The sequence below is a fragment of the Saccopteryx leptura genome, chromosome 1, assembly GCF_036850995.1.
Source record: "Saccopteryx leptura isolate mSacLep1 chromosome 1, mSacLep1_pri_phased_curated, whole genome shotgun sequence".
Lineage (NCBI taxonomy): Eukaryota > Metazoa > Chordata > Mammalia > Chiroptera > Emballonuridae > Saccopteryx > Saccopteryx leptura.
This window is the reverse complement of record NC_089503.1, coordinates 98,286,969-98,422,683: the sequence shown is the minus strand read 5'-3', so window position 1 is coordinate 98,422,683 and position 135,715 is coordinate 98,286,969. Positions and strand designations below refer to the sequence as shown.

At 47.4% G+C, this 135,715-nt stretch overlaps 11 protein-coding genes and 1 non-coding gene across 26 annotated transcripts in view; 7 read left to right on the top strand and 5 right to left on the bottom strand.

Annotated features, from left to right (window-relative positions):
- FOXR1 (forkhead box R1) overlaps positions 1–19,328 on the top strand; it is a 19,722-nt gene extending 394 nt beyond the window's left edge. The window contains exons 2-7 of the mRNA XM_066360110.1: positions 881–1,016; positions 16,492–16,566; positions 16,672–16,922; positions 17,141–17,367; positions 18,609–18,847; positions 19,300–19,328. Of these exons, the coding sequence (XP_066216207.1) occupies positions 881–1,016; positions 16,492–16,566; positions 16,672–16,922; positions 17,141–17,367; positions 18,609–18,847; positions 19,300–19,328 (957 nt within the window). The remainder of the gene's footprint in view (positions 1–880; positions 1,017–16,491; positions 16,567–16,671; positions 16,923–17,140; positions 17,368–18,608; positions 18,848–19,299) is intronic.
- Positions 19,329–31,863: 12,535 nt separating this feature from the next.
- CENATAC (centrosomal AT-AC splicing factor) lies at positions 31,864–44,272 on the top strand. 3 transcript variants are annotated; one of them, XM_066371997.1, is made up of 11 exons: positions 31,864–32,011; positions 32,129–32,313; positions 33,377–33,475; positions 38,898–38,964; positions 39,041–39,103; positions 39,423–39,484; positions 39,632–39,734; positions 40,616–40,646; positions 43,358–43,447; positions 43,820–43,952; positions 44,107–44,272. In XM_066371997.1, the coding sequence occupies exons 1-11, from the start codon at positions 31,892–31,894 to the stop codon at positions 44,180–44,182; spliced, it is 1,029 nt and encodes a 342-aa protein (XP_066228094.1). In that variant the 5' UTR covers positions 31,864–31,891; the 3' UTR covers positions 44,183–44,272. The 3 variants fall into 3 exon arrangements, with proteins under 3 accessions (XP_066228094.1, XP_066228100.1, XP_066228103.1); XM_066372003.1 differs by having other exon boundaries at positions 32,150–32,313; positions 44,107–44,271; XM_066372006.1 differs by lacking the exon at positions 33,377–33,475.
- Positions 35,885–47,672, bottom strand: RPS25 (ribosomal protein S25). Of its 3 annotated transcripts, none has more exons than XR_010749878.1 (6): positions 47,537–47,672; positions 47,233–47,328; positions 46,089–46,272; positions 44,372–44,470; positions 36,382–36,545; positions 35,885–36,160 (listed from the first exon to the last, which is right to left on the bottom strand). XR_010749878.1 is itself a non-coding variant. In XM_066372026.1 (6 exons), exons 1-4 carry the CDS (start codon positions 47,537–47,539, stop codon positions 44,376–44,378), a joined length of 378 nt encoding a protein of 125 aa, XP_066228123.1. In that variant the 5' UTR covers positions 47,540–47,672; the 3' UTR covers positions 35,885–36,160; positions 44,242–44,286; positions 44,372–44,375. The 3 variants fall into 3 exon arrangements, 2 of the variants coding, with proteins under 2 accessions (XP_066228123.1, XP_066228132.1); XM_066372026.1 differs by lacking the exon at positions 36,382–36,545 and adding an exon at positions 44,242–44,286; XM_066372035.1 differs by lacking the exon at positions 36,382–36,545.
- A 268-nt stretch (positions 47,673–47,940) lies between these two features.
- TRAPPC4 (trafficking protein particle complex subunit 4) lies at positions 47,941–51,847 on the top strand. Its single transcript, XM_066372015.1, has 5 exons — positions 47,941–48,195; positions 48,350–48,524; positions 50,386–50,489; positions 51,135–51,261; positions 51,510–51,847. The coding sequence occupies exons 1-5, from the start codon at positions 48,021–48,023 to the stop codon at positions 51,586–51,588; spliced, it is 660 nt and encodes a 219-aa protein (XP_066228112.1). The 5' UTR covers positions 47,941–48,020; the 3' UTR covers positions 51,589–51,847.
- Positions 51,800–59,200, bottom strand: SLC37A4 (solute carrier family 37 member 4). Of its 5 annotated transcripts, none has more exons than XM_066371986.1 (10): positions 58,879–59,028; positions 57,609–57,950; positions 56,547–56,779; positions 55,990–56,233; positions 55,324–55,482; positions 54,992–55,077; positions 54,385–54,498; positions 54,103–54,168; positions 53,623–53,761; positions 51,800–51,927 (listed from the first exon to the last, which is right to left on the bottom strand). In XM_066371986.1, the coding sequence occupies exons 2-10, from the start codon at positions 57,754–57,756 to the stop codon at positions 51,860–51,862; spliced, it is 1,257 nt and encodes a 418-aa protein (XP_066228083.1). In that variant the 5' UTR covers positions 57,757–57,950; positions 58,879–59,028; the 3' UTR covers positions 51,800–51,859. The 5 variants fall into 5 exon arrangements, with proteins under 5 accessions (XP_066228083.1, XP_066228071.1, XP_066228063.1 ...); XM_066371974.1 differs by lacking the exons at positions 51,800–51,927; positions 58,879–59,028 and adding exons at positions 52,822–53,504; positions 59,180–59,200; XM_066371966.1 differs by lacking the exon at positions 51,800–51,927 and adding an exon at positions 52,822–53,504 and having other exon boundaries at positions 58,879–59,025.
- A 4,510-nt stretch (positions 59,201–63,710) lies between these two features.
- On the top strand, positions 63,711–63,786 carry TRNAA-UGC (transfer RNA alanine (anticodon UGC)). Its single transcript has one exon. It is a non-coding gene; the product is annotated as a tRNA-Ala (tRNA).
- Positions 63,787–65,578: 1,792 nt separating this feature from the next.
- Positions 65,579–83,243, bottom strand: HYOU1 (hypoxia up-regulated 1). Of its 6 annotated transcripts, none has more exons than XM_066371950.1 (27): positions 83,177–83,194; positions 82,836–82,911; positions 82,178–82,269; positions 81,805–81,898; positions 81,551–81,629; positions 81,249–81,403; positions 81,096–81,172; positions 80,094–80,275; positions 79,088–79,203; positions 75,382–75,574; positions 75,034–75,168; positions 74,792–74,874; positions 74,549–74,681; positions 74,189–74,376; positions 73,920–74,058; positions 72,397–72,457; positions 72,124–72,203; positions 71,556–71,741; positions 69,446–69,618; positions 69,232–69,319; positions 69,001–69,123; positions 68,709–68,842; positions 68,484–68,568; positions 67,605–67,845; positions 67,466–67,513; positions 67,160–67,210; positions 65,579–67,033 (listed from the first exon to the last, which is right to left on the bottom strand). In XM_066371950.1, the coding sequence occupies exons 3-27, from the start codon at positions 82,260–82,262 to the stop codon at positions 66,972–66,974; spliced, it is 2,991 nt and encodes a 996-aa protein (XP_066228047.1). In that variant the 5' UTR covers positions 82,263–82,269; positions 82,836–82,911; positions 83,177–83,194; the 3' UTR covers positions 65,579–66,971. The 6 variants fall into 6 exon arrangements, with proteins under 6 accessions (XP_066228047.1, XP_066228038.1, XP_066228045.1 ...); XM_066371941.1 differs by lacking the exon at positions 83,177–83,194 and adding an exon at positions 83,040–83,170; XM_066371948.1 differs by lacking the exon at positions 83,177–83,194 and adding an exon at positions 83,031–83,163.
- A 92-nt stretch (positions 83,244–83,335) lies between these two features.
- Positions 83,336–91,938, top strand: LOC136397418 (protein FAM200C-like). Its single transcript, XM_066371926.1, has 2 exons — positions 83,336–83,614; positions 88,422–91,938. Exon 2 carries the CDS (start codon positions 88,575–88,577, stop codon positions 90,399–90,401), a length of 1,827 nt encoding a protein of 608 aa, XP_066228023.1. The 5' UTR covers positions 83,336–83,614; positions 88,422–88,574; the 3' UTR covers positions 90,402–91,938.
- A 3,133-nt stretch (positions 91,939–95,071) lies between these two features.
- Positions 95,072–109,403, top strand: VPS11 (VPS11 core subunit of CORVET and HOPS complexes). The gene is made up of 16 exons (XM_066371901.1): positions 95,072–95,303; positions 96,204–96,348; positions 96,443–96,578; positions 97,225–97,388; positions 97,976–98,223; positions 99,489–99,690; positions 100,090–100,241; positions 103,617–103,803; positions 105,467–105,613; positions 105,734–105,922; positions 106,026–106,187; positions 106,422–106,561; positions 106,649–106,851; positions 107,156–107,327; positions 108,527–108,749; positions 108,883–109,403. Exons 1-16 carry the CDS (start codon positions 95,113–95,115, stop codon positions 109,045–109,047), a joined length of 2,826 nt encoding a protein of 941 aa, XP_066227998.1. The 5' UTR covers positions 95,072–95,112; the 3' UTR covers positions 109,048–109,403.
- Positions 109,404–112,005: 2,602 nt separating this feature from the next.
- HMBS (hydroxymethylbilane synthase) lies at positions 112,006–119,767 on the top strand. Of its 2 annotated transcripts, none has more exons than XM_066371889.1 (14): positions 112,006–112,174; positions 114,463–114,516; positions 114,876–114,948; positions 115,326–115,375; positions 115,462–115,517; positions 115,894–115,971; positions 116,198–116,275; positions 116,399–116,474; positions 118,066–118,179; positions 118,371–118,409; positions 118,630–118,749; positions 118,991–119,044; positions 119,192–119,278; positions 119,365–119,767. In XM_066371889.1, exons 1-14 carry the CDS (start codon positions 112,142–112,144, stop codon positions 119,536–119,538), a joined length of 1,086 nt encoding a protein of 361 aa, XP_066227986.1. In that variant the 5' UTR covers positions 112,006–112,141; the 3' UTR covers positions 119,539–119,767. The 2 variants fall into 2 exon arrangements, with proteins under 2 accessions (XP_066227986.1, XP_066227990.1); XM_066371893.1 differs by lacking the exon at positions 112,006–112,174 and adding an exon at positions 114,179–114,289.
- Positions 119,768–120,071: 304 nt separating this feature from the next.
- Positions 120,072–121,354, bottom strand: H2AX (H2A.X variant histone). Its single transcript, XM_066371882.1, has one exon. The coding sequence runs from the start codon at positions 121,256–121,258 to the stop codon at positions 120,827–120,829; it is 432 nt and encodes a 143-aa protein (XP_066227979.1). The 5' UTR covers positions 121,259–121,354; the 3' UTR covers positions 120,072–120,826.
- A 1,543-nt stretch (positions 121,355–122,897) lies between these two features.
- On the bottom strand, positions 122,898–128,058 carry DPAGT1 (dolichyl-phosphate N-acetylglucosaminephosphotransferase 1). The gene is made up of 9 exons (XM_066371873.1): positions 127,700–128,058; positions 127,265–127,385; positions 126,877–127,090; positions 126,473–126,619; positions 124,909–124,993; positions 124,349–124,537; positions 123,789–123,876; positions 123,466–123,621; positions 122,898–123,386 (listed from the first exon to the last, which is right to left on the bottom strand). The coding sequence occupies exons 1-9, from the start codon at positions 127,858–127,860 to the stop codon at positions 123,321–123,323; spliced, it is 1,227 nt and encodes a 408-aa protein (XP_066227970.1). The 5' UTR covers positions 127,861–128,058; the 3' UTR covers positions 122,898–123,320.
- Between the last annotated feature and the right edge of the window lie 7,657 nt (positions 128,059–135,715).

Below are 135,715 nucleotides of genomic sequence, written 5' to 3'. Positions count from 1 at the left end.
GGCACCTATAGGAACAGATTGACATTCCTGTCTCTCTCTCCCTTCCTCTCTCTCTAAAGTCAATTAAAATTTTTTTTAAGAAATCACCATTTACCCTGGCCGGTTGGCTCAGTGGTAGAGCGTCGGCCTGGCGTGTAGAAGTCCCAGGTTCGATTCCCGGCCAGGGCACACAGGAGAAGCGCCCATTTGCTTCTCCACCGCTCCCCCTCTCCTTCCTCTCTGTCTCTCTCTTCCCCTCCCGCAGCGGAGGCTCCATTGGAGCAAAGATGGCCTGGGCGCTGGGGATGGCTCCTTGGCCTCTGCCCCAGGCGCTAGAGTGGCTCTGGTCGCGACAGAGCAGCTCCCCGGAGGGGCAGAGCGTCGCCCCCTGGTGGGCGTGCCGGGTGGATCCCGGTAGGGCGCATGCGGGAGTCTGTCTGACTGTCTCTCCCCGTTTCCAGCTTCAGGAAAAAAAAAAAAAAAGAAATCACCATTTAATCCCATCTCCACAATATACTACAGATGTGATCTTGGATAAGCCTTAAAATCAATCAGAACTTCTAGAAACTTAATACTAACTCAGGATCATTCTTAAACAGTCAAGGTATTTACTAAATAAGAGATTTATGCAAATGTAGTGGGGGAAGAGGATCTGGAATAGCTACCTTCTGGGTTCCTTGGTACCCAAATCCCAATGCAGAAGCATAGTGGTTTGAGCGTAGATGTTCTAGAGTGCTTACTTGAGGCTAGAGGGGATTAAAGGCGTCAAAGCTAACTCCATCTGAGCCAGCCAAACTAATTCAATCAGAGCCCTGGTATTTGAGGAAGTGGCTCAGAAGCCTCAGCCTCAGTGTCTCTGACACTCCTACCTACTGCCCCGGCTCTCTCTCCTCTCCTGAAGGTGGACCTGAAACTTCAACACCTCGACTTCTGGGCCAGTCTCCACGGCCAGGTCCCAGGATTGCTGGATTGGGACATGGGGAACGAGTGCTTTCTGGCCTTCATGACAACGCACCTGCCCTTAGCAGAGCAGAACCGTGAGCATCTGTGTAGGGGGTAGTAGAGGATGGATGTGTCCGGCCGCTCTGGTGGGGGGGCTCATGGAAGCAGGACCATTGGGCTCCCTGGCCTTGGACCTTCTCCTTTCCCTGGGTGAGCCTCTGAGCGATGGCTCAGTTTCCTGGCCCCTTGCCCGGTTGCTGACTGCCAGAGCCCCCTCCCCCACCCCACTTCCCGGATCCCAGATTCTCTTGCCTGTGCTGCAAGCCCACGGAGGGAGGGCTGCGGTCCCTCTGCATGACATTGCGCTTTCAACTCTACGCCACCCTCCCAGCTCTGTCCCAGAACCTTCTAGGCCACCGGGGTCTTTTTTTTTTTTTTAATTTGGACCTCAAGTGCAGAGAGTTGAGGTAATCACCTCCTTCATTCTTGGTAAGTTATTGCCATCTGCCGGGGCAAAGTACTTGGATTGACTCATCCCCCCCCCCCCCCCCGCCCCCACCCCATCAGTCACCACCCCCACTTCTCTCACCTTCCACACTCCAAAGTATTTACCCTAAATGATTTAATGTTTTTAGATATGTGTACCTTTGAAAACTGTTAGCATTATTTTGTGTTTATAGTGACCTGAATTTATATAATGCTTATTGTTTTCCCCCCACCCCCACTCACATTGGTATTTTGTTTTTGTTTTATCTGTGAGGCCTTTTTTTTTTGTGGTTTGCAGATGATCCTCTTCTTGCTGTGTCCTCATATGGCAGAGAGAGCCTGTGCACTAGAGAGATCACATTGTTGTTGTTGTTGTTGTTGTTTTTTTTAATTTTTATTTATTTATTATTTTTTAGAGAGACAGAGAGTGAGTCACAGAGAGGGATAGACAGGGACAGACAGACAGGAATGGAGAGAGATGAGAAGCATCAATCATTAGTTTTTCATTGCGCGTTGCAACACTTTAGTTGTTCATTGATTGCTTTCTCATATGTGCCTTGACCGCGGGCCTTCAGCAGACTGAGCAACCCCTTGCTGGAGCCAGCGACCTTGGGTTCAAGCTGGTGAGCCTTTCCTCAAACCAGATGAGCCCGCACTCAAGCTGGCGACCTTGGGGTCACGAACCCGGGTCCTCTGCATCCCAGTCTGACGCTCTATCCACTGCGCCACCGACTGGTCAGGCGTTGTTGTTGTTTATAATTGGTTTTAGAGAGAGAAACACTGATTTGTTGTTCCCCTTATTTATGTATTAAATGGTTGATTCTTGTATGTGCCCTGACCAAGGATCCAATCAAAACCTTGGCCCTTGGTACCTTTGGTGCCCTTGGCATATTGGGTCTATTTCTCTAGCCAACTGAGCTCTCTAGCCAGAGCAGACAGATCACATTGTTTTTTGAGAGTTATTCAGGTTGCTAAGTGTATATCTGATTCATCATTTTTTACTGTTGTGTAGTAGCCCATCATCTGCATATACTAACTTTTGCAGTTTAATTCTCCTTATTAATGGAGACCTAGATCGCCTCCGACTCTTTGCCACCATAGTAATGCTGATGAACATTCTTATATCTTCACTGATTTGAGAAATATTTATTGAGTAGCTCCAATTTGCCAGGAAATGTTCTAGACACTCATGAAAGGTAACGAAAAAAGTAGACAAGTTATTAAGGAGCTTGCATTCTACTGGGAACAGACTGAAAATCCACATAAAAAATTGTATACTAGTGAAAGGTGATAACTGAGATGGGAGGGAAGGGACACAGTATGGAGAGCTCAGGAATGGGGTAAAACAGGGTCATAGGTTGGGCTTCGTTGGGTGCTTTATATTTGAGCAGCAAGTTTAAGGAGGTGAGATAGTAAGCCAAGAGAATAATATTTATAGGGAAAGTTTCCTGGGCAGCAGAAATAGCTAGTGCAAAAGCCCTGAGGAAGGAATATGCTTGGAGCGTTTGGGGAACAGTAAAGAGGCCAGTGAGGCTGGATTACGATAAATAAAAAGGAGAGTTCACAGGGGGTGGAAAAGAGATTAGGAAGACCTGTCTTCCGCTTTGAGGAAGTTTGAGTTGACTTTGAGTAAGATGTGGCATGGCTGGAAGGTTTTGAGCAGAGGAGATACAGTTACTATCTTCATGAGTATGTGGCCTGTATAGTTGCATAGGGTGGCTATATGTGATTTAATGCCTTGCTATCAGTCTTAAGTTTTTTAATAACTTTTTTAACAAGGAGCTCCACAGTTTCATTTAGCTCTGGGCCCTGCAAATTGTGTAGCCGATCCTGTATGATCTATATTCTGAAAAGATTACCATGGTTGCTGTGTTGCGGGGTATACTGTAGATATAAAGAAACAAGGAACTTAGAAGCCAGGAGACTAGTTAGAAGGCTACTATAGTAATACAGATAAGGGATGATGCTAAACTGAACCACTAGAACAGCGGTTCTCAACCTGTGGGTCGGGGATCGAACGACCAAAACACAGGGGTCGCCTAAAGCAATCGGAAATACATATTTTATTTTAAAATGTATTCTAGGCCCTGGCCGGTTGGCTCAGCGGTAGAGCGTCGGCCTAGCGTGCGGAGGACCCGGGTTCGATTCCCGGCCAGGGCACACAGGAGAAGCGCCCATTTGCTTCTCCACCCCTCCGCCGCACTTTCCTCTCTGTCTCTCTCTTCCCCTCCCGCAGCCAAGGCTCCATGGGAGCAAAGATGGCCCGGGCGCTGGGGATGGCTCTGTGGCCTCTGCCCCAGGTGCTAGAGTGGCTCTGGTCGCAATATGGCGACGCCCAGGATGGGCAGAGCATCGCCCCCTGGTGGGCAGAGCGTCACCCCATGGTGGGCGTGCCGGGTGGATCCCGGTCGGGCGCATGCGGGAGTCTGTCTGACTGTCTCTCCCCGTTTCCAGCTTCAGAAAAATGAAAAAAAAATAAAATAAAAATGTATTCTATAATAAATATGTATTTTCTGATGGCTTTAGACGACCCCTGTGTTTTGGTCGTTCGACCCCTTGGGGGTCGCGACCCACAGGTTGAGAACCGCTGTACTAGAATGATAGCAGAAGATATAGTGAGAAGGTAGAACCAGCTAGATTTGCCAATAGATTGAATGTAAGAGATTAGACAGTGGTCCCCAACCTTTTTTGGGCCACGGACCGGTTTAATGTCAGAAAATATTTTCACGGTCCGGCCTTTAGGGTGGGATGGACAAATGTATCATGTGACCGAGACAAGTGTCAAGAGTGAGTCTTAGACGGATGTAACAGAGGGAATCTGGTCATTTTTAAAAAATAAAACATTGTTCAGACTTAAATATAAATAAAACGGAAATAATGTAAGTTATTTATTCTTTCTCTGTGGACCGGTACCAAATGGTCCACGGACCGGTACTGGTCTGCGACCCGGGGGTTAGGCACCACTGGATTAAGGATGAGTCCTCTGAAGTTTTTGTCTAAGTGAAGAATGAAGTTGCTTTCTACCGAGAGAAGCTTCTAATAGGACAGGTTTAGGGAAGAAAATCAGGAATTCTGATCTGACCATGCTGAGTTGAAATACTTTTTAGGTATCCAAAAGTAGAAATGTTGAGTAAACAGGTAAGTGTATAAGTCTGGAGTTCTGGAGAGAGGTGTGGACTGCAGATAGAAATTTTGAGTCTTTGGTATAGAGATGGTATTTAAGGAGTGAGAATAGAGAAGATAGAGAAGGAACAAGGATGAGCCCTGGGGGCATCCCATTGTAAAAAGATTGGAGAGAAGAGAGATAACTAGTAAAATCTGAGAAAATGACCAATGAGAATCAACACCAAGATTGTGGTTCTGGGAAACCAATGAAGAAAGTGTTTCAAGGAAGGAGGGGCAGCGGAGAGGACTGCTGCCAAGAGAGCTGGTAAAAGACGGGCTGACAACTGGATTTAGCAAAACCTTGATGACATGGTTTTGGTAGACTGGTGGAGGAGAAAACCTGACAGACAAGAGTTTAAGAATGAAGAAGTAAAAGCAGAAAGTATAGGCCATTCTTCCAAGGAGTTCTGCCTCAATAGAAAGCGACAATGTGGCCCTGGCCGGTTGGCTTAGCGGTAGAGCGTCGGCCTGGCGTGCAGGGGACCTGGGTTCGATTCCTGGCCAGGGCACATAGGAGAAGCGCCCATTTGCTTCTCCACCCCTGCCCCCTCCTTCCTCTCTGTCTCTCTCTTCCCCTCCCGCAGCCAAGGCTCCAAAGCAAAGATGGCCCGGGCGCTGGGGATGGCTCCTTGGCCTCTGCCCCAGGCACTAGAGTGGCTCTGGTCGCAGCAGAGCGACGCCCTGGAGGGGCAGAGCATCGCCCCCTGGTGGGCAGAGCGTCCCCTGGTGGGCGTGCCGGGTGGATCCCGGTTGGGCGCATGCGGGAGTCTGTCTGACTGTCTCTCCCCGTTTCCAGCTTCAGAAAAATACAAAAAAAAAAAAAGAAAGCGAAAATGTGGAATAGTGGCATAGAAAGTGGGGGCAAAGAGAATTTATTTATTTATTTATTTTTAGTGAGAGAGACAGACATAGAGACAGAGGGACAGATAGGGGCAGACAGGAAGGAAGAGAGATGAAAAGCATCAATTCTTTGTTGTAGCACCTTAGTTGTTCATTGATTGCTTTCTCGTATGTGCCTTGACAGCGTGGGGGTGGTGGGGGAGCTCCAGCCAATGACCTTGGGCTCCAAGCCAGAAACCTTTGGGCTCAAGTCAGCCACCAAGGGTCCTGTCTATGATCCCATGCTCAAGCTGGATGAACCCATGCTAAAGCCGGCGACCTTGGGGATTCGAACCTTGGTCCTCTGCTTCCCAGACGCTCTATCTACTACGCCACCACCTGGTCAAGCAATGATGATTTTGTGTGTGTGTGTGTGACAGAGACAGAGGAAAGACAGAGAGGGACAGACAGACAGAAAGGAAGAGAGATGAGAAGCATCAATTCTTTTTGCAGCTCCTTAGTTCATCGATTGCTTTCTCATATGTACCTTGACTGGGGTCTCCAGCAGAGTGAGTGACCCCTTGCTCAAGCTGGCAACCTCAGAGTTTTGACCCTGGGTCCTCCGCATTTCAGTCCAACATTCTATCCAGTGAGCCTCTGCCTGGTCAGACCACTTTACTTTGATGGTAATTGAGATCTTTTAATTTTTATTTATTTTTATTTTTTTACAGAGTCAGAGAGAGGGATAGACAGGGACAGACAGACAGGAATGGAGAGAGATAAGCATCAATCATTAGTTTTTCATTGTGATACCTTAGTTGTTCATTGATTGCTTTCTCAGGTGCCTTTACCGCGGGCCTTCAGCAGACCGAGTAGCCCCTTGCTCAAGTCAGCGACCTTGTGTTCAAGCTGGTGAGCTTTGCTCAAACCAGATGAGCCCGCGCTCAAGCTGGCAACCTTGGGGTCTTGAACCTGGGTTGTCTGCATCCCAGTCCAATGCTCTAGCCACTGCACCACCGCCTGCTAAGGCTATTTTCTAAGTTTTTAAAAATTCTTTTTAGAGAAAGAAAGGGTGGTGGTGGGGAACAACAATTTGTTGTTCCACTTATTAATACATTCATTGGTGGATTCTTGTATGTGTCCTGATCAGGGATTGAACACATAATGTTGGCACAGCAGGACAATGCTCTAACCAACTGATCTGCCCAGCCAAGGCTATTTTCCAGTTTCATTATGCTGGTATAAAGGAAGCATATTGATTAGTATGTTGTTTTTATATCCAGCAAACTTCCTGGACTGTTATTGGTTTTAATAATTTTTTTTTCCTTTGGTTCCAATAATTTGTATATCAATTTTGTATGACTTTTCAACATCAATTTTTTTAATTATGGTTGTTTTTCCTTTTTATTTCTAATTTTTATTTATTAATTGATTTTTAGAGAAAGGGAGAAGCACTTATTTATGTATTCATTGGTTGATTCTTGTATGTGCCCTGACTGGGAGTCAAACTTGTAACTTTTGAGTCTTGTATTGGGATGACACTCTAACCCAGTGGTTCTCAAACTCTTTGAAATCGAGGCTCATTTAAAATCCTACAAATAGCCTCACCAGGCAGTGGCGCAGTGATAGAGCATTGGACTGGGATGCAGACAACCCAGGTTCAAGATCCCAAGGTTGTCATCTTGAGTGTGGGCTCATCTTTTTTGAGCAAAGCTCACCAGCTTGGACCCAAGGTCGCTGGCTCAAGCAAGGGGTTACTGCGGTCAAGGCACATATGAGAGTGCAATCAATGAACAACTAAAATGTTGCAACGTGCAACGAAAAACTAATGATTGATGCTTCTCATCTCTCTCTGGTCCTGTCTGTCTGTCCCTATCCCTCTCTCTGACTCCCTCTCTCTGGAAAAAAATTAAATAAACAAATCCTACAAATAATTGTATACAAATATCTGAGAAATATGTTATAATAATTAAGTCAAATATTAAAGAAAAATGTAAAGTCCAAGCATGCTTTTATGGTAATTAAACAAAATAAGCCTGACCTGTGGTGGCGCAGTGGATAAAGCGTCGACCTGGAAATGCTGAGGTTGCCGGTTCGAAACCTGGGCTTGCCTGGTCAAGGTACATATGGGAGTTGATGCTTCCAGCTCTTCCCCCACTTCTCCTCTCTGTCTCCCCCTCTCCTCTCTAAAATGAATAAATAAAAAATTTAAAAAAACAAACAAACAAACAAAAAAAAAACAAACAAAATAAATATGACAAAATTAAATTTATTCTGGCTTTTTTTTTTTTTTACAGAGACAGAGAGAGTCAGAGAGAGGGATAGATAGGCACAGACAGACAGGAACGGAGAGAGATGAGAAGTATCAATCATCTGTTTTTCGTTGCAACACCTTAGTTGTTCATTGATTGCTTTCTCATATGTGCCTTGACCGTGGGCCTTCAGCAGACCGAGTAACCCCTTGCTCAAGCCAGTGACCTTGGGTCCAAGCTGGTAAGCTTTGCTTAAACCAGATGAGCCCGTGCTCAAGCTGGCAACCTTGGGGTCTCGAACCTGGGTCCTCCACATCCCAGTCTGACACTCTATCCACTGTGCCAACACCTGGTCAGGCTATTCTGGCATTTTTATGTGACTTTTTTTTTTTTTTTTTACAGAGACAGAGAGTGAGTCAGAGAGAGGGATAGACAGGGACAGACAGACAGGAACAGAGAGAGATGAGAAGCATCAATCATTAGTTTTTCATTGCATGTTGCAACACCTTAGTTTTTCATTGATTGCTTTCATATGTGCCTTTACTGCGGGCCTTCAGCAGACCGAGTAGCCCCTTGCTGGAGCAAGCAACCTTGGGTTCAAGCTGGTGGGCTTTTGCTCAAACGAGATGAGCCTGTGCTCTAGCTGGCGACCTCGGGGTCTCAAACCTGGATCCTCTGCATCTCAGTCCGACGCTCTATCCACTGTACCACCGGCCTGGTCAGGCTATGTTACATTTTTTGAGTTATGCTTTTTAGAATTCGTAAAAAGAGCTTAAAAGTAAAAAAATGACAAAAAGTTATCTTTTTATATATATAGATACATTCTTAGTAAAATTTAGTAAATTCGGCAGGTCCTGGTGCAAATATGTTAAGTTTTTTCATTCTTGTGTTTATGAGAAACATGAACCTGATGTGTCCTAGCGATTTCTTCAATGTTTGGACACATATTTGTTTTTCATTTATTTTTTATTTATTGATTTTTAGAGAGGGGGGGGGAGAGAGAGAGAGGTAGAGAAAGGGGAGGAGCAGGAAGCATCAACTCCCATATGTGCCTTGACCAGGCAAGCCCAAGGTTTCAAACCTGCAACCTCAGTGTTCCAGGCGACGCTTTATCCCACTGCGCCACCACAGGTCAGGCTGGGCATATATTTGAAAGGCAAACTCTCATTTCCTCGTCAGTACATTGAAGAATTCCTCTCTTTTTACTCTTAATTGTGTTGAGGGTAGAAAATCCTAATTCACATAAATAGGATGTTGAAAATTGTAGTAAAATGTTCAAAGCTTTTTTAGATATTGCCACATAATCTTCTTTTATAGAAATCCAAAAGGCTTCAAGAGACAATTCCTTATGCTTAAACATCACTCCAAAACCCCCACCATACATATCATTTTAACTTTACACCAAACAAAGGACAGAAGAAACTTGCCTCCAGTCTTTCTGGGGAACATGGGAGGTAGTGTAAACAATCCAGCACCACAGCTTAATAGTCTTTTGTAACCTAATCAGGCAAGTGAGGTGGGGGGATGGGCAGACTGTCAGCTTACAGCCACTTCCCTACACCTGTCCCCCAAAAATCTAAACTCCCAAAACCCTGTTGGTTTTTTGGTCCTCAACAGGCACATTTCTCTGGAATACCATAGGGCGCAACTGGAAATCTTCTAGGGTGCACCAGTGCGCCCTGGAGCACACTTTGAGAACCACAGCTGTAACCAGTTGCTACTTTTTTCTTTTTTGAATACTATGTTGAACATTAACAATGTAATGGGCGCCCTTTCTAGTTACTGAGCTCTAATAAGTACATCATCATTTTTCAAACAAAAACCTAGATTTAGCTGTAACATGATGACATTCATGGGGAGAAATGAAGGAGGCAAATAGTTCCTCCATCCCCAAGCAGATAGCTCTAATATATACTTGATTTACTCTTAGCCCCCTATGTTGTCATTCACCCAATTAAGTTGAGCTCCCATGTGCCAGGCAGTGAACAAGACAGACCTGGAAATAGATTCTAAGCAAGTAATTACAATAAAATATGTGATATGGGAGTGTTTGGACAGGAGGTCAGAGAAGCCTGCTTTAGCAAGACATTTAAACAGAGACTTGATGGGTGAGTAGCAATTAACCATGCAAGCAGGAAGAGGGAGGATTGTTCCTGGCAAAGGAAACAGCTTGTAGGGAGGCCTAGGACAGGCGTGGCCAACAGTTTTTGCCCCCGGGCCAGATTAGAAAGAAAACTTTTTCACGGCTGGATGAAATATTAAAATTTAAAAATGTTAAATATAAAAAGATTCATTTAAGTAAACAAAATTTTATTATGTAATTTGTTTATGAATAAGGTGAGTGGAAAAAATTTAATATACAATATTATTTTAATAAAAATATTTTAATGAAAATATAATTACATACTGTATAAATATCCAAACTGTATCACAATCGAAACAATATTTAATTAATAGAATAAGCTTGAAGGGGTTATATCACAAATAAAACAAATTATTTCGTTTTACAGACAGCGTGGACACGTTTTCAGTTATCAACTGTAGCTATTGTCTGCTACAATGCCACTTGATTCAGCACACTTGACCACAAAAATAATGAATTGTTTGACCTTGAGTGTGCACTGGCAAACTCCACCCAAAAGAATGTGGGTTTTACATTGCAGCTGAATGTCAAACAGTTCATATCAAGTACAGATGAGTACAAAAGTTGTAAATATTTATAATGGAATTTTTTTAAAAAATAAAGAAGTATCGCGAATCCATTCGACCAATTATTGGAAGTTAACCCTAGATTAGTCACACGCGGAATTCTTTTCCCTGTATCACTATCTTCTTTTTTTTTTTTTTTTTTTTTTTTAAGAGTTTAAGACTTGGATTTTATTTATTCATTTTTTTAGAAAGGAGAGAGAGAGAAGAGAGAGACAGACAGAGATTGAGAAGGGGGGGAAGAGCAGGAAGCATCAACTCCCATATGTGCCTTGACCAGGCAAGCCCAGGGTTTCGAACCAGCGACCTCAGCACTCCAGGTCGATGCTTTATCCACTGTGCCACCATAGGTCAGGCATCACTATCTTCTTAAATATCTCGATTTCCAATAGTCAAAGATGTTTCCGCTTCTGAGTAGCTGAGATTTTTTTTTTGTTTGTTTGTTTTTCTGAAGTTGGAAATGGGGAGGCAGTCAGACAGACTCCCACATGCACCCAACTGGGATCCACCTGGCATGCCCACCAGGGGGTGATGCTCTGCCCATCTGGGGTGTCGCTCTGTTGCAACCCGAGCTATTCTAGCGTCTGAGGCAGAGGCTACAGAGCCATCCCCAGCGCCTGGGCCAACTTTTGCTCCAATGGAACCTTGGCTGAGGAAGGGGAAGAAAGAGACAGAGAGGAGGGAGAGGGGGAGGGGTGGAGAAGCAGATGGGCGCTTCTCCTGTGTGCCCTGGCCGGGAATCGAACCCTGGACTCCTGCACACCAGGCCGACGCTCTACCACTGAGCAAACCGTCCAGGGCAGTAGCTGAGATTTTTTTTTTTTTTTTTTTTTTTTTTTTTACAGAGGCAGAGATAGACAGGGACAGAGAGAGATGAGAAGCATCAATCATCAGTTTCTCGTTGCGCCTTGCGACTTCTTAGTTGTTCATTGATTGCTTTCTCACATGTGCCTTGACCGTCCGTGGGCCTTCAGCAGACCGAGTAACCCCCTGCTGGAGCCAGCGACCTTGCTCAAGCCAGATGAGCCCGCGCTCAAGCTGGCGACCTCAGGGTCTCGAACCTGGGTCCTTCCGCATCCCAGTCCGACGCTCTATCCACTGCGCCACCACCTGGTCAGGCAGTAGCTGAGATTTTAAAGTAGTGGAGGATATTAAAAATTTAATTGCAGGCTGCATAAACTCATTACGCAGGCTGTATCCAGCCCGCGGGCCATATGTTGGCCATGCCTGGACTAGGATCTGGAGTGTGGTCTGTTACTGGTGAAACCTGGGAGCCTCAACAATGATGAGGCCAGGTCTTTATAGACTCTCCCAAGGAATATATCTTTAGATTTAGCCCAAGGGCAAAGGAAAGCCATCTCAAAGCTTTACAAAGCAGGATGACAGGATTGGATTAACATTTTAGGGAGATCATTCAAACTGCAATATCAGTTAAGGAAAAGAGGATAACCCTGGCCTGATAGCTCAGGCCTTGTCCCAAAACACAGAGGTTGTTGGTTCAATTCCCATCAGGGTACACACAGGAACAGATCAATGTTTCTGTCTCTCTTTCCCCTCTAAAATCAATAATTTTTTTAATTACACCTTTATTTTATTTATTTTTAAAAGCATTTTAATTTTATTTATTAATTTTGTGATAGAGTCAGAGAGAGAGACAGGAAGGGAGAGAGATGAGAAACTTCAGTTCTTCATTGCGGCACTGTTGGTCAAATAAGTTTGTAAATATGATATATAGGTTTGCTTGCTTATAGTTTGCATTGGGTGTGGGGGGACAGGCTGTAAGCAGGCAGGGTTGTTATACACTAAGGCTTAGTTTTAAGACTAAGCCTTTCCCACCCAAAGTGACTTTGTATCAGAGACTTTCTTGTTTGTATATTGGATTAAAGGTTTTGATTTGTACAGTATAAAATGGGGCAGACCGGAAGCTTGCTCTCTCTCAGTTCCTGAGATTAGCATTAGAGAGCAGAGCAGAGAAAGGCCATGTGAAGGAGAAGAGAAGCAGCCAAGATGGGGAATGCTGAAAGAGAAGCCAGTTTGTGCAGAGAGGAGATGGAAACAGGTAAATAAGGCTGGTGAGGTACAAACCTTTGATCCTAGGAAAACTTGGATAAGTCAGTGGCTTTGAGAGCCCTCAATAGAAAGGGAAGTGTTTTTGCCTGACCAGGCGGTGGCGCAGTGGGTAGAGCGTCGGACTGGGACGTGGAAGACCCAGGTTCGAGACCCCAAGGTTGCCAGCTTAAGCGTGGGCTCATCTAGTTTGAGCAAAAGCTCACCAGCTTGGACCCAAGGTCGCTAGCTTAAGCAAGGGGTTACTCGGTCTGCTGAAGGCCCGTGGTCAAGGCATATATGAGAAAGCAATCAATGAACAACTAAGGTGTCGCAACAAAAAACTGATGATTGATGCTTCTCATCTCTCTTCGTTCCTGTCTGTCTGTCCCTATCTATCCCACTCTCTGACTCTCTCTCTCTTTCTCTGGGGGAAAAAAAGAAAAGAAAAGAAAGGGAAGTGTTTTCCCACTGTGTATTTTTTTTTTTTTATTGTATTTTTCTGAAGCTGGAAACGGGGAGAGACAGTCAGACTCCCGCATGCGCCCGACCGGGATCCACCCGGCACGCCCACCAGGGGCGATGCTCTGCCCACCAGGGGACGATGCTCTGCCCCTCCAGGGCGTCGCTCTGTCGCAACCAGAGCCACTCTAGCGCCTGGGGCAGAGGCCAAGGAGCCATCCCCAGTGCCCGGGCCATCTTTGCTCCAATGGAGCCTTGGCTGCGGGAGGGGAAGAGAGAGACAGAGAGGAAGGGGGGGGTGGAGAAGCAAATGGGCGCTTCTCCTATGTGCCCTGGCCGGGAATCGAACCCGGATCCCCCGCACGCCAGGCCGACGCTCTACTGCTGAGCCAACCGGCCAGGGCTCCACTGTGTATTTCTTGCCCACTAGGTGCAAGATATGATAAAGATGATGGCCCACCAGTTCTTGGCTTCGTTGTTTCATTACCGTCTGTCTGAATCAAATGAGAACCTGCACGGGCCACACGGCTGTGATGATGGACATGGCTACTGGCTTTACAGGCATCTTAGTTGTTCATTGATTGCTTTCTCATATGTGCCTTGACCGGGGGCTACAGCCTTTGCTTGAGCCAGCAATCTTAGGCTCAAGCTGGTGAGCCTTGCTCAAACCAGATGAGCCTGCGCTCAAGCTGGTGATCTCAGAGTCTTGAACCTGGGTCTTCCGCATCCCCATTTGACGCTCCATCACTGCGCCACTGCCCAATCAGGCTCAATAAATTTTTTTAAAAAGAAGATGCGCCTGACCTGTGGTGGCGCAGTGGATAAAGCGTCGACCTGGAATGCTGAGGTTGCCGGTTCAAAACCCTGGGCTTGCCTGGTCAAGGCACATATGGGAGTTGATGCTTCCTGCTCCTCCCCCCTTCTCTCTCTCTCTCTCTCTCCCCTCTCTATAATGAATAAATAAAAAAAATCTAAAAAATAAAATAAAAAAGAAGATGCCTGACCTGTGGTGGCACAGTGGATAACATGTTGACCTAGAACACTGAGGTTGCCAGTTCAAAACCCTGGGTTTGCCTGGTCAAGACACATACAGGAAGCAACTACTATTAGTTGATGTTTCCCACTTCTCCCCCCTCTTCCTCTCTCTTCTCTAAAAATCAATAAATAAAAATTTTAAAAGAAAAAAAAGAGGACTAAACAACCCAATAGGGCATGACTTGGATTTGGATGGTAGGTGTAAAGCAGTGGTTCTCAACCTGTGGGTTGTTAATATGTATTTCCGATGGCTTTAGGCAACCCCTGTGTTTTGGTCGTTCGACCCCCGCCGGGGTCACGACCCACAGGTTGAGAACCGCTGGTGTAAAGCAAGTAGCTGCAGCCACCATCACAGCTGCCTGGCCCATGCAGGTTCACATTGGATTGGACAGACATTAATGAAACTACAGAGCCAAGAACTGGTGGGCCATTACCTTTAATCCTAGCTTGTACCAAGTGGGCAAGAAATACACACAGTGGGAAAACATTTCCCTTTCCATTCAGGGCTCCCAAAGCCACTGACTTATCCGAGTTTCCTAGAATCAAAGGTATCTACTTCACCAGCCTTATTCACCTCTGTTCCCCAACTCCTCTCTGCACAAACTCTGCACAAATTGGCTTCTCCTTCAGCACTCCGCCATCTTGGCTGCTTTTCCTCGCTTTTCACGTAGCCTTTCTCTGCTCTCCTCCAGCATGGGCTCCTTTGCCCCATTTTATAGTGTAGAAATTAAAACCTTGAATCCAATATACAAACAAGGAAGTCTCTGATACAAAGTCATTTATCAGGCATAATGGGGTTCCTCATGAGAGTGCACCACCCCACATCATGCAACAGTCAAGGGTGTGGGGAAAAGCTTAGTTTTGAAAAGATCTTAGTATTAAAAAGGTGGGAAAGGCTTAGTCTTAAATCTAAGCCTTAGGCTATAACGATCCTGCCTGCTTACAGCCTGTCCCCCACACCCAATGCAAAGTATAAGCTAGCAAACATATATATCATATTTACAAACTAATTTGACCAACAGTAGGACTTGGTGATTGGTTGGGTGTGGCTATGTGGGAAAGGGAAGAGTCTAGAATGATTTCCAAATTTCTGGCCTGAAAGACTGGTTAGATCAGGGGTAGTCAACTTTTTTTTTTTTTTAACTTTATTTATTCATTTTAGAGAAGAGAGAGAGAGAGAAGGGAGGAGCAGAAAGCATCAATTCCCATATGTACCTTGACCAGGCAAGCCCAGGGTTTTGACCCAGCAACCTCAGTGTTCCAGGTCAAAGCTTTATCCACTACGCCACCACAGGTCAGGCAAGGGGCAGACAACCTTTTTATACCTACTGCCCACTTTTGTATCTCTTTCTAATCACCCACCAGTTCCACAGTAATGGTGATTTATAAAGTAGGGAAGTAACTTTACTTTATAAAATTTACAAAGCAGAGTTACAGCAAGTTAAAGCATATAATAATAATTACTTATCAAGTACTTTATGTCAGATTTTCGCTAAGTTTGGCAGAATAAACCTTTATAAAACAACTTACTATAGTTAAATCTATCTTTTTATTTATACTTTGGTTGCTCTGCTACTGCCCACCATGAAAGCTGGAATGCCCACTAGTGGGCGGTAGGGACCAGGTTGACTACCACTGGGTTAGATGGTGGTGCCATGTGCTGAAACCAGAAATATAGGAGGAAGAGGAAGATGGAGTTTAGTTTTAAAAATATCACCTGAGGTTGACTCAGTGGTAGAATGTCGGCCCAGCGTGTGGATGTCCCAGTCAGGGCACACAGGAGAAGCACCCATTTGCTTCTCCAGCCCTCCCTATCTCTCTTCTCTCTTTCTCCCTTCCTCCACTCCTACAGCCATGACTAGATTAGAGTGAGTTGGCCCCGGGCACTGAGGATGGCTCCATAGCCTCTGCCTCAGGTGCTAAGAAAGAAGAGCTTGGTTGCTGAGCAATGGAACAATACCCCAGCTGGGCTTGCCCAGTAGATCCTAGTCAGGGAGGCTTGTGGGAGTCTGTCTCTCTGCATCCCCTCCTCTCACTGAATTTTTTATAAAAGAAATATCATTTGAAGTGTCTTTAGTTTATCCAAGCAAATTCACTCCGTGGAGATTTCTAAGTAAAAGCTGGCAGCTTGACCTGTGGTGGCACAGTGGATAAAGTGTCGGCCTGGAATGCTGTCACTGGTCCAAAACCCTGGGCTTGCCTGGTCAAAGCACATATGGAAGTTGATGCTTTCTGCTCCTCCCTGTCTGCTCTCTCTCTCTCTCCTCTCTAAAATAAATAAATAAAATCTTAAAAAGGGGTGGGTGGCTGGCAGAGAAGTCTAGGCTAGATAGAGATAAAGAAAGCCTTACATCTATAGATGGTGTATGAAGCCACAGTCATTCATCAGATCGTTCAGGAACAGTATATATAGTGTGAGAAGATAAGAATGCAGAGGTGAATGAGAAGATCAGAGAAGCAAGGGAAATACTAGTAGACTATGGTGTCCTAATTCCCCAGGCAGGACCCACAGCCCTAGCCCAGAGATTCTCCAAGGACCAGTATTCTGGGACCACACTGGAAATCCTATATTTTGACCCTCTTCTTTCTTTTTTCACAGTTGCCAGATACAAACTCCATATAGTTGAGCCACCAAAACTACCTGTGGGAAAAACACCCAAACCTGATCAAGATGGTGAGTAGTGGGGAGTGTCTTCTCTGACCTGAATGGCCCTATGGCCTGGGCCGGACACCCAAAGCCAGTGAGCTATGCCACACAATCTGCTTTTTCTCTGTACAGGTCCAGATATTAAACCCAACTTATGGATGTGGGTAAATCCCAACATCGCGTTTCCCCCAGGAAAGCTGGAGGTCTCAGAACCTAGTGAGAGGGAAAAGCTGACAAGCACGCAGCCCTCCCCTCAGCCACCCTCAAGAGAGGAACACTTTGCCAACTGCTCAGAGGCCCAAGCAATGGAGTCGCGGCTACCTTCCTCCGCTGAGCAATCTTTCTCTCAGAAGCAGTTTGCTCCTTCCTCCAGCAACTGGGAGGTAGGGATTTCTGGGGTTGCAGGCAGGGTGGACATAGGCATGATGTGTCAGAGTTGTTTTTGTAGGGCTAACAAAGGGTTAGTGAGTTCAGAAAGTAGCTGTGCCCTTGGGTTGGGGAGCAGTTCAGATAGTGGTCCTTGACCGCTGCCCCTTCCTGCCATTGCACCCCTGGAGTGGAGGCCATGGAGTCAGGACCAGTTCCTACTCTGCTCCTCTAGCTCACAGAAGAGGAGGAAGCTAAGGACCACGATGACAGCTCCTCTGTGGCTCTCCCGGCCCCTCACAAAAACGCCCCCCTCCGGAGACGAAGGCTTCAGCAAGCCAAAAGCCAGGAGGGGAGGCTCTGGTCCCGGCCCCCTCTCAATTACTTCCACCTAATTGCCCTGGCTTTAAGAAACAGTTCCCCCTGTGGCCTCAACGTGCAGCAGATCTACAGTTTCACTCGGTATGTGCCGGGAGTGGTGGGGTGGGGGGAGGGCAGTGGGAAGGGCAGGCTGTGAGGAGTGGGAAGGGAGGGGGTAAGGGCCATCTGCCATAGCCCTTGGCTGCTCCTTTGGTTTTACCATCTAGATCTGAGAGGATAAGGGTATTTCCAGTTCTTTTTTCCCAGGCATTGATTCTGGGTTGTCCCTGAATATGTGTCCACATGTCACATGTAAAGGAAGATATCCTACCCCCATGCCCTTCCCCATTTGAGAACTCCGATCTTTTTATATCTTAGTTCTTTCAAACATAAATTCCTCTGGGTGATACATTTTCCCACCTTTCCTCTCTAGATTATCTGGCATAAAGTCTAGTTTCCTCAATAGTGTCTCATGTGCTTTGCCTTCGGACTATACCACCTGGCATAGCTCTCTGCACCACCAGGGGCATTCATTCAATTCAGAAGAGATTGCCATTCAGTCCTGGTGGTCATGTACACATGAGTGTGAGGAGTTTCTCAGACTTTTTCCTAATTCAGAAAAGGCTCAGATATTCATCCTCAGGGGCAAAGGCAGACTAAGGTCAGTTGAGGCCCTAGGCGCAGAAGAAAATATTGGGCTCCTTACACTAGAAAAAAGTATAAAGTTGGGGTTTTGCAGGGCCCTTCAGAAGTTGGGTTCCAGGGCGCGCACCAGGTGTGGCTCTGCTCAAATGGTATCCCCCTTGACCAGAATTCCTCTTACAGGAGTTGGTTGATCTAATTTATGCTTGTTTCCTGTTGCAAGGCAAAGCCCTGCATTCTCAGAGGAAGGGAGGACAATGAGCCTAGGAATGGAGGCAGTAAACTGGGCTTAAAAGACAAGGGTTTGACATGACCTGTGGTGGCGCAGTGGATAAATGTCAACCTGGAACACTGAGGTTGCAGGTTCAAAACCCTGGGCTTGCCCCATCAAGGCACATATGGGAGTGGATGCTTCCTGTTCTTCCCCCCCCCTTCTCTTTCTCTCTCTTTTTCTGTCTCTCTCTCTCCTCCCCTCTAAAAATGAATTAAAAAAAAAAAAGACAAGAGTTTGTGCAAGCAATGTTCCAGGTGAAGAAGGTTTTGCCATGTGCCCAATCAGCAAAGAGCAGTTGAGGCCAGGTGGCCATTCTCCATGCGGAGAGAAGAGCTGAGGCTCCTGGCCCCCAGGCAGAAACATGCTCAAGGGTAGGGCATCTCCCAAAGAAACCATGCCTTTCCTTACCATTCCTCCCTGTTCGTAGACAACATTTCCCCTTTTTCCGGACGGCTCCAGAGGGTTGGAAGAACACCATCCGTCACAATCTCTGTTTCCAAGACAGCTTTGAGAAAGTGCCGGTTAGCATGCCGGGTGGAGCTAGCGTGTGGCCTCGATCCTGCCTCTGGAAGCTGACTGAGGAGGGACACCGCCGCTTTGAGGAGGAGGTCCGAGCCTTGGCCTCCTCTCACCTGGAAAATATTCAACAGTGCATGAGTCAGCCAGGTGTGAAGCTCTGTCACATGGGGTGGGGTGGGGGGACCTGAAGATCTTGCCGAAGGCTAAATGTGCAAAGAAGGAACCCAGGTCACACCATGGGGGCTACCTTCTGTAGGAAGAGGGGAGGATAGCAGTGGTCTGCATCCCTGGGGTGGTACCTGCCTAAGGTGGGACTCCATACATAGCCTGGGACTTGAGGTCCAGGAGTTGATGGAGAAACAACTAAGGTGCAATTGGATCTTCTCACAGTCTATCAGCCTAGCGGGGAATGGTGACCACACAATATAGAAGCATGGTATGAGAAATTGTGTGCAAAAAGGACTGTTTATTTCCTGGGCACCAGCTAGCATGTGGGCCTTAAGAGAGAGAAGTTCATCTGCTGTAAGAAGGCTTTCCAGGCTTAGGGAACAGTGACTGCAATGAGCAGATAGATTCCTTTAACTTTTTTTTTCTTACAGATGTGATGCCCTTCTTCTTTGACCTTTAACTGCAAAAAGTGAGAGTCAGCTCATGCCTTTATTAAAGTTACATTGCAGCAGCCTGGTGTGTGTGCATGTGCGCACATGTGCGTGTGTGTGTTCTCTGAGGATGGAGGGAGGGCTAGAGATGGAGGTCAGCTCTGAAGTTGGAAATGGGAAGATGGGGCAGTTGCCTGGTGTGCAGCAAAGAGATCCTACATCTTCTTTCTTCAAAGGACGAAAATACTCACTCCTCTTTGAGATCCTGGAACAATTCCCATTTTTCCGGGTTATGTGAAAAGTTTTGGGAGATGCTAGCTTGTAGCAGCCAGCCCTGCAAAAGGCCCAAATAAACACCATCACTCACAGGAGTGGATGTAATCAGCAGGGGACAGTGAAGAGAAACCTGGGGAAGGAAACAAGTCATTTATGGGGCAGTTGAAGGAAGACCCTTATAGGCCATGAAGTGAGAAAGATGAGAGGAAAGAATTTCATTTCTTTTTTCTTTTTTTACAAATACAAGCAAAGGTTTATTTAGAAAGTCACAGAGGTAGATGTGAGCATGGAGGAAGTATGGGTGGCAACAGGGAGAGAAAGAGAATGTATTGGAAAGAGGAGTAGTCAGGCTCGGGTCTCATTCCCCCATTAACCATTGGGGTAGAATCTCAGCTGAGGGACATGGACCCTCCCTGTGCTGCTTGTCTGCAGCATACCTTCAGCAGAAGCCAGAGCACTATGGATTGTAGTCCATAGAGGCTGCAGATCCCTGCTGGGCCGTTGTGGCTTCCCTGGTTCTTGGAGACCACATTCAGGGAAGAGCCAGCTGTCAGCCTACAGTCCAGGGGGTCAGTGGGACAAGTAAGAGAATGAGGTTCAGAGTGGTGTCAGGACGCCACAGGCATTCAGACAGAGCTTGAAGCTGAGATGACTGTTCTCATTCCCTCTCCTGATTTTCCCTCACCAGCCTGCATAGAAACAGGGCTTAATACTCAAGACACTTCCCTCCAGTGGACTCGTCATTGCTCCTCTCCAGAGCTTGCAGTGGGTGGTGCTTGAGTCCTGAGAATGGCTCCCCTTGTCCAGGGGGCTCTCAGGGATCTGCTGTTAGAGTTGAGGTGATCTCACTTTGCTTTTCCTTCCTGCCCTGCTGTGGGTCAAATAAGTTTGCAAATATGATGTATATGTTTGCTCACTTACAGTTTTCATTGGGTGTGGGGGACAGGCTGTAAGCAGGCAGGGTCATTATAGCCTAAGGCTTAGTTTTAAGACAGCCTTTCCCACCCTAAGTGACTTTGTATCAGAGACTTCCTTGTTTGTATATTGGATTAAAGGTTTTGATTTCTACACTATAAAATGGGGCAGAGGAGCCCATGCTGGAGGGGAGCAGAGAAAGGCCACATGGAGGAGAGGAGAAGCAACCAAGATGGAGGAGTGCTGAAGGAGAAGCCAGTTTGTGTAGAGTTTGTGCAGAGAGAAGGAGATGGGGAACAGAGGTGAATAAGGCTGGTGAGGTACAAACTTTTGATCCTAGGAAAACTTGGATAAGTCAGCGGCTTTGGGAGCCCTGAATGGAAAGGGAAGTGTTTTCCCACTGTGTGTATTTCTTGCCCACCGGGTACAAGCTAGGATTAAAGCTAATGGCCCACCAGATCTTGGCTCCGTTGTTTCATTAATCAAATGCGAACCTGCATGGGCCAGGCGGCTGTGATGGTGACCGTGGCTAATGGCTTTACACCTGCTTGACTGGCTATCTGTTCTGAGCTGGCTGCTTGCCACTGCTCCTGCGTCTCTGTTCCAGAAGATTCTGACTCAGGCAGGCACTTCTTTTTTTTTTTTCTTTTTTTTTTTTCTTTTTTCTGAAGCTGGAAACAGGGAGAGACAGTCAGACAGACTCCCGCATGCGCCCGACCGGGATCCACCCGGCACGCCCACCAAGGGCGACGCTCTGCCCACCAGGGGGCGATGCTCTGCCCATCCTGGGCGTCGCCATGTTGCGACCAGAGCCACTCTAGCGCCTGAGGCAGAGGCCACAGAGCCATCCCCAGCGCCCGGGCCATCTTTGCTCCAATGGAGCCTTGGCTGCGGGAGGGGAAGAGAGAGACAGAGAGGAAAGCGCGGCGGAGGGGTGGAGAAGCAAATGGGTGCTTCTCCTGTGTGCCCTGGCCGGGAATCGAACCTGGGTCCTCCGCACGCTAGGCCGACGCTCTACTGCTGAGCCAACCAGCCAGGGCCAAGGCAGGCACTTCTTTTTGAGCTTGAGTGTCTTGATCAGAAAAATTATTAATGATGCCTCTTCCTCGTACCAGAGTGGAAAACAAATGGGACAGAGCAGAGTGCTTCATACTGAACCTGATTCATAGTGAAAGCTAAATAAATGGTACCTATTTCACTGTACATTAGGACATCTAGTTAGGAATGTCCTGTTTCAGTATGCTGGAGGGCTACTATGAGCACTTGAACTACTTTTAGCACTTGATAGTTCTTAGTGGTAGCCTGTACCTTACTGTGGCTAGCAACATTTTTTTTCATTGATTTTAGAGAGAGGAAGGGAGAGAGAAAGAAACGTTGATTTGTTCCACTTATTATGCATTCATTGGTTGATTCTTGTACGTGCCCTGACTAGGAATTGAACCTGCAACCTTGGCATATGGAGATGATGCTCTAACCAACTGAGCTACCTGGCCAAGGCTAGCAACATGTTTTTCATCTGTAACTCCCAGCTCTGCTCCCTCTCAGCAGATAAACTATCCTCCTGTACTGCATCCTCTTCAGCACAAGTTTTCTTAACATTTCTAAATTTTCCTTTGTTTGCAAAGGGGGATAATAAAAATATACAGATTTCCCTGACCAGGCGGTGGCGCAGTGGATAGAGTGTCAGACTGGGATGCAGAGGACCCAGATTCGAGACCCTGAGATCACCAGCTTGAGTGCGGGCTCATCTGGTTTGAGCAAAAACCCACCAGCTTGAACCCAAGGTCGCTGGCTCCAGCAAGGGGTTACTCGGTCTGCTGAAGGCCTGCGGTCAAGGCACATATGAGAAAGCAATCAATGAACAACTAAGGTGTTGCAACACGCAATGAAAAACTAATGATTGATGCTTCTCATCTCTCTCCATCCCTGCCTATCCCTCTCTCTGACTCACTCTCTGTCTCTGTAATAAATAAATAAAAATATAAAATAAATAAAAATAAAAAAATTGCAGATTTGATTTGAGATCCAAATAGAACAAGCAAAAGTACATAGTCCTGTGTCTGGTATACTGTAATTTTTTTTTTTTTTTTTTGGTCTGGTGTACTGTATTAACATCAACTTACAACTTAGTTTTAAGGCTTACAACTGGACTACACATTATTCTATGTACATTTGCAGATCTAATCAATATAGCCACTTTAAGGAGTGAATATAGTGTTTCTCCTCATCTCTTTTCATGTGATGGTCATTATATTTGAGGAGTAGCCTTCATTTTCTGTCAGTTATTCACCACTTAATCTTTTGCAGTCTGTCTATTAAATCTGACTGCCACCTCCCTGGTCTCTGAAACATGGTATTCCTGAAAAGCACAACCCATGCACTACAGACCAAAATCTCTACCTTTGAAGAAAGGACCCTGGCCTGACCAGGCGGTGGCTTAGTGGATAAAGTGTTGGCTTGGGATGCTGACGACCCAGGTTCAAAACCCCGAGGTTGCTGGCTTGAGCATGGGATCATAGACATGACCCCATGGTCTCTGGCTTGAGCCCAAGGTCCCTGGCTTGAACAAGGGGTCATTTGCTCTGCTGTAGTCCTCTGGTCAAGGCAGATATGAGAAAGCAATCAATGAACAACTAAGGAGCTGCAACGAAGAATTGATGTTCTCATCTCTCTCCCTTCCTGCTCTCTATCTCTCTCTGTCTTTCTTGCTAAAAAAAAGAGAAAATGGACCCTGTTTGTTTGCTCAATTTGCACATTTTGGTAACAATAGACAGTCCCACCCTTGTCAGTTCCCCACACTACCACCTCTGCATTACAGCTTGTGCATTCATTAGCAGACAGGTACCAGAAATGTAGTGTGAAACTAGTGGCTCTCACCATAGGGTGCTATGGTTACTGAAAGGATTTGGAGGCATCGTGGCCATTGGAAGTTAGACCCAGCAGTCCTCACTGCAGGAGGCAGTTTCTCACCCTGAAGAACTAACCCTCGTACTCAGGCCATTTATAATGACCCAAGCCAAGAATCTAACCAAGTTTTACAACTAAGCAGAAAGTATTTGTTGCATCATTTTAATATACACTGAATATTCCAGGGATGCAGCTATGATGCAAAATGAAGAATGTACTCTTTGGTTTGGAATTTTACCAAGAGCTGTGTGCCATTTTGGAAAAATCACTTCACTGATAGCAAAGTCACCAATACCACAGGCCTGTATTGTTCTGTATTTGTATCTGTTGTACTCAAGGATTCTACATATCTAAACAAATATTTACTTTTTTTTTTTTTCATTTTTCTGAAGCTGGAAACGGGGAGAGACAATCAGACAGACTCCCGCATGTGCCCGACCGGGATCCACCCGGCATGCCCACCAGGGGCGACGCTCTGCCCACCAGGGGGCGATGCTCTGCCCATCCTGGGCGTCGCCATGTTGCAACCAGAGCCACTCTAGTGCCTGAGGCAGAGGCCACAGAGCCATCCCCAGCGCCCGGGCCATCTTTGCTCCAATGGAGCCTTGGCTGCAGGAGGGGAAGAGAGACAGAGAGGAAGGCGCGGCAGAGGGGTGGAGAAGCAAATGGGCTCTTCTCCTGTGTGCCCTGACCGGGAATCGAACCCAGGTCCTCCGCACGCTAGGCCGACGCTCTACCGCTGAGCCAACCGGCCAGGGCCAACAAATATTTACTTATTATTTCAAGGTTTGCAATATAAAGAAAAAGTTTCAACAGACATTTGACTATATCATTTCTTAAATCTAAACCATTCACTATAACTATGTGCCAGTTTTCAACTAGCTCATGTGTTCAAATATAGTTTATCCATTGAAATATTTTATTTAAGCTTCTCTCCTTTTATTTTTATGTTATATTACAGTTAGAGCATTATATTGGTCTTTTAAAAATTAATTGTAGGGCCTGACCAGGCAGTGGTGCAGTGGATAGAGCGTCGGACTGGGATGCGGAGGACCCAGGTTCGAGACCTGAGGTCGCCAGCTTGAGCGCAGGCTCATTTGGTTTGAATAAAGCTCACCAGCTTGGACTCAAGGTCGCTGGCTTGAGCAAGGTTTACTTGGTCTGCTGTAGCCCCAAGGCACATATGAGAAAGCAATGAACAACTAAAAAAGTGCCACAACTTGCTTAACCAGGTGGTGGCACAGTGGATAGAGTGTCGGACTGGGATGCAGAGGACCCAGGTTCAAGACCCCGAGGTCGCCAGCTTGAGCGCGGGCTCATCTGGTTTGAGCAAAAGCTCACCAGCTTGAGCCCAAGGTCACTGGCTCCAGCAAGGGGTTACTCGGTCTGCTGAAGGCCCGTGGTCAAGGCACGTATGAGAAAGCAATCAATGAACAACTAAGGTGTTGCAACGCGCAATGAAAAACTAATAATTGATGCTTCTCATCTCTCTTTGTTCCTGTCTGTCTGTCCTTGTCTATCCCTCTCTCTGACTGTCTCTGTAAAAAATAAATAAAATAAAAAAAAAGTGCCACAACGAAAAACTGATGATTAATGCTTCTCATCTCTCTCTATTCCTGTCTGTCTTTCCCTATCTATTCTTCTCTCTGACTCTGTCTCTGTAATAAATAAATAAATAAATGAAATAAATAAGAATTAAAATTAATTGTAGGAAGGTTATTTTATTAGTCAGTTTCATTTCAAGGTAGTAAAGATAGTTTTACAAAATATTTGCTCATTTCCTAGGGTGTTAAAGCTAATGGAACAGAGAAGCATGAAATCAAGCAATGTTTAACATATAGTTCCTGTCTCAGGCCCTTACCCACAGTGACACTGGCAATCAGTGAGAACAATACAATGAAATAAGTCACACTTGCCTGACCGGTGGTGGCACAGTGGATAGAGTTCCCACACCAGGAGTCACACACGAGCTGCCTGGGTGTAAACCAGGACTCCTCTAACTGCTAGACCATCTGATATACAATTTTTAAATTTTTATTTATTTATTCATTTTGCAGAGGAGAGGGAGAGACAGAGAGAGAGAGAGGAGAGACAGAGAGAGAGAAGGGGGGTAGGAGCTGGAAGCATCAACTCCCATATGTGCCTTGACCAGGCAAGCCCAGGGTTTTGAACCGGCGACCTCAGCATTTCCAGGTTGACGCTTTATCCACTGCACCACCACAGGTCAGTGATATACAATTTTTATTTTTTATTTTATTTTATTTTTTCTTTTTTCTGAAGCTGGAAACGGGGAGAGACAGTCAGACAGACTCCTGCATGCTCCCGACCGGGATCCACCTGGCACGCCCACCAGGGGTTACGCTCTGCCCCTCCAGGGCGTCGCTTTGCCGCGACCAGAGCCACTCTAGCACCTGGGGCAGAGGCCAAGGAGCCATCCCCAGCGCCCGGGCCATCTTTGCTCCAATGGAGCCTCGGCTGCGGGAGGGGAAGAGAGAGACAGAGAGGAAGGAGGGGGTGGGGGGTGGAGAAGCAAATGGGCGCTTCTCCTATGTGCCCTGGCCGGGAATTGAACCCGGGTCCCCCGCACGCCAGGCCGACGCTCTACCGCTGAGCCAAACCAGATGAGCCTGCACTCAAGCTGGTGACCTAAGGGTCTCGAACTTGGGTCCTCCACATCCCAGTACAACACTCTATCCACTGCACCACTGCCTGGTCAGGCTCTTTTTCCTTTTTTAAAAAAGATTTTATTTATTGATTTTAGAAAGAAGAGAGAGAGAAAGGTGGAGCAGTAGAGGAAGGAACAGGAAGCATCAACTCGTAGTTGCTTCTCATATGTGCCTTGACCACACAAACCCAGGGCTTTGAACATGTAACCTCAGCACTCTAGCTCAATGCTCTATCCAATGTGCCATCACAGGTCAGGCAAGAATTTGCATTTCTAACATGCTCCCAGATGCTGATGTTGCTGATTTGGAAGAATATCTTGAAAACCACTGACCTAGAGCAAAGCATCTGGTAGTTGGTAGATGCTAAACAATTCTCTGAGTAAATGGATAAAATAGTCATTTTTAGAAATGAAGATCTTCCTGTAGTTGAAAGATAAAAGGTAAGGTTACATGAGAAGATAGAAGATGATACTCAGTGTAGAACTTCAGAGTTTGGATTCAGAGAAGAAACAATTTTTTGAACGAGGTCTAGGATTCACCCTGCCAGGGGAATGATGGGAGGTCAAGGAATTGAGTGTCACAAGGGTCATTAAAATGGATCAGATCTGCCTGACCTGTGGTGGCGCAGTGGATAAAGCGTCGACCTGGAATGCTGAGGTCGCCGGTTCAAAACCCTGGGATTACCTGGTCAAGGCACATATGGGAGTTGATGCTTCCTGCTCCTCCCCTCCTCTCTCACTCTCTCTCTCTCTCTCTCCTCCTTCTCTCCTCTCTAAAATGAATAAATAAAGTCTTAAAAAATTAAAAAAAAAAAAATGGATCAGATCTGCCTGACCAGGTGGTGGTGCAGTGGATGGAGCGTCGGACTGAGATGTGGAAGGATCCAGGTTCGAGACCCCAAGGTTGCCAGCTTGAGCACGGGCTCATCTGGCTTAAGCAAAAAACTCACTGGCTTGGACCCAAGGTCGCTGGCTACAGCAAGGGGTTACTCAGTCTGCTGAAGGCCCATGGTCAAGGCACATATGAGAAAGCAATCAATGAACAACTAAGAAGTTGCAACGAAAAACTAATGATTGATGCTTCTCATCTCTCTCCGTTCCTGTCTGTCTGTCCCTGTCTATCTTTGCCTCTGTAAAAAAAAAAAAAAAAAAAAAAAAGGATCAGATCTGGCAGACGCTTGCATATAAAGAGAGGTTTCAACAAGAATTCAAGATCTGAAGGGAAGTCTGGCTACTTTCTGGGCCTGAATTATGTAAAGTTGACTGTGTATATACCTGCAGATATTGTTGCCAATCCAGGTTAATGGCACCAGTACTGCTAACAAATCTAAAGGAAGTCTGTGACAGCCTGCTCTGTCTGATCATCTTTTTTTTTTTCTTTATTATTTACTCATTTAAGAGAGGAGAGAGAGAGAAGGGGGGGAGCAAAAAGCATCAACTCCCATATGTGCCTTGACCAGACAAGTGCAGGGCTTTGAACCAGCGACCTCAGCGTTCCAGGTTGATGCTTTATCCACTGTGCCACCACAGGTCAGGCCTGTCTGGTCATCTTTTTTTTTTTTTTTTTACAGGGACAGAGAGAGAGTCAGAGAGAGGGATAGATAGGGACAGACAGACAGGAACGGAGAGAGATGAGAAGCATCAATCATCAGTTTTCATTGCAACACCTTAGTTGTTCATTGATTGCTTTCTCATATGTGCCTTGACTGGGGGCCTTCAGCAGACCGAGTAACTCCTTGCTGGAGCCATCGACCTTGAGTCCAAGCTGGTGAGCTTTGCTCAAACCAGATGAGCCCACACTCAAGCTGGCAACCTCGGGGTCTCGAACCTGGGTCCTTCCGCATCCCAGTCCAACGCTCTATCCACTGCGCCACCGCCTGGTCAGGCCTGGTCATCTTTTAAGTAAGCTCTGGTCTAGGCTTCTGTAGATAAGATAACCAATCGTCCTCCTTTAGGGAGGACAGTCCTTCTTTTGTAAGTTCTGTCCTCCCTCGAAAAGTGTCCTACTTGTCCTCCTTTTTGATATTGGAAGACTAATCTATAAATGTCCATATTCTGTCAATGCACAGTCGATCCATTGCGTGTAATGTGACGTATTTGTATTTGACATGACAATTCGTCAAGGATCAGTACAGTGCCACGAGACGCGATTATGAGACGCATGCGCTCCCCACTCCCCACGGGAGACCTTGAGAGCGCGCGATATACCAAGCATGCAAATGGCTTTGTGTACTTCTTACTGAAACACAACATGGCACATACAACATTGTAGACTCATGATTATTTCTTTCTCAGTGAATATTTAATCATAGACAGGTAAGCACAATTCACATTTTATTAATTTATTATCTATTTAATAATTTTCAAATATGTATAATTTTATTTACAAGTATTTTCCTGAAATTTGAGGTTTTTGTTTTGTTTTGTTTTGTTTACAGAGACAGGGAGTGAGTCAGAGAGAGGGATAGACAGGGACAGACAGACAGGAATGAAGAGAGATGAGAAGCATCAATCATTAGTTTTCCATTGCATGTTGCAACACCTTAGTTGTTTATTGATTGCTTTCTCATATGTGCCTTGACCGTGGGCCTTCAGCAGACCAAGTAACCCCTTGCTGGAGCCAGTGACCTTGGCTGGGTTCAAGCTGGTGGGCTTTTGCTCAAACCAGATGAGCCTGCACTCAAGCTTGCGACCTCGGGGTCTCGAACCTGGGTCCTCTGCATCCCAGTCCGATGCTCTATCCACTGCGCCACCTCCTGGTCAGGCTGAAATTTGAGTTTTAAAGTGGAAATCTAACCTCAAACCATATCTATTAATAATGCATTTTGGTTAAATACATAGTTGCATAAAACAGACGTTTTTTAATTAGAAAATGATAAAACCTGACCAGGCAATGGCGCAGTGGATAGAGCGTCGGACTGGGATGGGGAGGACCCAGGTTCGAGACCCCAAGGTTGCAAGCTTGAGCGCGGGCTTATCTGGTTTGAGCAAAAGCTCACCAGCTTGGATCCAAGGTCGCTGGCTCCAGTGAGGGGTTACTCGGTTTGCTGAAGGCCTGTGGTCAAGGCACATATGAGAAAGCAATCAATGAACAACTAAGGTGTCGCAATGCGCAATGAAAAACTAATGATTGATGCTTCTCATCTCTCCGTTCCTGTCCGTCTGTCCCTGTCTATCCCTCTCTCTGACTCTCTCTCTGTCTCTGTAAAAACAAAAAAAAAGTGGTAGAGCGTCAGCCTGGCGTGCAGGAGTCCCGGGTTCAATTCTTGGCCAGGGCACACAGGAGAGGTGCCCATCTGCTTCTCCACCCCTCCCCCTCTCCTTCCTCTCTGTCTCTCTCTTCCCCTCCCGCAGCCAAGGCTCCATTGGAGCAGGGTTGGCCCGGGCGCTGAGGATGGCTCTAGCCTCTGCTTCAGGCGCTAGAATGGCCCTGGTTGCAGCAGAGCAACGCCCCAGATGGGCAGAGCATCGCCCCCTGGTGGGCATGCCAGGTGGATCCCGGTCGGGTGCATGCGGGAGTCTGTCTGACTGCCTCCCTGTTTCCAACTTCAGGAAAAAAAAAAAAAAGAACAAATGCCAGACATCAAAATAGACAACAATTATCTCTTTGAAGAAATTAGAAGACTGAATGTATATTTGAATACTGAAAAATTAATCTAATGGGAAAATGAACACGTCAAAATTGATAAAACATGGGTGAAAATGTTCAGCCATTTCAAAGATGAATACATTCCATGTGAAAATTTATTCTTGTTCAATTTACATTGTGCTGCCCTGGAACTAATGCAGCAGTTGATTTTTTTCAATTGCTAATGATTTTTGGACAAGTGAGAAATCGAGATTAAATGTTGATACTCTAGCTGCAGCGCTTGCTGTAAAATTCAATATGAAGGATATTTCTTGTTCAGATATTTCCAATATATTATTACAAGATGATACAGACAAAAAATATTCATTCAGTGGAAAAGTACTCATTTAAATAATATTATCTAATATATATATTATCTAGCCTGATCAGGCGGTGGCATGATGGATAGAGCGTTCGACTGGGATTCAGAGGACCCAGGTTCGAGACCCCAAGGTCGCCAGCTTGAGCACTGGCTCATCTGGTTTGAGCAAAAAGCCCACCAAGCCTGAACAGGCGGTGGCGCAGTGGATAGAGCGTCTGACTGGGATGCGGAGGACCCAAGTTCGAGACCCCGAGGTCGCCAGCTTGACCAAAAAGCCCACCAGCTTGAGCCCAAGGTCACTGGCTCCAGCAAGGGGTTACTCGGTCTGCTGAAGGCCCGCGGTCAAGGCACATATGAGAAAGCAATCAATGAACAACTAAGGTGTTGCAACGCGCAACGAAAAACTAATGATTGATGCTTCTCACCTCTCTCCATTCCTGTCTGTCTGTCTCTGTCTATCCCTCTCTCTGACTCACTCTCTGTAAAACTAAATAAATAAATAAAATTTAAATAATATTATCTAAATGAGTATTTTTTCTTATAATTATTATTAAAAATTAATAGGCATGTAAGCATAATTACAATATAAAATATTACAAATGTTTTTATTATGCATTTATCATATTATAATGTATTGTTGCAATGAATAAAATATTTATTTATGATATTGTTTTCCATTTATTTTTGTCCTCCTTTTCATTGTAAAAAGGTTGGTCACTTTACTGGAGAGGAACTCTAGGATGGAGATTACAACTTGAGGATTTCAGCCCTGTAAAGAAACAATTCACCTTAGGCCAGCCCTACGGTTTGGGAGCAGGATAGACAGGATGACTGCTAATTCTAAGAAAGGTCACTTCCAAAGTATTAATAAAAATTCCAGTAGATTAGTACTTGTCCAGATTAAAGATGTCTGCTATCCCTCAGCAATGATTTTATACCCTTTATAGTTTCCCCTTTACAGCTTTATAGTAGCAATGTTCACAACACCCCTCTGGGGTAGGACTGTGATGGTCTTAGATTATGGCCACCCTCCGTCCGCTGGTACTGAAGAGCACTAGGTGCTGCCTCCACTGTGCAACCATCCACAAAGTTACTTCCCCGCCCATGCCTCAATCTTCGCACTTGTAAAATGCCGATAATAGCCTGACCAGGTGGTGGCGCAGTGGATAGAGCGTCGAACTGGGATGTGGAGGACCCAGGTTCGAGACCCCGAGGTTGCCAGCTTGAGCACGGGCTTACCTGGTTTGAGAAAAAAGCTCACCAGCTTGGACCCAAGGTCGCTGACTCCAGCAAGGGGTTACTTGGTCTGCTGAAGGCCCGCGGTCAAGGCACATATGAGAAAGCAATCAATGAACAACTAAGGTGTTGCAACGCACAGTGAAAACCTAATGATTGATGCTTCTCATCTCTCTCTGTTCCTGTCTGTCTGTCCCTGTCTATCCCTCTGACTCTGTCTCTGTAAAAAAAAAAAAAAAAAAGCCGATACCCCGTAGGGTTATTGTAAGGATTAAGTGAGGTTAGGTTGTTCATGTAAGGATCTGGACACACAGTGAGCACCCTATAAATTACTAGTTGTGATTTGTTATTTTGTCAATGTACGTGTGGTGTATGGTCCTGCAGTTTCACCTAACGGTTGCGTGCGCTCTTTCCGCGGAGCTGCACAACCTCTGACGACGTTTTCTGGTTAGACAGCATATTGCTGACGCTCTGCGTTTGAACGTAGAGGGGAGGGGAGCGGTGAAGGACCCGCGCAGCCGCAGATGGGTTTGTAGTGACGTCTTCCCGTCACCGAGTGCAGCGGCATGCCGCCGGGCTTGCCCCGCCCCCTAGAGGTGAAGGGTCAACGGATTGCGTAGGTTCCACTGCACGCCCAGGAGCCATGGCTCCGGCGCAATTCTGCCCACTGTGCCCCCAGACCTTCTTCTGTGGTCGCGGACATGTATACAGTCGCAAGCACCAGAGGCAGCTGAAGGCGGCTTTGGATCGGCTCTTGCCACAGGTGTGAACGTAAGGGTGGAGAGGGCCGAGCCGGCCTCGGGGCGGGGAGGCAGTGCATTGAGAATCCCAGAGTGAGGCATTTGAGGTCTCGCTCGGGTTCTCACCTGGCCTCTTTCAGATTATACCATCTCCCCGGCAGGTGGAGGCCGCCCGCAAAGCCGTCCGCGCAGCTCAGGTGGTGCGGTACGTGCCCGAGCACGAGCGGTGCTGCTGGTGCCTGTGCTGCAGCTGTGAGGTGCGGAAACACATAAGTCACGGAAACCTGACAGTGCTTCACGGGGGGCTGCTGGAGCATCTGGCCAGGTGAGATCCTGGCTAGGGGGATCTCATCGAGCACGTTCGCATTTATGCGTTGGAGGGGGTATTTAGGGTGAGGGGAGGAAAGCTTTTGCAATTTGATTAGGGTAGACGGATTGTCACCATATAGGTGTTGCCTACCTTAAGGATAGAGAGCTTTTGGCTGTCATGGTCCCAGTGATGTTGGTCCCACTGGGAACCCATCAGGGCAACTAGCTCAAGGTTATTTCCCATCACCTTCTCTTAGAGTCGCATTTAAAGTTTTTTTTATTTTTGGTTTATTTTAGAGAGAAAAAGAGGAAGAGAGAGAGAAACATTGATTTATTGTTCCACTTATTTATGTATTTATTGGTTGATTCTTGTATGTGCCCTGATTGGGGATCAAACCCACATCCTTGGCCTATCAGGACGATGCTCTAACCAACTGAACTACCTAGTCCAGGCTAGATTCTCACATTTTTTATTGGAAGAGGGAGACTAGAAATCTGGACAAGACTAGTAACAGTATTTCTTTCTCGGCCTTGCCCAGAAGAAATGTAGATGTCAGTTTGCATTACTTATCTAGCCTGACCCGTGGTGGTGCAGTGGATAAAACATCGACTTGTAAAAAAAAAACCCCAAAAAACAAAAACAAAAAAACATCGACTTGGCCTGACCAGGTGGTGGCGCAGTGGATAGAGCGTCGGACTGGGATGCGGAAGGACCCAGGTTCGAGACCCCAAGGTTGCCAGCTTGAGCGCGGGCTCATCTGGCTTGAGCAAAGAGCTCACCAGCTTAGACCCAAGGTCGCTGGCTCCAGCAGGGGGTTACTCGGTCTGCTGAAGGCCCGCGGTCAAGGCACATGTGAGAAAGCAATCAATGAACAACTAAGAAGTCGCAACGCCCTACGAGAAACTGATGATTGATGCTTCTCATCTCTCTCTGTTCCTGTCTGTCTGTCCCTGTCTATCTCTGCCTCTGTAAAAAAACAACAACAAAACATCGACTTGTAACGAATTATCTAATGCCTAGATGTCTGAGTAATATTTTATAATCTATCATTGAGATTACTTATACTTTCCATTCTCAGCCCAGAGCACAAGAAAGCGACAAACCGATTCTGGTGGGAGAATAAGGCTGAGGTTCAGATGAAAGAGAAATTCCTCATCTCTCCTCAAGATTATGCACAGTAAGTTGTTTCTGAAAGATGAAGTAGCAGAGTGTGAATTCTCTTGATCTGTGTCAAGTACAGGAGCTTCTTCTATTAATTGGAGAGACTTCATAATTATCTATTGTCTCTTCATGGCACTTGTTTTCTATGCCGCGGACCAACAGCACAGCTAGTAATTGTCCAGGTCCTGAGTGAGAATGATGTGGAATGAAGATATAAAGTCAGAGAAAAGAAGTATGGGATCGAGAGGTCTCTGTAAACTGATGGCAAGCCAGAACAAAGCAAAACCCCCAGTTTGCTTTATTATATAGTGCAGAGCCATTATGCAAATAAGGAAGTCTTGAGATCCGGCACGTTCAGGGTGGTATGGCCTTAGAGAGGCTTAAGAGGAAGTCTTTTTTTTTGCATTTTTCTTTTTTTTTTTTTTATTTGTTTTTTAATTTTATTTATTCATTTAGAGAGGAGAAAGAGACAGAGAGTGAGAAGGGGGGGAGGAGCTGGAAGCATCAACTCCCATATGTGCCTTGACCAGGCAAGCCCAGGGTTTCAAACCGGTGACCTCAGCATTTCCAGGTCGACACTTTATCCACTGTGCCACCACAGGTCAGGCTTTTTTTGCATTTTTCTGAAGTTGGAAACTGGAAACGGGGAGACAGACTCCCGCTTGCTCCCAACTGGGATCCTCCTGGCAAGCCCACCAGGGGGCGTTGCTCTGTTGTAACCAGAGCCACTCTTGCCCCTGGGCCAACTTTGCTCCAGTTGGAGCCTTGGCCTGTGGGAGGGGAAGAGAGAGACAAAGAGGAAGAAGAGGGGGAGGGGTGGAGAAGCAGATGGGCGCTTCTCCTGTGTGCCCTGGCCGGGAATCGAACCCCGGACTCCTGCACGCCAGGCTGACGCTCTACCACTGAGCCAACCGGCCAGGGCCGAGGAAGTCTTAATACAAAGTCACATATATGAGGCATAAACAGGAGTCTTCTTAAGGCATAAACAGGAATCCCCTTAAGGCATAAACAGGAATTCCCCCCACCATGCATAACTAAAATCAACAGTTGAACAAACAAAGGGTGAGAGGAAGGGCCTGTAAATTGCCTCTAGCTACCTAAATAATCAGAGGTTGTGGGGAAGAGCTTAGCCTTTAGCAGTTTAACCTAGCAAGTGAGGTGGGGGGGATGGGCAGCAAGGACCCTGTCAGTTTACTGCCAGTCCCCCCCACACCTCTGTCCCCCAGAAATCTAAATTTCAAGGACCCTATCAGCTATCAGTCTCCCACAATTCTAGGCACTAATTGGACTCAAAAGAAGTATGACGGTCTTTGTTATTTACTTATTTTAATTTATTTTCTTTTTTATTTTTTTACAGAGACAGAGAGTCAGAGTGAGGGATAGACAGGAATGGAGAGATGAGAAGCATCAATCATTAGTTTTTCGTTGCGCATTGCAACACCTTAGTTGTTCATTGATTGCTTTCTCATATGTGCCTTGACCATAGGCCTTCAGCAGACCTAGTAACCCCTTGCTTGAGCCAGTGACCTTGGGTCCAAGCTGGTGAATTTTTTTGCTCAAACCAGATGAGCCCACGCTCAAGCTGGTGACCTCGGGGTCTCGAACCTGGGTCTTCCACATCCCAGTCCGACACTCTATCCACTGCGCCACCGCCTGGTCAGGCAGTATGCTGGTCTTTGAAAGGTTTATAACCTAGTTGGGGATGGGATTTACAATGCATTTAGCAAATAGAGAACAATATATAGTAAAATTTGACTATAATCAACTATTTAAATATATGGCACAGTGAATACTAAGCCCCTTTAAGAATAGAGGTTGTTTATAGTGTATAAAAAACTGGTGCTCACCCAATACCCACACTTAATACAGTAGTTTTAGACAGTATTTTAACTGGCCTCTGGAGAACCCTTAGAAACAGGTGCAGCATGCTGCTCAGCACAGAGGGGGTTGAGCCCTGGCTGCCTCTAGAAGAGGACACAGGCAGCCTCATAACACCACTTTTATTAGTACCATATTGAGATTATGGGATGTGCAACCCAAGGGGATCTCAGGGCCAAAGTTACAGAGAAACTCTTGGTATCTATGGTATTATTCCTTCCTACTCAATGTGGAAAATAAGGAAGGAATAATAAAAATGCCTAAATCCACTACCTTGCCTTCAAACCTGTGGTTCAAATAGGGAGGAGATGGGAATTTGAGGACAAAAAGTGCTCACTCCCCATACTCTAACCCAGTTACATATGGTTTTTGGTAGGTGAATATATAGTTGAGCAGAAACGTTTACAATTGAGAATTCTGAGGATAGACTCTTGCAACTTTTTATTTAAATATAGTTTTGATTTTTAACCTTAGAATTTCAAGCACACACACAAGACCAGACAAGGCCAACCAAGCCTGACTGACTGGTAATAATTACATGAGCCACTTTTAGGTTTCAACAGTTTATTAATTATATGAACAGAAAAGAGTAAGCCCTGCTGCCAGCTTCCCAGCCCCTTGTCCCACATGCCAAAAAGGACCACACTAAAACAAAAAGGGCTGGGTCACCACAGCATAAACTGTGAGGAGTTTCTGGGGAGCCAGGTATAGACAGTAGCTACATGGTTTTAAAGTCTGCAGCTCCACTCTGAGGGGCAGGGCAGAAAGCTCTCTTCTTCATCAGAACTGGGGAGTTGATGAGGAACTGTCCCATGACAGCCACCTAAGGAAGAAAGGAAGGGAAGTGGGAGATGGCCTTATAGCAGCTCCTTTCAAGCCTCCTGTCCTTTTGTGTTCTGGGAAGATCACACAAGCATTCACCCAAGACTATGATTAGCTGCAGTTCAAGGCTTTGCCAGTATGGATATGTGCAAGGTCGCCAGGGCACCATCAGAGAGCCATTCACCCACATGCATGTTTTAGATATTAAAATCTGGGCCTGACCTGTGGTGGCTCAGTGGATAAAGCGTCAACCTGGAATGCTGAGGTCGCCGGTTCAAAACCCTTGGCTTGCCTGGTCAAGGCACATATGGGAGTTGATGCTTCCTGCTCCTCCCTCCTCCTTCTCTCTCTCTCTCTCTTTCTCTCTCTCTCATCCTCTCTTCTCTCTAAAAATTAATAAAAGTAAATATTAAAATCTGATTAGAAAACATCCAGAAATTGACAGTAAAGACAAATTTCCATAATTATAAATCAAATTGATAACAATTACAAACAAAAGAATTCAAGTAACTTATTAATTTCTTGTGTTGACATGGTTTTAAGTGTCCCTTAAATATAACACCCTGTACTCACTGCATCCTGCCCCCTCATGCCCCATGCAGTCTCTTTCCACCACCACAAGTAACTTTTTTTTTGACAGAGACACAGAGAGAGGGACAGGTAGAGACAGACAGACAGGAAGGGAGAGATGAGAAGCATCAGTTCTTTGTTGCAGCACCTTAGTTGTTCACTGATTGCTTTCTCATATGTGCCTTGACTAAGGCGCTACAGCAGAGCAAGTGACCCCTTGCTCAAGCCAGCAACCTTTGGGCTGCCTGGTCAGGCATGAATTTTTTTTTTTTAGATTTTATTTATTCATTTTAGAGAGGAGAGAGAGAGAGAGAGAAAAAAAGAGAAAGGGGGCAGGAGCAGGAAGCATCAACTCCCATATGTGCCTTTGACCAGGGAAACCAGGGTTTTGAACTGGTGACCTCAGAATTCCAGGTTGACGCTTTAGCCACTGTGCCATCACAGGTCAGGCATGAATTTTTTTATTTTTATTCATTTTTAGAGAGGAGAGGGAGAGACAGAGAGAAGGGGGGAAGGAGCTGGAAGCATCAACTCCCATATGTGCCTTGACCAGGCAAGCCCAGGGTTTCAAACCAGCGACCTCAGCATTTCCAGTTCAACACTTTATTCACTGCGCCACCACAGGTCAGGCTGAATTTTTTATTTAATAAAATCCCAGAAACTTTTGGGCTCAAGCCAGCAACCATGGGGTCCTGTCTGTAATCTCATGGTCAAGCTAAAGACCCCACACTCAAGCTAGCAACCTCGGGGTATGCCAAGCCAATGCTCTATCCACTGCTCACTGCCTGGTCAGGTGAGAAATATTTTTTTAATGCATTAATTTTTTTTTTTACTTACTGGTTTTTTTATACAGAGAAAAAAACCCATAAATTTGTTGTTCCACCCATTCATCCATTGGGTAATTTTGTGTGTGTGTGTGTGTGTGTGTGTGTGTGTGTGTGTGTGTGTGGCAGAGAGTCAGAGAGAGATGAGAAACATCAATTCTTCATTGTGGTTCCTTAGTTCATTGATTGATTTCTCATATGTGCCTTGACCGGGGGGCTACAGCAGACCGAGTAACCTCTTGCTCAAGCCAGCGACCTTGGGCTCAAGCTGGTGAGCCTTGCTCAAACCCAATGAGCCCGCACTCAAGCTGGAGACCTTGGGGTCTCGAATCTGGGTCTTCCGCGTCCCAGTCTGACACTGTCCACTGCGCCACCGCCTGATCAGGACATTGGGTAATCCTTTTTTTTTTTTTAAAGACTTTATTCATTTTAGAGAGTAGAGAGAGAGAGAAGTGGAGGAGCAGGAAGCATCAATTCCCATATGTGTCTTGACCTGGCAAGCCCAGGATTTCGAACCGGCGACCTCAGCGTACCAGGTCAACGCTTTATCCACTGTGCCACACTGGTCAGGCTATTAGGTAATTCTTGTGTGTGCCCTAACCAGGGATCAAAACTCAAAACCCTAGCACATCTGGATGATACTCAGTAGTTTTTAACCACTAGTCTGCCAGAAATTTTGTGCCAGTCAGCAAGTTAACCACCCTGATGTTATGTGAAGACTCTATAATCTTCATATACTCAATCAGGATGGTTAACTCTTTCATGGACCAGCACCGGTCCATGGACACAGTTGAAAACCACTGCTCTAACCATGAGCTACACGGCTATTGGAAAATTGATTTCAGGTTCAGAGCAATGCAAGTACACTGCTCATAAAAATTATGGGATATTTTACCACTTTCTATTTATTTTGAAATATCCCCTAATTTTTGTGAGCAGTATACATGGTTAGCTCATGGAGTGGACTCCAGAGGACAAAGGAGTTAGTTTGAAGGGGTTCTCTCTAGCTGCATATGGGATAATTTGAATATTTTAAAAACTGATTTTCTTAAACATGGTAATGGTTTCATAGACTCTGTTCTCAGGTGATGCATGCTGAAATACTTAAAGTTAGGTCTCATGATGTTTAAAACCCATTTTTGTTTTGGCAAAAAGGAAGTATGTGTATAAAAGAGAAATGAGAGCCAGTATGGCAAAATGTTAACAGTGTCTGGATGGGAGGTCCACAGGTATTCATTATACTATTGTATTTCTTTCTGAGTTTGAAAAAACTTATCTACTGAGGATCTTTTCACAACTGACAGGGCCTGGGGTTCTGGGCTGACTTGCTCTTTTTCTTTTTAGATTCAAGAAATCCATGGTGAAAGGTTTGGATTCTTATGAAGAAAAAGAGGATGAGGTGATCAAAGAGGTAAGGTAAAGGAGAGGCCTCTGCAGGACCCAGCCTTGATGGTCTTGTACCTGTCTAAGCAGCCTCTCTCCCACAGATGGCAGCTCGGATTCGTGAGGTGGAGCATAGCCGGCAGGAGGTGGTTCGGTCTGTTTTAGAGGTTGGTTTCCCTCGGAGAAGCCAGAGCAGTATCCAAATCCACTGATCCCTAATTGTCCCAGGTGCAGCATTTTACCTACCACATCTAAGAAAAGTCTTGGACACTATAGTTTGCCTACCCCACTTGAATTCCCTTACCTGTCCCACCAGGGGGCAGGCCTTGCCAGTGGAGATGTGGGCAGGGTTAGGAGGCAGGGGAGAATTTGCAAGATGGGCAGTACCTCCATATGCTAATTTGTTTCCTTCTGGAGGCTGGGATTGTGGCCTAGGCAGACTCTTAAGCATCCTAGACACATTTATTTTTCCTGAATCAAACTCAGCCTCAGGCAGTGCCAGACCCAGAAGAGGGCTCTTCAGTACCTGGAAGCTGGAAAGAGAACAGGTAAGTCTGTAAGGTAATCTCTCATTGAGAGTTTGACCTGTTAGAGCTGTGTAACTTTTTGGCTGGGATATGGGAACAAATCTTATCTTGGCTATCCTCATGGCTCAAGGACCTCATCTGCCAGCCTTGCTCCTGTTTCTTTTTCAGCCAAGTAGCCTCCACCTCACAGCAGCCCTCATACTTGGACCTGCCAGCAGCTACAGAGCCTAACTGGATAGAGACAGGACCTCTGACATTCATTGGCTATCAGGTACAATGGTGAAGCCAGCCAGGAAAGAGCCAGTGCCCCCTCAGCTCCCAGGATACCTCTCCCGAGTTTCCTACCCATTCTTGTCTTTTCCCTCTTCTTGCACTGTTCCCTGGTGTAGTATTTTCAGACATCTTTCCTCATTCTCCACCCACACCTGTTGCCCCATTGCCACTTAGGAGTGCCAATGCCTAAATTCTATCTTCTGAAGAACCCACAGTTCCAACTTAAAACAGCTATAGATGTCTCACAAGCATTGGAAATTAATCCCCTTCCATATTCCCAGTAACTAGATGCAGATCCCTCTCCCCTCCAGTTCCCACATCCTACTAGTATGTCTTTTACCTCAAAACAAATTGGCTTTCTGGGGATAATTCCTATTCCTTCCTGTAATCCTGTTTCCATCACAGGAAATCGTTGCAGCACCTGTCTAGTCAACTGCAGCTGTACTACTGTGCTGCTTTTTTGCGCATGCAGCTGCCATTGCCTTAAATACTGTGCTTTCTTTCCCTCACCTAGTCATGTCACTTTTTCATGGAAGGCTTATCTGAGGTCATGTCTTATAAATGGTGGTACTACTATATAAAAAGCTGTGAATGTAACTTATGCTTAATTCTCCTCCCCAATATGTATGCTGTGAGGAAACTGTCTTGTGTACTTGGCACATAGTAGGCACATCTCCACTATTAAGATGATGAGTCCCTTGAGGACAGGACTTTCAGTGATTTACTGTGCTCTTAAGATGTAGCATCAACAAGGTGTGGAATTAGCATTGTGGCACTGGTTCTATCCACTTCCTATAAAGCTTGTCCTTTCTCTATGAGTAGCCTATCATCTCTTGACTTTCTATACCTAGGATTTTTTTTTCCTGTTTCCAACTACAGGACACACCAGGAGTTGGTAACATCCACTCAGGTAAGGCCCAGATCAGTATTTCTCAATTTATTTAAGTAGAGTTGAATTGCTTCTTAGCCTTTTTGTTAAGTTCAAGTGTATTATCTTCTGAACAGTTTGATGTTTGCCTGACCTGTGGTGGCACAGTGGGTAAAGCATTCAACCTGGAATGCTAGGGTGGCCGGTTTAAAACACTTGTCCGGTCAAGGCACACTGGGTAGCAACTACTACAAGTTGATACTCCCCCACTCAAACCACCTTCCCCTCACTTCTCTCTTCTCTCTAAAAGTCAGTAAAATCATTTAAAAGTGTTTTTATTGACTGATTTTAGCAAGAGAGGAAGGGGTGAGAGACAGAAACATCAATCCATTCCTGTATGTGCCCTGACCAGGGACTGAACTGGCAACCTCTGCACTTTGGGTGATGCTCTAACCTACTAAGCTATCCGGCCAGGGCAATAAATCATTAAAAAAAAATAGTTTCATGTCTGATACATCCTCTGAGGACAATAAATTAAATGAATTTTTGAAGCAGGACGATTAACTAGGAGCTTACTCTGTCCACTCCCCGTACAGACCCCACTACTGCTGTTTAGCAGTATATATGGATAAAGATGTGATATATACATATACACACAATGGGATATTATTCAGCAACAAAAAGAATAGAATAAAATTTTGTCATTTGCAACAACATGGATAGACTTAATAGGCATTATGCTAAGTGAAATAAGACATTGTGCAATCTTACTTATATGTGGAATCTATAAAACAAACTGAATAAACAAAAATAGACACAGACCCATAAAGAACAAGCTAATTCCCAAAGTGTAGGGATTGGAGTATGGGAATGGAAAGAAAAACCACTATCTGATAAAGGACTTGGAACCTGAAATATAAAATCAAAACTTAATAAAAGCCTATAAAGTGATGCTTGTCTGAATGGCTAAAATTAAAGACTGAACATGGCCTGACCTATGGTGGCACAGTGAGTAAAAGCATTGACCTGGAGTGCTGAGATTGCTGGTTCAGGCACATATAGGAAACTACTACTAGGAGTTGATGCTTCCTGTTTTTCCCCAACCCCTTGCTCGCTCTCTCTCCCCTCTCTCTAAAAATCAGTAAATAAAATCTTTAAAATAAATAAAATTACTGAACACGTGTTAAAGAACATTTATTGCTGGTGAGATGTAAAATGGCACCACCACTGTGACTTAAAATTAAACCTCCATTATGGCCTGACCAGGCAGTGGTGCAGTGGATAGAGTGTCGGACTGGGATGTGGAAGACCCAGGTTCGAGACCCCCAAGCTTGCCGGCTTGAGCGCGGGCTCATCTGGTTTGAGCAAAAAGCTCACCCAAGGTTGCTGACTTGAGCAAGGGGTTACTCCATCTGCTGTAGTCACAGTCAAGGCACATGAGAAAGCAATCAATGAACTACTAAGGTGTTACAAGGAAAAACTGATGATTGATGCTTTTCATCTCTCTCTGTTCCTGTCTATCCCTATCTATCCCTCTGACTCGCACTGTTTCTGGGAAAAAAAAAAAGACTGATGTTCACAAACTAGCAGAAGAGCATCATGTCACATTCCACTTTAAGAACTAAAGTCAAGTCCATTTAAAAAAACAAAAACCCTCTGCCCTGGCAGGTTGGCTCAGCGGTAGAGCATCGGCCTGTATTATGGGGGACCCAGGTTCGATTCCCGGCCAAGGCACATAGAAGCGCCCATTTGCTTCTCCGCCCCCCCTCCCTCCCTCCCTCCCTCCCTCTCGTTCTCTTCCCCTCCCACAGCCAAGGCTCCATTGGAGCAAAGATGGCCCGGGAGCTGGGCATGGCTCCTTGGCCTCTGCCCCAGGCGCTAGAGTGGCTCTGGTCGCGGCAGAGCATCGCCCCCTGGTGGGCGTGCCGGGTGGATCCCGGTCGGCCGCATGCAGGAGTCTGTCTGTCTCTCCCCATTTCCAGCTTCAGAAAAATACAAAAAAAAAAAAACCCAAAAACCCTCCATTATGCCCTAGCTCAATTGGTTAGAGCAGGGGTAGTCAAACTTTTTATACCTATCACCCACTTTTGTATCTGTTAGTAGTAAAATTTTCTAACTGCCCACCAGTTCCATAGTAATGGTGATTTATAAAGTAGAGAAGTAACTCTACTTTATAAAATTTATAAAGCAGTTACAGCAAGTTAAAGCATATAATAATTACTTACCAAGTACTTTATGTCGGATTTTCACTAAGTTTGGCAGAATAAACCTTTATAAAACAACTTACTATAGTTAAATCTATTTTTTTTATACTTTGGTTGTTTCGTTACCACCCACCACGAAAGCTAGAATGCCCCCTAGTGGGCAGTAGGGACCAGGTTGACTACCACTGGGTTAGAGCATCATCTCGAAGTATGGAGGTTGCCGGTTCAGTACCTGGTGAGGGCACATACAGGATCAGATTAATGTTCCTGTCTCCTCTCTCTCCTTTTCTCTCTTGCTAAAATTAGTAAATAAAAATTTAAAAACAAAAAAATCCCTAAATTATGATCCAGCCATTCCAAGAGAAAAGCCTAAACACAAATTGCTACAGCAGGTTTGTTTTTAGGAACCCAAAACTGGAAATACAGATGTTCGACAAAATGAACAATGGAATAGTACTCAAAGGAGGAACTGTTGATAGGTGTACCACAGATAAATTCCGTAACTATGCAAGAGCCTTAATTTCTGTTTAACAGGTTGGTCTTTTCTAGGTGCCACACCCCCCTGGATGGTCCAAGATGAGGAATTCAGCTCTGGGAACAAAGCAATAGGACCTTCGTATGAAGAATTTCTTAAAGAAAGTGAGTAAACCAATTCAGGAATGGCAGTGAGCCTAAACAGGCAGTGGCGCAGTGGACAGAGCATTGGACTGGGATGTGGAGGTTTAAGACCCCGAGGTCGCCAGTTTGAGCAAAGTTCACCAGCTTGGACCCAACGTTGCTGGCTTGAGCAAGGGGTCACTTGGTCTGCTGAAGGCCCACGGTCAAGGCACATATGAGAAAGCAATCAGTGAACTAAGGTGTCGCAAGGAAAAACCGATGATTGATGCTTCTCATCTCTCTCCATTCCTGCCTGCCTGTCCCTATCTATCCCTCTTGACTCAAAAAAAAAAAAAAGGCAGTGAGGTAGGTGTTCTTTTATCTTCCTACTCAAAGAAAACCATTTATCATTAGAGGAGAAACAGAAATTGAAGAAACTCCCACCAGACAGAGTCGGGGCCAACTTTGATCACAGCTCCAGCACCAATGCAGGCTGGCTGCCCTCATTCGGCCGCGTCTGGAATAATGGACGCCGCTGGCAATCCAGGTATGGTCCAGTGCCACAACCCCAACCCACCACCCCTTTGGAGATCTAACCCTTTCGTCCTATTAACCCTTTGAGTAGAGTTTTTTGTTAACCCTTTGAGTGAGGACATACATGAATGTTTGTAATACTCAAAGGGTTAATCCTTTCCTTTCAGGCATCAATTCAAAACGGAAGCTGCCGCAAGGAACAAACAACAGTCACATAAAGAAAAAAAAACAATGGTTTCCTGATACTTTTCCAACCACCACAGGACTCAAAGCCAAGTCAGCAAACAGACATACCCACTTATTGGTTTAATAAAGCTTTATTTTTCAAAATGTACAGTTGGTGGAACCTGCAAAAAAATTAAAAAGAATCAGTAGAATCTTGTAAAGGGGACACATACTGCCTACACAGTGAGCCCCTGGAGTCTTGCTCACCTGCTCATGCATCTTCACCAGCAGCTGGGGCATCCCCACCTTTGGTGTTTCTGGTGTAAATTACTTGAGCTCTGTGCTTTGAAACGAGTTTAATAAGTCCTAAGAAGAAAAAGGTTTCAAATAGTACTGAGATACTAATAACAGACATCAGAAAGTGAATTGTATATCCTTTCCCAAACAAATGCTGGCCCTGGCCGGTTGGCTCAGTGGTAGGGCATCGGCCTGGCGTGCAGGAGTCCTGGGTTCGATTCCCGGCCAAGGCACACAGGAGAAGCGCCCATCTGCTTCTCCACCCCTCCCCCTCTCCTTCCTCTCTGTCTCTCTCTTCCCCCCGGCAGCCAAGGCTCCATTGGAGCAAAGTTGGCCCGGGCGCTGAGGATGGCTCCATGGCCTCTGTCTCAGGCGCTAGAATGGCTCTGGTCGCAACAGAGCAACGCCCCAGATGGGCAGAGCATTGCCCCCTGGTGGGCATGCCGGGTGGATCTCAGTCAGGCGCATGCAGGAGTCTGACTGCCTCCCTGTTTCAAACTTCAGAAAAATACAAAAAACAAAACACAGAAATGCTGAATTAGATCATGAAAATTTACTAACAGACATGCCTGTATTTCAGGGGTCCCCAAACTTTTTACTCAGGGGGCCAGTTCACTGTCCCTAAGATCATTGGAGGGCCGAACTATAAAAAAAACTATGAACAAATCCCTATGCACACTGCACATATCTTATTTTAAAGTAAGAAAACAAAACAGGGCCCTGGCCCGTTGGCTCAGTGGTAGAGCGTCGGCCTGGCGTGCGGGGGACCTGGGTTCGATTCCCGGCCAGGGCACATAGGAGAAGCGCCCATTTGCTTCTCCACCCCCCCACCCCCTCCTTCCTCTCTGTCTCTCTCTTCCCCTCCTGCAGCCAAGGCTCCATTGGAGCAAAGATGGCCCGGGCGCTGGGGATGGCTCCTTAGCCTCTGCCCCAGGCGCTAGAGTGGCTCTGGTTGCGGCAGAGCTACGCCCTGTAGGGGCAGAGCATCGCCCCTGGTGGGCGTGCCGGGTGGATCCCAGTCGGGCGCATGCGGGAGTCTGTCTGACTGTCTCTCCCCGTTTCCAGCTCCAGAAAGAAAAAAAACAAAACGGGAACAAATACAATAATTAAAATAAAGAACAAGTAAATTTAAATCAACAAACTGACCAGTATTTCAAGGGGAACTATAGGCCTGCTTTTGGCTAATGAGATGGTCAATGTGCTCCTCTCACTGACCACCAATGAAAGAGGTGCCCCTTCCGGAAGTGCGGTGGGGGCCAGATAAATGGCCTCAAGGGGCTGCATGCGGCCCACGGGCCGCAGTTTGGGGACCCCTGCTGTATTTCTTGGTGATAATCTTAATTTTACTTATCCTTTCTAAATGAACCCATTACCTGTTCTTCAGATGGCCACCCTCCCAGCACTTTGTTCATATTACTAACCACCACCAGTTAGCCTGAACCCATTTCTAAAAATTCTAGGGTCTTGGCCAGTTAGCTCAGTTAGTTAAAGCATCTTTCTCACACACCAAGGCTATGGGTTTGATTCCCAGTCAAGTCACACACAAAAAAACAACCAATGAATACATAAGCAGAAAAATAAATCAATCTTTCTCTTTCCCTTCCTCTCTAAAATCAATTTAAGATGGCTAACACGGTTAGGTCAATTTAATGCGCAAAACCACACCAGTACTATATACCCTTCTTACCTTTACTAAGGAGCTCCTGTAGGGCGGCCCTGGCCAAGGAACCACGGATCTTCAGTCTCTCAGAGACAACAGCTGGGGTTATAAGCTTATAGTTGGGAACTTCCTTACAGAGTTTGTCATATGTTGCTTTGTCAAACAAGACCAGGTTATTGAGTTTGTCCCGAACTTTGCCTTTGGACCACTTCTGCTCACAAAAACAAAAAGGAAAGAAACTGCTGCTGAAAGCATTACCCATTTTCTTCCCAAACAACCTGTGTCAGAGAAATCTTTCCATATTAATAGGGCAGTACTGAGAGGGTTGCTCTGTTCCTTGGCCTGCAGAAACCTATGAAATTCAAGATTTGCAGAAACTGTACAAATTAAGATTCAAATAATTACAAAGGCAGGCTATAAAGAGACCCAGGTAAATTTTAATGGCATTACATACATTAAATTGACACGTTTGAGACTTTCCAATATGGGCTGAGCACCACCAAACTAATTAAAATAGTATTACACCTTGGTCAGGTGGCTTAGTGGATAGAGTTGTCCCGGCATTCCCAGGTCATGGGTTAGGTCCCTGGTCAGGGCACATATAAGAAGCAACCACTGAGTGCACAACAAAAAGGAATGGCTCAGTGGAACAAGCTGATGCTTCTCTCTCTCCCTCCCTCTTAAAGCAATAAAAAATTTTTAGGAAAGAAAAATATGAATGCATTAAAAAAATGTAACAACAGATCGATGTTTTCCATTCTTTAGAATCATTAGAATCTGTAAAAAAAAATTTTTTTTAATAAAGTATGGTAGGCATCAGAACAAATGCTTTATACATACTTAATTTCGAAGGAGTATGTACCACCCCATTCTTCGAGTGAGAATGGTGAGCCTGACCAGCATAGACCTGGAACACTTAGATCGCCAGTTCGAAAGCCCTGGCTTGCTCATCAAGGCACCTACGAATGCTCCTTGCTTCCTCTCTTTCTCTCCTCTCCCCCCTCTAAAATCAATACATAAAATTTTTATTTTAAAAAGTGAGAATGGTGATAAGAGAATAAGCTTTAATGCTTTGACTCTACACAACGTTAAAAACCATGTATTTGTTACATTACTACAGCTATATAAGACGGACACCCCCAATTTCCCTTATTCTTAGAGGGGCTCCTACCTTCTTTTTGGCCTTGCCCCCAGACTTGTTCACTGGGTCTTTGTCTTTCTTGGCCGATTTTCCAGCATCTTTCTTCTTCTTGTCGTCCTTGGGCGGCTGTTGAAGAAAAGCGGGAATACCCACATTCGCCTATTACTGCGCCTCGGGTCGAGCTCCACTGATGGAGCACGCGGGCGAACACCCCCGCCCGCTATTGGAGCGGCAGCCCGGCAGTTCAGGCCGTCCTCCTTCCAGTGGAACCTCCACTGCACTCGGGCATCGTCCAGCTCTCAGGCTCGCACCGGCTCCACAAAGCTACACTCACCATGGCGAAACTCCAACACAGGCCACTACCGCTGCTGCCTCGAGAAGATGTCGGACTAAAAGGAAACGCCGCTCACCAACAAGGCCAGAAACCTTCACCCACGGCGAGTGCTTCCGGGGCAAGGGGCGGGGCCCCGCGGAGGCCGTTTAAGCTGTAAGTGTGCCTGCAGTTGAACTCAGGATCATCAGCTGCACACCCGAGCGCTGTTTCGCTTTGTAGGGCTTTGCTGCTAGTTTTGAAGCCGTCACACGTTGCTTAGTCCTAGCGCTAAGAACCAGGACAGAGAAACGGAAAACAATGTATCAGGTTCCGGCAACTGATTCTCCAGCGTTACACCCAAGCGTGTTGTCTCAGTGCGCAAGCGCCGCAGCCGACCGCGAACTAGGGCTTCGAGGAAGATGTGGAGGGCGGGGACGGGTCCCGTGACTGCTGCTCGTGGGGGTGAAGCCTGGCCGCCTCCCAGTCCCGCGCCGCGGCAGCAGCGATGGCGATTTTCAGTGTGTATGTGGTGAACAAAGCTGGCGGCCTTATTTATCAACTGGACAGCTACGCGCCACGCGCTGAGGCTGAGAAAACTTTCAGTTATCCGCTTGATCTGCTGCTCAAACTACACGACGAGCGAGTGCTGGTTGCCTTCGGCCAGCGCGACGGCATCCGGGGTGGGCTAGGCTCGGGGGAGGGGGTCAGGGGTCGGGGGGGGGGGGTGGACGGTGCTGCGAAAACTGCTTGGGGGTGAGGGACGCCGCCGAGTCCTTGTTCCTTCGGCTGAATCCGCTGGGTGGGGCTCTGTTGACCCTTGCCTTACCTCTGCAGTGGGCCATGCAGTGCTGGCTATTAATGGCATAGACGTGAACGGCAAGTACACGGCAGATGGGAAAGAGGTGCTGGAGTACCTAGGCAACCCTGCTAACTACCCGGTGTCCATTCGATTCGGCCGGCCCCGCCTCACCTCCAATGAGAAGCTCATGTTGGCCTCCATGTTCCACTCGTAAGTCCTCCAACCCTGCCGAGTGCCTGCTGGCTTGTACTTGGCTCTTAGGCTGCCTGGGTTGGTGTGTTTCTACCGACAGGCAGCTTCCTGAGTGTCAGTGCTTACCTTTCTCTACTTCCTTATAAATCATCAGTTCTTGTGTTATGAAAAAACAAAGCTGATTCAGGATTATTAGGTTTTAGGTAATACTGGCAGTCGTGTGATATTGCTTAAGTCAGCTTCTTTTCTCTAAGCCTTAGTTTCTCCATTTTTGTAGTTGATGTTTAAGATCTTTTTCTGCCCTGAGCTACAGTGTGAGATGTGCTGGGTTTGCTAGCCTCAGGGTGAGTAACCATGGCACATAGTCCCAATGTTAATTTTACCCCAAGTTTTTAATGTAAAATGTTGTATAGCCAAGTATGGGTGTACAGTAAGCTCTCATTTCACTTCCTCAAAGGGTTCTGCAACTTTAAGCAGAAGGAAATACAGTTGACCCTTGAATAACCAGGGGGTTAAGGTTGTGATCCCCCACTTATAACGTTTGACTTCCCCAAAACAACTGCTGTCATTCTTTGGTGTCTGCAGCAGATTGGTTCCAGGACCTGTGCAGGTACCAAAATGCATGGATGCTCAAGTTGCTTATGTAAAATGACATAGAACAATGCATAGTCCTCTGCATCCAGTGATGCCCACATGCTGGTCAAAGATACTGTTTTAGACCCAGAGTTGGTTGAATACTTGTATTCAAAACCTGGAGATAGGAAGGGCTGACTATATATTTATTGGAAAAAAAAACTGTGTAAGTGGACCCACACAGTTCAAACCCATGTTAAGTGTCAGCTATATAATGAAACCAGTTTTACCATAGGCTAATTGATATGAACAAAAGTTAAGTTCCTATGGCATTTCATCAGTGTTAAAATATAATGAAGTTGCCTGACCAGGTGGTGGCGCAGTGGATAGAGCGTCAGACTGGGATGCGGAAGGACCCAGGTTCAAGACCCTGAGGTCGCCAGCTTGAGTGCGGGCTCATCTGGCTTGAGCAAAGAGCTCACCAGCTTGGACCCAAGGTCGCTGGCTCCAGCAGGGGGTTACTCGGTCTGCTGAAGGCCCACGGTCAAGGCACATGTGAGAAAGCAATCAATGAACAACTAAGAAGTCACATTGCGCAAAGAGAAACTGATGATTGATGCTTCTCATCTCTCTCCGTTCCTCTGTGTGTCCCTGTCTATCTCTGTCTCTGTAAAAAAAAAAAAAAAAAAAAAAGGAAAAAAAAATATAATGAAGTTACTTGAGGATCTATTGTAAGAGCCATTCAGAATTCAAATGAATTTTAAAGACATTTTGAATATATACTTTTATTTATTTATTTATTTACTATTTACAGAGACAGAAAGTGAGTCAGAGAGAAGGATAGACAGGGACAGACAGACAGGAACGTAGAGAGATGAGAAGCATCAATCATTAGTTTTTCATTGCGCGTTGCAACACCCCAGTTGTTCATTGATTGCTTTCTCATATGTGCCTTGACTGCGGGCCTTCAGCAGACCGAGCAACCCCTTGCTGGAGCCAGCGACCTTGGGTTCAAGCTGGTGGGCTTTTGCTTAAACCAGATGAGCCAGCGCTCAAGCTGGCGACCTCGGGGTCTCGAACCTGGGTCCTTTGCATCCCAGTCCGACACTCTATCCACTGCGCCACCGCCTGGTCAGGCTTTTAAAGACATTTTGATACAGTGGCTAGGCAGTTCACATGCCTCTTCTGACTGACTCCAGCTGTAATGTGAACTTGTCAGCAGGTAAGGTCACTTCAGTGGAAATGTTTAGGAAGCACCCCTTTCAGCAGGGGGGTGCATTCCTAGCTTTGCCTCCTTTGCAAATAGGCTGTTCGCAATCGGCTCCCAGCTGTCTCCTGAACAGGGCAGCTCAGGCATTGAGATGCTGGAGACAGACACATTCAAACTTCACTGCTTCCAGACACTGACAGGTATGCATCTCCAGATAGGCCAAAGGGATGCAGTGGGACAGGTTGGGGGAAGGGATAAACCAGAGCTTTGTTAAGCACTGGGGGTGGGAAGGTAGCAAGTATCTTTTCCTGGGACAGTTGTACAGACATGTCTATTTGTTTTGTGAATCCAAAGGTAATATTTAATCCAACACCGATTTTTGTCCACACCACCCAGTGTGTTCAGCCCGGGTTATCCTGTGCATAAATAAAGCTCACCTTAATGTTCTCATGTTGCACATGTTTTGGAAGGTATATTTGAATACCAGATGAAAATGACCTTTGGGTCATGAGAGTCATTGCTTCAGTCCCTTAATGCAGATAATTGAAAATTGCCTGAGTTTGTCCCTTGCCTGGCATTTTCTACTAAGGGAACTTCAAGACTAGAAGTGACAAAGGTAAAACTCAAAGACAGGTCTCAGTCAGCTGGGTGATGTGGTAAAGTCATTTCGGTTCTTTGGTCTCACCTTAAGGTTTAAAAGCTTTCCTGCTTTGTGGAGCAATAAGGATAAAATTAAAATGAGCTGATGAAAGTGCTTTGCAAAATTTAAAGTGTTGTTCAAACACAGGATGACATTACTTGCTGCATTCTCTACTCTTTGGTAAACATTCCTGGCCTCTCTCCAGGGATCAAGTTTGTAGTTCTGGCAGACCCGAGGCAAGCTGGAATAGATTCTCTTCTCCGAAAGATTTATGAGATTTACTCAGATTTTGCCCTCAAGAATCCATTCTACTCCCTGGAAATGCCCATCAGGTAGGTGGTCCCACTCCCCAAATCACATCCTCCTTAACCCAACCTGTGTGCTCTTCTCCAAAGTCATTTTGAAGTGTAATAAGAGTTATTTTTAAATAAAACAAAAGTGAGTAGCCTTTTACTTATTTAAGAAACCCAAGATTTTCCTTGGAGTTTAGGTCATTCATTGCCTCTGCACCCAAAGTCAGAAGAGGGCCTTCAGCCTCACACTTTGTCCTTATTATTTGTGCCTCCTGGGTCTGTTGTAGGTGTGAGCTGTTTGACCAGAACCTGAAGTTAGCCCTGGAGGTGGCAGAGAAAGCTGGAACATTTGGACCTGGGTCATAGGCTGAACCTGCAACAAATCACCCTGTCTCACCCCTTCCTCAATTCTAAGCGATCCTGTGATCCTGTCGTACAGGTCCTGCTGGTTCCATTTCAATGGAAATCCCAGCAGCCTTGTTAGTACACTTGAAAAGAGGAGGATGTTGAGTCATAATACTCTCTTCCTTCTTGTATCTATCATGGTCCTGCTTCTCAACTTGTACAGATTATTTATGGAGGAGGTAGGCCCATAAATGCGGTAATAAACATTCCTGGGATTTCAGTGTTTGCTATCCTAATTGGTTTTGGTGGAAAGGCCCAGGAGGGGAGACAGAAATGTTGAGGGAGTTCTGGAGAGATATTCTAGTAAAGAAAAAAAATTTTGTCTGACCTGTGGTGGCACAGTGGATAAAGCGTCGACCTGGAAATGCTGAGGTCGCCGGTTCGAAACCCTGGGCTTGCCTTGTCAAGGCACATATGGGAGTTGATGCTTCCAGCTCCTCCCCCTTCTCTCTCTCTCTCTCTCTCTCCCTTTCTGTCTCTCTCCTCTCTAAAAATGAATAAATAAAAAAAAATTTTTTTTTAAAAAAAAGAAAAAAAATTTTTTTCATTAAATGAATGAATATGGGACTTTGAATCAGGGGCCTTGGTTCTAATTTCATCATTGCTACTGACTTCCTGGGGTGGGGTTGGGGGTGGGGGTGATGATGATGGAACATTTTTCAAGTGTTTACAGCCAGGCTTTACTGCTTTATCTCACTGAATCCTCACCCAAACCTCAAAGGTACCTCCTATTATGGACAAGAGATTTAGCAAGGTACAATGTCTGTGTATGTACCTCCAGGTCTCAAAGCCCGTTACTGACGGCCTGAGTTACCTCCTATTATGGACAAGAGATTTAGCAAGGTACAATGTCTGTGTATGTACCTCCAAGTCTCAAAGCCCGTTACTGACGGCCTGAGTTTGAACCCAGGCTTTCTGACTACACCATCAGCCACTGTTAGGCTGCCTCCCTTCATCATGTTATTTAATCTGCCTGAAACCCCAGTGGCTTCATCTCTGAAATGATCGTTGAATTATACAACATTACGTTGAAGGCAGAGGAGCCATGAACTTAGAGGACTTCATGTCAGCTTTCCCATTCCAGGGAAATAAAGTCTCACTTTTGAGGAGGAACGAGCAGGCACCAAAAGAGTATTTTCCAAAGAAAGCTGTCTGTGGCTTATACTGCCTCTTTTGCAAAAATGACACACAGTGTTTAGTATCAAATCCAATTTTAATCCTCTATAGCAAGTCTTCCTACCCTCCCACCTATTCTCCTGTGTTGCACCTAGGATAATGAGAGTGATGTCCTCTCTTCCCCTGGAGTCTGAGGTATTGATAGTTGTAGTTTCCCCCCTAATGAGAGGCCTTAGGGCAAAGAGGGGGGCTATGGGTGCCCTGCAGCTGCAGGAGGAGCCTCACTTCTGGTGGCGATGGGATGGGGTCAGGCAGGGCAGGGCCCAGGGGAGAAGGGTATAGGAGACTTCCTGACTGCAGGAGTTTTCTGTTTGAAGGCAGCAAATAGGAGCTAATTGAGTTCAAGAACAAAAGTTGTCTTTTAAATAGAGCAAGAATGTCGAACTGGGACCTCATTAGCCACCAATAATTTCCAGTGCCACCTGGGCTAGGGAAAAGCAGAAGGAAGTCAAAGGTTGAGTGCTAGCGAGTGCAGAGCCCTCTTTCCTCCCAGCCCCGTACAGGTGGGAAAGGATGCTCTGGAGCCTGCACTCTTCACTCGGCCTTCTTGGGCACTCGGCCCATCTTGGTGCGGATGTTCCGTAGGAGGAAGAAGGCAACTGTGCTGGCTGCACAGATCACTTCAGCCACCCAGAAGGCTGTGCTCCAGCTGTAGTGCTTGGCAATGGTGCTGAAGGGTAACCCAGCCAGAAAGCCACCCACTGCCAAGGAGAAGGAGGGAAGAGCCAGAGTCATGTGTGAGACTGGAGCCAGTGGGCCTGCCCCAGCCTCTAACGGGCCTATGATGGGGTGAGATAGAAACTAGAAAGTATCACTTACCATTTGCCATGAGTCCTACGATGGCATGGGAGGTGCCACACAAGTTAGGAGGGGCACTCTCATTGGCTATAACTCCAAATAAGGCAATGGGACCATAAGAGGAGAAACCAAACAGAGCTCCCAACACCAGGATCCAGAGCTGCAAGGACAGTGCAGGGTAGCATTTAGAGTCTGAGGAAGCCTGCCTACCTTCCTTCCCTACCACAGGAGAGGAATGCTTGGCCCCTAGGAACAAATAGTTGTAGTAAGGAGACAATGACCTCCCTTATCCCAGTTCACAATGCAATCGACAGTGCAGAGCTAGTGGAGCAGGTGCCACACTAGAGCCAACCCAATGGTCTGAGTGGGTAGGTAATGGAAGTATAGAAGCCATCCCTCCAAATTAGAGGCTGTCTCTTCTCATAGTGTATGCAAGCTGGCTTGGCAAGGGGCAATGCAGAATGCTCAGGACAAAGGTGAGAGAAACCACAGAAAAGGCACCTCATGTTCCTTAAAGCCTGTGAGCTCAGCTAGAGGGTGAAGAGCCAGAGTCCAGGAAACAACATCCTAGAGGAACATAGGGAAGAGAAGAAAACCAGAACCAGATGTGAGGAAGAGCAGCAAAGGACAGAGGAGAGGCACTAAGGTGCAAACAGAACTGGAAAGGGAAATTGAGAGGTAGAGAAAATTGGGCCATGCTGCAGCTGAGGAGGAGACTGAGTCAGTGACCCTTGCTTCCTCATCATCTTTGTGCCTGCCCTGGGCCAGGCCCTCCTTATTTACCTTGGGGGAGTCACTGGTCACGGTTACCCGGAAGAGGTACATGGACACTGTCATGCCAGCCATCATGAACAGCAGCAGGCCATGGCGAGGGTTCCCGTAGACAGACAGCCCTGCCTGTAGAGACAGTTCCAGTAATGTCAAGCCCTAAGAGCACCCCTGGACTGTGACACAGCAGGTCTCTCCTGACAAGTCTTTGGCAGTCCCTCCACAGTTCTTGGCCTGGGCAGCTCTGGGAGGCCCTGGGACCTGCTCATTATGTTCTAAGGCCAAACTCCACAATACCCCTTCCTCCACATGGGGCGGGCTCAGGATACATGCTGGCAAGTTGCACTGTCCCTCCCCAGCCTGTCTTCCTGGGTCTGTGGAGAAGCCCACTGCTTGGCTGAAAGAGATTCTGGCTTACCTTGACATCACTTAAGGCCCTTTTCCCCAAGACCCTTATTTCCACATCCCTAGCAAAGATAACCTGAACTCATTCATTCCTAACTCACCCACCATAATCTCTAGCATATGCCAACCTGCCTGTGCCCCCAGGGCTGCCTGCCCCCTGTAGTGCTGGGAAGATTTCAAAGGATCCTCCCCCTTCCTATCCCTTCTGCCCACTCACCTTTGCCATGGCCCGGTCTGACAGGTAGCCAGCTGCAATACTGCCTACAAGGCCCCCAACCTCCAGGGCACTCATGTAGGAGCTACCTGTAGTGGGAGTTGTGGGAAGAGGGAAAGGAAAGGTGGAAAGGTGTTCTATATTGGGGTCACCCCAGATTGGCTTAAACCCAGAGAGGTATAATGTCCCCAAGGGTGACTGGCCACAACTACCTGAGTAGTGTCCAGCCTCAGGGAAAGAGGAAAAGAGGATAAAGGGAAGCTGGGCCTGCATTTCTCATCGCCGGCATAGGCTCCTGCTCTCTATGCCCACCCCTGACCCAACACTCATCTTACCCACGAGGGCTGACTGTCCTTTCTCCTGGATAAGTAAGAACTGGCCCCAGTCAGTACAGCAAGTCTTTACTCCAAACACCACAAGGTAGCCAGTGGAGAGCACCCACAGGTAGGGGGACAGCAGCAGCTCCTGTAAGGTACTCTCCTCCTTCAAGGAGCCTGGTGGAAGGAGGCCAGGCCTTAGGCTCTGCTTCTACTGCCTTAGCCCCTTTGAGCCCCCACCACTCATTAACCAGCCACAGGAACAGAGTCCATCCACATAGCCAAGAATCAGCAGGAAGGTGCCCCCTCACCCACTGTTCTGCCCTCTTCCTCACTGCATGCCTCAATGAATGAAAGAGATACTGAGGACCAGGGCAGATGGAGGAAAGCACCCAAACTACTAAGCTTAGGATGTTGTCCAGGACAGGGAAGTCTGCCTCTGTTGTGAACAAGGACCAGGATATAATATGAATCCTAGCATTTGTTGGCTCTGCCATTCATCTGGTACTTAAACTGCCTCATGGAATAGGTTTTATCTACTCCCCACCCACTTTCTATCACTATTCCAATCCCTATATTGCAATCCCTGGCTAGCTCAGGGCCAGGTATACAGCCAGTCTTCAGTGAAAGTCTGCCAAATGAATGATGAAAGCTGCCAAGGGGTTAGCTTGGGTGGGTGCTCACCCTTCTTGCCCTTGGAAGGGGTGGGGTCCAGGTTGCAGAGTCCAACATCAGCAGGTTCATTGTGGATGAGCAGGAGACAGAGGAAGGAGACAACCACACACACCGCCCCAGACAGAGCCAGCGTGCTGCGCCAGCTATAGCTCTGGGTGAGAATGGTCGCCAGGATAGGGCCCAGCCCTCCAGCCAGGTTCATGCTGGTTGACAGGATGGCCCACCAAGTGCCAAACTGAGATGGCTCAAACCACTGTGGGGCAGAGGGGTACAGAGTAGGTGCCCAGCCTATAGCCCATGTTGAAGGAAGGAATCAAGTGGGACAGACCCAGAGCTCACATTACAGGGATGAGGGAGAGGGCACTTCTACTTGGCAGGGCCATTTCCCTCATCTGCCACCTGATCCCATGTTCAGGCTCCTAAAATACCTTGACAAGCAATAGGAGCTGGACTGAAACTCCTGAGGAAACTGCTCTGGGTTGGGGGTAGAGGAGCCAGTCCCCCCACATACTCTTCGGATATCCTCTAGGCTAATTTAAATAGGTTCCTTGGAAGCAGAAACTCACCTTCCTCAGGACCTTCCCACATGGGGGCCAGCCCAGCCCCTGTGCCAGGCCATTGAGGAACCAGAGAGCAGCAAAGACAGGCACTGTGGAGCTCTTGGAAAAGACAATGTTGACCAGGCCAACCAGGAGCAGCCCAGAAGAGAAGAGCCAGCGAGCACTCATCTGGTCAGACAGCACCCCACTAACAAACTTGCTGATGGCATAGGCTGCCGACTGGCTGCTAGTGATGAGCCCTGCAGGGGACAGAAGCAGGAGACAGGAAACCTGGGGGATTAGGGGCCAGGGCAAAGGCACAGGAAGGGTGGAAGAAGCATGGGGTCAGGTGGGTAGAAATGCTGGGCAGAGTGAGACCTGGAATTTTGACACTGTTCCTGAGGCCCTGCTACCCCTGCCTCACCATCAGCACTAGCCCCAGGCTGACCCATGACTTTTTAGCCTCGGATAGTTCCAGCTACAGCTGTCAGGAAGCAAAGAGGGGGAAGGACAATGTAGCTATCTTCCTCGGGATATACATATTCTTGATTGCCCCCTCATCCTGGATGCCAACCCAGGGCCTCTGGTAGTTCTGTTGCCCCATCTTTGACCATGAGGCGAAGGGCTTAGAATTGCAGTCAGGGTCCTTATTCCTCCGGAAAGGTAACCTGCTAGGCCACATTGTGCCAATTCCCTAGTTCCCAATTCTCACAATGTCAGTAGCCAGCAAGCACTCTGAGATCTTAGCATGTACCCACACAGATGTGGAAACCATACTCAAAACCCTCCCGAACACACTCAGCATAAACAGCGCCTCTGAGGGGGTACAGGTGCATAATAGGCACACAGGCATATCAGATAAGCAGCCCATCTCAGACATGTATGAATCATACTCAGAATCCTTTACCCACAACCGAGTACCAAGATTTCAGAGCCTCCTCATCTGGTACATAGATAGATACTCCTTTAGCCTTAGCTGTGCATACTCCACACATTACATGGCCGTACACAACACACTGCCACAAACACTCATCTTGTCCTGCTGGTCCTGTGTCCCTTGGCCCACCACCCTACTCTTTTAGGGCTCACCCAAGTCATCTTTGTCCAAAGGGATCTCCTTTACCAGCGATGGCATGACAAAGGAGAAGGTCTTGCGGTTGAAGTAGTACAGGCTGTAGCCTCCAAACATGGACGAGAAGATCACAGTGCGGTAATAACCGTAGCCTTGGGCCACCATGGTGGAAGTCAGCAAGCCCTACTGGCCAGGACACGGAGCCTCTGACTACAGCTCCTGCTTGCTGCTCTCTTGAGTGCAGATCTGCTGAGTTAGGCTTTTTCTGCTCCCTCCTCCACCTAGATTCCCAGGCTCCCTTTATAGCCACCTTCTGGACAATCATTAAGCCTGGGGCAGCTCTGAGAGAACCCAGTGTCCTGAGGGAGACAAGAAAACAGATTAATGAGGGCCAAGCTGTGGGGGCAGGACGGGGCCCCCAGAGGGAGGCAGTGCCTATGAACCAGGCCTGCACCCTGTGTCCCCATGATGTCTACTTTCCCTGCTCTTCCTTGTTCTTCTGCTTGTGTAATCAACTGTGATTAAAGGCTCGACCTAATTACTTTTGTCTGCATGAGCCCAGGGGAAGCAAGGGTGGGATGAATTAGAATGGCCCTCTCCAGCCCTGCTCCCTCAGTAACCACCTTCTCATTTATTCAACAAAAGGTTATTAAGGGTTTATTGGTTGCCAGGCACTGCACTAAGTGCTCGGTTCATTTCTACACACACACTCAATTGGACACCAAACCCCAACTTCCAAGTCTTCTAGAACTGACCTCAAGCCCTGTAACTCCCAATGCTTAGCATTGGGGTGTAACTTTTTATTGATAGTTGCAGAGTTGTAAGCAAGGAGGACCTTCCCAGTTCAGGACCCACAGAGTCACACCGAAAACTCCCATAGGGGCTGGGGTCGTGGTAGGATTACTCAGCTGCCTCTGCTCCTTTACCCTGTGGCGTTAGTGCGAGTTCCCGTCTGGCGGGCTGGGAGCTGCGGGGTGGGTGACTGAACGGCCCTTGAGCGAGAAGGCGCACCGGCAGATTTCAGGTAGCCATGCCCAACCGCCCGGCTTCCCAGGGCCCGGGCAGCCTGCCCTATACTCCCTACTCATCCACACGCCCCACCCCCGGCTTTTCTTCTCGGTTGGAAAAGCAACTGAAGCAGAAACAGGCGCAAGCGGAGTAGAAAACCACACGTAGTCTCCCGAAGGCTCCGCTTGGGGAGCCGGGCGGCGAGAATGGGGAGGAGGGAGAGAGGCGGCGAGCTCTCGGCACCTGCCCAGCCTGGTGACCTCAAGCTACCCAGCACACCAGAAACTGTTTGGGAGTGGATCCGGGCGCGGGTGCGGGAGCTGGAGAGGCGCGGAGACACAGGACAGATTCGTCACAAAGGAGCAGGTGTGCGCTGGTCACGGGCAGCGCCTCGTCGGTTCCCAGACCCAAGAATTGCCGCCGCCCCTCTCCCTCCGCCCGCCAGCCGCAGGAACAGCTCGGAATTGTAACGGAAGCTGGACAACATCTGTTGGGGCTCCAGCAAAGGGGCCCCAGGCCGTGAGATTCCCCCTCTAGCCCCACCCCCAAAATACGCCCCTCCCCGCACACTGCCTCCTACCTGTACAGAGACCGGGCCCGCAATAGGACCGGCCGAGGCCGACGGGAGTCTGCGCCTGCGCCCCGGGTAGGGCGGGGCCTCCGCCGCCGTCTCCTGGTCTTGGAGAGCAGAGTCCACTCCCCAAGGGTTTATAGACTTCGCACAGCAGCTCACACTGGTGCTAGGGCGAGGACAGCGCTCTTTAGGGATTGGACACTTATGTTTTATTTTTTACTTGATGGCCTTCATCAAACCTTTTTTTTTTTTTTTGAGAGTAGGGGCGATACAGAGACAGACTCCTGCATGCACCCCCACCGGGATCCACTGGGCAATCCTGTCATGGGCCGATGCTCTGCCCATCTGGAGCTGCTCCCAACCGAGCTATTTTTAATGCCTGAGGCAGAGGCTTCAGGGAGCCATCCTCAGCGGCCCGGTCTGACATGCTGGAATCAATCGAGCCATGGCGGCCCAGGCCGGTTGGCTCTGCCGTAGAGCGTCGGCCTGGTGTGCAGGAGTCCCGAGTTCGATTCCCTGCCAGGGCACACAGGAGAAGCGCCCATCTGCTTCTCCACCCCTCCCCCTCTCCTTCCTCTCTGTCTCTCTCTTCCCCTCCCGCAGCCAAGGCTCCACTGGAGCAAAAGTTGGCCCGGGCCGCTGAGGATGGCTCCATGGCCTCGCCTCAGGCGCTAGAATGGCTCTGGTCGCAACAGAGCACCGCCCCAGATGGGCAGAGCATCGCCCCCTGGTGGGCGTGCCGAGTGGATCCCGGTCGGCGCATGCAAGAGACTGACTGCCTCCTGGTTTCCAACATCAGAAGAATACAATAAATAAATAAATCGAGCCATGGCTGCAGGAGGGGAAGAGAGAGAGGGAGAGAGAATGAGAAGCAGGTGGTTTTCTCCTTTGTGTGCCGACAGGAATTGAACCAAGACTTCCACATTCGAGGTCAAAGCTCTATGGCTAAGCCAACCAGCCAGGGCTCATCAAACCATTTTTTAGTGCGTGACTCCACTACCAATCATTGTTGTACACAGTATGGGAAAGGTCTAGTAGAACACAGTATTTTCTGTAAGAAACTAATGCACTCTTCACTAAGCATAATTTGAACATTTTGGGGGAAAAATTTTCTTTGAGAGACAGAAAGGGAGAGATAAGAAGCATCAATTTATAGTTGTGGACTTTATTCATTGATTACTTGTCATGGATGCCTTGACCCCAGGACTCAAACCAACACAGAGACCCCTTGCTCAAGCCAGTGACCTTGGGCTTCAAGCCAGCGACCTTTGGGCTCAAGCCAGTGACCATGGGGTCATGTCTATGATCCCATGCTGAAGGCCGCAACCCCTCACTCAAGCTGGTGAACCTGAGCTCATACCGCACCTCTGGGTTTTGAACCTGGTACCTCAGCATTCAAGGTCCACGCTCTGTCCACTGCACCACCACCCATCAGGCACAATTTTTTTTTTTTTTTTTGTATTTTTCTGAAGCTAGAAACGGGGAGAGACAGTCAGACAGACTCCCGCAGGCGCCCGACCGGGATTCACCCGGCACGCCCACCAGGGGGCGATGCTCTGCCCCTCCGGGGCGTCGCTCTGTTGCGACCAGAGCCACTCTAGCACCTGGAGCAGAGGCCAAGGAGCCATCCCCAGCGCCTGGGCCATCTTTGCTCCAATGGAGCCTCTTCGGCTGCAGGAGGGGAAGAGAGAGACAGAGAGGAAGGAGAGGGGGAGGGGTGGAGAAGCAGATGGGCACTTCTCCTGTGTGCCCTGGCCGGAATCGAACCTGGGACTTCTACACGCCAGGCCGACGCTCTATCACTGAGCCAACCGGCCAGGGCCATCAGGCACAATTTAAGGGTAAACTTTATTATTATTTTTTATTTATTTTTTATTTATTTATTTTTAAATATTTTATTTATTGATTTTTAGAGAGAGAGGAGTGAGAGAGAGAGGAAGAGAGAGAGAGAGAAGGGGGAGGAGCAGGAAGCATCAACTCCCATATGTGCCTTGACCATGGTTTCGAACCAGCGACCTCAGTGTTCAAGGTCAACGCTTTATCCCACTGCGCCACCACAGGTCAGGCTATTATTATTTTTTAAATTTTTATTTATTTATTCATTTTAGAGAGGAGAGAGTGAGAGTGAGAGAGAAAGGAGGAGGAGCAAGAGGCATCAACTCCCATATGTGCCTTGACCAGGCAAGCCCAGGGTTTTGAACTGGTGACCTCAGCGTTCCAGGTCAATGCTTTATCCACTGCGCCACCACAGGTCAGGCAAGGGTAAACTTTAAATTCTAATCTCCAACCCACTACATTCTAAGAGTGTGATGGGTAATCTCTAGGAGCCCGTTTCTTATCAGACTCATAGATTTGTTGTCAGGACTCAATAGATTTTGATAAGAGTTCAGAAAATTGCCTGACCAAGCGGAGTCGCAGTGGATAGAGCATCAACCAGAGATGCTGAGGACCCAGGTTTGAAACTCCAAGGTTGCCATGCGCAGGCTCATCCAGCTTGAGTGCTGGGTTGCCAGCTTGAAAGTGAGATCATAGACATGACCCCATGGATGGGGTCATGAGCCCCAGGTTGCTGGCTTGAGCAAGAGGGGTCACTGGCTCAACTGGAGCCCCCCACCCAGTGAAGGTACAGATAAGAAAGCAATCAATGAACAACTAATGTGCTGCAACTATGAGCTCATGCTTCTTATCTCTCTTCCATCCTACTTCTCTTTCTCAAAAATAAATAAGATGCTCAACCTCAACCACAATTTTTTCTTTTTCTTTTTTTTTTTTTTTTACAGACAGAGAGTCAGAGAGAGGGATAAATAGGGACAGACAGGAACAAAGAGAGATGAGAAGCATCAATCCTCAGTTTTTCATGTGACACCTTAGTTGTTCATTGATTGCTTTCTCATATGTGCCTTGACCGTGGGCCTTCAGCAGACCGAGTAAACCTCTTGCTCAAGCCAGCGACCTTGGGTCCAAGCTGGTGAGCTTTGCTCAAATCAGATGAGCCCATGCTCAAGCTGGCGACCTCGGGGTCTTGAACCTGGGTCCTCTGCATCCCAGTCCGACGCTCTAGCCACTGCACCACCGCCTGGTCAGGCTCAATCACAAATTGATGCCACTTTTTAGCTACTAGGTTGGCAAAATTAAAGTATTAATACTGTGTTGGTTTTGGTAATCATGCAAGATTGGATCTTATCTTCCTATAAAAAGACAACTTAGGCCCTGGCCGGTTGGCTCAGTGGTAGAGCGTCGGGCTGGCGTGTGGGAGTACCGGGTTCAATTCCCGGCCAGGGCACACAGGAGAAGCACCCATCTGCTTCTCCACCCCTCCCCCTCTCCTTCCTCTCTGTCTCTCTCTTCCCCTCCCGCAGCCAAGGCTCCATTGGAGCAGCGTTTGCCCGGGCGCTGAGGATGGCTCTGTGGCCTCTGCCTCAGGCGCTAGAATGGCTCTGATTGCAGCAGAGCAATGCCCCAAGATGGGTAGAGCATCACCCCCTGGTGGGCGTGCCGGGTGGATCCTGGTCGGGCGCATGCAGGAGTCTGTCTGACTGCCTCCCTGATTCCAACTTCAGAGAAATACAAAAAAGAAAAAAAAAAAAAAGATAACTTAGCCCTGCCTTAAGTCACTGGCTTGAGCAAGGGTCACTGGCTCTGCTGGAGCCCCCAATCAAGGCACATATGAGAAAGCAATCAATGAACAACTAAAGTGCCACAACTATGAGTTAATGCTTCTCACCTCTCTCCCTCTCTCTTGATAAAAAAAAACCAAACAAACCATATAATGGTGAATACATGTCATTATATCCAAACCCTAAGAGTGAACCTTAATGGAAACTATGGACCAGGGGTCCCCAAACTACGGCCCGTGGGCCACATGCGGCCCCCTGAGGCCATTTATCTGGCCCCCGCTGCACTTCCAGAAGAGGCACCTCTTTCATTGGTGGTCAGTGAGAGGAGCATAGTTCCCATTGAAATACTGGTCAGATTTTTGATTTAAATTTACTTATTCTTTATTTTCAATATTGTATTTGTTCCCATTTTGTTTTTTTACTTTAAAATAAGATATGTGCAGTGTGCATAGGGATTTGTTCATAGTTTTTTTTATAGTCCGGCCCTCCAACGGTCTGAGGGACAGTGAACTGGCCCCCTGTGTAAAAAGTTTGGGGACCCTGCTATGGACTGTGGGTTATAAGGACATGTAGGTTCATTGTTAACCAATGTCCCACCCTGGTGTAGGATGTTTATAGCAGGAGAGAGGGGTGGTGGTCGGGGGCAGAGGGTCCAAGGGTGGGCAAAAGTAGGTTGAATTACCAGGCATCATTACCTAAAAGATAAATCATAAGTAAGGATACAAAATAAAAACAATAAGACAAATAATACAATAATAATATACATGAACAAACTTTCATGTACTCACAACTGTAGACCTACTTTTGCCCACCCCCTGTATGTGAACTTTTGTTTTATCTGCTCAATTTAGCTATGAACCTAAAACTGCTCTAAAAAGTCTATTAAATAAAAAACTTCCATGTTCAAAACTTGTCTGTCGGTCCTGGCCGGTTGGCTCAGTGGTAGAGCGTCAGCCTTGCGTGCAGAAGTCCCGGGTTCGATTCCTGGCCAGGGCACACAGGAGAAGCGCCCATCTGCTTCTCCACCCCTCCCCCTCTCCTTCCTCTCTGTCTCTCTCTTCCCCTCTCGCAGCCATTGGAGTAAAGATGGCCTGGGCGCTGGGGATGGCTCCTTGGCCTCTGCCCCAGGCACCAGAGTGGCTCTGGTCGCTACAGGGCGACGCCCCAGATGGGCAGAGCATCGCCCCCTGGTGGGCGTGCCGGGTGGATCCCGGTCGGGCGCATATGGGAGTCTGACTGTTTCTCCCCGTTTCCAGCTTCAGAAAAATACAAAAAACAAACAAAAAAACTTGTCTGCCCTGTCTAACCCTTACAGAAAATTATAACCTTCATGTCATTATTCAACTGTTTAGACATACAAATGATTAATAACTAGAACCTTCCTTTAGTAAAATGTGGCTCCATCACAACTGTGCTGTGAATGGTGACTCTCTAGCAACATTCTTGTGTCAGAGTAGTACCAGCAAAAACTAATGGCTCAGAATTAGGTTCAAACCTAGCTGAGGCAATTAACACCTCTAATTCTTTTGACAAATTACTGAACCTTGATAAATTACTATTTGTAAAATGGGTTTATCTTAAAAAATGGAAGTTACCCAAACATAAATTATGAGTCCAAATAATGTCAGGAGGAAAATAAAACCACAATTTTTGTCTTAAAAACAACAAATACTTGCATATACGCTCTCAACTAAGCCTAAAACGTTGATGTTTTGGTGATAGTATTATAGGTAATTTTAATTTATTATTCAGACTTCAATCTTACAAATTTTCTACAATAAACACCCATTATTTATATTCAGGAAATAGTTTTTAAAACCACAGCACAAAAAAACCACCACAGCACAGCCTGACCAGGCGGTGGCGCAGTGGATAAAGTGTCGGACTGGGATGCGGAAGGACTCAGGTTCGAGACCCCGAGATCACCAGCTTGAGTGTGGGCTCATCTGGTTTGAGCAAGGCTCACCAGCTTGAGCCCAATGTCACTGGCTCAAGCAAGGGGTTACTCGGTCTGCTGAAGGCCCACGGTCAAGGCACATATGAGAAAGCAATCAATGAACAACTAAGGTGTCGCATCGCACAAGGAAAAACTAATGATTGATGCTTCTCATCTCTCCATTCCTGTCTGTGTGTGCCTTTTTTTTTTTTTTTTTTGTATTTTTCTGAAGTTGGAAACGGGGAGGCAGTCAGACAGACTCCCGCATGCACCCACAACCGGGATGGGATCCACCCGGCATGCCCACCAGGGGGCGATGCTCTGTTGCAATCAGAGCCATTCTAGCACCTGAGGCAGAGGCCATAGAGCCATCCTCAGTGCCCGGGCCAACTTTGCTCCAATGGAGCCTTGGCTGCGGGAGGGGAAGAGAAAGACAGAGGAAGGAGGGGGAAAGGGTTGGAGAAGCAGATGGGCGCTTCTCCTGTGTGCCCTGGTCGGGAATCAAACCTGAGACTCCTGCATGCCAGGCCGATGCTCTACTATTGAGCCAACCGGCCAGGGCCTCCTGTCTGTCTCTATCTATCCCTCTCTCTGACTCTCTCTCTCTGTGTCTGTAAAATAAAATAAAAAAATTAAAAAAATAATTAAAACCACAGCACAGCCTGACCTGTGGTGGCACAGTGGATAAAGCATCGACCTGGAATGCTGAGGTTGCCAGTTCGAAGCCCTAGGCTTCCCTGGTCAAGGCACATATGGGAGTTGACACTTTCTGCTTCCCCCCCCCTTCTCTCTCTCCTCTCTAAAAAATGAATAAATAAAATCTTAAAAAAAAAACAAACACAGCACAAAAACTGTAGAAAATAATATTTTATTGAAAGTTTTTCAATTGACAATGGAGCAAAGTACAATTTGACTCAAACCTGCCCAACCAGCCTCAACTGCTATTGAAAGAATTCAAACACACAGGACAGGGTGGGACCCTTAGGTTTCATATCTGCCAATGTGGCAAAAAAAAAAAAAAAAAAAAGGTGGGGGGACAGACACAATCAGGCTCCCCCTTGTGTTAGGAAACCTGGGTGGCAACCCTGGCTCCTGCTACAGGCAGAACACTGGAGGACAGGCTCCCCAAATGGGCAAAGTGGATAAAGGGCACCACCCTAGCAGAGCAGTGCACAAAAGCAAGCCAGCCTTTTCCTTCACACACAAGGCCTGCCTCAAAGAGAGTGAGGTGGCATTTTTACATTCACACCATGTTCTCTCCCTCCCATAGGGTCCTGGGATAGGGGCTCACAGTAGAAAGCACACTTTGGTCAGCCCAGGGGTCAGAGGTCGGGGGTAAGGGAAAGGCTATGTCAGGGAGAGCAGAACAGCAAGTGAGAAAGAGGGCAGGTGGCCAGAAACGCAGAGTACCAGGCTAGCGCAAAGAAGCAGAGGTCGACAATGCTTACAGGATGCTGGCATCCCCTGCCAGCCACTCCAAATGGCACTCCTGGACCACGAGTCCACAGGTGGAAACTATAGGGTTTTCACACAGCTCACGCCAGAGATGTGGCTGGATTCCCTTCACTTTCCCCGTCTACTCTGGCCACTAGGTGTTGTGTGTGGGCGTGTGAAATCAACTTAAGAGTTACTTCAGCTAGATGGAAGGGCTTTGGGCAACAAGCTGCCTAACTTGCAACAGCAAGCCAAGAAAACCCCTAGGAAGAAGAGTCAATGAGGATGGGGTTTAGGAAAAGAACTTGGAGGAGAAATAGAGTGTAAATAGGCACTCAGAAACCAAACCTGTTAACCAAGGCTCTGTGGATACTAGCTCCTGTGTGACACTGATTTTGTGTAGAAGAGGAAAGGAGGGAAGGGGTGATGACCAGAGAAGACTGGAACTCTCTAAGAACCAAGGACACCCTTCCCAATACCACGTCTGTCAACCATTGATGGCCATTCGCTCACCTATCCACAAAGAATTCAGACATAATAGTGATTTTTCCCAATTTAGGGCCTGGATAGGTAAAGAACCAGGGGATGGGACTGGGGAACAGAACAATTTCAGTTTTAACCACAGAACTACTTTGGGAGAAACTGGTGAGCTGTCCCTTCCTTCCCCCTTATCCACACTTCCAATCACAGGTGAAAACGCAACTTAAGCTTCTGAGGGTGGGACTAACCCCTTCACCCAACCCTCAATGTTCAATAAATAGAGGTGGTAGGAGAAGGGGGTGGGAAGGAATGAGGAACTGGAAGGCAGGGGTTATAGTTCATCATTCTTTAAAGTTCGTTTCTGTCCTGTGGACTGCTCCTTCTGTTCAGATTCTGTTGGGAGGTGGGGAGACAAAGGAACGAGAGTGGGTGAAATGGAGGGAACCGGCCCCAGTCCTGTGCAGATATTTCCCCCAGACCCTACCAGGCTTTCTGGCATACGTCCAGCTGCACCCTCACCTGCTTCACGGCCTTCTAACTCAAGAGGTTCAGCATCTGCCGGTTCAGATCCTGTTTTGGGGAAGGAATAGTTTAGTGTCTACAGAAGGGGCTAATAAAGGGGTTGGCAAAATGTTTCTGCAAAAAGCCAGAGAGTAAATATTTTAGGATTTGTGGGCCACTCTCAGTTTCTGCATTTTTTTCCCTTTTAAATAACCTCCTAAAAACACAAAGATCGCTCATGGGCTGTCCAAAAAGAGGCTCCGCCTGCCAGTTTGGCAATCCCTAGGCTAAGCAATGTCCATGTTCCCAGTTTTCCCAACTCACCCATCTCTTTCTCAGGTTCTGAAATGGGCTTTGCATCTTCAGTCTGGTCTGGAGGGAAAGCAGAAGGAAAATGTAGTCCCAGGTGGGAAAGGAGGCTTTCTTCCTGCCTAGCACGTGGACTCAGGTACCATGCCCTCACCTGCTGGACGGATGACCTTCTCCTCGTGGACACTGGCACTGGCATTGAGTGGAGGTTCTGCATGGGTTTCATTCTTGTCTTTGGGCCTGGGCCGGGGCTTGGCAAACTTGGCCTTATTGAGCAGATACTGCACCTCACGGTCCAAGGCCATCATCTTGGCCTCGATGTCTCTTGACAGCAATACTGGCTTCACTGTGGTGGAAAGCTTAGCCTGCTCAGCCATCGTTGCATTCTTCCAGGCCTGTGGGTGAGGCCAGCACAGGCTCAGAGCTAACAATGGAGATAGCAGACATCTCTGTCCCAGATGAAATACACCCCCAACTGGCCTCAGGTTCTTCTCTCAGACTTCAAATCAACTCTCTGGTCCTCAGCTCAACAGCAGAAAGCAGACTCCTCAGAATGGTATTTAAGGTTCTCCATAGGAAGTCTCAAACGGTAAGTTTCTGGCTTACATCCTATTATTTTAGACTTACTAGAGCTGAATGTCTTGATGATTCCCTTCTTGTCTCTCCACTTTTGAGGTCTAGTTCAAAACATATCCCCATACATCCAAAAAAGTTTCCACTTCACATGACAAATCAGTCTCAACTATCCAAACCCTGGCCTCTTTCTGAGTCTACCTCACCTCCCAGCTCCTCAAGGCACCTTTCTCTAACCTGACAGGGATGGGCTTTGTTGCTCCTCCAATCTGACCACTCATGGCTCTTACCCTTGTTTGGGACTAATCAAACATAGTTTGAAACGCAAACATCTTCTACCTTCCCAATGAGCTGCTAAACCAGGAGGCAGAGGCCTCCTGAGTCTCCACTTCTCCCATGCTGCCTAGGATGGCATACTTTGCCAAGTAAGTATCCAGTTAAGTATTTACACAGGGATTACCCAGGTCTCATTGATGACCTTCTCTAACGTTGTCATCTCCACTTCAGTGAAGATCTGGTCCATCTCTGGAATAAGCCGGGCTCCCCTGGAAGCCAGAGGGAGGCAGTCAGCTCAGGAGGAAGTGGGGTGTGGGGTGTGAGTAGGGAGAAAGGAAAGCTGATGGGAACAGAAGTAGGTGGACTTGGCAAGGCTGAATAAGGAAGGCAGGGTTAAGGGGCTGCTCACTTGAGGAACATGCTGGAATGGTTGAGGAGATTATCAAGGGCAGACAGCCGTTCAGGCCACTTCTTGCGCTCTTCCACCCGAAAAAACAACCCTTGACACAGTTTCTTCAGATCAGCCAGCTTCTCCTTTAACATCTGACGGATGTGGGGTGGGAGTGGGCTGAGGGGTGAAAGGAGGCCAGGACAGCCCTGCACCCTTCTTTATGGCCTCACATCCCAGCTCTTCTCACCTTCTCTGACCCCAGAAGGAAAGAGCTTCCATCCCACCCATCATATCTGAGGAGACCCCTCACCACTGTGGTGGCCTCAAAGCCTTCATCCTCCAGCCAAGTGGAAGCAGCGCTGAGCCTCCCAGAGATCTCTTCCCGCTGTTCCTCAGTGGACACTTCCTGGTACTCGGGCTGGTACAGCTTGTCCTAAGGAGGTAGACAGTGCAAACATGCAGCAAGTCCAAGGGCAAGACTCACAGCCAGACCCTCCCCAGATACAGGCCCCAGGGCAAATGTGCCTCCCACCCTACCAACCTGGGTCTCGAAGATGAAAGCTTCCAAGCTGTTGGCAGCTTTCTCCCGTTCCTGCTTCTCTAGGTCTCGGACTGTTAAGTCCTGAAGTCTGAGACAAAAGGAGAGACAGGCATGAGGGAGGGGGCATGTGCACCCAGAGGCACCACCGTACATCCTGCCTCCCTCCACACATATATGACTACAGCCACAAACATACAGTCCAGTCTTGACTCACTTCTGTGCTGACCGAGTCAGCTCATCCTCGGACAAGTCAGGCAGGTCCAGAACAACCAGCTCCACTCCAATCTCCTCTACCACTCTTTGCTTACGGGAGGGTTTCTGCTTCTTTTCCTCCTCTGGGCCTGGAGGGATACCCTCAGACCCTGTCTCCTCCTTGTCACTTGGCTTCTGTGGGAAGAGATGATGTCAGAAAAAGCTTAGGCCCTTCATTTCTTTTCTTCCTTTTTTTTTTTTTTTTTTGTGTGTATGTGTGTGTATTTTTCTGAAGTTGGAAACAGGGAGGCAGTCAGACAGACTCCCGCATGCGCCCGACCGGGATCCACCCGGCACGCCCACCAGAAGGTGATGCTCTGCCCACCAGGGGGCGATGCTCTGCCCATCTGGGGCGTCGCTCTGTTGCAACCAGAGCCATTCTAGCGCCTGAGGCAGAGGCCACAGAGCCATCCTCAGCGCCCGGGCAAACTTTGCTCCAATGGAGCCTTGGCTGCGGGAGGGGAAGAGAGAGACAGAGAGGAAGGAGAGGGGGAGGGGTGGAGAAGCAGATGGGCGCTTCTCCTGTGTGCCCTGGCTGGGAATCGAACCCGGGACTCCTGTACGCCAGGCCGACGCTCTACCACTGAGCCAATCGGCCAGGGCCTCTTCCTTTTTTATATATAGAGAAAGAGGAGAAAGATGAGTAGCATCAACTAGTAGTTGCTTCACTTTATTTATTGACCCTAGCCAGTTGGCTCAGCGCATAGAGCATTGGCCTGACGTATGGACGTCCCAGGTTCAATTCCTTCCTAGTCAGGGCACACAAGAGAAGCAACCATCTGCTTCTCTCCCCCCACCCTTCTCCTCCCATAGCCAGTGGTTTGATTGGTTCAAGCATTAGCCTGGGCACTAAGGATAGCTTGGTTAGTCTGAGCACATCAACCTCAGGTGTTAAAAATAGCTCAGGTGGTGGTGCAGTGGTTAGAGCATTGGACTGGGACATAGAGGACCCAGGTTCGAGGCCCCAAGATCACCAGCTTGAGCACGAGCTCATCGGGTTTGAGCAAGGCTCACTAGCTTGAGCCTCAGGTCGCTGGCTTGAGCAAAGGGTCACTCAGTCTGCTGTAGCCCCTCCCCCCCGTCAAGGCACATATGAGAAAGCAATCAATGAACAACGAAGGTGCCACAAGGAAGAATTGATGCTTCTCATCTCTCTCCCTTCCTGTCTGTCTGTCCCCCTCTGTGTCTCTGTCACAAACAAAAAACAAAAAACAACAAAACAACCTCAGTTGATTGAGTATAGGCCCCAGGCGGGGTTTGCTGGGTGGATCCTGGTCAGAGTGCATGCAGGAGTCTGTCTCACTATCTCCCCTCCTCTCACTTAAGAAAAAAAACCGTACCTAGATACAATGGAATACTATTCAGCCATAAGAAATGATGACATAGTGCCATTTACAACAACATGGATGGACCTTGATAACATTATACTAAGTGAAATAAGTAACCCAGAAAGAGCTAAAAACTATGATTTCATACATAGGTGGGATATAAAACCGAGACTCATGGGCATAGAAAAGTGAAGTGGTTACCAAGGGGAGGGGACTGCAGGGAGGAAGTGGGAGGAAGGGTGTAAAGAGTTACAAATATAAGGTGACAGAAAATAACTTGACTTTGGGTGATGGCTATTCTGTACAACATAATCAACAGTTTAAATGCTATAGAAATGTTTTCCTGAAACCTATGTGTGTACTCTTATTGATCAATGTCACCCTGTTAAATTTAATTAAAATTTTAAAAAAAGAATTGTTTTTTTAATAATTGCTTCTCATCCATGCCTTGACCAGGGGCTCAAGCTGAGCCAGTGACCTCATGCTCCAGCGAGCAACCTTGGGATCATGTAAATGATCCCACACTCAAGCTGGTAAGCCCACACTCAAGCCAGCAACCTCAGGGTTTCAAACCTGGGTCCTCAGCATCCCGGGCCAATGCTCAATCCACTGTGCCACCACCAGTCAGGCAAGCTTAAGCCCTTCTATCCTCCACAGGCAGGGCTTGAGGGGAAGAAAAACAAGGCGGGCATCTGCTGTCGTAGTCTCTGGGTCCAACCTGGCCTTACTCTGCATGTAGCTTACCTGGGCCTCAGACTTTTCTCCATTTTCTTTGTCTGTGGTCTTTTCTCCCTCAGGGGCTACATCTCCCTTAGACACAGGGGGTGGGGGCTGAGAGGTGTCCTCCACTGGAGCCTCAGCTTCCTCCTTGAGCTCTGCTTGCTCTCCAGGCTCATCCCTACTCCCCTCAGCAAGGCCTTCCTCTTCCTCCTGGGACACAATTACAGACAAACCACAGAGGACAGTCAGGACCCATGGAACAAGACCAGCTTAGCAATGCCAGGTCCCACTGCTTTACTTTGAAAGGGCTCATGACTAGGAGATAGAGGACAATTGTACAGAAATGGGCAAATGGGTTGTTTACACTGCAGTGGTCTCGTTAGACAAAGGAGAAGAAGGGTCTGGAGATGAGGGGAATGGGCCTTGGACCTCGAGCACAGGGAGAAAGCAGAATGCAGAGAGGTTATGGTTACTCATCAGGGGTGGAGAAGAAAGGAAGATCTATTAAACTCCAGGCAGCTGGGACACCCACCCTAACTCCCTGTCCCTGCATACCATTTTTCAGGCTCTCCTGGCTCCATTCTGGGCTTACCTGGATCATGTTAGTACCATTCTCTTTGGTATCTGCTGTGGTGCCACCTCCAAATAGGCTGGAGATAGTGTTGCCAAGTTCTAGGGGTAAGAAAGCCCAACAGCTCAAAGTGGGCCACAACAATGACCCCACCTCCTAATTCAAGGGCAATACTTGCCCACCTCCCCAATATGCGTACAAGTATATTCCCTCTCTCTTGCTCTGTCTTTCTCTCTCTCTCACACTCATACACACACACAATTGCATATACACTCATGTGCATGCACATCTTACTAGTCAGAGTTGATTCTTCTTCTGGGCTATCTTCCACCAGTGTCTCAAACACAGACTCCACCTGAAAACAGGGATTCAACATGAAGAAATGGCTGTGGCCAGGTTGCTCAGTTGGTTACAAGCATCATTCCAATATGCAAGGTTGCAGGTTTAGTCCCTGATCAGGGCACATACAAGAATCAACCAATGAGGCCCTGGCCGGTTGGCTCAGTGGTAGAGCGTCGGCCTGGCATGTAGGAGTCCCGGGTTCGATTCCCGGCCAGGGAACACAGGAGAAGCGCCCATTTGCTTCTCCACCCCTCCCCCTCTCCTTCCTCTCTGTCTCTCTCTTATCCTCCCGTAGCCAAGGCTCCACTGGAGCAAAGTTTGCCCGGGTGCTGAGGATGGCTCTGTGGCCTCTGCACTATTCAGGCACTAGAATAGCTCTGACTGCAGAAGAGCATCGCCCCCTGGTGGGCATGCCGGGTGGATCCCGGTCGGGCGCATGCGGGAGTCTGTCTGACTGCCTCCCTGTTTCCAGCTTCGGAAAAGAACAAAAAAAAAAAAAAAGAATCAACAAATGAATACATAAATAAGTGGAAAACAAGTTGATATTTCTCTTTCTCCCTAAAATCAATAAATGAACTAAGGGAAAAAAAAAAAGAAATGCACACGTGAACCCATTTTTTTGCCACAAACCTCCTGCCATGGTGGGGGTCTGTTTATGCATACCCACATAACTCCCAGCTGTGCAGGCTATTCTCTCACCTCCCTTTTTCTAAAGGCTCTAGGATAAAGTCACCTTCCCACCTCTGATTATGAGCCCTCTGAGGACGGGATCACTTTTCTTGCCTCACAGTCCTGCACTTCACTCAACAACAGAATAGGCCATTATTTCCCATACTATGCTTTAAAAAATATTGGCCCTCAGCCCTGGCCAGTTGGCTCAGTGGTAGAGCATCGGCCTGGCGTGTGGGAGTCCCGGGTTTGATTCCTGGCCAGGGCACACAAGAGAAGCGCCCATCTGCTTCTCCACCCCTCCCCCTCTCCTTCCTCTCTGTCTCTCTTCCCCTCCCGCAGCCAAGGCTCCATTGGAGCAAAGTTTGCCCGGGCACTGAGGATGGCTCTATGGCCTCTGCCTCAGGCGCTAGAATGGCTCTGATTGCGGCAGAGCGACGCCCCAAGATGGGCAGAGCATCGCCCACTGGTGGGCATGCCGGGTGGATCCCAGTTGGGCACATGCAGGAGTCTGACTGCCTCCCCATTTCCAACCTCAGAAAAATTTAAGAAAAAAAAAAAAAAAAGATATTGGCCCTCAGAATTGTTCTTCAAAAGTGGGTTACTTGGTCATTGTAGAGTCCCTGAAATTTACAATGCCCATAAGCATTTACAGGCTACAAGAAGGGCCATACCAAGTTCCTGGTTAACTTCATTTAGAGCCAAGATTTATTTAACCTCCAAACCCTTTTCATTTCTCGTGTTCTGGGAAAGGCTGATGGGGCCTGGGCCCTCACCCTGTACACAGGGTGTTCCTCTGTGCTCACCCTGTCTAGGCTGAGCACACCACTCTCGTCCAGGTTGAAGTGAGCCTTGATGCCCTTGGACTCGTAGTTGGGATACTTCTTGAAGCTCTCACCCACACCTTTTAGCTTGACTGTGGTCAGATTCTGGGAGCCAAATACCCTGGTTGAGAGGAAAGAGCAGTTCAGGGGAACCTACCCACAGTCTGCCTCCAGCTCTTGACTACACAGCTTCCGGCAAGAGATGTTGAGGCCCTCACTTAGGACACACTCAGGAGGAGGGCAGCACTCACCGAAGATCCTCAGGCCCCAGGAAGCCCAGGTCACCATAGTTGATGTAGAAGTTGAAATCATGGCTGTAGCGGTTAAAGGTGATAACTTTGCGTTGAGGATAAGGCCCCATCCGAGAGAAGAGAACACGTTTATTGTGCTTCAGGCTTTGAACACCAGGCTCTTCCTCTACCTCCCTGGTGAATTCAACCTACAAAGCAGGCAAAGAAGGCACACTGAAAAACCAGACCAGGTTCCAGAATAAGGGTGGGTGAGAAATAGCAACTGACGAGAGAGACAGAAACAGACTAGAGAAGACAAAGGGGCAGTCACACTTGGAGACGTAAAGGGAGCTTGTCACCTGGTAAGACAGGCTAACTCACCAGGATGGGGTAGATCACTGCATCTCGAACTATAAATGGCTTCACCTTGAAGGCTTTGCTGAGAGCGGCTGCCTGGTATACAGCCCCCATAGCGGCTGCTTCATCTGCATTGATGTTCTTCCCCAGCTCCTCCCTGTCAAAGCCCCAAGTTTCAGCGTTGTCTATTCTGTAGCTCCCAGCCTGGCCGCCCCCCCCCTTGGCCTTCCAGCTGCTCAGCCCTGGAGTCTTAGACTCCACACTCACTTGCCCACAGCCTTCAGAAGAACCTCCTGAACTTTGGGCACCCGAGTGGCTCCACCCACCAGGATCACCTGCTCAATCTCATCCTGCAGAGTGAGAAAGAATGTGAAATGGGACAGCATGTAATTGACTCTCCTCCTCAGCATGACTGTTCCTTTAATGATCCTGCTCCTTCTTCCCACCATCTAATCACTTTCTATCCCATCTGTCTCCTACCCCAGGCCCACTGCCAACTACCCACTCACCAAATTCATTCTGGCACTCTGGAGAGCCTGCTGCACAGGCCCAGGCACCCGCTCAAATAGGTCTGCACACAACTCTTCAAACTCCATTCGAGTCACTTTTGCCTTGAAGTCCACATCATCCATGAGGCCTTCGATCTGGGGGAGGATAAGTAGTATTATGGTTCTCACCCAGGTCCTGCTTCCTGGATGGGCAGGCCAAAAACCAAGGGAACAGGATTTTAGAATGACGGCAGGAGACGTGGGAAGAAGGGATGGGCCACACTGTGTACAAGTAGCCTAGCTCAGGATAGTGAGGTCCTGCACCCTCTTGGTGAGGAATATTGCTCTCAACCAGCAACATGTGGGTACCTGTGCCATGTGGTCAGCATTGGCACTCAGGACAGTTTTGAGTCGATTAGCCTCACGTAGCAGCTTGGCCATGGCACGGGGGTTCTCCCTCACATCCTTCACTTTCTGGCCCTTGCGCTGCTCATTGAAAAGCCCAGCCAAGTGCTCACGTAGCCGGAGCTCCATCTCCAGGCCCCCCAGGGTGCGGTCAAACCTGTTCAGAAAAGAGAACAGGGGCAAGAGTGAGGAACACATGAGGTCCCTTCATCTACATAGGAACTTGACTCTCATCCCACACAGTGACAATTCATCCACTGCTCATTCAAGTGTAATTCCTGAGCATCAACTATATATTTGTCTATGGGGATGCAACTGTGAGAAGAAAAAAGACAGGGTCTCTGCTGTCAAGGAGCTTACAATCTAGTAGTCAAATAACCATATAAATGTGAAACTGTAGCCTGACCAGGCGGTGGCGCAGTGGATAGAGTGTTGGACTGGAATGCGGAGGACCCAGGTTCGAGACCCCAAGGTCGCCAGCTTGAGCGAGGGTTCATCTGGTTTGAGCAAAGGCTTGTCAGCTTAGACCCAAGGTTGCTGGCTCGAGCAAGGGGTTACTCGGTCTGCTGAAGTTAGACCCAAGGTTGCTGGCTCGAGCAAGGGGTTACTCGGTCTGCTGAAGGCCCACGGTCAAGGCACATATGAGAAAGCAATCAATGAACATCTAAGGTGTTGCAATGAAAAACTAATGATTGCCTGGCCTGTGGTGATGCAGTGGATAATCCTTTGGCCTGGAATGCCAAGGTTGCCGGTTCGAAACCCTGGGCTTCCCTGGTCAAGGCACATACAACAAGCAAGCAATGAACAACTAACATGAAGCAACTATACATGAAGCAACTATGAGTTGATACTTCCTATTCCACGCTCCCCTTTCTCTCCTGTCTCTGTAAAATCAATAAATAAAGTATTTTAAAAAAAAACAACTAATGATTGATGCTTCTCATCTCTCTCTGTTCCTGTCTGTTCCTATCTATCCCTCTGACTCTGTCTCTATAAAAAAAAAAAAAAAAAAGTGAAACTGTAACCACTCATGTTATAAAGGAGAGTCAGACAATGCTACTAGAGCCAAATATGAAAATTTTCAGCTATTTAGAGATGTCATGGAAAGTTCTATGAAGTGCTGCCTAAGGTGAAACCTGAAGGATGAGTTGGAGTTAACTAGGTGAAGAGGACAAAACATTGTAGGCATAGGAAACAATATGTGTAAAGATCTTCAGGTAGAAAAGAACATTGTAAATTCCAAATGAGGGCAAGTATGGTTGAAGTTCAAAGAGCAAGAGGCTCAGGGTTAGAAACAAGCACACAGGCCCAGCATTAAAGGCCAACGGACAGACTCAGAACCACTGGTGGATTTTTAAAGAAACTGGTTATAATCAAGTTGGCATTTCGAAAAGAACCCTCTAGCTGTAATGTAGAGAAAGAACTGGAGGGAGCCCACACTGGAAGCAAATCTTTGAAATTCTGCAGGAAGAGGTAATGGTAGTTTGAACTAGAATAGTGATTGGCAAACTCATTAGTCAACAGAGCCAAATATCAACAGTAAAACGACTGAATTTCTTTTGAGAGCCAATTTTTTTAAAAATTAATTTTAGACTGACCAGGTGGTGGCACAGTGAATAGAGCGTCGGACTGGGATGCAGAAGACCTAGGTTCGAGACCCCGAGGTCGCCAGCTTGAGCGTGGGCTCATCTGGTTTGAGCAAAAACTCACCAGCTTGGACCCAAGGTCGCTGGCTCGAGCAAGGGGATACTCGGTCTGCTGAAGGCCCATGGTCAAGGCACATATGAGAAAGCAATCAACGAAAAACTAATGATTGATGCTTCTCATCTCTCTGTTCCTGTCTGTCCCTGTCTATCCCTCACTCTGACTCTGTCTCTGTAAAAAAATAAAAAAATAAAAAAGTAAAAATTAAAATTAATTTTAATGGGGTGACATTGATAAATCAGGGTACATATGTTCAGAGAAAACATCTCTAGGTTATTGAGAGCCAAATTTTTTAAACTTAAACTATATAGGTAGGGCCCTGGCTGGTTGGCTCAGCGGTAGAGCGTCAGCCTGGTGTGCGGGGGACCAGGGCACATTGGAGAAGCGCCCATTTGCTTCTCCACCCCCCCCCCCTTCCTCTCTGTCTCTCTCTTCCCCTCCCGCAGCCAAGGCTCCATTGGAGCAAAGATGACCCGGGCGCTGGGGATGGCTCCTTGGCCTCTGCCCCAGGCGCTAGAGTGGCTCTGGTCGTGGCAGAGCGACGCCCCGGAGGGGCAGAGCATCGTCCCCTGGTGGGCAGAGTGTCGCCCCTGGTGGGCGTGCCGGGTGGATCCCGGTCGGGCGTATGTGGGAGTCTGTCTGACTGTCTCTCCCCGTTTCCAGCTTTAGAAAAATACAAAAAAAAAAAAAACCCAAAAAACAAAAAAAAAACTATATAGGGCCCTGGCCGGTTGGCTCAGCAGTAGAGTGTCGGCCTGGCGTGCGGGGGACCCGGGTTCGATTCCCGGCCAGGGCACATAGGAGAAGCACCCATTTGCTTCTCCACCCCCTCCCCTCCTTCATCTCTGTCTCTCTCTTCCCCTCCCGCAGCCAAGGCTCCATTGGAGCAAAGATGGCCCGGGCGCTGGGGATGGCTCCTTGGCCTCTGCCCCAGGCGCTAGAGTGGCTCTGGTCACAGCAGAGCGACGCCCCGGGGGGGCAGAGCATCGCCCCCTGGTGGGCAGAGCGTAGCCCCTGGTGGGTGTGCCGGGTGGATCCCGGTCGGGTGCATGCGGGAGTCTGTCTGACTGTCTCTCCTCGTTTCCAGCTTCGGAAAAAAAAAAACAAAAAACTATATAGGTAGGTACATTCCTTATCGAATGTGGTGTTTTGTGGGAGAGCCACACTCAAGGGGCCAAAGAGCCGCAGTTTGCCGACCAGGGAACTAGGGTGACAGTAGTAGAGGTGGATGAAAAAGGATGGGTTTAAGAAGTAAAACAATGGCCCTGGACGGTTTGCTCAGCGGTAGAGTGTTAGGCCGGCGTGTAGAAGTCCCAGGTTCGATTCCCAGCCAGGGCACATAAGAGAAGCGCCCATCTGCTTCTCCACCCCTCCCCCTCTCCTTCCTCTCTGTCTCTCTCTTCCCCTCCTACAGCCAAGACTCCATTGGAGCAAAGTTGGCCCGGGTGCTGAGGATGGCTCCATGGCCTCTGCCTCAGGCACTAGAATGGCTCTGGTTGCAACAGAGCAATGCCCCAGATGGGCAGAGCATTGCCCCCTGGTGGGCAGGCCGGGTGGATCCCAGTCGGGTGCATGCAGGAGTCTATCTGACTGCCTCCCTGCTTCTAACTTCGGAAAAATACAAAAAAAAAAGAAAGAAAAAGAATTAAGGCAATGTCAGTGATAAGTTATTTAAGTAAACTATAACTGGGAAGACAGCAAATGAAAAGAATGGGTGTGATAACCTACATATGGCCTATAGCTCTATGAATTTTCTTAGTTCAGTAGGTTCCCTGATTTTCAATGTTACCAAACTGTCCTCTTCTAAACCACTCTATTTTCCCCTTGCTTTCTGGCAGAAGGACCCTACAATGATCGATGCAGCATTCGTGTAGGGAGTAAGAAAGTGTGCCAGTAGTCCCTCCAAGAAGACACTCCCAACCTGAGGGTCTCTCAGCAAGCAGCCTTCATCCCAGCAACAACTTACCCCACTCCCTGGATTTGCAGCTGTGGCTGCATCCCTGCCTCCTTAGTCTTCACTGTCTGGTAGGTTACGATGGTACACACAGTGCTGCCTGAGCCCATGTCATAAAACATGACATTCTGTGGAGACATCAAATCAACTGTCACTGGAACCTTATCCATCTCCAGGGCGCTTGTCTGCTTCCAAGAGGCTGCACCAACTCTCATCTCAAAGCTCAATGGCTCCAACAAGAGCTGAGAGAAGGTGGTGTATGCCAACAAAATGCAAGAGTCTGACCAGTAGTGGCACAGTGGATAGAGCATTGACCTGGGATGCTGAGGTCTCAGGTTTGAAACCCCTAGGTCGCCAGCTTGAGCACGGGCTCATCTGACTTGAATACAGGGTCACCAGCTCAAACTCAAAGTCGCTGGATTGAGCTGCCTGGTCAAGGCACGTATGAGAAGCAATCAACGAACAAGTAAAAGTGACGCAATTACAAGTTGATTCTTCTCATATCTCTCCCTTCCTATCTCTCTCCTGTCTTGCTCTCTTTCTCTCTTTAAAAAAAGAAAAAATAAAGCCTGACCTTGGTGGCATAGCGGATGAAGTGTCAACCTGAAATGCTGAGTTCGCTGGTTCGAAATCCTGGGATTGCTGGGTCAAGGCACATACGAGAAGCAACTACTATGAGCTGATGTTTGCCCCTTCTCCCCCTGACCCTTTCTCTCTCTCTCCTCTTTTTTTTAAAAGATTTATTTATTTATTCATTTTAGAGAGGAGAGAGAGAGAGAGAAAATGGGGGAGGAGCAGGAAGCATCAAGTCCTATATGTGCCTTGACCAGGCAAGCCCATGGTTTCGAACCAGCAATCTCAGTGTTCCAGGTTGACGCTTTCTTTATACACTGCACCACCACAGGTCAGGCAATAAATAAAATCTTAAAATAAAAAAGGATGCAAAAGGAGCCAAATGGCCTCCATCCTGAGAACAAGTCACCCTGCAAGTCTTGTCAGAAGCTCCCCTCTGGCTCACCTGGGCAGTGGTGTTGATATCCTTCCGACGGAAGACGCCGTAGCTGAGGGCGGTGGCAGTGTTGTCGTTGATAAGCTGCAGCACTTTAAGGCCAGCCATGTGAGCAGCCTGCAGCACAGCTCGGCGCTCAGCCTGATTGAAGAAGGCTGGCACAGTGATCACTGCATCCTTGATGGGCTGTTCTACAGAGGACAACAGTACGGGGTTCCCACCAGCTCTATACCTTAGAGCAGGGGTCCCCAAACTTTTTACACAGGGGGCCAGTTCACTGTCCCTCAGACCGTTGGAGGGCCGGACTATAAAAAAAAACTATATACAAATCCCTATGCACACTGCACATATCTTTTTTTTTTTTTTTAATTTTTCTTTTTTATTAATTTTTAGAGAGGAGAGAGAGAGAGAGAGAGAGAGAAGGGGGAGGGAAGGGGAGGGAGGAGCAGGGAGCATCAACTCCCATATGTGCCTTGACCAGGCAAGCCCAGGGTTTTGAACCGGCGACCTCAGCATTCCAGGTCGACGCTTTATCCACTGCGCCACCACAGGTCAGGCACACGTATCTTATTTTAAAGTAAAAAAACAAAACAGGAACAAATACAATATTTAAGATAAAGAACAAGTAAATTTAAATCAACAAACTGACCAGTATTTCAGTGGGAACTATGCTCCTCTCCCTGACCACCAATGAAAGAGGTGCCCCTTCTGGAAGTGCAGCGGGGGCTGGATAAATGGTCTCAGCGGGGGCCTTAGACGAGCGTTTTCCAGCCTTTGCACTATTGATGTGACACTTCAGGCCAGATAATTCTTTGTTGTGGGGGCTGTCCAGTGCACTGTAGGATGTCTGGCAGAATACCTAGCTTCTATTCACTAAATGCCAGAGCAGCTCCCCAGATGAGACAACCAAAGTGTCTTCAGACACAGCCAAATATTCTCTAAGAGGCAAAACGGTCTCTACCTGAGATCCTACAACACCTGGACACCACTGTCCCGACCTTGGCCACTCACCTGCAAAATCTTCAGCCAGGGAACGGGAGTAATTGAGAACCATGCCCAGTACCTCCTCAGGTGAGAACTGCAGCCGCCTAGGGGAAGGGAGACAGTTAGAGGCAAGGGAAGCCAGGCATTAAGGGAGGGGTACTTCTCCAGTGGAGCACTCACGGGCTGATTTGGAAGTACACAGTCTGCCTCTGTGGGTCGAAGCCTAACTCATGCTCTGGGAAACGGTCCCTGTAAAGGGCCACATGGGGATTATTCTCCTGCTTCCCCAAGAGATGCAGGAAGTAACGCAGTGTAGCCTTTGGATTCTTGATGGCCTGAGAGAAGGGAAAAAAAGAACAGAGCATTAGGTTCCCAAGCCCACCATCAGCTTTCTTTTACTGATAAGGAAACAGACTCTGGGTCTGTAACCTCCTCTTCCTCTGCTCAGTGCCTCTGGGATGAGGGGTGGGCTGCTAGCTTACCAGGCTTGCTGCACTGTCTCCAAAGAATCTTTCATTTTCTTTCAGAGTAACAGTCACTGGGGTTTTCCTCCGAGATTCCCTGAAGAAAAGATATTGGGCCCAGGTGCCTATAGCAAGGTGTGAACCCAGGAGCCTCAACCACCCATACAATCAATCACTCCAACACCAAAGTCTGTGTGGGCACTTTGAAGAACACAGCAGCTTGGAGCCCAGACTCCCTTTTTCCCCACCCCTGGCACTGGGGCTGCCCTCACTTGTTCAAGACAATTTCCATGGGCACTCCAGGCTTGACGATGGCCACCTTCATGGACTCACTGCCCAGGTCCACAGACATCACTGCCAGCATGTCTGAAGCGGAAACAGATTTGTCAATTAGCCCCTCTTTCCCCAACTTCCTGAGGCTCCTCTAATCTAAGCACACCATTTTCCATAGAGCAGCGGTTCTCAACCTGTGGGTTGCCGCTGCCATAGAGGTTAAGACAGCAAAAGACAAAGAAAAAGGCCTGAGTCCAGAAACTCAAAGAGTCCGGAGGCTTTGAACCAAGACCCCCACTGTCCCTTCCCACCATGCAGCATTCATCATTCACTCATTTATTCCTCCTTTCATCCTTCTGCTAGGGTACCCACCACTCAGTGCCAACAGGTCTGCTAAGAGCACAACCATCAAGGCCCAACAGGCTATCCTCCTCTGCCTCCTGACAGCGGCTACCATTGTGCCCCTGGGGAAGAGAAAAACAACACTTGTAATTAGATACCTTGAGTGAAGGAGACAGAACCTCATCCGAAACAGAGAAGATTCATACCTACTTCTTTGTCACCCAGGGCAGAGCAGCCTACATCTCTTCTTCCTCCCTCCTAAAGAGAACTAAGCCTCTCATCACTCACGGAAGTGCCCCCATAAAGGCGCAGGTGAAACAGCAAGGACGACAGGAGAAGAGGACCAGACCCCTATTGCATAAGTAATAATTGCTGCACCAATGCACTGGTCCTGCTGTCAAATACCTGGGCTGCAGCCACAGATCCCAGCCCAGCTATCAACCACCTCCCACACCTGAAGTTTCCCACACCTGAAGCTCCCCCGCCCTCACGGAAAGCCAGGCCGGGCCTGGAAAGCAACTGAGAGATAGTGACTTTAAGGGAAGCTAGGATGGAAGAAGGGGCTCTCCACTCTTCGGCATCCGTTCGGGTTGTGTCCCCCCACCGCTGCCTGCCCAGACGCTGTGTCGGGAACTTAAGGTTCATTCCCCGGCGAGTACCGAGTGCCCGTAGTTCACCTAACCATCACCTGACAAAGGCAGCGGTTCCTACTTCCAGAAACGGGTCCCGGCCCACTGTAGCGTTGGGGGCGCCCCGGGATCAAGCTGTGGGGAGCCGAGAGTACCGTGTCTGTGCGGCCCTCACCCTCACTACCAACCCATTCCCAGAGCTAGCACGTTGCCTCCCTCTAGGAGGGATGGCCGGCTTCCATCGCCATCCCTACCTCCTCTACCTCTTGCCTCCGCTTCTGTGGTCTGAGCTTTAAAACAAACGCAGCGGCAGACGTAAGGACGAGGACGGTAGCGCGACCCCCAGCCCGCGCCCTTCACGACTCCCTTCGGTTTGCAAACTGTTACATTAGCCACCAACCTCGCAGCGGCGTCTCGCGCACCAACCGGTCCCGGACGCGGCGCACGTTCATTGGAGCTTCCGCCGCCCGGCCCTGCGCCGCACCGCTTGCCCCGCCCTCCCGCCCAGGCGCGCTCTCCCATTGGGCCACGTCTTATGCCCGCCCCTCCTCCCGGGCACCTATCACTCTCGATCTCTGTGGTCGAGCGTCTAGCGCCGCCGCCGGAAAAGTCCCGCAAACGCACCGGGGCGGGCGCTAGGCCCTGTGACTGAGCCCAATCCTCGGCTGGCACCGGCGGTTTTCCCCCAACTGGTGGACTTGCGGCTGGAGTCCGAGGAGGTGCAGCAGCCGAGACGGAACGAGTGGGTGCTCTTCTAGTCATCTGGGGAGTGCCTATGGAGGAGTGGGTCTGATCGGCATCTGTTCTTTAGCCACGCAGAAGAGGCGCTCGCTTGCTGGTTGGTATTGAACTGTTTGGGGCTTTGGGTAGGAATCTGGAAATGGCTGCGCTTCAGGCTTAGTCCATCCCTACCCCCTTTGTTTCACCGAGGCGGTGAGGAAACACCAAAAAAAGAGATGATCACTGATAAGTCGGAGATACCACTTGTATTAGTGGCAGAATTTGGTTTAAGCCCCATTTGTAAGAGAAAGAATATTCCAAACTGCAAGGCGCTACACACAAAAGACACATTTATTTGTGAGGCTGTAATTGGTTGAGTATATATGCAGCACCTCATGTTTATGTTCCACCAAATTTTTAAGGCACGTTGGCAGGTATTTGGCGGTCCTTATATTCCCTTCTGTTCCCAACCTCATTAAAATGTGCAGTCTTGGCGAGCGCACATTTCTTTATTTTTTCGTTTTATTTGAGATGAGGACGCTTTTCTTAAATGTGGGAATGAGTCACCCCTTCTTTCCCAGTGTTGACACCTGGCCTTCCTTCATAGAGCCTCTCCTGAAGAACCTGGCTGTGAGGGCCAGGATTTGTTTAAGGAACTTTTGTTCCTTTCCCTACATTTTTCATGATGTTTAGGGTGAGAGTCTTTTGTGTGTGTGTGTGTGTGTGTGTGTGTGTGAGTGTGAGGGGGGGGGACAGGAAGGGAGAGAGATGAGAAGCATCAACTCTTTATTGCAGCTCTTTAGTTGTTCTTCGATTGTCCTCTCATATGTGCCTTGACTCGGGAACTACAGCAGACTGAGTGACCCATTGCTCAAGCCAGTGACCTTGGGCTCAAGCCAATGAGCCTGTGCTCAAACCAGATGATCCTGTGCCCAAGCTGGCGACCTCGGGGATCTCGAACCTGGGTCCTTCTGCATCTCAGTCTGATGCTCTATCCACTGCGCCACTGCCTGGTCAGACGGAACAGAGTCTTAGAAGATAAACCTACTGGAAGTACCAGGGAGAGATCTATTTTTCTTCCCTTTAAAAATAGTGCAGCCGCCTGACCAGGTGGTGGCGCAGTGGATAGAGCGGAAGGACCCAGGTTCGAGACCCCGAGGTCGCCAGCTTGAGCGTGGGCTCATCTGGCTTGAGCAAAGAGCTCACCAGCTTGGACCCAAGGTCGCTGGCTCCAGCAGGGGGTTACTAGGTCTGCTGAAGGCCCACGGTCAAGGCACATGTGAGAAAGCAATCAATGAACAACTAAGAAGTCGCAACGCGCAACGAGAAACTGATGATTGATGCTTCTCATCTCTCTCCGTTCCTGTCTGTCTGTCCCTGTCTATCTCTGCCTCTGTTAAAAAAAAAAATAAAAAAATAGTGCAGCCTATGGCCGGTTGGTTCAGTGGTAGAGTGTCAGCCTGGCATGCAGGAGTCCCGGGTTCGATTCCTGGCCAGGGCACACAGGAGAAGCGCCCACGTGCTTCTCTACCCCTCCCCCTCTCCTTCCTCTCTGTCTCTCTCTTCCCCTCCCGCAGCCAAGGCTCCATTGGAACAAAGATGGCCCGGGCACTGAGGATGGCTCTGTGGTCTCTGCTTCAGGTGCTAGAATGGCTCTGGATGCAACAGAGCAATGCCCCAGAGGGGCAGAGCATCGCCCCCTGGTGGGCATGCCGGGTGGATCCCAGTCGGGCGCATGCAGGAGTCTGTCTGACTGCCTCCCTGTTTCCAGCTTCAGAAAAATGCAAAAAAAAAAAAAAAAAAGAAAAAAGAAAAAAAATAGTGCAGCCTGACCAGGCCGTGGCCCAGTGGATAGAGCATCTGCCTGGGACACTGAGGATCCAGGTCGGAAACCCCAAGGTCACTGGCTTGAGCGCAGGCTCACCAGCTTGAGCATGGGATCATAGACATGACCCAGTGGTCCCTGGCTTGAGCAAGTGGTCACTGTCTTGGCTGGAGTCCCCTGGTCAAGGCATATATGAGAAAGCAATCAATGAACAACTAAGGTGCTGCATGTATGAGTTGATGTTTCTCATTTCTCTCCCTTCCTGTCTTTCTCTCCTCTCTAAAACGGTAAAAAAAAAAAAATCTTTAAAAAAAATTGCAATAATGATATACAATTAGATTGTAACTTGCCCTTGGGGGGGTAACTAACAATAAATCATGGAGCATTTTCCATATCTGTGTAAAGATTCATGGCATTGCTCTTTGCTGCTGTAGAGCATTGTATAGCATGGGTGTTTACCAATAATGATGGATGTCTAAGTTGTCATTTCAGTACCAAAGAGAAAGACTTTGTTTCTCAATTAACTGACTCTACTTTGGTCTACTTTTGGCCACCTGTCCTGTAGAGTATGGTTTTTTTTTTCCCATCCATTTCAAACAGAGGATGCATTTTAAGATTTATTGGGCCTCTGTCATATGCAATCACTGTGCTAGGTGCTGGGATTCCGGAGATGGGGATGATCTTGTCATTTCCTTCAGAGAAGTCAGGCTGTCAGAAAACAGATTTTGTATGTTATGGTTTGTGCTCATTTTTTTTTTCTACAGAGAGAGAAAGTCAGAGAGAGGGATAGTGAGGGACAGACAGACAGGAACGGAGAGATGAGAAGCATCAATCATTAGTTTTTCATTGCGCGTTGCAACACCTTAGTTGTTCATTGACTGCTCTCATATGTGCCTTGACCGTGGGCCTTCAGCAGACCGAGTAACTCCTTGCTCAAACCAGCGACCTTGGTCCAAGCTGGTGAGCTTTGCTCAAACCAGATGAGCCCGCGCCCAAGCTGGCACCTCGGGGATCTCAAACCTGGGTCCTCCGCGTCCCAGTCCGACACTCTATCCACTGCGCCACCGCCTGGTCAGGCTGAATGCATTAGTTCTTCTCCAGAATAACTTGTTAGTAACGCTTGAGGACTACATCCGTTCCCCCACGATGTGCAGAAATCCAAGGGAAGAAAGTTACTCTCTTATAAGGCATGTATCAAACTGACAAAATTAAAATGAGCTGTTATTGCCTGGCCAGGTGGTGGCGCAGTGGATAGAGCGTCGGACTGGGATGTGGAGGACCCAGGTTCGAGACCCCAAGGTCGCCAGCTTGAGTGTGGGCTCAACTGGTTTGAGCAAAGCTCACCAGCTTGGACCCAAGGTCGCTGGCTTGAGCAAGGGGTTAGTCAGTCTGCTGAAGGCCCACGGTCAAGGCACATATGAGAAAGCAATCAATGAATAACTAAGGTGTCGCAACGAAAAACTGATGATTGATGCTTCTAATCTCTCTCTGTTCCTAAATAAAATGAGCTGTTAGGAAGGGTATAGGCATATATTATTAATCCATGAACATTATGTAATTGGCTGAGGACAGTGTTCATCCGGGCCAACATCCTGGTCTGGAAGATTTTTAAGAATTGTCGCGACCCTGGCCGGTTGGCTCAGCGGTAGAGCGTTGGCCTGGCGTGCGGGGGACCCGGGTTCGATTCCCGGCCAGGGCACATAAGGAGAAGCACCCATTTGCTTCTCCACCCCCAACCCCCTCCTTCCTCTCTGTCTCTCTCTTCCCCTCCCGCAGCCAAGGCTCCATTGAAGCAAAGATGGCCCGGGCGCTGGGGATGGCTCCTTGGCCTCTGCCCCAGGCGCTAGAGTGGCTCTGGTCGCGGCAGAGCGACCCCCCCCCCAGGGGCAGAGCATCGCCCCCTGGTGGGCAGAGCATCGCCCCTGGTGGGCGTGCTGGGTGGGTCCCGGTCGGGCGCATGCGGGAGTCTGTCTGACTGTCTCTCCCCGTTTCCAGCTTCAGAAAAATACAAAAAAAAAAAAAAAAAAAGAATTGTCGCCTGACCTGTGGTGGCGCAGTGGGATAAAGTGTCGGCCTGGAACACTGAGGTTGCCGGTTCGAAACCCTGGGCTTGCCTGGTCAAGGCACATATGGGAGTTGATGCTTTCTGCTCCTTCCCCCTTCTCTCTCTCTCTCTCTAAAAATCAATAAATAAAATATTTTAAAAAAATGAAATGAAAGAGGCAAAAAATACCCTGGAAAAATGTAGACCTTAAAAATAAAAAAAAATTAGTTGTCATCCAGCAGCCTCTTTCTTAGATTTATATCCAACAAATCTTTGTTTACCAAGAGACTGTAACAGCTTTATTTATAGTGGTCAAAAATGAATGCTAACCTAATGCCCACCAATAGTTGAATACTAACCCAACCCACTAATAGTTGAATGGATAAATAAGTTGCAGTAAATTCATACAATGGAATTCTATATAGCAATGAAAACAAATGCTCTTTATAATGCTGGTTGCCAGGGCCAGGCAGGTTCATATTGGATTTGGGCAGATGGTAGAGCAGGGATTGGGAACCTATGGCTCGTGAGCCAGATGTGGCTCTTTTTTTTTAATTAATTAATTTATTTATTTATTTTTATTTTTTACAGAGACAGAGAGTGAGTCAGAGAGAGGGATAGACAGGGACAGACAGACAGGAATGGAGAGAGATGAGAAGCATCAATCACTAGTTTTTCATTGCACGTTGCAACACCTTAGTTGTTCATTGATTGCTTTCTCATATGTGCCTTGACCGTGGGCCTTCAGCAGACTGAGTAACCCCTTGCTTGAGCCAGCGACCTTGGGTCCAAGCTGGTGAGCTTTACTCAAACCAGATGAGTCTGCACTCAAGCTGGCGACCTCGGGGTCTCGAACCTGGGTCCTTCTGCATCCCAGTCCGACGCTCTATCCACTGCGCCACCTCTTGGTCAGGCGATGTGGCTCTTTTGATGGCTGCACCTGGCTCGCAGACAAATCTTTAATAAAAAAAATATTGTAAAAAAAAAATAATAATGTTAAAAATATAAAACATTGTATTACAATCCATTTCCTACCGCTCATGTTCATGGTTGCAGGTGGCTGGAGCCAATCACAGCTGTCCTCCAAGACAACACCAAATTTTTATTGGATAATGCGTAAAGTACACGGGTCGTTGTAAGGTCAAGAAGTAAACTTCCCTCCTTTTAATCAAGTAGCTAGCTAATTCCAGAAACCCTTTTGAGAAGAAGATGGCTAAAAGAAGAAAAGATGAGGAGTATCGTTCTTTTCAGCAGGAATGGACAGAGGAATTCGGCTTTGTGGAGAGAGCAGGTTCTGCAGTGTGTCTAATATGCAATGGTAAAATTGCATCAATGAAACGGTCAAATATAAAGCGGCACTTCGACACACGCCATACTACATTTGCATTGAAATATCCAGCAGGGGACATCAGGAAGAAAGCATGTCAAGAGCTACTTTGCAGAGTGCAAGCTAATCAGCAGCAACTCCATGTTTGGACCCAACCAGGTGACTGGAATTCAGCTAGCTTTGCTGGTGCTTTAGCAACTGTGAGAAACAGAAAGCCATTCACAGATAGGGAGTATGCCAGAACATTCATGATTGATGTTGCCAGTGAACTTTTTGATGACTTTTCGGATAAAGAAAAGATAATGAAACGAATACAAGACATGCCTCTGTCGGCAAGGACTGTTCACGATCATACCATCATGATGGCAAATCAAATTGAGGCAACACAAGTGAAGGACATAAATGCAGCACCATTCTTTTCTCTCGCTTTGGTTGAGTCAGCGGACATAAGCCATTTATCCCAGTTCAGCGTGATTGCAAGGTATGCTGTCGGTGACACACTACGTGAGGAAAGTCTTGGTGTTTTGCCTATGAAAGAGACAACAAGAGGGGAGGACTTATTCAAGTCTTTCACTGAGTTTGCTAAAGAAAAAAATCTACCGATGGATAAACTTATTTCGGTGTGTACTGATGGTGCTCCGTGCATGGTGGGGAAAAACAGAGGATTTGTAGCGCTTCTTTGTGAACATGAAAAGAGACCTATCCTAAGTTTTCACTGCATCCTACATCAGGAGGTGCTTTATGCTCAGATGTGTGGCAAGCAGCTTGGTGAGGTGATGTCGCTGGTCATTCGGGTGGTCAACTTTATTGTTGCCCGAGCTTTAAATGATCGCCAGTTTAAAACACTACTGGATGAAGTTGGGAATAATTATCCTGGTCTGCTTCTGCACAGCAATGTGCGTTGGTTGTCAAGAGGGAAGGTGCTCAGCTGTTTCGCGGCTTGTCTGAGCGAAATCCGGACTTTTCTTGAAATGAAAGACGTCAAGCATCCTGAGTTAGCTAACACTGAGTGGCTCCTGAAGTTCTACTATCTCGTGGACATGACTGAACATCTGAACCAGCTCAATGTGAAAATGCAAGGCGTTGGAAATACAGTCTTATCCCTTCAACAAGCAGTGTTTGCATTTGAAAACAGGCTGGAACTCTTCATTGCCGACATTGAAACAGGTCGTTTACTACACTTTGAAAAACTGGGAGAGTTTAAAGATGCATGCACAGCAAGTGACCCTGCTCAACATCTTGATCTCCAGCAGCTAGCGGGCTTCACATCTAATCTCCTGCAGTCATTCAAAGCGCGCTTTGGAGAATTTCGTGAGCGCACTCATCTTTTTAAGTTCATCACCCATCCACACGAGTGTGCAGTGGACAGCGCCGACCTGAGTTACATCCCCGGTGTCTCTGTCAGAGATTTTGAGCTACAAGTTGCTGACCTGAAGGCCTCAGACATGTGGGTGAATAAGTTCAAGTCACTGAATGAAGATTTGGAAAGACTTGCACGACAGCAAGCAGAGTTGGTGAGCAAACACAAGTGGGGAGAAATGAAAAAACTTCAACCCGTGGACCAGCTGATTGTCAAAACTTGGAACACACTTCCCGTCACATACCACACACTGCAGCGTGTGAGCATTGCTGTACTGACAATGTTTGGCTCTATGTATGCATGTGAGCAGTCTTTCTCATATCTAAAGAACGTTAAGACCAACCAATGATCACGTTTAATGGATGGAAGTCTCAACGCCTGCATGAAGCTTAAGCTCACCACGTATCAACCAACCTCACCACGTATCAACCAGACTACAAAACCATCAGCAAAACCATGCAGCACCAGAAGTCACATTAATGGTAAGAAGTACTTCATTTAGCATTGGTTAGCAACAGCATAACAACGTTATTAAAAAGAATTCAGAGACTTATTACTTATTATACTTTAAAAGTGTTAGTCTAGCCTTGGCCGGTTGGCTCATGGTAGAACATCAGCTTGGCGTGCAGGAGTCCCGGGTTCGATTCCCGGCCAGGGCACACAGGAAAAGTGCCCATCTGCTTCTCCACCCCTCCCCCTCTCCTTCCTCTCTGTCTCTTTCTTCCCCTCCCGCAGCCAAGGTTCCATTGGAGCAAAGTTGGCCCGGGTGCTGAGGATGACTCCATGGCCTCTGCCTCAGGCGCTAGAATGGCTCTGGTTGCAACAGAGCAACGCGATGGGCAGAGCATCGCCCTCTAGTGGGCATGCCGGGTGGATCCCAGTCGGGCGCATGCGGTAATCTGTTTGACTGCCTCCCCATTTCCAATTTCAGAAAAATACAAAAAAAAAAAAAAAAAAGGTGTTTCCTGACCTGCAGTGGCGCAGTGGGTAAAAGCATCGACCTGGAACACTGAGGTCGCGGGTTTGAAATCCCGGGCTTCCCTGGTCAAGGCACATATGGGAGTTGATGCTTTCTGCTCCTTCCCTTCTCTCTCTGTCTCTGTCTCTCTCTTCTCTCTAAAATGAATAAATAAAATGTAAAAAAAAAAAAAAAAAAAAAAAAAAGACTGTTGCACTCACAGCAACAGACAAAAAAAAAAAGGTGTTGTTCTTACATGAAATGCACACATATACTTGTATTTAGTGTTAAACATATTGTATGACTCACAGTATTACATTTTAAAATATGTGGTGTTCATGGCTCTCTCAGCCAGAAAGGTTTCCGACCCCTGCGGTAGAGGGACTGTGGAGCCAGAAAATGTTGGGCTATTCCTGTTTATTAGATTCTCACAGTGGTGGGTGAGCAAACAGGGGAAACCCGCTTCAAAGGGGCAGTGGGTGAGCAAAGGAAAATGGCCCCTTGCATTGGCGGGCAAGAAATGCACACTGAGGGCAAGACCCTGTAGCCTCAAGTAGGCTACACATGTGGCTCTGCCACATGATCATGCACTAATCATGTTGAGTGCAAGTGAGCAAACTTAACAGCTGTTTTCCCAACAGTCTTCTATTACATTTGACAACCTTAATGAATCCCACAAACATAATATTGAATGGAAGAAGCTAGGAGCCAAAGAGTACATAATTTGTTTCATTTGTAGAGTTTAAAACAGGCAAAACTAAGCTGTAGCGATCGAAATTGGGATATTGCTTACCTTTGTGGGTAGGTAGTGTTTAGAAAAGGGCATTAGACAGGCTTCTGGGGTGATGGCAATGTTATGTTTGCAGTGCTGGTTGCAGTGGCTTTGTGAAAATTCAATGGACTGTAGTATATAGACTTTCTGTATGTATGTGATACTTAAATAAATTTTTTTTAAAATAAAAATTTTAAAAATTATTTGTGTATCTGGGATTATGACTGAACACCTCTAAGTCAGAATCCCGCCCAGGCGGAATGATACAGCAGTGCCGCAGGGCCTCAGTTGGCCTCTGATAGCCAGTCCCCTGCCATCCCCGCCTGCGTGTGGCCGCACGTGGGGACCAGGGTCCGGTGAGGAGATCCTCTTGTCGGGGAAACGGGGTGCGGCCAGAAAGGGGGCTGCCCTCTCGCCTGTCACGCTCCACACATTCGTGGGGAACCTGGTGCTACACCATTCATAGATGACCTGCTTCTGTGTCGGGGTTCATACGTAGCAGAGCAGCTCCCTCACTTTGATCTATTTAAAGTCAGCCCTCGACAGAAGGGTTTGTCAGGAAAAAAAAATTTGTGTGTGTGATTTTGCTGTAACCTTGAGAGAAAGCTCACTTTTAGTAGGAGAGAAGTTACACCAGGATAAATTTTTTCTACTTCCACAACGTATTTAGAATTACAAAAGAAATATGTAGTGTAATGCCAGTGGCTGAGGCCAGGCAGGTCCACACTGGGTGCCAGCAGACAACAGAAACTGCAGAGCCGGAAAGTGGTGGGCCATTCCATTTAATAGTCTCACAACGCCAGACGCCAGATGGGATGAGCACACAGGCGGAGAAACTGCGTCTCACAGCAGCAGGCGAACAAACAGCAAAAAGGCTCCCTCCCAGTGGTGGACAAGCCATTTGCAATCCTCCCTGAGGCCAAGCACCTTGACCTTCTATAGCAGCGGTTCTCAACCTGTGGGTCGCGACCCCGGCGGGGGTCGAAGGACCAAAACACAGGGGTCGCCTAAAGCCATCGGAAATATGTATTTCCGATGGCTTTAGCCGCTGAGAAGCCGAGCTACCGTCTGCAGCAGCGCTATTCAGCTTGAACGCAGGTTGTTATGGACGTGCGTTCCAAACTGAATGCCTGCGGTCATGCGCAGACGTGATTGCATCATCCGTCAGGGGCCTAAGGGGCTGGGGAAGCTGGGAACGCTCCACAGTCCGTAGCAGCGCATTACGTGTGTCCGGCGCTTGCTGACGTTATCAGTGGGCGGGTGCAGCAAGCGCCGGAGGACAGAAGCCTAGGAGGCAGAGAGGCAATGAGAATACATAATGCATATCAGGTATTTACATTCTGAATCGTAACTGTAGCAAAATTACAGTTATGAAGTAGCCACCAAAATTATTTTTTGGTTTGGGGTCACCGCAACATGAGGAACTGTATTGCGGGGTCACGGCATTAGAAAGGTTGAGAACCACTGTTCTATAGGCTACACATGCGGCTTTGCCATGTGCTCACACACTAGTCATGCAAAGAGCAAGCTAACAAGCCTAACACAGCTGTTTTCTCTACATGTGTTTATTGAAGAAAACTGGAAGAACATAAGGGAAAAAAAGAAGAGAATAAAAAAACCCCACAATTTCATTTTCTGGATTAAATCACTTTTAGCTTTCTGATGTACTATATATCTGCACATACTGAACTTTTATAAAGATCATATTTTGTGACTTTTTCATTTAACCTATTGACAAAATTTTCCTATATCATCTTTTTCTACAGCATTTTCAGTAGCAAAAAATAACAGCATAAAAGAAATAATCAGCCCTGGCCGGTTGGCTCAGTGGTAGAGTGTTGGCCCTGTGTGTGGATGTCCTGAGTTCAATTCCCCACCAGGGCACACAGGAGAAGCGCCCATCTGCTTCTGCACCCTTCCTCCTCTCCTTCCTGTCTGTCTCTCTCTTCCCCTTCTGCACCCATTGGAGCAAAGTTGGCCCAGGGCGCTAAGGATGGCTCCCTGGCCTCCACCTCAGGCGCTGGAATAGCTGGTTGCAAGGGAGCAACGCCTCAGATAGGCAGAGCATTGTCCCCTGGTGGCTTGCTGGGTGGATCTGGTGGGGCACATGCGCTTCTCTGCCTCCCCGCTTCTCACTTCAGAAAAAATACAATAAACAAACAAATTTTCAGTGGCTATCTTTATGGAATTATAGCATGGAAAAGTACAATACCTGGCCAGATTGCACAGTGGATAGAGCGTCCTCCTTACATGCCCAGGTCATGGGTTCATCCCAGGTCATTTCACATACAAGAGTCAACCAATGAATATATTAAAAAATGGAACAAATTGATGTTCCTCTCTATCTCTCTTCTCTCTAAAACCAATAAATAAAGAGAGGAGTTTTGTGACACTATGTGCCAGTTTGTAAACTCACTGGGTTTGCATAACTAGGAAAAAGAGTGTCTATTACAAGCCACATACTCTAACAGGACACAAAAACAAATATAAGACTTGTTCACAGCCTGACCAGGCGGTGGCACAGTGGATAGAGCGTCAGACTGGGATGCAGAGGACCCGGGTTCGAGACCCCAAGGTCGCCAGCTTGAGCGCGGGCTCATCTGGTTTGAGCAAAAAGCCCACCAGCTTGAACCCAAGATCACTGGCTCCAGCAAGGGGTTACTTGGTCTGCTGAAGGCCTGTGGTCAAGGCACATATGAGAAAGTAATCAATGAACAACTAAGGTGTAGCAACGGGCAATGAAAAACTAATGATTGATGCTTCTCATCTCTCTCCGTTCCTGTCTGTCTATCCCTTTCTCTGACTCACTCTCTGTCTCTGTAAAAAATAAATTAAAAAAAAAAAAAGACTTGTTCACAGACTGTACCTGGTTGCAGAGACAAACTTCTAATTTTATTTCTCCTCTCGTACAGCTGAAAAACCACTTTCAAACATACTGGTTCGTTTATGCCTCAAAAGAGCAGTGAGGTTGGAACATAATTCACTTAGGTACAGCAGGTTACAATTCACAAAGCGCCTGACAATCCTCATCTTGATTCCTCAATGTCCGCACATTTAATAAGGGACGAAACATGCTTAAAGAGGTAAAAGGTCCAGTTCTTGAAAGCATTTCAACCAGGCCAGTTCGAGACTGCAAATCAGCAAACTGCACTGGAAGCGGCAGGTAGGAAACCCTGCTTCCCGCGGCCCCGCCCACTCCCCCAGCAGCAGGAAGTAATCACTAAACGCCAAAGCGCAAGTGCGTTCAGGCTCCCGGAAGCCGTGGGGTCACGTGATCCCGGGCTCCTCTCACGTGATCTTTGACTTAGAGGCTGTGGGCCTTCGGCCAAGATGGCGGCCTACTTGCAGTGGCGGCGTTTCGTTTTCTTCGACAAAGAGTTGGTTAAGGAACCGTTGGGTAATGATGGGCCTGCTTCCGGGGCTGCGCCGACCTGTGGACCCGCTGCTTCCAAGTTCCTTTGCCTGCCTCCTGGCATCACTGTCTGCGACTCAGGCCGAGGGAGCCTAGTCTTTGGAGATATCCTTCTCTGGAGCTGTCTCTTTCCTCCCAGATCTCTGAAGAAATGTAGCTGGGATGGAGTCTGTTGTGCCACTTTAGATGGGCGGCTAGTGTTCCTTTTGTGGTCTGAAGGGAGAAAAAAGTCCATTCTCTAGCTTGTTGCCAACTGAGTAATCCTGGGCAAATCATTTCCTCTCTGAGGGCCTCAATTTCCTTATCTATAAAAGGGGTATGAAGTACCAAATTGCAGTAGGGTTATTTATTTATTTATTTATTTAATTTGACAGAGTTAGAGAGAGTGACAGATAGGGACAGACAAGAAGGGAGAGAAATGAGAAGCATCAATTCTTTGTTGCAGCTCCTTGGTTGTTCAGTGAATGCTTTTTTATTTGTGCCTTGACCCGGGGGCTCCAGCAGAGCAAGTGACCCCCTGCTCAATCCAGCAACCTTGGGCTTCAAGCCAACAACCATGGGGTCATGTCTACAATCCATGCTCAAGCCAGCAACCCCTGACTCAAGCTGGTAAGCCCGTGCTCAAGCCGGCAACCCTTGGGAAGTCTGGGTCCTCCGCATCTCAGTCCACTCTATCCACTGCGCCACTGCCTGGTCAGGCTATGCAGTAGGATTATTTTAAGACCAATCAAAAGAAAGGATGTAAGTTGGTTTTAAAAGATTAACGTGTAAGATGTCATTATCTCCCCTTCCGAATACTGTGAGTGACTTGATAAATGAGACCAAGAGTTTGCTGCTTTGTTCATGTTGCTGCCTCTAAGCTCTGGCCTTCTTTTTAACCAGGAGTTAATATGTGGGAAAATCTGTGAAAAATTTAAGGAGCTATTATGTGTGTTAGTTGTTATCTGGGTTCTGGTAAATGTAAGTATCTCTCCTTGGAAAGGAGGCTTCTTGACTACTCTGCACATATGGAAGGCCAGATCTGGTTCTTGCCCCGGTCCCTACAGCTTACAGGCTTCCAAGCCTACAAACTACGGGTGACACACCTGTACCAACTGAAGCAGCACAACATTTTGGCATCTGTTGGTGAAGATGAACAGGGCATCAACCCCCTGGTAAGTTCAAGAAAGGTAACAGGAAAGCACAAGACTGGGAATGGTGGTTTGCTGGAAGATGACTAGCATTCACCCATCTGACATCTGCCCACAGGTAAAAGTCTGGAACCTGGAAAAGAGAGATGGTGGAAATCCACTCTGTACTCGAATCTTCCCTGCCATCCCAGGAACAGAGCCAACTGTTGTGTCTTGTTTGACTGTACATGAAAATCTCAACTTTATGGCCATTGGTAAGCAGAAAGAAGGCAAAGCTAAAGCTCCAGGATTCTTTGTAGATTTTCTTCAGAGTTGTTACTGCAGCTCATCTTTATTGCTTTCATGAGACTATTTTGTTCTGAGATATTGAAGTTTGGAATGGGAAAGGATTTAGTTTTGAAAAGGAGTTAGGACTTGTATTCATAATAACCATTGGAGAAGTTGGGTATGATGAAGATCTATCTTGTCACTGTTTTCTTTATTTTATTTTATTTTTTTAGTAGAGAAAGAGGAAGGAAGAGAGGGAGAGAAATATAAATTTATTGTTTCACCTATTCATGCATTCATTGGTTGATTCCTGTCGCACTGGGATACACTCCAACCAACTGAGCTTCCCTGCCAGGGCCTTGTCAGTACTTCTTTTTCTTTTTTTAAAATTTATTTTATTGATTTGAGAGAGAGAGAGAGAGAGAGAGAGAGAGAGAGATATGAACATCAGTCTGTTCCTGTGTGTTCCCTGACTGGGATCGAACCGGCAACCTCTGCTCTGGGATGATGTTCTAAGCTATCCAGCCAAGGCAACTTTGTCACTTCTAATGAGTACTTCAAATGGTCTTTCTCCCTCTCTGTGCTTCCTGTCCTTTCAGTTTCAATGAAGTGCTATTTCCTGCTCTTTTACAGGTTTCACAGATGGCAGTGTTACACTGAACAAAGGAGACATCACTCGGGACCGGCATAGCAAGACCCAGATTTTGCACAAGGGCAACTATCCCGTTACTGGACTGGCCTTTCGCCAAGCGGGAAAGACCACTCACTTATTTGTTGTGACAACAGAGAACGTTCAGGTATGACCAGAACCTCCACTGTTAGGAGCAAGCAAGAAAGGCTTCTTTCTCCTTTGTTTAGGGAGCTAGCATAAGGAACTGACAAAAGAATTAGGATTCTTACATTTTCCATTATATAGCCTTGAATTATTTGCTCAGCTTAATATTTTATTTCTTCACTGAAGAGACTGAGAAGAGTTAGAATTAGGAAAAATAACTCTGGGCTTGTAGTAAAAGACTTGCATGTTTTTCCTGTCTTGTTAAGTGACGTTGGACAAGTTGCTTTACTTTTCCTGTTTCTGCTTCTAATTTATAACAGCCTACCCAAAGAAACAGTCTTTTGATAAAATGATAAGAGATTATTGCATTTTTCTTACTAGCAGAATACCTGTGGTAGGCAATGTTTGTACATACAGAGGAAGGAAATGCAGTCTCTTCTTATTTAGTAGATGAATGATGGTTAATGGAGAACACAAGCAGTCAGGGAAAGTCTTAGGGTGTTAAGAGTTAATAAGAGAGAGTTAGTATGGAGGTGGGAATACCTTTGAGAAGGTTTAGATGCCACCTTCTCAGAGGGAGCCTGATAACCCCTTTCTTACTTCTCACAGTCCTATATAGTTTCTGGAAAGGACTACCCTCGTGTGGAGTTGGATACCCATGGTTGCGGCCTGCACTGCTCAGCCCTAAGCGACCCTTCTCAGGACCTGCAGTTCATAGTGGCCGGGGATGAGTGTGTCTACTTGTACCAGCCTGATGAACGTGGGCCCTGCTTTGCCTTTGAAGGCCATAAACTCATTGCTCACTGGTTTAGAGGCTACCTTGTCATTGTTTCCCGTGAACAGAAGGTTTCTCCCAAGTAAGGACTCAAGGGGAAAGGGCAAGTTCCCTAGAATTAACCTGATTTTAAAACCCTAATGCCTGGCTCCTATCAATTTCCTTCTTTTGTTTTATGCAGCTTGTGTCTACACCTAGACTCATATCATGTTTTTACTGAAGAATGTGTTTTGCCGCAGACATTTGTTGCAGTAGAACACTGTCTCTGGCGCACTAGTACACTCCAGGGAATTTTGGACCTGATACTGTTTTTTTGTACTCTTTAGTCAAAAATAAAGTGGGAAAGCCTGACAACCTGTAATGGCTCAGTGGATAAAGTGTCCACCTGGAATGCTGAGGTTGCTGGTTTGAAGCCCTGGGCTTGCCTGGTCAAGGCGCATATGGGAAGCAACTACAAGGAATTGATGCTTCCCTTTCCCTGATTCCCTGACCCCCACTTTTCTCTCTCTCTCTGTGCCCCCCCTCTAAAATCAATAAAAATAAAATCTTTTTTTCGGTGACAGAGACAGAGAGAGGGACAGATAGGGACAGACAGACAGGAAGGGAGAGAGATGAGAAACATCAATTCTTCATTGCGGCACCTTAGTTTCTCATTGATTTCTCATGTGCCTTGACTGGGGGTCTCCAGCAGACCAAGTGACCCCTTGCTCGAGCCAGCGACCTTGGGTCCAAGCTGGTGGGCTTTGCTCCAACCAGATGAGCCCACGCTCAAGCTGGCGACCTTGGGGTTTTGAACTTGGGTTCTCTGCGTTCCAGTCCGATGCTCTATCCACTGTGCCACTGCCTGGTTACACACAAAAAAATAAAATCTTAAAATATTATAAAGTGGGGTAGAGGAACAGGGGATGAGTAATAGAGAAATTGGGAAGTGTAAGATCAGTATTTTTTCTCTGATCCACCTGAAAGGGATGACAGGGTCTTCTGCATGATGGAAGTGATCCCTTTCAGATGTTAGCTTGTTTAGATTCAGTACTAAATAAGCACAATGTTTTACATGTACCATGCACTAATTCTTTGTTAAACAAATAGGTATTTGAATATACTTAGTTGTTAAGTCTGTTGCCTGTGTTAGTTATAGGGTCTCACGGGGTAATATCAGATCTGTATGTTCTCTTCCTGCAACTGCCAGCATAATGCTGCATGTTATGGGATGAACTGCTAGAGGGGCCAAGAGGCAATTTGATCTGGGTGGAATGAGTAGCTCCAGGGTTCTCATTGTAAAGGAAATAAAGCGTAGGCTGAGGCAGAAGGGGTACAAATATCCAGTGCTTTTTCTTTCCCACACAGGTCAGAGTTTACCAGCAGGGATTCACAGAGCTCCGACAAGCAGATCCTCAACATCTATGACCTGTGCAACAAGTTCATAGCCTACAGTGCTGTCTTTGAGGATGTAGTGGATGTGCTTGCTGAGTGGGGTTCCTTGTACGTGCTGACGCGGGATGGGCGGGTCCACGCACTGCAGGAGAAGGACACACAGACCAAACTGGAGGCAAGGCCACTAGATTCCCATAGCTGGCCATAAGCACCCAGATATAGCTGTAGGAACAGGCTTCCCAAGTCACCTTGGCCAGAGTGTATCGTTCCCTTTGAGTCACAGACTTACTCAGCACCCTTAGGGTAGAGTTACAAGGTAAATGGCCTGAGATGAGGCTTAAGAGGGAAGTAATGGCTGAGATCCTGAGCCCACTTTCAGGGTCCACTCTGTCTTCAGAGAACCTTGGGAGGTGAGGTAATTCTGGTCATGGGAGTATCAGAGAGGTCTCACCTTGTCTAGTTCTAGGCAGATTGGAACTTCAGGACTGTTTGGCACGTGTGTTGTGGGTTCATTCTGGGAAGGTATCTCCTCAGTACTGCATCTACCAATTTTCCAACCAGTCTTTCCTTCCAGATGCTGTTTAAGAAGAACCTATTTGAGATGGCGATTAACCTGGCCAAGAGTCAACACCTGGACAGTGATGGATTGGCCCAGATCTTTATGCAGTATGGGGACCATCTCTACAGCAAGGGCAACCATGATGGGGCTGTCCAGCAGTATATTCGGTCAGTTTGGAAGCACTTCAAGATGTAGCTCTGAATGTAGAGACAGGCAGCCAGATAGTCTAAAAACCTGTGCTTGGGGGACAGGGGTAGATTCCACCTGGAACCTAACCTTCTACTTCCCTTTCCCCTTCCCTTTCCCCTTCACTTTCCCTTTCTGTTTCCCCTTCTCCTCCCCTTTCCCTTCCCCCTTCCTTTTCCCTTCCCCTTTCCTTCCCGTTCTTTTCTAGAGGTAGGAAGAGGAAGACAGAAACATCAAGGTATTCCTGTGTGTGCCCTGACTAGGGAATCAAACTGACACCCTCCACACTCCAGGCAATGCTCCAACTGAGCTATCCAGATAGGGCTTAATTTTTTTTTTTAGAGAGACAGAGAGGAGGGGGAAGGGAAGCATTCATCTGTTGTTCCACTCAGTCATGCATTCATAGGCTGCTTCCCATGTGTGCCTTGGCTGGAAATTTAACCCACAACCTGTTTCAGGACAATGCTCTTAACCAACTGAACTAACCTGCCAGGGCCAGGAACTTCCCTTTTTTTCTGTAGAATCTTGGATGCCACCTTACCTGTGGTGGTACAGTGGATAAAGCATTGATCTGGAATGCTGCGGTTGCTGGTTCAAGACCCTAGGCTTTTCTGGTCAAGGCACATACGAGAAGCAATTATGAGTTGATGCTTCCTGCTCCTTCCTCCCTGCCCCCACCTTCCTGCCTTTCTCTCATCTCTCTAAAATCAATTAAGAAAAAAAATCTTGCCTGGCCAGGCGGTGGCGCAATGGATAGAGCATTGGACTGGGATGTGGAGGACCCAGGTTCGAGCCCTGAGGTCGCTGGCTTGAGTGCGGGCTTATCGGGCTTGAGCGCGGCTCACCAGCTTGAGTGCAGGGTCGCTGGCTTGAGTGTGGGATCATAGACATGACCCTATGGTCGCTGGCTTGAAGCCCAAGGTTGCTGGCTTGAGCCCAAGGTTGCTGGCTTGAGCAAGGGGTCACTTGCTCTGCTGGAGCCCCCTTCTCTCCGTCAAGGTACATATGAGAAAGCAATCAATGAACAACTAAGGTGCCACAACGAAGATTTGATGCTTCTCATCTCTCTCCCTTCCTGCCTGTCTGTCCTGTCTGTATCTCTCTCTGTCTCTGTTCTCTTGCTCTTAAAAAGAAAAGAAAATAATTTTAACTCTGATGCCTTGAGTGAGAAGACTATATACCTTACTGGAAAGAAAATGTTTAGGGTCAAATATTACATGACTCATATGCAATTTAGCTGATGAATACCTGCTATTTTAAACCTCAGTTTGGCCTTTGTAAATATGCATTTTGACTCAATTCTTCCACGCTTCCTTTTATTGGTGTTAATTATGGACATTTTCTGCCCTAGTAAAGGGTTTTAGGAACCTTTCTAGCTTCTTTCCCAACCTCTTTAGAATTCCTGTTTTTAGCCAACTTTAAGAACCAGTGTTCTAGCCTGATCTGTGGTGGCGCAGTGGCTGGAGCGTCAGCCTGGAATACTGAGGTTGTGGGTGCAAGACCCTGGGCTTGCCCCATCAAGGCACATACGAGAAGCAAGTTAATGCTTCCCATTCCCTTCCCCAGTCCTTTCTCTTTCTCTCTCCTCTCTCTAAATCAATAAATAAGAAATCTTAAAAATAATTTTTTTTTAATTTTTTTTTTGTATTTTTCTGAAGCTGGAAACGGGGAGAGACAGTCAGACAGACTCCCGCATGTGGCTGACTGGGATCCACCCGGATCCCGGCACACCCACCAGGGGCAACGCTCTGCCCACCAGGGGGCGATGCTCCGCCCCTTCGGGGCGTCACTCTGCCGTGACCAGAGCCACTCTAGCGCCTGGGGCAGAGGCCAAGGAGCCATCCCCAGCGCTCGGGCCATCCTTGCTCTAATGGAGCCTTGGCTGCGGGAGGGGAAGAGAGAGACAGAGAGGAAGGAGGGGGTGGGAGTGGAGAAGCAAATGGGCGCTTCTCCTATGTGCCCTGGCCGGGAATCGAACCCGGGTCCCCCACACGCCAGGCCGACACTCTACCTACCGCTGAGCCAACCAGCCAGGAAAAATAATCTTTTAAAAAAAACAAACCAGCCTGACTGGGCGGTGGCTCAGTGGATAGAGCGTCAGACTGGGATGCAGAGGACCCAGGTTCGAGACTCCGAGGTCGCCAACTTGAGCACGGGCTCATCTGGTTTGAGCAAACATTCCACCAGCTTGAGCCCAAGGTCGCTGGCTCCAGCAAGGGGTTACTCGGTCTGCTGAAGGCCCGTGGTCAAGGCACATAAGAGAAAGCAATCAATGAACAACTAAGGTGTTGCAACGCGCAATGAAAAACTAATGATTGATGCTTCTCATCTCTCTCCATTCCTGTCTGTCTGTCCCTGTCTATCCCTCTCTCTGACTCACTCTCTGTCTCTATAAAAAAAATAATAAAAAAATTAAAACAAAAAAACAAACAAACAAACCTGTGTTCTAGCCTGACTGATGGTGGCGCAGTAGGTGAAGCGTCAACCGGGAACAGTGAGGGCTGAGGTCACTGGTTTGAAGCCCTGTGGTTGCTGGCTCTGAGTGTGGTCTTGTCATCACTGACTTGAGTTGGGGAATCATCCACATGATCACAAGGCTTGCCAGCTTGAGCTCAAAGGTCACTGGTTTGAACAAGAGGACACTGACTGATCCAGAGTCAGGGTACATATGCAAAGTAATCAATGCACAACTAAAGTGAAAGCAACTATGAGGTGATGCTTCTCACTGTCTCACTCCCTTTTTGTCTCTCTCTTTGTCATAAATAAGTATTAAATAAAATAGGCCCTAGCCGATTTGCTCAGTAGATAGATCATCAGCCTGGCAAGTGGACATCCCAGGTTCAATCCCCAGTCAGGGCATGCATGAAAAGTTACCATTTGCTTATGTCACCCTCCCACCCCCCACTTATCTCTTCCCCTCTTGTAGTCAGTGACTCATCTGGTTTGAGCGTTGACCCCAGGCACTGAGGGTAGCTTAGTTGATTCAAGCATTGGCCCCAAACCAAGGTTGCTGGGTGAATCTTGGTGGGGGGGGGGGGCTTGCAGGAGTCTGTCTCTCTCACTTAAAAATAAAAGTAATATTAATGACTTAAATAAATAAAATAATTTAAAAACTATAGTCCCTAAAAAAAAAAAAAAAAGAACCAGTGCTCTGGAGGCTTGCTACTCATGTGGTTCACAGTCTATTAGCATCAGTATCATCTAGGACCTTGTTAGAAATGCAAACTCTCAGGCCTCACTCCAGACTTGCTGAAACAGAATTTGTATTTTTAAAAGATCTGCAAGTGATTCCTATGCATGTGAAAGTTTGAAAAGTATGCTGATCCAGATGCTTCTTGATGCATGTGTCTCCCTAGGACCATTGGAAAATTGGAGCCATCATATGTGATCCGCAAGTTTCTGGATGCCCAACGTATTCACAACCTGACTGCCTACCTGCAGACCCTGCACCGGCAGTCCCTGGCCAATGCTGACCATACCACCCTGCTGCTCAATTGCTATACCAAACTTAAGGACAGCGTGAAGCTGGAAGAGTTCATCAAGGTGCAGGGTGGTGGTGGTCGTGGTGGTGGTGGTGGTGTGGTATTTCTTGAGGCCCCCACTGAGCATAAGGTAGCTCCACCAGGGCATGCCCTTAAGCAGGATCCAGGGAGAGGAAAGAACTGACTTTATTTAAAAATCAGGACCCTCTGGTCTACAAATTGGGAGGAGGAATAGCCTTTCCTGCTAGTTCTCTCCGTCTCCCCTTTTATGATGCCAAAACTTCCTATGATATCTAAGCCCAGGGAAGTAGTAGCCTTTTGTCCCCAGAGGAGTCCCTCTATGTAGTAGGGGCAGAGGAAGACTTTGGCTCATAGAAATTTCTAAGAGGCAGAATAACATATATATATATATATATACACACACACACACACACACATATACATATATATATACATATGTATATATATTTAAGATTTTATATATTGATTTAAAAAATTTTTATTTATTTACTTTTTAGATTTTGTTCTTTTTTTTTTTTTTTTACAGAGGCAGAGATAGACAGGGACAGACAGACAGAAACGGAGAGAGATGAGAAGCATCAATCATCAGTTTCTCGTTGCGCGTTGCGACTTCTTAGTTGTTCATTGATTGCTTTCTCACATGTGCCTTGACCGTGGGCCTTCAGCAGACCGAGTAACCCCCTGCTGGAGCCAGCGACCTTGGGTCCAAGCTGGTGAGCTCTTTGCTCAAGCCAGATGAGCCCACGCTCAAGCTGGCGACCTCGGGGTCTCGAACCTCGGTCCTTCCGCATCCCAGTCCGACGCTCTATCCATTGCGCCACCACCTGGTCAGGCGATTTTATTCATTTTTATTAGAGAGAGAGGGGAGAGAGGAAAGAGATAGAGAAAACTGGGGGAGGAGCAGGAAGCATCAACTCCCATATGTGCCTTGACCAGGCAAGCCCAGGGTTTTGAACCAGCGACCTCAGCATTCCAGGTCAACGCTTTATCCACTGCACCACCACAGGTCAGGCCTATATGTTGATTTTAGAGAGAGGAGGGGGGGGGGAGTGGAGCAAGAAGTGTCAGCTCATAGTAGGTGCTTCTCCTGTGTCCCTTTACTGGTCAAACCTGAATTTGAACCAACTTCAGCATTCCAGGCCAACACTTTATCCCTTACACCACCACAGGGGAGGCCAGGTTAACATAATATTTTAAAGGCATGGACTTTACCTTGACTGGTGATGGTGCAGTGGATGGAGCATCAAACCTGGGATGCTGAAGTCCCAGGTTTGAAACCCCGAGATCGCTCACTTGACTGTGGGCTCGTTTAGCTTGAGCTCAGGTTCACCAACTTGAGCACAAGGTCTCTGGCTTCAATGTGGGATCATCCACATGATCCCATGGTTGCTGGCTTGAGCCCAAAGGTTACTGGCTTGAGCAAGGGCTTACTGGCTTGTCTGGAGCACCCTGGTCAAGGCACACGTGAGAAGCAATCAATGAACAACTAAAGTGCCTCAGGTATAAGTTGATGCTTCTCATCTCTTTCCCTTCCTATTGGTATGTTTGTCTCCTTCTCTCTCCACCACACCCTCTTGCTTAAAAAACAAACAAAAAAAAAACATAGTCTTTTAAGAATCTGGTCTTAGAATCAGATGCATGTTTCTCTCTCCCTTCTCTTAACCATACCTCTATGAATGAGTTTCTCTAATGTTCCTTGGCAGACAAAGAGTGAGAGTGAAGTTCACTTTGATGTAGAGACAGCCATCAAGGTCCTCCGGCAAGCTGGCTACTACTCCCATGCCCTTAATTTGGCTGAGAACCATGCACATCATGAATGGTACTTGAAGATCCAGCTAGAGGACATCAAGGTAGGAGAGACCCTTGACTTAGGGTTCTGTTCTTTTTCTAGGACATCCTGAAATGATGACAGTGCTTCCTGGTGGGTAACACAGGAGCATGCACTTACTCTGCCCTTTCTTTCTCCACAGAATTATCAGGAAGCCCTTAGGTACATTGGCAAGCTGCCTTTTGAGCAGGCAGAGAGCAACATGAAACGCTATGGCAAGATCCTCATGCACCATATACCAGAGCAGATGACCCAGTTGCTAAAGGGACTTTGTACTGACTACCGGCCCAGCCTTGAAGGCCGAGGTGACAGGGAGGCTCCAGGCTGCAGGGTGAGGCCTTTGGGAGAATAGCTGTTAACAGGGATCACCTTATGGATTTCATGGGTACCAAGCTCATTCGCTCAGCCCACTCTCTCCTCCCTTGCCATCTTAGGCCAACTCAGAGGAGTTCATCCCTATCTTTGCCAACAATCCACAAGAGTTGAAAGCTTTCCTAGAGCACATGAGTGCAGTACAGCCCGACTCACCACAGGGCATATACGACACACTTCTTGAGCTACGACTACAGAACTGGGCCCATGAAAAGGATCCACAGGTGAGGCGTGGCAGGAGCTGCAGGAGGTGCTGGAGAAAAGACAGTTCTCCCATCTTTTGTGGTTGCTTTTTGCTGCCTTCTGTAGACCAGTAACACCTTGCTGTTAGTGGCTAAATGGTCCTCAATGAAAAGGAAATTGGACTGAGGGAAAAAGATAGTTGACTTTCCTTGTCCCCAGAGGCCTTGTTATTTTTTCCCCTTATGTCCAGCAGCTCTACTCTCCTCCTTCCCTAGGTTAAAGAGAAGCTTCATGCAGAGGCTATCTCCCTCCTGAAGAGTGGCCGCTTTTGTGACGTCTTTGACAAGGCCCTGGTACTCTGCCAGATGCACGACTTTCAGGATGGGGTCCTTTACCTCTATGAGCAGGGGAAGCTGTAAGAGTGTGGGAAATTTCAGGGAAGGGGGAAGGATCCAGTAATTTTCCAGGGACAACCACTGAGGTGTGCCTTCCTCTACATTAGGTATCAGCAGATTATGCACTACTACATGCAGCATGAGCAGTACCGGCAGGTGATCGCTGTGTGCGAGCGCCATGGGGAACAGGAGCCCTCACTGTGGGAACAGGCTCTCAGCTACTTTGCCCGCAAAGAGGAGGACTGCAAAGAGTATGTGGCTGCTGTGCTAAAGCACATTGAGAACAAGAACCTCATGCCACCCCTTCTAGGTACTTGGGAAGACAGGGTGTGTGGGTAGGTGCCAGCTGCTGAAAATCAGGCTCTGCCCTGGCCCAGTTAGCTCGGTTGGTCAGAGCATTGCTCCAAAGCACAGAGGTTGTCAGTTTGATCCCTGGTCGGGGAAAGTACAGGAGCAAATCTAGGTTCCTTTTTGTCTGTCTCTCCCTTTCTCTATAATCAATAAAAATAAACATTTTAAAAAAGGAAAGGGGCTCTGGGACAGGAGGCTTTCAACACTGTCCAGGGGGTACTGCTTGGTTCATTGTTTTGTTTCCTCCTGGACCCCAATCTTAGTGGTACAGACCCTGGCCCACAACTCCACAGCCACCCTGTCTGTCATACGGGACTACCTGGTCCAAAAGCTGCAGAAACAGAGCCAGCAGATTGCACATGATGAACTCCGCGTGCGGCAGTACCGAGAGGAGACCACCCGTATCCGCCAGGAGATCAAGGAGCTCAAGGCGAGGTACTGGATGTATGGCGAGGTCCAGGGAAGACCCTTATTCTTTACAGGACGTCATTAAATACTTTACAAAGACAAAAGATTACATAAAGTGTGTTTGAGCATTTTGTGCTTGAAGATCTGTTTTAATGGAGGAATTCTAAAGAAGGGTGTATTAATTACATAGATCACTATTTACTGAATTTTGGAGGATATTAACTAAGTACAGGTACTTTTTTTTCTGTATATGCTTATATTTTACATTTTCTAAACACACATCGAAGTTGTGTGGTTAGAAGTCATTCAGAAGTAATAGCTGATCTGAAAAAAGCCATCCCAACATGATAGAGCCCGATCCAGTCTTATCTGGGAAGCTAAGCAGGGCCGGCCCTAGTTAGAAGTTGGATGGAAGACTGCTTCTGAATGCCCAGAAGTAAAAGCTGTTTTAGAAAATAGAAAAAAGTAGGTCGTTTATGTGTATGTATAGTAGACATTAATACCTACTCTTAAGTTTGATCTGCCCTTAACATTGTAAAACACTTATTAGAGAACAATTCCACATATATATACTGAGCCCCTATTTTTTTATTTTTTATTTTTTTTTTTGTGACAGAGACAGAGAAAGGGACTGATAGAGACAGACAGACAGGAAGGGAGGGAGATGAGAAGCATCAATTCTTCGTTGCAGCTCAGTTGTTCAGTGATTGCTTTTTCGTATGTGCCTTGACCAGGGGGGCTACAGCAGAGTGAGTGATCCCACATTCACTAGTGACCCTGACCCCTTGCTCACTGGTGAGCGCATGGTCAAGCCGGATGAGCCTACCCTCAAGCTGGCGACCTCGGGTTTTCAAACCTGGGTCCTCCACATCCCAGTCTGATGCTCTGTCCACTGCACCACCACCTGGTCAGGCTGTGAGATCATTTATAAAGTGTACAGGATATGACCCTCTGAAAGGGGCACATCCGAGTAACGACCAGAGAGACAACTTTGGCAGTTGTGAAAACTGAAAGAGAAAAGTATCACCTTGGGTTAGTTGGACTTTATGGGGCCATACTGAGACTCACTGCAGGCCCAGCATGGTTGTCCTCTTCTGACCTTTTAGGTGGTCAGAGCAGGATCTTGGATCTCTCTCCCTATTGACTCCAGCTGCCTTCTTTCTCCACTTGGCTATTGGCCTTGCCCTCACTGTTTGCCACTTCTTTTTGGTCTCCTTTCCCTATAGTCCAAAGATTTTTCAGAAGACCAAGTGCAGCATCTGTAATAGTGCCTTGGAATTGCCCTCAGTCCACTTTCTCTGTGGACACTCTTTCCACCAACACTGCTTTGAGAGTTACTCAGAAAGTGATGCCGACTGCCCCACCTGCCTCCCTGAAAACCGGAAGGTCATGGATATGATCCGGGCCCAAGAACAGAAACGAGATCTCCATGATCAGTTCCAGCACCAGGTGGGAAAGAGTGGGGTAGATGAGCACCTATTCACTGAGAATCACGGATGTACTGTAGAGGTTTTCTGTTCTCCCCATTTGAGGAAACAAGCACTTCAGTTCTGATTCCTATTTCTCTCCTCTTTCCCTGCAGCTCAAGTGCTCCAATGACAGCTTCTCTGTGATTGCTGACTACTTTGGCCGAGGTGTTTTCAACAAATTGACTCTGCTGACTGACCCTCCCACGGCCAGGCTGACTGGAAGCCTGGAGTCTGGGCTGCAGCGGGACCTGCTCATGCACTCCAGGAGGGGCACTTAAGCAGCTTGTGGCAGGGATGTGACAGAGGAGGCACTGCAGTAGGACCACAGGACAGAAGGAAGGCTGTTGCACAGGAATCAGGCAGATGTGTCCAGGACGCCACTCTGATCCAATGCCATAGCCTTCAGTACTAATGGGGATTTTGTTTTCCAACTTCTCTTTGGCCAGTCCATCATTCCTCCTGTTGATTTTTTGAGCAGTGTAGATTATTCAAGACCAGTGGGGAGGTCACCTCAACAACCTCTGAGTGTGGACAATAGCTGCTTTATTCTCTATCCAAGAGCAGCCAACCTGTGCTTGGGTCCTTGCTCCCAGAGTCTATGAATAAAATAATGATTTCAGGGTTAAAAAATTTACTCTGGAGACTTGCTGATGATACTTAACTGGGCTGAATGTACTTCTCTCCCTTTGCATTCCTAGAGCTCCACTTCCCTTACAGGGCTCCTTGAAGGTCATGTCGATTTGACTTTATTCAGTAATGGGGCGGGGGGGGGGGGGGCTGTGGCATCTAGTAGAGTTCAGTTTACTGAAGAACCTCTGCAAAAAGGTCTAATGCCTGAGCTCTGAGAGCATCTTGGATTGAGGCCTGGAACAGCTTATGCGCCAGTCTGGCTGGCCTCTGGCTCTTTTTTGGAGAAAGTATTTAGGCAGAAGGCAGATTCTGACAGGGATGCCTTGGGCTTAAGTGTTCTGCCTTCATAATGGGAAGGTAGACTGGTGTCTTGAAGGATTCAGTGTCAAATGATAAGCAGGACAAAACAACCTTTATTGAAACATTTTTTTCCCTCTTTCAAGTTGTCAGCTGAAGTTTATGTTGCTGATGTCTGGGTGTAATTTGGGTTACATTGCCTGTCAGAAATTGATCCTATGGAGTTGTTTAATTGAAGGAGGCAACTTGGACATTGTGGTTTAGAAAGTATTTAGAAGAGGCCGAGTATGCTACATTTGTAGTAGCTAAGAGTAGCTAACACTGGATCAGCTGACCTGAGTTTGAATCTCAGTTTGAGAAATACTCTGAACTTCTCTGAACCTTAATTTCCTTCTCTGTACATTAGGAATTATAACATTTTTATTTTATGGCTATTAGGAAGACTATTAATGACACAAATGTATATGTCTAGTTTTTTGTAGAATGATTAGCATATGGATGCTTTATTTTATTTTATTTTTTTAGAGAGAGAGGGACAGACAGAGATGAGAAGTATGAACTCATAGTTATGACACCTTAGTTCATTTTTTATTATTTTTCATATGTGCCTTGACTGGGGGCTTCAGTTGAGCCAATGACCCCTTGCCCAATACAGTGACCTCGGGCTTCAAGCCAACCAAGTTATTTGGCCAGTCCTCACTGGTTGATTCTTGTGTGTCCTGACTTCATTCATTTATTTTTTGTTGTTGTTTTTTGTATTTTTCTGAAGCTGGAAACGGGGAGAGACAGTCAGACAGACTCCCACATGCGCCCGACCGGGATCCACCCGGCACGCCCACCAGGGGACAATGCTCTGCCCCTCCGGGGCGTCGCTCTGCTGCGACCAGAGCCACTCTATCACCTGGGGCAGAGGCCAAGGAGCCATCCCCAGCGCCCGGGCCATCTTTGCTCCAATGGAGCCTCGCTGCGGGAGGGGAAGAGAGAGACAGAGAGGAAGGAGGGCGGGGTGGAGAAGCAAATGGGCGCTTCTCCTATGTGCCCTGGCCGGGAATCGAACCCGGGTCCCCCCGCACGCCAGGCCGACGCTCCACCGCTTAGCCAACCAGCCAGGGCCCTGACTTCATTCATTTTAGAGAGGGGAGAGAGAAAGAGAAAAGGGTAGGGGAGGAGAAGGAAGCATCAACTCCCATATGTGCCTTGACCAGGCAAGCCCAGGGTTTCAAATGATCGACCTCAGCATTTCAGGTCTACACCTTATCCATTGCACACCACAAGTCAGGCTAAAGCAATTTTTCTAACAAGCCCTTTTCCCATATAGTTATGTCTTTAGGCATGACCTATAACCTCTGACCTTCCCTTTAAAAATGGAAATGTTAACTACATAAGGGTTGTAGCAAAGCTAAGTTTGAACAGAGCAAAGGAAGTGCCGCATAAGCTGCACTTAATTGCTTGTGCCATAGCTAGAGATAAAGCTGTAAAATTCTGTGACTAGCGGCTCTGGCCAGTTGGCTCAGTGGTAGAGCGTCGGCCTGGCATGCAGGGATCCTGGGTTCGATTCCCGGCCAGGGCACATAGGAGAAGTGCCCATCTGTTTCTCCACCCCTCCCCTTCTCCTTCCTCTCTGTCTCTCTTCCCCTCCTGCAGCCAAGGCTCCATTGGAGCAAAGTTGGCCCGGGCGCTGGGGGTGGCTCTATGGGTTCTGCCTCAGGCTCTAGAATGGCTCTGGTTGCAACAGAGCTACGCCCCAGATGGGCAGAGCATCGCCCCCTAGTGGGCATGCCGGGTGGATCCCGGTCGGGCGCATGCGGGAGTCTGTTTGACTCCCTCACTGTTTCCAACTTCAGAAAAATACAAAAAAAAAAAAAAAAATTCTGTGACTAGCTTTCTGGACCACTCTTATTTATAGATGTTGAATCTAGCCTATGGGGTAAGTTGTTCAAGTATCCTTTACTTCCAACAGCATTTTTGGGTTAATATGGTCTTCTTTTCCTTTTGGGGCTAACTTGAGTTTAACTGACCATCTGTTTGAGTGGTGGTAGGAGGGGACTGCAAAAAGGAGCAACCGGATCAATCTGGGGAGCTGTCTTAGCCACTGACCATCGGTATTGATGACTTAAAGCAAGGTGAAGGTGAAAATAGAAATGAGTAGGTGGTGGACTGGTTCTCAAACCAGGAAGACGGGGGACAAGGAAATCCTCTCTCGTCAGTCTGGCAGAATAGGAGCGGGTACCGAAGGGTTAAGTCGCAATCGTTCTTCCCGCCCAGAGGGAGTGACCTCCGCTCTGAGGGCGGGCGCCGGAAGTGGCGTAGACCCCCCTCCCCCAGAGCCGGTAGGCTGCAGGGGCAGCCGAGACCTTTTGTGGCTCCGGTGCCCGCCAGCCGGTACCTCCGGCTCCTCCAAATCGGGGAGTCTCGCGGCAGGCCCGCTACTTCCCGAGAACAGTCATGTCTGGTAACGGCAACGTGGTCGCAACGGTGGTGAGTTCTGAACCGGTGACCCTCGGAACTTGGGTTTTCCGGCCTAGTGGTGCAATGATTGGTCCCAAGTTGCCAGTCCTTATTGTCTATTGGTCGGAACTACTGTCCTCTTACCCCATACTCATTGCGCAATAGCTTTTAAAGGGCCAGTAGCTGAATCGCCCTGTGGCAGTGGAACGTTAGTGAGCGGTGGGGATATAGTTAAAAGTGGAGGGATTGTTTCGAACGCATTCCCCATTCTTGCGGGGATCTTGGTGGGACTCCTTCAGGGCGGGGATCACGGCTCTAGATTTAGTGGCCCAGGTTAGGAAGGTTCGTCTACAGAAGACAGGGCTCTGTTCCCCAGGATCCTTTCACACGAGGCAGGGCCGAGATGGGGTTCCGCCATTTTGCAAGATGTTCCACTTGTCATCTAGAGAGGAGAGCATACCCCCCAAGTCTGAACTGCATACAAACATCTTGGAAGTGCACTTTCTGCCCTTTTTCCGTTTTAGCAATCACCCAGCCCCACCCTACTCTCTTAATCCCCAGCCGAAACAAACCACTGAGTTACTACTTTAGAGGGGAGCACTCTGGGTCTATCTAGTCTGCTGCACAGGAGTTCTGGCCTTGAGCAAATGCAAACTAGAGTCAGTGGAAGCCACTGCCAGCCTGAGATAAGAAAGAGATGGGGCAGCTGCTTATCTTCCCCATCCAGGCAGCTAGTGAGAAGATGGATTCTTTGCCATTGCAGGCATTCCTGAGCACTGAACTAGGACTAGAAAGATCTGGATTCCAGCTCCAGTTCTCTGTCCATTATTAGCGGTGTGACCCTGGACAAGTCACTTTACCCCTTAGAGCTAGTCTTTGCTTCTGTAATATGGTCTCAAAGATGCCTGCCTTGTCTACTTGATATGTGGTTATTAAGATTAAAAGCAACGGCTCTATATATGCTAAATAAATAATTTTTAATGGAAGATTTTTTTTATTTTTATTTTTTACAGAGAGAGAGAGAGAGAGAGAGAGAGAGAGAGAGAGATAGGGACTGACAGACAGGAACGGAGAGAGATGAGAAGCATCAATCATCAGTTTTTCATTGTGACACCCTAGTTGTTCACTGATTGCTTTCTCATATGTGCCTTGACCATGGGCCTTCAGCAGACCGAGTAACCCCTTGCTCGAGCCAGCGACCTTGGGTCCAAGCTGGTGAGATTTTCTTTAAACCAGATGAACTTGCGCTCAAGCTGGTGACCTCGGGGTCTCAAACCTGGGTCCTCCACATCCCAGTCCGACGCTATAACCACTGCGCCACCGCCTGGTCAGGCTTTAATGGAAGAATTTGACTTGAATATGCTATGTAGAATCAATGAAATTAAGGGATTGTTTCAACCTAGCATGTTTCGGGACCTTGGATTCAGGCAGACATTTTTTATTTTTTTATTTTTATTCATTTTTATAGAAGGAGAGGAAGAGTAGGAAGCATAAACTCCCATATGTGCCTTAACCAGGCAAGCCCAGGGTTTTGAATCGGCAAACTCAGCATTCCAGGTCAATGCTTTATCCCACTGCGCCACCACACGTTAGGCCTGCTTTATTTATTTGTTTTATTTATTTATTTAAAATGGTACATCCAAGGCAATAGATACTTGGGTCCAAACCTCTTCATATTATAGGTGAACAAGTAAGGACTGATGAAATAATGTGCTCAAGGTCATCCAGCCAAGAGGCTGAGCAGGCTATACATCAGATCTGTTGACCTCAGTCCTTTATGTATCGTTCCTATCAGATTAGGGTATTCATAATGTTGCAGTTGTTGGATAGCTCTTGGATGTAGGTAGCACTGAAGCATCTGTAAGTGCCTGATCTGTTGTGGATACTGAACTTGCCCTTAGTGACTCAGCGTAAGTTCCCCTGTGTGGCCCCAGCTGCCCTGCCTCTGCCTGCTGCAGGCCCCACCCTCTCTGTGGCCAGACTGATGGTCCTTATCTCTTTACTCACCTGTCTATGTGCAGCACTCCCACTGCCTTGGCCAGGATGGGCTTAAGAACTCACTGTCCTGGTTATTACAGCAATAGCAGATCCTACTATCGTTTCTCTCTGGTCTCTGCTTCTCTGGGTCTGTGAGGAAGGCAGAAGGTACTGAGGAAAGTAAAGGAACCAGTCTTGGGATATTTCCTTACTCCAAGGCTCAAGTGGCCACAAGCCAGGCGCTGAGGTTCCTTTCTTCTAAGCCAGGGATTCTGTTTCTTGGACAAGGTGTTGAGGAACACAAGGAAAAGAGAGGACCAGGAGAATTTTTTTTTTTGCAGGAAGAAAACAGCCCAAAGATGAGAGTGATTCGTGTGGGTACCCGCAAGAGCCAGGTGAGTGCAGGTGCTGGGTGGAGAAGATTTGATGGAAGAGTTCTGTGGTCACAGTATTAAGGCGGGCGGGGGCAGGGAGCTGAGGATTAGTTTACAGAAGCTTGGGGATGGCTGAAATGGGGTGGCTGGGTGTTAAATTTTATGCAGAATAGCATTGCATTGTGTGGAGAGATAGTCCCTGGGCTGGGGAAGTTGTTAGGGTGCAGAAGACTCCCAGACCAGAACTCTCTCCTTCCTAAGTGGGCATTCAACTCCCTCTCTGAATTCCAGTCCTTTCAGGGTTGTCCTGACCCTTTGAGTGTCTAAGCTCAGGGCAGCGGCCAGGGAAAGACAGCACTAATCCAGGTTTCTGCCCCTAGCTGGCTCGCATCCAGACGGACAGTGTGGTGGCAACGCTGAAAGCCTTAAACCCAGGCCTGCAGTTTGAAATCAGTGAGTTTTCCAGACAGGAATGAAAGCTAATAAGAAGCTCTTACCCACCTGGAGAGGAGAGCACAGCATTTCTGGCTTTGCCTAGGACCGAAGCCTGGTTCCATTGCCTTCAAGAATTCTTGGCTGTTTCCAGTTTGGAAGGCCCTATCCTCCTCTACCTGGGCTAGCCTGGCATTTAACATTTTCTGCTTCAGGTCTTTTCATGAGAGTATCTGGTCTTCCTGCTTGGTCTGGTCTTCTTACTAGATCATACATTCCCAAAGGGTCGGGACTGGGGTTTATTTGCCTGTGTTGACCTTGAATCTTAGCACAGTGCTGGGTTCAGTAGGGACTCAGTAAATGCTGATCAATGAGTGATTGATTGACTCTCTCCTCAGTTGCTATGTCCACCACAGGGGACAAGATTCTTGATACTGCACTCTCTAAGGTAACATTCCCCTCCCCCCAATCCTTGTCTCCCTCCTCTTTCCTTCCCCCAAGAGATTCATTCTAACACACTTTCTTGCGTGTCAGATTGGAGAGAAGAGCCTGTTTACCAAGGAGCTGGAACATGCCTTAGAGAAGAATGAGTAAGTGAAAGACAAGAGTGTGGGCCCTCCCAGCCTCTTGTTGGGATCCACTGAGTATCAGACCTGGGTATCAGCTAGGCTCCTGGGCTTAAAATCTTGGATAGGCTTGAGGGGGTGTCAAAAGTGTGTTTTTTAGACGTCAGAAAAGGAGAGTATCCTGGTTCTGAGCCATCTGGCTTCCTGGAGTGCAAGATTTATTGGAGGAGGGTAGGGAGGTAGGGAAAGGGGAGCAGGTCTCAGGGTCCTGAGGTCTCAGAGAGGCCTGCTTCTGAAACTGCTCCTGGCTCTGCCACTGAAGTAGAGGCAGGGTAGGTGGAGAAGAAGTAGAGGCCTGCTGCTTGGACCCCTTCTCCTTGTTCCTATCCCATTTCTCTAGAGTGGACCTGGTTGTTCACTCCCTGAAGGACCTGCCCACTGTGCTTCCTCCAGGCTTCACCATTGGAGCCATCTGCAAGTAAATGTCCTTTGAATCTAGGCCTGGGCTGGGTGGGTAGGCAGCATGTTAACCTTGGCTTTTCCCTTTGGGAGTTGGCCTTCTGCCTCTAGGGCTGTCTCTCCTGCCCTGAAGTGTATTAAGTATGGCAGAAAAACTGAGAAAATGCTAATTGGCTATCAAGAGAAACTGGAAGTGATGTGAACTGAGTTCTCTCTCTTTCTATGACCTTACCTCCACCCCCTAGACGAGAAAACCCCTATGATGCTGTTGTCTTTCACCCAAAATTTGTTGGAAAGACCCTAGAAACCTTGCCAGAGAAAAGGTGAGTGGGGCCTGGATAGGCATCATGGTGAAATGTGCACAAAAGATGGAGGGTTGGAAGGAGGAAGAAAGGAATAGTATCTGCCAAAGGTTAAATCTCCTTTTAAACACTCTCTCTGAGCAGTGTGGTGGGAACCAGCTCCCTGCGCAGAGCGGCCCAGCTGCAGAGAAAGTTCCCACATCTGGAGTTCAAGAGTATTGTATCCTTTTAGAGGAGAGAGGGGCAGCAGCAAGGTCCAGAGGGTTCTGAGAGTCCTGAAAGTGGAAGGGGCTTCTAGAGGAAGTGGATCCTGGGGGCCATGGGCTGTCTGTCCTCCCATCTATCCACCCATCCATCCATCCACTCAATCCTTTCATATTTTCTCAGCCACAGCCGAGTGCTTGGCACTGGGAATAATGGTGAGCAAGATCACCATTGTCCCTGCTCATAGAGTTTACATTTTGGTTTGGGAGACAAACAGGCATTGATAATAGAGTTATACTGAATAGTGCTTACTCTCAGGGTGGGGTGAAGAGGAGAATGGAGGGTACTTCCATTTTTATTTTATGTTCTACATTGTTTCGATTTTTACAATGAACATATAGTATTTTTTATAAAACTAACATAGTATGTGCTAGGTGCTCCAATGTGCCAAGTAGGGAATTCTCTTGAAGCTTCTAATTGGAACATCTAAATACAGACTTTGGGGGCAAGGAAGACTTCTAAGAGATCTTTTTAACCTTGGGCAAGTCATTTAACCTCTCTGTATCATTTTCCTCATTCATAAAATGTAGATAATAATAAAAACTACCTCATAATAGTTTCTGTGTAAATTAAATGAGTTGACATATAAACACTTGAGCAGGGTTCCCCAAACTGCGGCCCTCTGAGGCCATTTATCCGGCCCCTCCACACTTCCGGAAGGGGCACCTCTTTCATTGGCGGATGCATCCTGTGCTCCTGGAGTACTGTATGTGGTGGCGCCACAAAGTGCGGCATCGCTCACATACAGTACTACTTCCACTAGTGGGATGCACGCATCACAGCTCCAGAAGCGTGTCATATCAGTTGTTACGACTAGCAGTGACAAATATGGAACTGGACATTGACCATCTCATTAGCCAAAAGCAGGCTCATAGTTCCCATTGAAACACTGGTTAGTTTGATTTAAATTTACTTGTTCTTTATTTTAAATATTGTATTTGTTCCCGTTTTTGTTTTGTTTTTTTTGTTTTTTTTTTACAGAGGCAGAGATAGACAGGGACAGACAGACAGGAACGGAGAGAGATGAGAAGCATCAATCATCAGTTTCTCGTTGTGCGTTGCGACTTCTTAGTTGTTCATTGATTGCTTTCTCACATGTGCCTTGACCGTGGGCCTTCAGCAGACCGAGTAACCCCCTGTTGGAGCCAGCGACCTTGGGTCCAAGCTGGTGAGCTCTTTGCTCAAGCCAGATGAGCCCGCGCTCAAGCTGGTGAGCTCGGGGTCTCGAACCTGGGTCCTTCCGCATCCCAGTCCGATGCTCTATCCACTGCGCCACCACCTGGTCAGGATGTTTTTTTACTTTAAAATAAAGTAGGTGCAGTGTGCATAGGGATTTGTTCATAGTTTTTTTTATAGTCCAGCCCTCCAACGGTCTGAAGGACAGTGAACTCGCCCCCTGTGCAAAAATTTTGGGGACCCCTGCGCTTGAGTATTTGGCATGTAGTATGAGGTAAATGTTAGCTGTTTCTGTTAAGCCAAGAACCAAAAGCCAGCTAGAGGCTCAGGTAGAGGGAACAATGCTCACGGTCCTTAGCACCTGTTCACAGAGGGGAAATCTCAACACACGTCTTCGGAAGCTGGACGAGCTGCATGAATTCAGTGCCATCATCTTGGCTGCAGCTGGCCTGCAGCGCATGGGGTGGCAGAACCGAATTGGGCAGGTAGGCGCTGCCCCTGTTCTCTCCCAAGTTAATCTTATCCCTTTCCTTGTATATGCTCTTCTTGAACACCTCACCTTTAACACTAGACTCCCTCTTTTGCCTGTCCAGGCTTTCTGTATGATAGGGAAGCCCCATCTCACTGCTGTGTACCTTTAGCCCCATCTCCACACTTCTGCCTGTTGCCTCCACAGATCTTGCACCCTGAGGAATGCATGTATGCTGTGGGTCAGGTATGCTTGACCAAGGAAGCCATATATTGATAAGCCCAAGAAGCTGATTGCACAATTTTCCGCAGTTTCCCCTAGCATAAACACTCTAGGGAGGGGCAGGCCTTGGGAGGCTACTGTACTAAAAGGCCTTGGGGAGCAGGTGGAGGTGCATTGGTTCCCATCCTTAGCTCCATTGGTTAGGGAAAACTGGGCCTGATGTCTTAGGCTGTTCTTCCATCAGGGGGCCCTGGGCGTGGAAGTCCGAGCCAACGACCAGGACATCTTGGATCTGGTGGGTGTGTTGCATGATCCTGAGACTCTGCTTTGTTGCATCGCTGAACGGGCCTTCCTGAAGCACCTGGTAGGGCCTTTGTTCACCAGTGGAGGGGTTGAAACTTGGAAAAGGTAGTGGGGAGATATCTCAAATTAATGCTCTGTATTTAGTGGTAACTCATTTTTGAATTTTGTATCTGAAGAGGACCTAAGTGTGGGCCCCTAGCTACTTTTCAGTTATGTCCTCACAGGCCTATGGATCTTTGAAGACTCTGGTCACAGGGTAGTTAAGGGTCTTTGGAGCTCACAGGGAGAATTTTTTATTGCAGGAAGGAGGCTGCAGTGTACCAGTAGCAGTGCATACAACTATTAAGGATGGACAGGTAATAAGGGGAAAAGGGTGGAAGGGTGAGGAAGAAAGGACTATATGGCATTTCTCCCTGTGCATCCCAAGTTGCCAGCAAGAAGAGCCCAGGTCACTAAACAGTTTCCTCTCAGAATATGCTAAAGGCAATTATTTTCTTTCACAGCTGTACCTGACTGGAGGAGTTTGGAGTCTGGACGGCTCAGATAGCATGCAAGAAACCATGCAGGCCACCATCCATGTCCCTGCCCAGGTGTGAAGGCAAGGGTGGGGGAAAGGGTAAGAAGTCTGTCTCACCTCCCCTTTCATGCTCACCAAGTCCGTTATTCCCTCACCCAGCATGAAGATGGCCCTGATGATGATCCACAGCTGGTGGGTATCACTTCCCAGAACATTCCACGAGTAGCCCAGCAGGCTGCTGAGAACCTGGGCATCAGTCTGGCCAGCCTGTTACTGAACAAAGGAGCCAAGAACATCTTGGATGTTGCACGGCAGCTTAACGATGCCCACTAACTGGCCTGTGGGGCACAGGGGTCTAGGTTGTTACTGTGCGGTGCCTGCATCCCAGCCCTCGTGCCCCCTTCACATCTAACTGGGGAGCTACTACCCCAGGGGATTGAACTGCAGGATCAGACTTCCAGGGACTGCCTTGTCTGCTGGGAAGATGGGGGCTTCATCTCTACAGAGTCCAACAAGCCTTTAAATGTAACCAACTCTGCTAAATAAACCAGTTCTGAAAGTGTTTGGGTTTTTTTTTTTTTTTTTTAAAGGATAAACACAAAACCCTTGACTCCTTCCAGGCTGGGAACTCTGTTCAAACCTCTTCTGGAACACTCGTTTCTGCCTCTGGAGTTCTCAATTCATTTCAAAACAACTTTCTCATAGACACCAAGAACAAGCCATAATCATAAGTTTCTCTAGTTTGATCTCTCCAGTAAACCAGTCTTACATCTGATAGTGCCTCCACTACACTACCTCAGAAGAGGAAGCTAAGTCATCAGTCCTACAACAGTGGGGCAAAATGAAAACAGGACATGTGTTTTTTTTTTTTTTAAAAAAAAACCTTTAATAGACAAAATTAGTTCACCTGGAACTCCCCAATACTAAGGTACTACTCTTAAGTGGGTTAGCTGCTAAGTTCCAGTTCGGAAGCCCACGAGGCTGTGTCCAGCAGGGGACCGGGGTGTGCTGGTACCGCCGGTGCAGGGCAACGGTGGCGGGAGGCCTGGTGCCCACCGCTCCAGGGGCCCGCGCGAGCCCCGCGTCCACATGGCCCTCCAGGCCCCGAGCCTCGACCCGGGGCGCCCCTACGCGGGTGGAGGGTGCAAATCCAGGGTCCGTCCGGGCCGAGCCGCACAGGCCTGGAGTGAGGACGGAGGGAGCGGATGGGAAAAGCCTGGAGCCGGCAGGTAAGGGGATGCCCGAATACATTTAGGGACCAAAGTTCCTCCGCCAAAACCAGGAAGAAAGTCAACAGCCATGTCTAAAGTCGCAGCCTAAGAACCAAGCTGGAAAAGCTGAGGGGCCGGGGCCGCTCATCTCCACCCTGCACCGGAGCAAGCCCGGCCTTCCAGAAAGTGCCGCCGCTCCTGCTGCTCGCAGGGCAGGGAGGCTGAGTCACAGTTGCGGGGACAACCCGGGCCGAGCTATTGCAGCCCCGAAGCGGGGCCCGCGAGCCCGCGCGGCGGCCACAGGCTGGGGGCGGCGTGGCAGCCGACCACCGTGGCTCAGCTCTTTCCGTGACGGTTGAGGTGGCCCTTAAAAGGGCCTTTGTGGTGGCACAGGGCGGCGCAGGCGCCCTTCAGTATTCCTGAGAGGCCTGGGTGGCCTTCTTGCCGCCCGCCGGCGCCTTCGGCCCCACGGTGGCACTGGTCTTCTTGGGCAGCAGCACGGCCTGGATGTTGGGCAGGACGCCTCCCTGGGCGATCGTCACGCCGCCCAGCAGCTTGTTGAGTTCCTCGTCATTGCGGATGGCCAGCTGCAGGTGGCGGGGGATGATGCGTGTCTTCTTGTTGTCGCGGGCCGCGTTGCCCGCCAGCTCCAGGATCTCCGCGGTGAGGTACTCGAGCACCGCCGCCAAGTATACTGGCGCTCCGGCGCCCACCCTCTCGGCGTAGTGGCCCTTCCGCAGCAACCGGTGAACGCGGCCCACAGGGAACTGGAGGCCAGCGCGCGAGGAGCGCGACTTGGCTTTTGCGCGGGCCTTGCCTCCAGTCTTACCACGGCCCGACATACTGCGCGAGGTAGGAGAGCAGCGAGGAGCACCTCCAACGGATCAGGACAGTCGCCCACCGCAGTTTAACTGCTGCTGTGAACACCCAAGGGTCTTCCTTATAACACCTGGGGCACACCTCCGCGCCCTCCTGATTGGTTCTCTCCTCTAAAGGCGCTCCTGGTTGGGCGCCGTCAACCCTCCGTTGACGCGCCTCGGCTAAAGAAGCGCCACAACCGATTGGTTGAATTTGAAAACCTTTTGCCCGGGGAAAACGGCCAAGAGTGATGGCAAGCGGACAACCAACCACTCCCTCACGTAGCCAATCATTGGAAAGCGCGCGAGATTTAAACGCCACAGTCCGCGGCCAGAACCGGAAGAGAGAGGGGGTGGAGTTTGAAGCCATCTCCAGACCCTTTGGGAAATGCGTGGTGCCTGAGATTTTTAAAGAAAAACGGTGAACACTGTAACTGCCTCTGCCTCCCCTTCCAAGTCTGGTAGCACCCTACTCCTTCCTCTTACCCAACAAAGGAAGAGTAAAAGAAAGAAATGAAAGCCCCTGAAAGATGCCTGACCTGTGGTGGCAGCAGTGGATAAAGCGTCGACCTGGAAATGCTGAGGTCGCCGGTTCGGAACCCTAGGCTTGCCTGGTCAAGGCACATATGGGAGTTGATGCTTCTAGCTCCTCCTCCCCTTCTTTCTCTCTCTGTCTCTCCTCTCTCTCTGTCTCTCCCTCTCCTCTCTAAAATGAATAAATAAATAAAAAATTTATTAAAAAAATTTATTAAGAAAGCCCCTGAGAGTTAAGAGCCCATACTATAGTACAAGTCACTCCACTCTCATGGCCTTTCATGCTACCTGAAGTATCAGGATTTCAATATAGCGTGTCCGTAAAGTCATGGTGCACTTTTGACTGGTCACAGGAAAGCAACAAAAGACCATAGAAATGTGAAATCGGCACCAAATAAAAGGAAAACTCTCCCAGTTTCATACCTATTCAGTACAGTTCGATGTGGGCTCACGCACAGATTTTTTAGGGCTCCTTAGGTAGCTATCCCGTATAGCCTCTACAGACTCGTCACTGACTGATGGCCTACCAGAACGAGGTTTCTCCACCAAACTGTCGGTTTCCTTCAACTGCTTATCCCACCGAGTAATGTTATTCCCATGTGGTGGTGCTTTGTTATAAACGCGCCGATATTCACATTGCACTTTGGTCACGGATTCGAATTTAGCGAGCCACAGAACACACTGAACTTTCCTCTGTACCCTCCACATCTTGACTGGCATGGCCGTGGGCTGCTCCGCAGTATACACGGTGTTACGTCATCATCTGCGCATGCGCACAGGCTGCCACATCATCCTACAGAAACTGGGAGGGTTTTCCTTTTATTTGGTGCAGATTTCACATTTCTATCGTCTTTTGTTGCTTTCCTGTGACTGTTCAAAAGTGCACCATGACTTTACGGACACACTGTTGTATATTCAACATGTTCTGTCCGGCCTCGGTTCTTTTTGCTCACATCTTGCTAGAAGGGGCCTGGTGTACTTACAAAAGGGGGGGGGGGGTAGAGAAATAGGCATCTTCTTGTAAAAAGTGCCTCCATCAACCCTTCCAATGTACCCTAAAATGCCCATATAGGAAACACACCTATAGGAATAAGAAAATTATAACACTTTATTGTTACCACTGGGAGCACCTGCACCCCCAACCCACGACCCCCTACTTTTATTAATTAGAATACTTAATTTATAATCTAATATGAAGTCATCTTCGAATCTGTGTTCCTATCACTCCAGGCCTCACATATTCCTTAAAAGTCAGAGTTGTGAAAAACTTCGTAACAGCTGCAGTTTCTCACCTTAGAGGAGAGTGGCAAGTTGGAGAAAACTACAGGCAAAGTCTGATCAATAGTCACTGCAGGGCAAGAAAGGCCCAGTATGTCAATAATCACTGGGGAAAGGAAATGCTAAGGAAATGAGGGGTGGAGGCCTGGGCTGAGAGGCAATCTTGGTCTCAAATGAGGTTGGCCTGATTCAGGAACCCTGAAGACTGTAAAATAAAGGGCAATGATCAGGGGACTCAAACATCATAGAAGAGTCGCACTAGCTGATATCGAATGGAGAAGGTGGCAGCACTGCCCAGGATCTGTGAGGAAAAATGGACTACAGTAAGAACCATGAAAAAATGGGAGATAAGGAGGCGTAAACCCCATCCCCAACCACACCTGTAGCAGCAGTAGTAGCATTGTGAGGTTTCTCTCATGCATAGGCCCAAAGACTTTAAGTAGCAAGTTGATGAGGGTCATGTTGTTACACTCGGTGAAAGCACCATCCTCATTTTCAGTCTGGTGAACTGTCACAAGTTGGAGACTCTCTGCTATCTGGAAGGGTTGGACATGGAGAGAACTTAAGCTAATACCTATGCTTATTGGATGAATATCTGCTTAATGCTTCCAAACTCCCCTTGGATCTAATGCAGGCCTAGGTTTCCCATTCCCTGAATTCAGGATGGTAGCCTAGAGCCATTATCTCCTTGTTCCCCTATTACCTTTAGAATAAAGGTGCCCAAGAAAGAAAGGTTCTTGGTCTTGAACTTGGAATAGCTCATCTCCAGTTTGCCTGTGTTGGTATTAAGTCTGCAGTGGGAAGAGAGCTTTATGTAACCAGGCCACTACTTAAAGAACTCTTCTCAGTGTGGTTATTTAATTGGAAGAGAACTGAATGTGGAGTCAAACAACTTGAGATCTATTTCTGGCTCTGCTGCTTACTATTGTGATCAGAGTCGCTATGAACATTAAATGAGCTTATGTAAGTAAATGTGCTCTGTAATTTATAAAATACTAACCACATGGAGCCCTAGCCAGATAGCTTGGTTGGTGAGAACATTGTCCTGATATGCAAAGATTGTGGGTTTGATTCCTGGTCAGGATATATACAATAGATCAATGTTTCTGTCTCTCTCTCTTCCTTCTTCTCTCTCTAAAATCAATATATAAATCTTTTTTAAAAATGCTAACCACTCCCTTTGAATAGCAAATGTGTAAGGCTGGCTTTACGCATCCCAGCTGAAAAAGCTATTATGTCCCTTTCAAGCCCCAAAGCAGCTACCTGGGCACACGGTGGCGAGGGCAGGGGATGATATGCAGGAGTTGAGGCAGTGAGTAGAGAAAGTTGAACACCTGGGGCATGAAGAAGAGGAGCATAGTCTTGCTGAAGTGTCCCAAGATGCCCACCACGGCAAAGGTCATGCCAGCAAAGTAACAGAAAGTATCTCCCACGAACACCTGTGATGGGTACCTGTGTAGGGGGGAGGTTCTTGAGGAGCCAGTGGCAATCTTTTCTCTCATATCACACACTCTGGGCACTGGGCTCGCCTTGACCCTAGTTCTGACTCGGGAGAGACTCCCTCTAGCTCTCCTAGCAACTTTGCAGGACTCAAGGCCCTGAATTCATCTATTCCAGGGGCTCCACAGCACTTGTCCCCAACCACTGTTGGGCAGAGAGCAATTTAAGACTACTACCAATTGAAGACCCAGAAAACACTCAATACAAGTGTGCACAGGTTTAGCCTATCAGGACCATATTTGCCACATGTTCAAATAGTCCCCCGCGCTCGCTTTGGCAGCATATATACAAATAGTTGTCTCCCTACCTACAGGCCTACTTACCAGTTATGATAAAGCAATCCCAAGGTGGTGAAAAAAAAGGGTATCATGAAGTAGAGGGAAAAGACATGATCATCTCGACAATCACCTTTGGAAGCAGAGGGAAAAGAAAGAAAAAACTGGTACCCACTTCCTCTGCATATCTTGTTTTTATTTATCTTCAAGTTATGTCCCAAGCTGTATTGTCCACCTCTCCCAAGTCATATTTAAGAATTAACTACCCATTTTATGTCACCCAGCCAATTCTCAACATACCACCTTTTTCATGAATGCTTCCTGAACTAGTTATTGTCTTAAATTGGTTTAGACTGTTTAGACCTTGGTTTGAACATAAGCTTTACTTTCTAACTGTGTAACTTTGGTTATGACACATTTAACTTCTCTAATCCTGTTTACTCATCTGTGAACCAGCCACACACAGCTGTTACAAAGTGTAAATGAGATGTTTTAAAAGTGCTTAGTTTTTTTTTTTGTTTGTTTGTTTTTTAACTTTGTGGGTTTTTTGGGGGGGTTTTATTTTTAATTTTATTTATTCTTTTTTTTTTATTAGAGAGAGAGAGAGAGAGAGAGAGAGAGAGAGAGAGAGAACAGGGGGAGGAGCTGGAAGCTTCAACTCCCATATGTGCCTTGACCAGGCAAGCCCAGGGTTTTGAACCGGCGACCTCAGTATTCCAGGTCGACACTTTATCCACTGCACCACCACAGGTCAGGCTAAAAGTGCTTAGTTTTAACAAACACATATTGATGGCAAAGCTGGATTTACTGACTTCTTGTAACAAGAAGACGTTTTGGAAAACATGGGGGCGGGGAACCACGGGATGCCTCAGTAAGGGGTGTGTTAGGAGGAATTTTAATGTTGAGGAGGATGCAAGGGGGCAGTTTTACCCTGGTCTGGATGCTGTCTACAAGAGTGATTCTATCTTAATTTGGGAGGGTGGGGGTGGAGGAGAGGTAGGAAGGGAGGGGGAGAGAGAAACATCAATTCATTGTTCCACTTAGTTGTGCCATTGAATGCTTCTCATATGTGCCCTGACCAAGGCTCAAACCGCTGACCTTGGGATTGAGCCAGTGACCCCAGTGCTCCAAGAGGAGGTTCTATCCACTGTGCCACCAGCCAGGGAACTCAGCATCTTAATTTTTATCAAAGTGGGAAGAACTGAATTATAAGAAAGCAGCAATCACTCATGTTAGCCAGAAGAGGGAGATCTTGCTCATTTTTGTGTAATTCACAATGTTCTTGTGGTTTTGTCTATGCTCATAGTTATGGAGGAGTCTGGTTTTTGTCTTTATCTATCCTGGTCACAGTGATCTGGGGGTTCTGTGAAATTGTTTATATTTAATAAGAGAAGATAATTGCATACCTATTAGTGCCAAACTAGTTATAAATGACAGGACTGCTATTTTTCTCACATTTAATAAATCTTAGTTATTATTTGGAAAGTAAATACCTTCCCTTATCTTCTATAATTACTAACACATTGCTTTTTTTCCAAATTCCCCAATGCCAGATATCAGACAACTCCCTTAACACTCCGGCTTCTCTCTCCCTACCCTCAATCCCACCTACCTTGCAGCTCCACCAGGTTGAAGATGATGATGGAAGCAGAAATGACTAGTGACTGGCCTGCCTCTAGGCCATTAATTCCTGCTAGGATATTGATGGCATTGGTACAGAACACTGCCAACAGCCCCATGTAGACATAGTACAGGATCCCTGTGGGGAGAGAATAGCAAGAAAATATGTAGTGCCATGTCCAGAATGAGTATTTAAGAATATTCTTCTGAAACAAGTGGAGAGGACAGAAGCTAGGATGAAGAACCAAGAGAAAGGATCTGAGAAGACACAAAAACAAAGCAGAGAGACTTGGAAGAGAATATGGATCACCAGGAAGGATGTTCTGCTGGATATCTTACGGGGTAAGGGTGCTCTGAAGTAGGGGACAGAGGAACAGTAGCAGTGGGGCTACTCACCCAAGTCCAAATGCAGGCCAAGAAGCGGTCGAAAGGGCTTGGGTACCACAATGGTTGTGTTGCCAAAGTTGGTGAAATAGACCATGAGGAGAGGTAGTGAGGCAGCTGTAGGCAGCAGCAGCTTATGGCGCCAGCGCAGATTCAGGACATCATCCGCAAAGCCCAGGAAAATCATGCAGCAGATGGCAAGGAGTGCACCTATCAGGGCCACAAACTGGGGGAGGCTCGGGCAAGTCACTGCTCAACCCTACTTCTACTTCACCATTCCTTTCAAGAACTCCTCTTTTCGTTTGTTCCTCAGTCCCTCCCCCAAGCTCAAATAAACCCAACTCTCAGGTAACTCCCAGCCCCCAGCAGCCAGAGCAACAGCCCTCACTAACCCACTTACTTCATGGTGGGGAAAGGCTTTACACTGTTCCTCCACAAAGCAGTTCAGGAAAGGGAAAGGGATGAAGCAGAAGAGAATGATAAGGAAAACAGCACCGCTGATGACTCCCTGGGACTCTGGGCTGTGGACCAGCAGGAAAGGGTGGGGTGGAAGGGAAAGAGGAAAGGGGGGCGTGGTCACTCACTAGTGCAAGCATTATAGTAACCAAATTGGGGATGCGGGGGGGCACCACTGCTGGAGGCCCCGGTACCAGATAGTTCCCCCTTTCCCTATCTAATCCCTTTCCCAAAGCTAACCCATTCACCTTCCACGGTCTGTCTGCTGGGTTGGCGCTGCATCTCCGCAAGCGGTCAAACACCCCAGTCCCAGCCCCTGCCTTACCCACCCCGTCCCAGCCCTTGTCCTCTTCCCGGGACCCCGTGTGGCTCCGCTCACATCTGCTTCTGGCCGGGTTTGTTGAGGTCCTGGCCACATAGGCGCGCGGCGATAAAGTGACCACGGAAAGCTGGTATGAGGGTGAGTGTGGCCAAAAACCCCAGCAGCGAACCGATCAAATTCACCAGCAGCGGCATCGGCAACTCCGGGAAGGCCCACATGGTGACCAACCAGAGGGCCCGCTCCGCCGCCTCCTCAGCTAACGTACAAGAAGGGGAGAAGCCCTGAGCCCCCAGGTGTAAGATTCCGCTCCCCCCAGAATAGGTCCCACACCAGCCTGAGAAAAGCCGACTACTGTGACTTAAGCTGTTCTTGAGACTCCTGAAAGCGTCTATATAGCAACCTCAACTCCACCCCACTGTATTTACTTAACCACTGTTTCCGCCCGGATCTTGTTCACAGAGCAACTGTCGTCGCTGAAGCCGGAGGCGGGCGCGGCCATTTTTAGTATGGGCAAAAGAGTGGGGGACAAAATTTTAAATCACATCCTTTATTCGAAAATGGAGTCGTCACGTGGATATGGGAAAACCAATTGCAGACAAAAGCAGACATTTTCCTATCATATTTAAGATATACAACCCAAAGCGGAAAAACAATTCTCCAGGTTCCAAGATGAACGACCCCTCCACCACGTGTCTGACGCCGCTTTTAGTTCCACGTCAGTTTTAGCTCTGTGGGCCTCCGCAGGTCACGTTTAAAGGGCCAGTAGCCTGAGGTTACCCCGGGATACCTATAGAGTGGGGAAGACGGCTACTGGAAGCAAGGGAGAAGGCAGGAGGAACAAGGACGTGGAGCAGCACCTGTTCCTGTAGAAAACCTGTTCCGAATGGGATGAGAAGCCAAAGAAAATACAATTCACTTTCCAGAAACACAGTTACAACTTGGAAGATTGTGTAAATTCTTAAAGTTTAGACACTTAAAAAGCCCCTCGTTCGGCAAATAAAATGTATTATGCTCACTTTGTTAAAGATGGTGCTGCCCAAGTGGAAACCTGTCTCCCAGGTGATGATATTAGTTGCCCTTATCCTTGGAATGGGTGTAATTATATTAATGTGTGTTGGGGGAGGGCTGTGGGCAGGCAGGATCCTTGTAACCTGGGGCTTGGTTTTAGGACTAAGCCTTTCCCACCCTTTTTGATGTGGGGTGGTGCACTCTCATGAGGAATCCCATTATGCCTCAGATAAGTGACTTTGTATCAAAGACTTCCTTGATTGTATATTGGATTAAAGGGTTTAAATAAAGTGGGGCAGACAGGGGAGCTTGCTCTCTCTTGGTTCCTGAGATTAGCATTAGAGGGGAGAGCAGAGAGAGGCCACATGGAGGAGGCCAGGAGAAGCAGCCAAGATGGCAGAGTGCTGAAAGAGAAGCCAGTTAGTGCAGAGTTTGTGTAGAGAGGAGATGGGGAACAAAGGAGAATGAGGCTAGTGAGCTAGAAACCTTTGATTCTAGGAAACTCGGATAAGTCAGTAGCTTTGTGAGCACTGTATGAGTGGGTTTTGGAGCCCAGTGTGTGTTTTTACTTGCCCGCTGTGTACAAGCTAGGATTAAAGATGATGGCTCACCAGCTTTTGGCTCCGTTGTTTCTTTCCGACTGTCCGAATCCAATGCAAACCTGCACGGGCTGGGTGGCTGTGATGGTGACCGTGGATACTGGCTTTACACCCCTCCTACTCTGTTTGTGGGTCTTTTTGTCCTTGATCTTGGTACTTTTCCTTAAGCATCCCACCCTCCATATGCCCCCCCCCCCCCAGTGGCAGTTGCTGGGCAACACAAAACTTAACCACTGTAGGGGCTGGGAGTACTCTCAGGTCTTGAATTTAACTCTATTCTTGACTTTACTTGGTCCTGGATCACTGAATTGTACCAAGCTACCAAACGTAGGAGGTGAGGCTGAGGAGTTGGAAAGAGCTAAGGAAGCAGGAGATCCATATATGTCCACAAGTGACTTCCTGTGAGCCTGAGGAACTCCTGGTTTGCTTTCTTCCTTCAGGCTACGGGACTTTTGCTTGGAGTCTGTTTTCTTGCAAAAGACAATTCTCCAGCATCTTCATTCTCTTTCATTCACTGACAGGCTCTTAGGTGATAAGTCATTTATATTCCTCAGGAAATCAAGACTAGGGAGTTCAGAAAATGACTCAAGTATTCTGACACTTTGTCCACTCCTTGGAATATGACATGTCGGAGGAATAGGGGTCGGTGGACTTTTTTTAGCCAAAGGTAGCCCCCCCCCCCCTCAAAACCAAGTGTGAAATGTCTCTTCTACTTGAAGTCAGCTCTACTTGACAATGAAATAACAGTCCTGGCCAGGTATCTTAGTTGGTTAGAGCATCATCCTGATATGCTGTTGGGCAAACAAGTGTATTAGGCTTGCTCGCTCTTTGCCTGATTGGTGCATAAGCACGGGGCAGCACCTCACTCATGCTTATAGTCTATGTAAGGCTGCAGGTGCTTGCCCTTAGGGCAGCATATTGTAGATTGCAGATTGCCTGTGGTCATTGGGAGGGGCCATTTTTTTGCTATTGTTTCCAAGAGAAGGGATCCCTCCTGTGCTTCTGTCAGCCCTGAGACAAAAAAGAGGTTTTCCCTTTCTGCTTGCTTGTCTGCCTTTGTGAGACTCTACTAAATGGAATGGCTCACATTTTCGGGTTCCACAGTTCTTTACCCTCTGCCTGAATCCAATGTGAACCTGCGTGGCCATGGCCACCGGCCTTACTGTTAGGGTTAAATTAGCCTCTGTAAAACTCAAATTCCCCTTACCCAACTTCTTCTCTGGGCTCAAAACAGGACATTCCCATCCCCTACTGTAAGGTTGTAGTTAATTTACTTGCTATTTTCTTGCTTAATGGCTTCCTGGCCTTCACTTTGAAATGTAGCAAAAAGTTTACCTCCCCAAGAATGTCTGGGAAAGCTTTATTGGGGACAGACCTGACCATTAGGGGAGTTTAAATCTCAAGAGTTGTTTGTAAAAGTCTAGTCACAGATTCAGGTCCCAGCTATTCCTGGGAGACTGACCTCTTGGCTGTTTTCAGAATTTACCAAGGACACCAAGCCTGTGCTACAGAAAAGAAATTGTGTCTCTGCAGCAAGATTTCCCCTCCTCCTGTTCATCATCAAGTTAGTGATCAAGGCTACCAACCCCGATATACTAATCTGAGTATGTCCAGGTGCAAGTGACCCCATGCCAGCAATGCTTGCAACAACCCTTATATCTAATGCTCACTTCTGTAGCTTGGGGATGATACCCTTTTGCTGGTCTCAGCCCGCTTACATCAAAGCACTTTTAAAATAAACTTTTAGAACACACCAGCCTCATATTTTCAGTTCGTACTATGGTTACTGCCTTTCACTTACATACACCAAAGTTGCAGGTTCAATCCCTGGTCAGGGCATATACAAGAATCAACCAATGGCCTGACTTGTGGTGGTGCAGTGGATAAAGCATCGACCTAGAACACTGAAGTCATCTGTTCAGAACCCTGGGCTTGTCTGGTCAAGGCACAAATGACAAGCAATGAACAACTAAAGTTAAACAACTATGAGTTGACTTCTCGCTCCACTCCCTCTGTAAAATCATAAATAAAATCTTAAAAAAATGAATCTACCAATGAACACATAAATAAGTGGAACAACATAGAAGAATCAACTAATGAATGCAATAATCAACCAATGAATGCATAAATATCACAAGTTGATGTTTCTCTCTCTTCATTTCTCTCTTTAAAAAATCAATCAATATTTTAAATTTAAAAATACACAACTAAAAACCATATCTGTATAAGATATACTTTATATATATGAAGTAATCCCAGTAACTTACTTGTTAGTATTCCATCAAATTTTTAGTACAAATATCGATCGACTTACGACCTATGCAACTACGACCATTCAACTTTACGACCACAATCGCTAGCCACGACTGCTCCGCATCTGGCAGCACAAGTGTTGCCCAGCTGGGCATAGGACAGTGCGGACCAGCTTCTGGCAGCACTACCATCTCCATGTGCACCATTTCAACTGTTATCCCAGACTCGGTACAGCAATTTGTGTTTTATGTCTTGGATATTTTCATCAAACCCCTCCCAAGATGTCTACCAAGAGGAAACTTTCTTTGCAAATATTAAACCAGTTGTATTGGTAATGCAGTGTTTTACTTAAACCTGACGAATGTAAAAATAAAAAACAAAATGGTGTCCCCTGACCTGTGGTGGCGCAGTGGGTAAAGTGTCAACCTGGAAATGCTGAGATTGCCGGTTCAAAGCCCTGGGCTTGCCTGGTCAAGGCACATATGGGAGTTGATGCTTCCAGCTCCTCCCCCCTTCTCTCTCTCTGTCTCTCTCTCCTCTCTAAAAATGAATAAATAAAAAAAATTTAAAAAAAACCCAAAATGGTGTAGAGATGATACAAATGGCATAAAATGAACAAAGAAAATTATGATATATAACAATAATGAAAGAAAATTATGATAAAATATGACTTAAAGGGTTTTTATTTATTTATTTATTTTTTTTCTGAAGCTGGAAACTGGGAGGCAGGCAGACAGACTCCCGCATGCGCCCGACCAGGATCCACCCGGCACGCCCACCAGGGGGCGATGCTCTGCCCATCCGGGGCGTCGCTCTGTTGCGACCAGAGCCACTCTAGCGCCTGGGGCAGAGGCCATGGAGCCATCCCCAGTGCCCGGGCCAACTTTGCTCCAGTGGAGCCTTTGCTGTGGGAGGGGAAGAGAGAGACAGAGAGGAAGGAGAGGGGGAGGGGTGGAGAAGCAGATGGGTGCCTCTCCTGTGTTCCCTGGCCGGGAATTGAACCCGGGACTTCTGCATGCCAGGCTGACGCTCTACCATTGAGCCAACCAGCCAGGGCCAACTTAAAGGTTTTTATAACATCATTTCACAGCACTGTGCATATAGCCTACTCAACTTATGACCAAATTGTGTTACGACCAGTCTGTCAGAACCAATCGAGGTTGTAAGTCGAGCACTAGCTGTACTTATTATCTCACTGGTATCGTTTTCCTGTGTGTGTGTTTGTGTGTGTGTGTGTGTGCGCTTCTGTGCCTCAGACTGGAAATTCCCCAGAGCAAGTGTTTTCTGTTCCACAGGGTGTCCCCATTGGACTAAGGACACACAGGCATCTGTATACAAGGCATCCTCACACATAGTGAGCCTGAGTTGGAAAAAGGTACAGGGCAATAGGAGCACACGTATAGAGCATTTAGTTATGATCAAGGGAGGGGATAGGACATTGAGGAAGAATAGCATCTCTAAAGATTTCACTAAGTGGCAAGAGTGTAAGGGCCTTCCAAACAGGGAAAGTAAGAGGCTAGGAACAGGTGGGAAGCAAGTACCTCTAAAGGAGGTACTGTTCAGTTATCTTGTTATGAGAAACAGGCTGAGGCTCCCTGGTCCTCCCTACTGGAAGAGGGTGGGTAGACTTGTTAAAAGACAAGACACGCCTGACCAGACAGTAGCACAGTGGATAGAGCGTCGGACTGGGATGCCGAGGACCCAGGTTCAAGACCCTGAGGTCGCCAGCTTGAGTACGGGCTCATCTGGTTTGAGCAAAAGCTCACCATCTTGGACCCAAGGTCGCTGGCTCGAGCAAGGGCTTACTTGGTCTACTGAAGGTACACGGTCAAGGCACATATGAGAAATCAATCAGTGAACAACTAAGATGTCGCAACAAAAAACTGATGATTGATGCTTCTCATCTCTCTCTGTTTCTGTCTGTCTATCCCTCCCTCTGACTCTCTCTCTGTCTCTGTAAAAAGAAAAGAAAAAAAAAACACAAAAACAAGACACTAGGGATTCATCATCCAGTGTACATGTTACCATCAGAACATAATTACCTGGATACTTGTCATATAATCTGAATATTTTTGTTCCCAAGATGGTAAATGCCCAGTTGATTATCAGACTAATGAGGAAAAAAACCACATGACTTGGCCACACTTGAAATTTTGTGCCTTTTCTGGTAAGAGTTCAAAGCATTTGCCTGAAAGCTGAAGCTGGTCCTAGAACTCACAGATTAGATGAGTTGTCAATGGCTTTGGCTGGTTTCTTGAGCTGAGCAGGCAGTGTCTGAGATGTATGTCTCCTATGAGGGAGCTCTGAATGCCTCCCAGTGAGCAAGGCCAATTCACTACTAAGTCTGATCGCCTGACAAAGCCTGTTCCAAAATATTTCACAGTAACTATAGAGTCCATGAGACAGCTTTAGATAATCTGGGGGTTATGACACTTGTAGAACCAGATCTATGGCTCTTTCTAGGCAGCTGATTGCTCTTCTTACTTTTCTTCCTGCCCCCCCCCATTAGTTTTTTATTTAAAAAAAAATGATTGTATTTATTGATTTTTAGAGAGAGAGGAAGGGGAAGAGAGAGGCAGGAACATCAATCTGTTCCTGTATGTACCCTGAGCAGGGATTGAACTGGCAACCTCTGTGCTTTGAGATGAAGCTCTAATCAACTGAGCTATATTCCCACCAGGGATCTCCCCCATCAGTTTTTCAAAAGCTGTTAGCTAAAAGCAAACCCCAGGCAAAAATTAAAAGCAATCCCCTTAAGATCAGAAACAAGACTGAGGTGTCCCTTTCACTGCTCTTATTCAACATAGTATTGAAAGTCCTAGCCACAGCAATCGACAAGAAGAAGAAATAAAAGGCATCCAGATTGGAAAGGAAGTAAAGCTCTCATTATTTGCTGAAAACATGATACTGTACATAGAAAACCCTAAAGTCTCAACTAAAATACTAGTAGACCTAATAAATGAATTCAGCAAAATGGTAGGATATAAAATTAATGTTCAGAAATCAGTGGCATTTTTATACATCAATAATGAAATGTCAGAAAAAAATTAAGGAAACAATCCTATTTACTCTTGCAACAACAAAAAAATGAAGTGCCCAGGAATAAATTTAACCAAAGACATAAAAAACTTGTACCCAGAAAATTATAAGACACTGAAAAAAAATTAAGGAAGATACAAACAAGTGGAAGCTTATACCATGTTCATGGATAGGAAGAATTAACATTATTAAAATGTCTATACTGTCCTGACTGGTGGTGGCACAATGACAGAGTGTAACCTAGGACGCTGAGGTCCCAAGTTCAAAACCCTGATAGCCGGCTTGAGCATGGACTCACCTACTTGAGCGTAGGGTCATCAAAATGGTCCCATGATCTCTGGCTTGAACCCAAAGGTAGCTGTCTTAAAGCCCAAGGTTGCTGGCTTGAGCAAAAGGTCACTGGCTCGGCTGGAGCTTCCTGGTCAAGACACATACAGGAAGCAATCAGTGAACAACTAAAGTGCTGCAACTACAAGTTGATGCTTCTCATCACTCTCCCTTCCCCCCACCTCTAGTTAAAAAAAGAAAATAAAAATGTCCATACTGCCCAAAGCAATCTATAGATTCAATGCAATTCCTATTAAAATATTAATAGCATACTTCACAGATCTAGAACAAATATTCCAAAATTTTACATGAAACCAAAAAAGAACCCAAATAGCCTTAGCAATCTTTTTTTTAATCTTATTTTTAATAATTTTAATGCAGTGACATTGATAAATCAGGGTACATATGTTCCGAGAAAACATCTCCAGATTTTTTTTTTTTAATTTTTTTTTATAGGGACAGAGAGAGAGTCAGATAGAGGGATAGACAGGGACAGACAGACAGGAATGGAGAGAGATGAGAAGCATCAATCATCAGTTTTTCGTTGCAACACCATAGTTGTTCATTGATTGCTTTCTCATATGTGCCATGACCGTGGGCCTTCAGCAGACTGAGTAACCCCCCTGCTCGAGCCACTGACCTTGGGTCCAAGCTGGTGAGCTTTTTGCTCAAACCAGATGAGCCCACGCTCAAGCTGGCAACCTCGGGGTCTCGAACCTGGGTCCTTTCGCATCCCAGTCCGACGCTCTATCCACTGCGCCACCGCCTGGTCAGGCTCCAGATTATTTTGACCTTTGATTATGCTGTATACCCCTCACTCAAAGTCAAATCGTCCTCCGTCACCTTT

What these genes read in the sequence shown, in the direction of transcription:
- HYOU1 (XM_066371953.1), bottom strand. Translation starts at nt 82,262, where the DNA reads ATGGTAGCCGCTGTCAGGAGGCAGAGGAGGATAGCCTGTTGGGCCTTG. An exon ending in ATGGTACTAACATGATCCAG is followed by an intron (nt 71,742 to 72,123) that starts GTAAGCCCAGAA and finishes ATTGTGTCCCAG; the next exon opens with GAGGAAGAGGAAGGCCTTGC. An exon ending in GAAGGTCATCCGTCCAGCAG is followed by an intron (nt 67,514 to 67,604) that starts GTGAGGGCATGG and finishes CTTTCCCTCCAG; the next exon opens with ACCAGACTGAAGATGCAAAG.
- H2AX (XM_066371882.1), bottom strand. Translation starts at nt 121,258, where the DNA reads ATGTCGGGCCGTGGTAAGACTGGAGGCAAGGCCCGCGCAAAAGCCAAG.
- HMBS (XM_066371889.1), top strand. Translation starts at nt 112,142, where the DNA reads ATGTCTGGTAACGGCAACGTGGTCGCAACGGTG. An exon ending in CATGCCTTAGAGAAGAATGA is followed by an intron (nt 115,518 to 115,893) that starts GTAAGTGAAAGA and finishes CCATTTCTCTAG; the next exon opens with AGTGGACCTGGTTGTTCACT. An exon ending in GGCAGAACCGAATTGGGCAG is followed by an intron (nt 118,180 to 118,370) that starts GTAGGCGCTGCC and finishes TTGCCTCCACAG; the next exon opens with ATCTTGCACCCTGAGGAATG.
- VPS11 (XM_066371901.1), top strand. Translation starts at nt 95,113, where the DNA reads ATGGCGGCCTACTTGCAGTGGCGGCGTTTCGTTTTCTTCGACAAAGAG. An exon ending in TCTCAACTTTATGGCCATTG is followed by an intron (nt 96,579 to 97,224) that starts GTAAGCAGAAAG and finishes GCTCTTTTACAG; the next exon opens with GTTTCACAGATGGCAGTGTT. An exon ending in TCCAGCTAGAGGACATCAAG is followed by an intron (nt 105,614 to 105,733) that starts GTAGGAGAGACC and finishes CTTTCTCCACAG; the next exon opens with AATTATCAGGAAGCCCTTAG.
- SLC37A4 (XM_066371974.1), bottom strand. Translation starts at nt 57,756, where the DNA reads ATGGTGGCCCAAGGCTACGGTTATTACCGCACTGTGATCTTCTCGTCC. An exon ending in CCCTTCCAAGGGCAAGAAGG is followed by an intron (nt 55,483 to 55,989) that starts GTGAGCACCCAC and finishes TCCTTCCACCAG; the next exon opens with GCTCCTTGAAGGAGGAGAGT. An exon ending in CGTAGGACTCATGGCAAATG is followed by an intron (nt 53,505 to 53,622) that starts GTAAGTGATACT and finishes TCTCCTTGGCAG; the next exon opens with TGGGTGGCTTTCTGGCTGGG.
- CENATAC (XM_066371997.1), top strand. Translation starts at nt 31,892, where the DNA reads ATGGCTCCGGCGCAATTCTGCCCACTGTGCCCCCAGACCTTCTTCTGT. An exon ending in GGAAGCTGGAAAGAGAACAG is followed by an intron (nt 39,485 to 39,631) that starts GTAAGTCTGTAA and finishes TTTCTTTTTCAG; the next exon opens with CCAAGTAGCCTCCACCTCAC. An exon ending in TGAAGAATTTCTTAAAGAAA is followed by an intron (nt 43,448 to 43,819) that starts GTGAGTAAACCA and finishes ATTTATCATTAG; the next exon opens with AGGAGAAACAGAAATTGAAG.
- LOC136397418 (XM_066371926.1), top strand. Translation starts at nt 88,575, where the DNA reads ATGGCTAAAAGAAGAAAAGATGAGGAGTATCGTTCTTTTCAGCAGGAA.
- RPS25 (XM_066372026.1), bottom strand. An exon ending in GGGGCAAGGCCAAAAAGAAG is followed by an intron (nt 46,273 to 47,232) that starts GTAGGAGCCCCT and finishes TTTTGTGAGCAG; the next exon opens with AAGTGGTCCAAAGGCAAAGT. An exon ending in ACAGGAGCTCCTTAGTAAAG is followed by an intron (nt 44,471 to 46,088) that starts GTAAGAAGGGTA and finishes TTTTCTTCTTAG; the next exon opens with GACTTATTAAACTCGTTTCA.
- TRAPPC4 (XM_066372015.1), top strand. Translation starts at nt 48,021, where the DNA reads ATGGCGATTTTCAGTGTGTATGTGGTGAACAAAGCTGGCGGCCTTATT. An exon ending in CCAGCGCGACGGCATCCGGG is followed by an intron (nt 48,196 to 48,349) that starts GTGGGCTAGGCT and finishes TTACCTCTGCAG; the next exon opens with TGGGCCATGCAGTGCTGGCT. An exon ending in CTGCTTCCAGACACTGACAG is followed by an intron (nt 50,490 to 51,134) that starts GTATGCATCTCC and finishes GCCTCTCTCCAG; the next exon opens with GGATCAAGTTTGTAGTTCTG.
- DPAGT1 (XM_066371873.1), bottom strand. Translation starts at nt 127,860, where the DNA reads ATGTGGGCCTTCCCGGAGTTGCCGATGCCGCTGCTGGTGAATTTGATC. An exon ending in TGGCCTGCATTTGGACTTGG is followed by an intron (nt 126,620 to 126,876) that starts GTGAGTAGCCCC and finishes CTCTCCCCACAG; the next exon opens with GGATCCTGTACTATGTCTAC. An exon ending in TGGGCACCTTTATTCTAAAG is followed by an intron (nt 123,622 to 123,788) that starts GTAATAGGGGAA and finishes CAACCCTTCCAG; the next exon opens with ATAGCAGAGAGTCTCCAACT.